The sequence below is a fragment of the Vitis riparia genome, chromosome 15 (genome assembly GCF_004353265.1).
Source record: "Vitis riparia cultivar Riparia Gloire de Montpellier isolate 1030 chromosome 15, EGFV_Vit.rip_1.0, whole genome shotgun sequence".
Classification (NCBI taxonomy): Eukaryota; Viridiplantae; Streptophyta; class Magnoliopsida; order Vitales; family Vitaceae; genus Vitis; species Vitis riparia.
The window spans coordinates 3,518,116-3,636,847 of NC_048445.1; the positions used below are offsets into that span (position 1 = coordinate 3,518,116).

The 118,732-nt window shown below is 33.1% G+C and overlaps 15 protein-coding genes across 23 annotated transcripts; 6 read left to right on the top strand and 9 right to left on the bottom strand.

Moving 5' to 3' along the window:
• Nucleotides 1-236: 236 nt before the first annotated feature.
• On the bottom strand, nt 237-6,371 carry LOC117932228 (WD repeat-containing protein YMR102C-like). Its single transcript, XM_034853359.1, has 9 exons — nt 6,171-6,371; nt 4,523-5,778; nt 4,347-4,437; nt 4,088-4,245; nt 3,943-3,994; nt 2,672-2,751; nt 2,480-2,573; nt 1,574-2,176; nt 237-1,467 (listed from the first exon to the last, which is right to left on the bottom strand). Exons 2-9 carry the CDS (start codon nt 5,696-5,698, stop codon nt 1,430-1,432), a joined length of 2,292 nt encoding a protein of 763 aa, XP_034709250.1. The 5' UTR covers nt 5,699-5,778; nt 6,171-6,371; the 3' UTR covers nt 237-1,429.
• A 12,820-nt stretch (nt 6,372-19,191) lies between these two features.
• LOC117931718 (dof zinc finger protein DOF2.5) lies at nt 19,192-20,961 on the top strand. Of its 3 annotated transcripts, none has more exons than XM_034852754.1 (2): nt 19,192-19,223; nt 19,720-20,961. In XM_034852754.1, exon 2 carries the CDS (start codon nt 19,747-19,749, stop codon nt 20,638-20,640), a length of 894 nt encoding a protein of 297 aa, XP_034708645.1. In that variant the 5' UTR covers nt 19,192-19,223; nt 19,720-19,746; the 3' UTR covers nt 20,641-20,961. The 3 variants fall into 3 exon arrangements, with proteins under 3 accessions (XP_034708645.1, XP_034708643.1, XP_034708644.1); XM_034852752.1 differs by lacking the exon at nt 19,192-19,223 and adding an exon at nt 19,242-19,365; XM_034852753.1 differs by lacking the exon at nt 19,192-19,223 and adding an exon at nt 19,409-19,573.
• A 2,294-nt stretch (nt 20,962-23,255) lies between these two features.
• On the bottom strand, nt 23,256-29,975 carry LOC117932372 (ORM1-like protein 2). Its single transcript, XM_034853611.1, has 3 exons — nt 29,611-29,975; nt 25,765-25,913; nt 23,256-23,690 (listed from the first exon to the last, which is right to left on the bottom strand). Exons 1-3 carry the CDS (start codon nt 29,794-29,796, stop codon nt 23,552-23,554), a joined length of 474 nt encoding a protein of 157 aa, XP_034709502.1. The 5' UTR covers nt 29,797-29,975; the 3' UTR covers nt 23,256-23,551.
• Nucleotides 29,976-34,045: 4,070 nt separating this feature from the next.
• On the top strand, nt 34,046-36,224 carry LOC117932431 (aluminum-activated malate transporter 10). The gene is made up of 6 exons (XM_034853678.1): nt 34,046-34,444; nt 34,572-34,712; nt 34,796-35,068; nt 35,137-35,255; nt 35,338-35,481; nt 35,593-36,224. Exons 1-6 carry the CDS (start codon nt 34,105-34,107, stop codon nt 36,058-36,060), a joined length of 1,485 nt encoding a protein of 494 aa, XP_034709569.1. The 5' UTR covers nt 34,046-34,104; the 3' UTR covers nt 36,061-36,224.
• A 407-nt stretch (nt 36,225-36,631) lies between these two features.
• Nucleotides 36,632-42,725, bottom strand: LOC117932432. The gene is made up of 2 exons (XM_034853679.1): nt 42,369-42,725; nt 36,632-37,598 (listed from the first exon to the last, which is right to left on the bottom strand). Exons 1-2 carry the CDS (start codon nt 42,460-42,462, stop codon nt 36,901-36,903), a joined length of 792 nt encoding a protein of 263 aa, XP_034709570.1. The 5' UTR covers nt 42,463-42,725; the 3' UTR covers nt 36,632-36,900.
• Nucleotides 42,726-44,250: 1,525 nt separating this feature from the next.
• LOC117932264 (bifunctional fucokinase/fucose pyrophosphorylase) lies at nt 44,251-53,369 on the bottom strand. Of its 2 annotated transcripts, XM_034853417.1 has the most exons (7): nt 52,881-53,369; nt 51,086-51,368; nt 49,683-50,047; nt 47,871-47,997; nt 46,739-47,752; nt 45,735-46,471; nt 44,251-44,898 (listed from the first exon to the last, which is right to left on the bottom strand). In XM_034853417.1, the coding sequence occupies exons 1-7, from the start codon at nt 53,193-53,195 to the stop codon at nt 44,488-44,490; spliced, it is 3,252 nt and encodes a 1,083-aa protein (XP_034709308.1). In that variant the 5' UTR covers nt 53,196-53,369; the 3' UTR covers nt 44,251-44,487. The 2 variants fall into 2 exon arrangements, with proteins under 2 accessions (XP_034709308.1, XP_034709309.1); XM_034853418.1 differs by lacking the exon at nt 52,881-53,369 and having other exon boundaries at nt 49,683-50,061; nt 51,086-51,173.
• A 1,516-nt stretch (nt 53,370-54,885) lies between these two features.
• On the top strand, nt 54,886-59,483 carry LOC117932506 (serine/threonine-protein kinase WNK8-like). Its single transcript, XM_034853775.1, has 7 exons — nt 54,886-55,498; nt 56,918-56,955; nt 57,126-57,353; nt 57,445-57,665; nt 57,744-57,901; nt 58,008-58,407; nt 58,531-59,483. Exons 1-7 carry the CDS (start codon nt 55,406-55,408, stop codon nt 59,292-59,294), a joined length of 1,902 nt encoding a protein of 633 aa, XP_034709666.1. The 5' UTR covers nt 54,886-55,405; the 3' UTR covers nt 59,295-59,483.
• Nucleotides 59,484-59,821: 338 nt separating this feature from the next.
• Nucleotides 59,822-62,722, bottom strand: LOC117932507 (DNA-directed RNA polymerase III subunit RPC10-like). 2 transcript variants are annotated; one of them, XM_034853778.1, is made up of 6 exons: nt 62,378-62,722; nt 61,609-61,696; nt 61,483-61,508; nt 61,247-61,391; nt 61,028-61,118; nt 59,822-60,130 (listed from the first exon to the last, which is right to left on the bottom strand). In XM_034853778.1, the coding sequence occupies exons 4-6, from the start codon at nt 61,358-61,360 to the stop codon at nt 60,000-60,002; spliced, it is 336 nt and encodes a 111-aa protein (XP_034709669.1). In that variant the 5' UTR covers nt 61,361-61,391; nt 61,483-61,508; nt 61,609-61,696; nt 62,378-62,722; the 3' UTR covers nt 59,822-59,999. The 2 variants fall into 2 exon arrangements, with proteins under 2 accessions (XP_034709669.1, XP_034709668.1); XM_034853777.1 differs by lacking the exons at nt 61,483-61,508; nt 61,609-61,696 and having other exon boundaries at nt 62,378-62,721.
• A 910-nt stretch (nt 62,723-63,632) lies between these two features.
• LOC117932495 (protein yippee-like At4g27745) lies at nt 63,633-65,225 on the top strand. Its single transcript, XM_034853762.1, has 3 exons — nt 63,633-63,667; nt 64,104-64,214; nt 64,821-65,225. Exons 2-3 carry the CDS (start codon nt 64,122-64,124, stop codon nt 65,046-65,048), a joined length of 321 nt encoding a protein of 106 aa, XP_034709653.1. The 5' UTR covers nt 63,633-63,667; nt 64,104-64,121; the 3' UTR covers nt 65,049-65,225.
• Nucleotides 65,226-66,525: 1,300 nt separating this feature from the next.
• Nucleotides 66,526-67,225, top strand: LOC117932305 (calcium-binding protein KIC-like). Its single transcript, XM_034853493.1, has one exon. The coding sequence runs from the start codon at nt 66,701-66,703 to the stop codon at nt 67,082-67,084; it is 384 nt and encodes a 127-aa protein (XP_034709384.1). The 5' UTR covers nt 66,526-66,700; the 3' UTR covers nt 67,085-67,225.
• A 603-nt stretch (nt 67,226-67,828) lies between these two features.
• On the bottom strand, nt 67,829-71,294 carry LOC117932304 (serine/arginine-rich splicing factor RS31). 3 transcript variants are annotated; one of them, XM_034853489.1, is made up of 6 exons: nt 71,192-71,294; nt 70,674-70,817; nt 69,045-69,157; nt 68,725-68,954; nt 68,373-68,618; nt 67,829-68,236 (listed from the first exon to the last, which is right to left on the bottom strand). In XM_034853489.1, the coding sequence occupies exons 2-6, from the start codon at nt 70,777-70,779 to the stop codon at nt 68,206-68,208; spliced, it is 726 nt and encodes a 241-aa protein (XP_034709380.1). In that variant the 5' UTR covers nt 70,780-70,817; nt 71,192-71,294; the 3' UTR covers nt 67,829-68,205. The 3 variants fall into 3 exon arrangements, with proteins under 3 accessions (XP_034709380.1, XP_034709382.1, XP_034709381.1); XM_034853491.1 differs by lacking the exon at nt 71,192-71,294 and adding an exon at nt 69,292-69,764 and having other exon boundaries at nt 70,674-70,761; XM_034853490.1 differs by lacking the exon at nt 71,192-71,294 and having other exon boundaries at nt 69,292-70,767.
• Nucleotides 71,295-75,702: 4,408 nt separating this feature from the next.
• Nucleotides 75,703-81,575, top strand: LOC117932266 (calcium-transporting ATPase, endoplasmic reticulum-type). Of its 2 annotated transcripts, none has more exons than XM_034853423.1 (8): nt 75,703-75,914; nt 76,661-78,205; nt 78,290-78,411; nt 78,978-79,256; nt 79,368-79,751; nt 80,210-80,319; nt 80,393-80,621; nt 80,751-81,575. In XM_034853423.1, exons 2-8 carry the CDS (start codon nt 76,738-76,740, stop codon nt 81,312-81,314), a joined length of 3,156 nt encoding a protein of 1,051 aa, XP_034709314.1. In that variant the 5' UTR covers nt 75,703-75,914; nt 76,661-76,737; the 3' UTR covers nt 81,315-81,575. The 2 variants fall into 2 exon arrangements, with proteins under 2 accessions (XP_034709314.1, XP_034709315.1); XM_034853424.1 differs by lacking the exon at nt 75,703-75,914 and adding an exon at nt 75,935-76,037.
• Nucleotides 81,322-83,522, bottom strand: LOC117932268 (pentatricopeptide repeat-containing protein At5g08510). Its single transcript, XM_034853425.1, has 2 exons — nt 82,362-83,522; nt 81,322-82,250 (listed from the first exon to the last, which is right to left on the bottom strand). Exons 1-2 carry the CDS (start codon nt 83,286-83,288, stop codon nt 81,639-81,641), a joined length of 1,539 nt encoding a protein of 512 aa, XP_034709316.1. The 5' UTR covers nt 83,289-83,522; the 3' UTR covers nt 81,322-81,638.
• Nucleotides 83,523-84,496: 974 nt separating this feature from the next.
• LOC117932141 (U-box domain-containing protein 24-like) lies at nt 84,497-92,235 on the bottom strand. 2 transcript variants are annotated; one of them, XM_034853219.1, is made up of 5 exons: nt 92,032-92,235; nt 90,142-91,548; nt 89,297-89,600; nt 87,385-87,872; nt 84,497-85,992 (listed from the first exon to the last, which is right to left on the bottom strand). In XM_034853219.1, exons 2-5 carry the CDS (start codon nt 91,372-91,374, stop codon nt 84,997-84,999), a joined length of 3,021 nt encoding a protein of 1,006 aa, XP_034709110.1. In that variant the 5' UTR covers nt 91,375-91,548; nt 92,032-92,235; the 3' UTR covers nt 84,497-84,996. The 2 variants fall into 2 exon arrangements, with proteins under 2 accessions (XP_034709110.1, XP_034709111.1); XM_034853220.1 differs by lacking the exon at nt 92,032-92,235 and adding an exon at nt 91,656-92,020.
• A 2,187-nt stretch (nt 92,236-94,422) lies between these two features.
• On the bottom strand, nt 94,423-96,159 carry LOC117932416. Its single transcript, XM_034853655.1, has 3 exons — nt 95,576-96,159; nt 94,860-94,961; nt 94,423-94,751 (listed from the first exon to the last, which is right to left on the bottom strand). The coding sequence occupies exons 1-3, from the start codon at nt 96,080-96,082 to the stop codon at nt 94,611-94,613; spliced, it is 750 nt and encodes a 249-aa protein (XP_034709546.1). The 5' UTR covers nt 96,083-96,159; the 3' UTR covers nt 94,423-94,610.
• Nucleotides 96,160-118,732: the final 22,573 nt, after the last annotated feature.

Below are 118,732 nucleotides of genomic sequence, written 5' to 3' on the forward strand. Positions count from 1 at the left end.
AGTAGCAGCTGGTGGTAAAAGGATAGACTCAAAGGTTAGAAACCTTCATTGGGACCTCTGCTGTGAATTTTCACCCAACACCCTAGGCTGATGATATCCATCTCTTCAGTGTGATGTTAAAACTATGATACCACTTAATTTACATGTCAACCTAACAAGTAATGGCAAATTCAACCAAACAAGGGTGGTCATTTCAGATAAGGAGTGTGGCAGGAATAAATAATAAGAGTCAGAAATCTCAATGAAGTGTGGAGGTACATATATTATGGGACTAAGTATAATTTGAGGCTGTCCCTACACCGATGTAGTAACAAAAAAATTTCCTTTCCAGGAGTATATTACAATTGCATCGATATATATTAAGAGAAATGCTTTTTTCTCATTAAGAAATCTTGAGAACCGAAAGCATCTAAATATAACCAAAAATGAAAGTACAAGCTTGAAAATTCAATTAGAGAGACAAATTAGGAAGTACCTCCAAGACAGGCAGAGGGTTAAGGGCTTGAGGGCTTGAGGTAAGCTATATCATCCTCAATGCCCGAGACGTGAAGATCCTCCTCCCAGATCAAAAGATTAGGAAGTATCTCCAAGACAGGCAGGGTTAAGGGCTTGAGGGCTTGAGGGCTTGAGGGCTTGAGGTAAGCTATATCATCCTCAATGCCCAAGACGTGAAGATCCTCCTCCCAGATCAAAAGATTAGGATGGCAAGATAAACTGAAATTCCCAGTGCATAGCTCCATCACACAGGCTAATCACCGACTTGAAAATGGTGCGCAAAGCTCCATCACACCAACTAAACGATTTGAAAATGCCACTATCCCACTTTGTCAGTGCAGGCAACAGGCAATGCACCGACATAAAAGTCCAAAAGAGGGTAATGCGCCACTTGGCAGGCAAGCAAGCCAATTATTCAACCATCCAACATATCACGAAAGGTGAAGATCCCACCAATTTTCCTGAATTAACTACCAAACACTAGCTTCCCTTCCACCACACCATTTTAGCAAGTGAATCCCCCTCTGTCCCAATGACCTCAATTATGCACAAATATATAAACCGCAAGTGGGCCTTCTAGATGTGACCCTCCGGTTCTTTTCAGGCTTGCAGCCATTAACTTCTCTAGGCAAATAAATTAAAGAATGGTATAATTACACTGGATAAGAAATCCAGTCAAAAACTAACCAGTGCCATTTGCTGACAGGCAACTGAACTTCACAATGAATGGAACAATTCTATCCCTGTTGAAGTTTTATCCCCTTGCAGTACACCTTCACGTCTTTGCTGGCCCACCAAAGAACCAAGATGTCTCTCACATCTTATCATATGCCGTCTTATCTGATGCACGTGCATACAATGTACTAGGACATGACCGGCTGTGGCAGTGGATGCTGCTGAAATCGAGTCTTCCATTTTGCAAAATCAGTCAACATTAAATAATTTTTGGCCGCCATTTCTGGTTTGACATTGCTGCACACAGAATGATGTGATCCCATATTTGGCCAAAATCAGTGACAAATTCCAATAGGAATGATCTCTTTAAAATGTGCTAAGGCTGCCTCAGTGGTTTACTTACGAATTGGTAGTCCATAATTCTGGAATGACCTAATCCTCCCATCCCAGCCAGCTGTTACAATCACCAATCCCCATGCATTAGGAGAACCAAACATGCTCTGGCAAGATGTTTTCAGAAACTTGCACTGAGATTTGCACATTGCAGATGATACAACCAGTGAGCTGGGAGTGAGAAGCTTCTCCTCTGGCCAGGTTGCAGATCCCTTGGGCAAAGACTCTGAGAAAAATCCATGGCCCACAGAGAAATGATCAGGGGAAGAAAATGGCAATATGGTACTTGAGCTCTCACCCAAGTGGCATTGATGTGGTTTATTTTCTGGGTCAGACCTAGGCAGGTTTACAGAAAGCTTAGGAGATGGAAATGCTCCAGATATATTTGAGAAAATAGAGTTTCCACATGTTGCCCCACACCAAGGTATGGCAACTGAAGCATTGTTTGAGAAGAAGCGCTCACAAGACCAATTGTTCTTTGCTTGAGAATGCACTGGTACATCCTGGCTGATGCAGTTCCACACATAGACATTAGAATCCTCACTTGCTGAAACTATGTGCATTCCATCTGAGGTGAATGATGCAGATATCTGACTTCCTGCATTACGGAGGCCTAAATACAGAGGCAGAAATATCAGAAATAAAGAACAATGTTAAACAATTCAGATTTTAAGACAGAACATAAGAAAATAATGCACCATAAATTAATGGCCTGATAGATTTTCTCTGTTTTCAAGATAAGAACCGCAGATTCCAAAATTCTGGATTTGATATTCCAGTAATTGTACATGTTAACAAGGACAGTCAAGGAATTGCAAGATATGGAATGTTCAAGAAAGAAAAAATTTACGGTTGTTGTGGCCTTTATGTAGGCAACCAACATAGAACTTATCAAATCAAGGGAACAATCACCCACCTCGGTATTTGCAGATCACATCAACCCCATCTAGGATTCTAACTTGTGAATCTGCAGATGTGACCATTAATTTGCTTGGGTCGCTTGGAGAAAACTGGTGAGTGGAAAGCAAAACATTATGAGAATTTCAAATATAAAATAAATCCTCAATAATGAAGGACAAGGACAAGAAACAAATGAAAGGCGCGATACCTGAAAGCCTGTTATCCTCTTGAATGGGGACTTCTTCTTACCCTGTAAGCATATTAGAGCATGCAGTTGTAGACGATTATCTGATCCATAAAAAGAGAGCAGTTAGCACTCTCCAAGGTAATGCTCCCCTGTCATATATAATAAATCATCTTTCATACAGAGATCCAATTTGGGATATTGAGCAACCATTGTAACTCAAAAGAGACAAGCTGAAACTGATATATCAGAAATTAATTAGTCCTTTTTTATGCAGATGATTGTCAAAGTAAACTTTATTCTCCAGTGAGTTTCATAGAACTTGGGCAACAGTTATATGTATATATATACACACACACAGAAAATTACAACTAAACCAGTTGTAACTGATTGGATTATGATACATGGATATGAAACATTGAGGTCCTGTTAAAAGGAAAAAAAAAGGAGGCCTAAAGAAGGGAAGATCCCATAGACTGACATCTCATGTATGGATTGAATTATTTGGTTCTTCAACATTTGTATTTCAAATTTTCCACCCTTCTGAAATATAATCATGTCAACTCCAGCAATAAAGTACTCTTTTAAGCTTGATGGCATTCCAGTGACGAATTAACAGTGTTTGGGCATTTCATCACAGATCAGTACACTGCAGCAAGCAAGCAATAAAACGCAGAACACATATCGATAACTAGTGAAATTTCCATTAGCAATTCATCCCTATAATTTTTTGTGTTTCTTTTTTGGTTTTCATAGAGTTATATTACCAAAATCAACAAACAAATCAATGAACTTATCCACAGGACAAATAGGCCAATTTTGATACCAACACATGCCTAATCATGGCAATAAGAGGGCTCCAAAGTTAAATTCACCAGCATTATTTAGCATATCATTTACCAAAAGGAAAATGAAAATAGATGCATATCAATAAGAATATCCTCTGAATCTGGCCCACAGAGCTGGATATCACTTTTGAAAATGTAAAAGGAAAGGTTTTAAGTTTTTGTCTAAGATTCGATTTTTATCTTGGTCTAACATTGGAAACAAAAATCCAGCAATATCAAATTTTATCAAAACCTCATTAAGAAATTTTCTAAATTTGATGAGGACAAACAATTAAAGATATCAAATAGCATAAGCTCTGTACAATAACCAGCAATTCAACAATAAAACAATGCTAGCAAGCATAGAGATTTATTTATACCCTAAGGCATCTCAATTTGCACTAACAAAGATTCCAGTAAACATGCAATTGGCTACTGTAAGAGGTCTCTGTGAAACCGACCACATACCTGATGCATCATAAAAGCGACAATTGCCAGTCATGGAGCCAACTATTACGCCCTGCAAGAATAGGAGATAGCACACTCAAAATCCCTTCTGATTTCTGATGCTACTTACCATTTCAACAAAGAGGCAACACAAGAAAACACCAACCTTTCCATCAGGGCGATAACACACGGCTGTGACTATTTCTGTTATATCAGTCCAATCAACAACTTGACCACCAGGGATTTCCCAGATGCGTACTTTTCCATCTATGGAACCACTTATGAAGTAATTATCATCCACAGGATTGAACTGAACACATGTAACTGTATCACAGAAAGACCAAGCAATAAGGAGGGGTAGAAAACTGATATCTCTGTAACCATACATGCATGACAAAGAGATGCAGTAGCAGAAAAAGGCTTACCATAATTATTGTGGGAAAAAACTTTAAGGCATTGGTTACATCCCACTTGCCACAGGCGAACAGTTTTATCAACGGAGGACGACAGAAGATACTGCACAAAATAAAATCTTAATGAGAAGCCCAATTCATTAAGGTAGAATAAAAGAAATAAGTCAATATGCTATGCAACAACAAACCTTATTCTTAGACCACGAGATATCCAGGACCTCACCACAGTGCCCATGGAATTCATGGAGTGGTTTCTCCAATATCTGAAAAACTTTCTGAGGAAAAATGACACAGGCTGCATCTAATGATTTCCTCAAAGTTTTTAGTTTACCCTTTTTCTCTTTATCTGCATGGATGGGGACTAATTCAGAAAGATGATTTAATGTGAAGTATGCATATGAACAATCAACATCTGGAGCGTCAAACCCATCCGATCTCTCTGACTCTGTCACCAGCCATACACGTACAACTCTATCTTCACCAGCACTCCCCAGGTACTGCCCATCAGGACTGAACTTCATTGTTAGGATTGAACCCTCATGAGCCACAAAATCTTGCCCCATATAAAGAGCTGATAATTCCTTGGATCGCCTCCTGTAAGGACGAACTTTAACGGTTTGAGACTTGGTCCCAAGAATAGGATATGGACCATTTGGCTTAAATTTACCAACTTCAATTGGACAATTCGCAATGCAGGCCACAGCGCCTAATCTCCTCCACCACCCCCTCCTGCAACGCTTTGCTGCCTCCACAGGATTGCAAGCCTTTTCAACTTCTTTTCGCATCATTTTCTGTACCAGAGGGGACAGTCCAAGAGTTCTCTCAAACTCTTCAATAGTAACCACCCGGTTTGAACCAACTTCACGGAGTCTACTCAGCGTGCCGTACTGCCCCAGTTCATCTACAATAAACTCCCTCCCATCATCCAAACTCCTAATTCTACAGAACAAATTCTCCTCCAATGACCCACCCAAGAAATCTTGAGCATCACTAGGCCAGCACATAGAAGACTGACTCGATGAAAACCCATCATCAGAACTCGACATTCCTAGAATAGCCCCACTGTTTTCTGTAATTCTATCAATCTCGCCCTTCAATTCCGCAGAAACCAATTCTTCAGGGACTTCACGCACCACATGATCTACCCCCAATCCCATCCATTTTAGGAACTTAGTACGTCTTTCCCGAATGCTTTCTGGGTTCTTAATCCAAACCTCACACCCGAAACTGCCAGATACAAAATCAGTGTTCCTCCACTCAGAATCGAGATTCTCCTGGCAATCCGAGCCAGAATCGGACACCGAAGTTATGTCTTCCCGAGTGTCAAAGAATTGATCCTCTTCTTCACTCAAACTCCCCATCATTTACTAGGAGAAAAACCCATGAACTCACACACCCCCACAAATGTCAATCTTCCAAAACCCTAGGTCATGTCCCAAACTCCCTACACCATAAAACAACAAAATATTAAAAACCCACAAACAAATAACAAAAACCCACGATCACTCCATTATCAAAACCCACAAACTTTGAACCCAAAAACACAGATCCCAATTCAGACCCATTGAACCTGGCAATATATAATTTCTAAAAACGAACAATTTTGAACCAAACCCTAATCCCAAAACGACAATCTACACACAGATCAGAGACAAAGGAATACCAACGTATTTAATCAATTGTCCGAGCATGCACAAATCAAAAATGATGCAACCAATCAGAATAACATAAATTGAGGCACTAATGAGATAAATAAAGAAATAAATAACAACAATAATAAATAACTAAAAAGGAAAACAAAAAAAAAAAACCATTTTGTGGCAAGAGTTGGCACACCTGGGGCTCTGATGAAAAGTCCGTCTAACCCCAAAGATACTAAGAATTGAAATGCAAATTGAAATTTGCATCGATATTTCCAGCTCTGCAAGTGGGCTTTTGTTTCTCTCTCTTTCTCTCATCAGAGGAATGAGAGAGAAAACAAAATCATTATTAAAAAAGCAAGGAAGAAGGAGAGAGAGAGGGGGGGTGGTGGTGGGGGGAGAGAGATATCTCGAGAGGAGCGAAGAATGGACCGAGAAACGAGATTTCGAGAGAGGAGGGGAGAGGTGAGTTCGTGTGACCACTGTACTGTTGCTGCCTCTCTCTCCCTTTCATTAATTACTATTTCACCCCCCTACAGATTTTCACTTTCTTCTTCCCTTTTTCTTTTTTATTTCTTTTTTAAAATATTCCTCATAAAGAAATGACTTGAATTTGCTTTTACCACTAAAAGAAATGCTACTTCACAAAAATTATTTTCAATTAGTTTGGAAAAACATTTAAAGATGTCATTAATATTACATTCAAATGCAATATATATATATATATATATATATATATATATATATATATATATATATATATAATAACGATACATGTGATTAGTGTTATAATCTTGTAGTATAATTTTATTTATTTATTATAAATATTTAATGTATTTCAAGTCTGTCTAATAGTGACTCAACTTAAAAAGTATTTCTAAAAAAAAAATATTTGACAAAATTTACCAAACATTAAAATTCTCTTGTACTATTTTCTAAAAAAATATTTGACATATAATTCTCTTAAAAATATTTTTTAAAAAAATACATGTATTAAAAATGATTTAATTAAAAACATTGTTATGCACACTCTTATAGTCAAAAGCATTTCTATTATTAGATGTCATAATTTTTTATTAACCTTTTTTCCTTTTTTATAATTTTAATAAAACTATTAAAAAGTTAAAAATGTTATCAAGACAATTGCAATGATATAAAATTACTATAATGTCCCTATATATATGTATAAATTTTCACCAAACCTTGAGATAATAGCTAATTAGTTCTAATTTGAAAGAATTAAATGTACAAATTATTTGTCCCACAAAAAAAAAAAAAAAGTTTAGAAAAATAAAGAAAAAAAAAATCAAAATAAATACAAAGTAAATGTAGAATTCTAATAGAGTATTAGAAATATTTGAATTATTCAACTCATAAGAAGAAAAAATAGAATTGAACGAGTTTTGGGTGATTGTTGTCATGGGGCATTTTCCATATATTTCTTATAAAATAATGATTTGAAAAGATTTTTTCAAATTAAGTATTAATGATTATTTTATTCTTTAACATTATTCAATCACAAAGTGGATTTTTTTTTTCTACTTAAAATATATATATATATACCTTAAAAATAATTGAAGATAATGGAGTGTGGTCATGATATGATACTTAATGCCAAATGCCAAGGCAAATGGATTGAACATTAGGGTTAGGTAAAGGAAAGCTAGAATCATGGTAGGTTTCTTTTTGGTGATTTATGTAAATTCCCATTGGTTTTGGTTTTTTTTTTTTTATTCTTACTATTTTGGGGTAAACAAAAGAGAATTAAAAAGGACAAGGTGTGTAAAGAAAATGACTAGTGGGTGTTGGGGTCAAATGTGGGCTCTTGTGGGCCAAGTGGGGTTGGTGACTCCTCTGGTTTTGACTATGACCATATGACCTTATGACCTTATGACCTTATGACCATGGCCTTTTCTACATTGACGGCATTGACCTTTGTATTAATTATATCTGAACATTTGAATAGGATAAATACAATGTCTAGAAAGAGAAAATTCTAAGTGACATATTAAGAAAATGCTAAGTTAAAGAAGTTGTATTTAACTTCTAGAAAGAGAAAATTCTAAATTGTATTTATCAAACTTCCTATCTAAGTCATTGCTCATGGATAATGATACATTTTGGCGTATGATACCACACAACCCAAGAGAGAATAGAATATAAGAGGAAAAAAAATGTAAATAAACTAAAAGAAAAGAAAAAAAAAGTGAAAATATTTCTAATTTGAGAAATGTATTGCTACTTTGTTGTCAAGGGCTTTTTAGGCAATGCACTTACCCTACCACTCCTTAATCATTTTCAACAAATATTTTCAATCATTTATTATAAATATAACTTGGGGTATATAAAAAATAAATGGTTTTTTAATAGATAAATTAAAATTAATTCAAATAAACTATGTATATAGGTGAAGAAAAAAAAATGGTAAATGCAATAACTAAAGAAAATTTGAATGATCAAATATTTATTTCTAATTTTTGCTAATAAGATATTTTTTACTATTTTTTTTTTTTTTTAAACACATAATGTAATTCAAACGAAAGATTATGCCACATCATACTGATATGATACATTGAAAATATTGAATACTTAATATAAAAAGTAATAAAAGGTTATCTTTGTTTATCAAAATGGAAATAAAATATATTTAAAATTAATAAATTATTTATATATACTTTTTTAAATTTATTTTTTAAATTTATTTTATTTATTTTTTATCTTCTGGGTAAAGATTAAATAATTTTAAAAACATAAAATTTTTATTAATTTTTATTATATTTTATTTTCTTTTGTATGCTTCACAATGAAATCAAATATTAAAAAAATTGTGAAAATGTAGCAATATTCTAATATTTATCAAATGGGGTTGTAGTTGAAAATTGATTGAGTCATAGGACAAAATGCTTGAAGAAAAGCATTTGGTAGTAGAGATGAGGAGAATAGGCTAAAAATAGCAATAACAAAAAGATAAATTAAAAAAAAAGGTGGGGGAGAAGGAGGTAGGGATGTTTTGCACATGAGAGGCATGATTGTGTGTGAAAAAATATTATATTCAAATCATGTCTTTGTTATTATTGGTTAACTATATATCAATAATACATAACCCCACTTAGCCCAACCGCATTGTATGTGCCATCAACCTTTTTCTTTTGGGAGGTTTGTGGGCTTATATTCTTACACATATTCATGGATCACAAAATGTTGTGGCAATGTCATCATATGTCAACATTATTTTATTTATTTATTTATTTATTTATTTTTGTGAATATAAATCTCAAATTTGATGGATCACAAAAAATACAACTACTATCTCAAATTTTAAAAAATTTAAAATAAATATTAAGGACTTAAGGTAAATCAATAGTTTTTACATAAGATTTTTTACTTTATATTTAAAAAAATGTTCTTAATTTTTTATATGAATTGTATATAGACAGTGATATTTTGTTGTGTCATTTATGCTCAAGGCACATAATTGAAAGCTACAAACATGGGAATCATGAATAAAATATAAGTAGAAGATCTTTGCTCAATATTTCTAATTTGGAATAAAATAAAATACTATAAGGTTGTGTTTGGTTTTCAAAAAGTTTGAAGGAAAATGCAAGTAAAATAAAATACAAGGGAAATAAAATAAAGAGAAAAATTAGAAAAAAAAAGTGAAAAACAATTTAAAAAAATAGATTTAAAATTAATAAATTATTTTTATATATTACTTTAAGTTTTTTTTTTCAAGAACTATATATAAATTAAATTATTTAAAAATATACAAATATATTAATAATTTTAATTATATTTAATTTTTATTCACATTTTTCTTCATAGTGAAGCCAAACATGAATATATATATATATATATATATATATATATATATATTTTTTTTTTTTTTTTTCTTAACATTTTTTTCTTTCCCCGCTACTTTCCAAGAATTGATCATGGCCTAAATTTTTTTGAAAGTTATAGCTAAAGAATAAGATATAAAAAATTGTTAAGACATGGAAGGAAGAAAGGCCTGTAGATTATTATAGGAGCATTAATTCTTATTAGACAAAATCTCTTTGACATACTAAAAAATAATTCTTATTTGTTTTTATTAGGTAATACTAATTATGCAAAATTCTCTAATACTACATAATACATTAGTATATATTTTTATTTTAAAAAAAATCTATATGATTAGGGGTAACAAAGTTTAATATGATTCGCTAACGCGACATGAACCCAACACGCTTTTCATAAGTTTAAGTTGAGTACAAATAAGTTTGGATTAAATTAGTATCCACTTGTATAACCCATTTAATAAATATATAATTTTTTTTGTCAATCTAAATAACGTGAATTTGAGCCGAATTTATCCATCTAATAATCTCGTTATTAAATTAATTACATCTAAATTATTTAATCTATATTTGACTTATTTTAAATTTATTTTTAAATAAATAAGTCAATTGAATCATAAACAAATTTGGTTGAGATATTAATCATATACATATATACTATTCAACTCAATCTGATTATTAAATTAAAAAACCTAATTATTAAATAGGCTAAATAGGTTATATGATATATTACCTATTTAATAATTAGATAATATTAGGATTTATGTTTCCGACACAATTACCATTTATGTCGGGTTTAAGTTGAGCTCTGTACTAGAATATCTAGATTTTGACACAATATGAAAACGACCCACTAACACATATTGTCACCCCCATATATTATATATTATTATTTTGACTACAAAAGTATGTTAAACACCTTATTACTTTCCGGTCTCAAGAAACCTAAAATAAGGTTAGTTTGCTTTGTTTTTTCCCCATCAAATTTGCTTGTTTTCACCGAACATAAAATAGAAGAAGAAGAAAAGTCTACAAAAGGTTTGCTTCTTTTCTCTTTTTGGCCAAAATTCACAAGAAAATATCAATATCACACTGATTTACACAATCATTGAATACCCTAGGCATGAAAATGATGTTTTAATTCACCCTAATCTTCCACAAATGGTGTTTGATTTTTCTAGGGAGCCAACCACACATTCAAATGCCACTACTAGTGACCCTAAATCTTTCTTAAAGTAGAAATCCCCTTAATGGGTCCCAAGTTTTAGCATCAAATAAAGTGTATAATTGTCTCAAAATAACTTAAAAAGATTAGGGTGCATCTTCATGAACATGACAGCTTATTGTTCTTAACCACTAGACCAGGTTCTCCTAATGGTTGACTTTGTCTTGGTTTTTATTTATTCTGACAACATGGAAATCACACATCCACGTGTTCACTTTCTTGATTAGTGGCCCTTCTAATGCCAACTAGTTTCCCTCTTTGATTTTAAACAAAATGTGTTAAGAAAAAGGACAATTATGGCATCATCAAAGTGCCATTAAGTATAAAATATAAATTTTCTATAATATAAAAAAAAAACTACTTTTCATTATATACTTATTGTATACATATTATGGTAGATTTTGTTAAAGTTTGGTAATCCCAAATTTTATTCGAACTTGAAAAGTTCACGGTAATAAAATTATAATTATGAAATTTTTGAAAGGTCGATCCAATCTCGTAACCCATCATTGATTTTGTTAAGGGTATAGTTTTCGGCTTATGATGATCATGTTTTTGCAATAATCATTCGTAATTCTCCCATTTTGTACCAATTTTTTATATATTGGATTTCCTTTTATTTTACACTTAGTTTTTCTTGTTTAAGGTTTTCCATGTAAATCTATCTGTTATTATTACGTTTTTTTTATTATTATTGTCTATTCTCGTCGTTGTGTAATAATTTCATTATAGTTTTTTATTTTTATTTTTATATATATTTTTTTATTATGTTTTATAGGTAAGTTTCTCACCCTTAAATATATAAATTTTATTCAATGGTCTAAATTTAATTATACATATAAAAAACTTGGATTAAAAATTTAGTATCATATTAAAAAAATATTATAAAATTTTTCGATACAATAAAATATCTTATCCTTATTCTTACATTAGGGTTTTTCTAAAAAGCTAAAATTTATTATTTAATTAAAATTATTTAAAACTTGGATAAAACCTTCTTTAAAATTTATTAGCATTACAAACTATTGATATAATTTATTTTTATTTAAAAAAAAAAGAAAAAAGAAAAAAGAAAATGATTCGAAACCCTGATTGAAAAGGAAGTAATTTATTAGAGCATCTATGCTAATTAAATTATATTTAATTGAGCGTCCGCATGTGTACACCTTTGTTTTATAATTCTTGTCCAACCCATTTATAAAATAATGCATGCTAATATTTTTTTTAAGGTGTGATTGAGTCATTGATTACGTAATCTTCTTACTTATGTAGTACCATTTTTTGCATCTAAATTTAATTAAAAATAATAAAAAAGAATTCATCCAAAATTACAAATCTTGTAATGATGTGAACGTAACTTCCATCCTCTACTACTCACATGTAAGAAATTAAGATCTTAGTTGAGGAATTTATAGAAACTAATACTAAATAAATAAATAAAAATTCAATTGTGTGATGATATGGACAAAGTTTTGTATTATATGTTACTTAGATGTTTTTATGTTTGGTTTTGGAAAGAAAATTAAATATAATTAAAATTAATTGGAAATTTATGTATTTTTAAATAATTTAATTTGTATATAATAAAAAATAAATAAAAATTATTATTATTTTAATAAGATTTAACTTGATTATGATTTTATTATAAATTAAATTTATAAAATTTTATACAATAAAAATAAAGCATTATTTTTTTTAATATTTTATCAAACATTCTTATTTTTGAAAAATAATTAAAAGCTGTTTTTCTATTCTATATTTTAAAAACAAGTTTTAAAAAATGCAAAAGAGGTTTAGAGTGTGTTTGGTAATGATTTTAAGAAGTGTTTTTATTTATTTATTTATTTATTTTTATGTTTGAAAGATGAAAATTTTTAAGTGTTAAAAAAATTAGAAACACTTTCTAAATTACTGTACACTCTTAATCTTTCTTAGATTTTTGCATGGATTTTTAATGAATGATATTTTGTTTTTCTAAATTAATTTCATAATCAAAGAGTAGAAAAGTTATTATCTTGAGATGATTATTATTTTGATGATAAAAATCTATCAAGAAAGCAAATCGAGATGATATTGGCATAGCCCTTTTAACTTATATCATTTAAATATTACTAAAGCTTGAATTGATGTAAATTTTATATTTCTTAGATTTTACATGCATTTTAATTTATCTATAATATATTTGATGATACGAAAATTATATTTAATTTTTGAAAGATAATTTTGTATTTTTTTATTATTTAATGATCTGTTTTTAATCATATAAATTTTGTTCGTTTCATGGTTTTAATACGTATCTACAAAATTAAAAGAAATTCATAATCATATAGTGTTGAACATTTCTCTTTCATTCAATGTGAAATACTACAATTATTTATTATATAGATACAACATTTTTGTTGTGTTACATGAAATTGTAGGAGTAAAACAAATAGATACCTCTTATAGAATTAAACAAATCTTCACATCAGGATTATGAATAAGTTCTGATATGATTTAAATATTATATGCCCTTTAACCGGATAATATAATTTTAACATATAGAAATGTAATTATTTTTAAATTCTTGTAGTCACCTTGTTTTAGAAGTAGCCTTAGCCGACAAATTAATTGTGAAGAATATTCATGGTAAAAAGGAAAAAAAATGAAAGAGTTAAGGCCCATAAAGTTGTGTGGGCCCAATGAAATTCTCACTTTCTTGGATTCCAAATTTCCAATGGTGGAAAAGATTTTCCCTGCGATGGGATCAAGGAAGAATCAAAATAACCAATTACGTCCCATTTGTTATCCAATTTCTGTGGTTGAAAGTTTAGAATTTCAAATCCCTTTTTCTCATGTGCGAATCCTCACATATCACATCTAATGAATGACCACCCAACCAAGAGCATTGGATTCACTTTTCTCATTTTTATTTTCTAATTTTGTTTTATTTTTAATAAATATTTCCACTTTCTAACGGATGGGGTACCTTGAGGCTAGTCATGATGACCACATTTCAAAAGGCAAAAGGAAAATGGTTTCCCATCGCTTGGAAATCTCCTACCACAAAAATTATGTAAATAGTGGTAAGTAATATCACTTGTTTTTTTTTTTTAATTGATGTAATAAATAAATTATACCTATAACAAACCCAATAAGATTTTAGAAATCTCCATAAAATAAGAGCTTGTTTGGCCGATTTAAAAATAGTTTTTATTTTTAAAACAGAAAACTATTTTTAAAATTTTTTAATATTATTTGATCATTGTTATTTTGAAACCATTTTTAAAAATAAAGTGAAATAGAGAACAATATTTAAAGAATAAATGAAAATTATTTTCAACAGTTTTAAAAACTAAAAGAAAATATGAATCATGTTTTTTTTTTTAAATTTGTTTTTAAAAACTTTTTTAAAGTTAAAGTATAAAAAATAATTTTTAAAAACAAGTTTTAAAAAATCTGGCCAAATGGGCCTATTTTTTTTTGTTTTTATATTCTACAAATAAGAAAAAAGGTTTTTGACACTATATATGTATAAATTAATTTTAACTTTGTACATGTATAAAATCACGAGGACCTCACGTTATATATGTATGAAGTGCTCTTAATTTTGTAGGCACATTTTACTTCAGAACAAGACAAAAATATCCAAAAGAATCATATCTTCAATGTATGATTCGATAATGGCATTTTCTTTTGAATTCAACTTGTACATGAAAAAGTTTCCAAGGTTTTCCCATAAAGAGAAAACTAATCAACCTTATGCAACTACCAAAAAAAAAAACATGGGATTGTCTTTTTTTCCAGAGAAAGAAGAACCATTGAACATGATAATGTGAACCTGCAGTGAGAGTGAGAGGACAAAAGGCCCATCTCCATCGCTCTTGCAGAAGATATTTCAGAAATATTATTCAGGGATCCAAATTCACTCACCATAAGAGTATTTTTGTAACCATCCATCATCCATCGATTCATTTCAATTTCCTCAAAATCTTCATCACCAAAACTTTCACATCAATGTCATAAAAGAGCTTGGTAGAACAGCTGCAAAAGCACATGCATGAACACACATTCTTTGAACCCTATTTTCATATTATTCCAAAAAAAATACGTGGTTCATCGAATGATTGCCATGATGTGCCATTGAGGGACAAAGTCTAGAGATTATATTCACATCAATGATTCATTTCTTTTGTTATTTGTGTAAGGTGAGTTCCCCCAACAAGCAAACCCTAGACATGACAATACCTCAAAAGAAGATAGTTACATTGCATGACTACGTGTTAGTCTCATGCAACACAAAAACACGATATGGACAATGATGTTCTTGTGCAAATTCGTGAGTTATTATATATGGAAAGTATGTACGTCCGTCCGCATACGAATGTACTTGAAATTAAGGGCGCAAATGCCAAGACATGCCAAGACATAATGCATACATGACATGCCTAATATGAGTAAGTGTTGAATGAGATGGAGCCATTGATTCAATCTAAATTGGATTTCGATGTAGGAGAATAGGGCAATGGAGCTAAATTAGTGACCCCATTTTTGGTGTATCCATATCACCTAGGGTTGCTTTTTCTTGATGGTTTTCAAATGATAAATATTTTGGGAAATTTAATTTTTTTTTCAAAGTTGAGATCATCATTAGAATCCATATGATGTTGAAAGACGATCGTGATCAACCAAAAACTATGACTGACTCGACTCTATTTCACCTATTATACTAGTCTTAAAAATAAGACTTTATAAGAAATAATATTATCTTTTACTTCGTCATTAAGCTTTTTAAAAGTATATATGTATATTTTTGTATTATTTTTTTTCTAAATTTAACAGAAAAAGGCTTTGAGCTACTAAAAAAACCAATGAAATTAGCTTGTAATTCCCAACTAAAAAAGGAAAAAGAAAAAACACCTTAAAGTAATTCTTTTTGGAAGATAGTGAAACTTAGGATACCATATTTTTATAATTTCTTAAATAATTAATAATATTTATAGATGATATTCCATTTGTTAAAGACAATGATGCAAAGAAACAAGCTTGAATCAATTAAATCATTTAAAGGCATGCTGGCCCAAAGCCCATTTTGAGGCCCGCAAAGAAGAATCCTTCCTCGCTTGGGCTGCAAAGTAGGCCCATTTTGTTGATCATGAGAAAGGAGCTAAGAAAGGATTTCACCTCAGCTGCACGTGTTTCTAGTAATGGATGACTTGGCGATTGTAAAGAAACTTGAGAAAGTGTGGAGCAGCGGAGTGGTCAGCAAAAGGAGGCGGCCGACGTGTACAGCACCAATGCCGTGTGTTTCACGTTAAATGCAAAATCAGACTTCAAATCGGTTAATAGTTTAAATTCAATTTTTAATTGAATAATATAAAATTTAATTTTCTTAATCAATCCTAACCCTAACCATATGCCCACTCTACTCTCTAAATTCTTTTTCTCATTATATTTAGGGATTACAAAGTGGCGTCCCAACCCCATCCATTTATTCAAATTCATTTTATTTAAAAAAAATTAATTATTTAATTATATTAAAATAAATATATTTTATAAATAATTAAAATATTATAATTTTACTAGCTCATTTTAAAACTATTATATATATATATATAAAATAGGACAATAAAAATTAAATTAATTTCATATATAATCGGATAAAGGTGACAATACCCAAATCTGACTTGAACTCATCTCGAGTTTTTTAGAAAAATCTCAAACTCGTCCCATTAGGAGGGAGGTCAAGGACTATTAAAAAAAATTTGCTCGATTATCATCCCTAATTATATTTTACTTAATTTGATGTCAAATTTTAAATTAACTAAATACAAAGTTACCATTATTTTTTAGATTACTTTTAATTACATCTTCTTTATTCAAATGTCACATAAATTATTGTTTAAATCCTTGCATGATAATTCATTTTTATACATTAATTTTATATATTAAATAAAAATAAAATTAGTAGCATATGCCAAATCCATATGACATGCAGATATAATTATAATTATGTCCCATGTAGAATAGGGGCATTGAAGTTATTATCTTAAAGTCTAAGGGTTTGTTTGTCAATATTTTCATAAAGTGTTCTTATTTATTTGGAGGTATAAAATTATATTGGAGAATTCAAATACAAAAAATGTTTTTCTCAATTTATTCTACCATGTTTCCTAATTTTTTTTAGATCCTATGAAAACTATTGATATTTGTTAAAAATAAATAAATAATTCAAAATAAATTCTCAAAACATTATTATTAATAATAAAATTATCAAATGTATTTTTTTAAATATAAAAATGATTTTCTATTTTAAAAAACGAAAAACTATTTTTAATAACAATTCCCAACCTAAAAAATTTACATTATATCTAATTTGAAAAATGGTTTTTAATTGCATTAATTTCATTCACCTCCTCTTAAGTTTTGATTAAATACATCCAACACTTATAAACTTAAAATTTCATCATATACTTCTCTTATTTTGAATGAGAGGAAACGAGTGAAAAAAAGAAAAAAAAAATTAAGGGAGATAATTAATAAAATTTCAAATTTGAGAAAATTATAGTAGAAACGGTAAAGAATGTGAATGAAATTAATACTTTTTAATTTTTTTAAAAAAATCTTTTTTATTTTCTACTTTATATATATATATATAAATGCCTTTACTTAAGATATTAATGTTTTTTCTTCTTAAAATTAATTTTAAAAATTAAGTCTGTGATCATACAATTACTGATTTTTATGAATATACTTAGAATTAATCCAATGAATTTTTCTAATAAACAAATATTCATTTATAATAATTCATAATCTAACTAAAAAAACAAACAAAATATTATATCATTCCTTTGTCTTTTATATGATTTTATCCCTTGTTATTTTCAACCTTTTTAGAAAATGATTTTTTCTTTTATTTGTGCTCTTTTTCTATTTTTGAAACCCAATTTTCTAAAAAATGAAACTGAAAAATTACTTCTTAAATATGTTGTTTATAACCTAATTTTCATTTATTCATTTAATTTTAAAAATAAAAAATAAAAACAGAAAACAGAAAACAGAAAACAGGAGCAGCGCCTTTGGTTTTCAAAAAAAATAGCTAGAGAAGACTACCCAATATTATAATTAAGAAAATAAAAACTAAATAAAAGGGGAAAGAGATTGGGAAACTTGGTGGATTTGAAGAGAAACAACAAAAATGTCCCAATCAGAAGAAAGAAACCAACACATTTTTTCTCATCAATCCTACCACCGCATTAATTGGGTCCTACCACAGTTGCTTTTGTCTCCCCTCCCTTTCTCCCTAGACTTTGACACTTCCACATTTTTTTTTCAAAGAAACTTTACTATATAGTTTATATTCTTCATATGTATACCGTATTTTTCTTTGATAAACTACAAAAATAACTTTCCTTAATTTCACCTTAAACATTTTTTTAACAACAATATTGATCCTAAGCTATACTTAAATCTTCAAAGATCTTTCTCTTCAAAATTTTCATCTGGATAAATTAATTCAATTTGAATCAATAATATGTATTAAAACAAATTAAAATTAAATAAAATGTGATATGATCTATTTTTTAAAAAATATTATTATTTTTATTTTTATTTTCATAAAAATAGAGAGAATTACGACACTAATCACAAACTAGTTTTTAGGAAACACACTAAAAAGGATGGGACATAAGGAAGAAACAAGAATCACGACTTTCCCCTAATATGGCGTGGGAAAAGAGGAATCCGAGATAGTGAAAAACATTCATAATTCTGATCTACAAGAATAGAATGAGTAATAATTGTAGTTTTTGAGATTTTATGTTAATAATCATCTATTTTATCAAGTATCAATGAAGCAAATTTTAAGTGAAATGGGTTGTCTCGATCTTATATCACTTAAATATTGAGAATTAATGATTAAACTGGGATGGGCAATGAGATTAATTTGTGGTAAATGAAGATTAATTTTTAAATATATATGTATAATTAAGATTGAATGGTGGCAATAATCTACCCCTTTTTTCCCACCAAGGAATTTTAGTAGGAAAATATATTGTTGTGTGGTCAAAACAAACCCATTACTATCACTTTCTTCATCATTTGTAAAGTAATAAAGCCAACACATAAAGCCACCACATAAAGCCACCACACAAACAATCCCAAACATTCTTTCTTGCACTTGGGGGCAGCTGCAGACAAAGGAGAGGTGAATTCTCCCTTTATCTATCTCTCTCTCTCTCTCCCTCTCTCCCTCTCTCCCTCTCTTTTTCTCTGAAGACATCATCACTTGTTTTTTCTTCCCCTTTTCTCGATCTTTTGAAGTCATGAATAATGCTCAATGGCCTCAGGTTGGTTCACTTGTTTCATTTTCTTTCTACTGTTCTGAACCTTTTCTCATCTGGGGCTGATTTTTTTTTTTTTTTCTCCTGATTTTGTAATCCATGCATGAGTTTTGATCTGTTCTTGAAACATGGAAGCTAGCTAGCTCTTCACTTTATATTCTTTTTTCTTCCCCTTTTTGCTTATGTGATCACCAATAAAGGCATGAAAGAAAAGGTAGTAATAGTAGTTATTAATGTTTGTTTTTTCAGTATTCTTTTCCTATCAAAAGCAACCTTTTTTTTTTTTTTGTGTTTGGTTTGTGGGTGATGATCCTTTGATTTTGATGCTGAAAATTGTTGCTGTTTTCATGGGGGTTTCAGGAGAATAGTATCGGAGAAGTGAAGGACATGGAAGAGGCGATATCGATTTCGATAAACTCTGATCATACTTGTTCTAAGCCTGTGTTGGAGAGGAAGGCAAGGCCCCAGAAGGATCAGGCTGTGAATTGTCCAAGATGTAGCTCAACCAACACCAAGTTCTGTTACTACAACAACTATAGTCTGACTCAGCCAAGGTACTTCTGCAAAACTTGTAGAAGGTATTGGACTGAAGGAGGAACTCTGAGGAATGTCCCTGTTGGAGGAGGTTCAAGGAAGAACAAGAGATCTATTACTACTTCTTCTTCTTTATCTTCTTCATTGACATCTTCATCCTCATTCAAAACCCATCTTCCTGATCTGAACCCTCCAATTCTCTCCCACTTTTCCTCTGAAAACCCTAGGATCCATGAACCCCATGATCTCAACTTGGCTTTTCCACTTCCACAGTACTACCATGGCATCTCTCAGTTTGCTGAAGTGCCCAAAATCGAGAACAACAACTGCTCTTCTTCCTCTTCTTCTTCTTCTTCCTCCACTTTATCTCATCTTTCAGCCTTGGAGCTTCTCAAGACTGGGATCACTTCCAGGGGGTTGAGTTCCTTTGTCCCAGCACCGATGCCGGATTCATCAAGCACCCTATTCACATCAGGGTTTCCTCTGCAAGAATTCAAAGTACCCCACCTCAGTTTTTCTGCTCATCTACATGGGGTTGATCCTCAGCAGAATATGAGTACTACCGGAAGGGTTTTGTTTCCTTTTGGAGAAGTGAAACAGCTCCCAGCCACAACAAGCACTGGAGTTGATCATGATTGTAGTGGTAGTAATAAGGGACAAGGGAGTTCAGCTACTGCTGCATACTGGAATAATGGCATGTTTGGTGGAGGAGGAAGAGGAGGAGGAGGAGGAGGAGGATCATGGTAGAGAATTAAGGAAGAAGAAGAACAACAATGGAGATCATCTTCAAGAAGTTAATTTCTTTTCCTTTTCTTCTTTTCCACTTTTTCATCTTTTTTTTTTCCTTTTCACTTTGTTTGGAGTTCTCTAGAGAACTAACAAATAGGATACAAATGTTTCCTTTGTTTTATCTTCTCTTTATTCCTCCTTGTAAAAGCTTATCATCTCCACGGTTTGAAGCTCATTTCAGGCTGGCTTCAAAAGAGTTTTCGTAAAATACATGGATTCAGAGGTAGAAAAAGATGTGAGTATAAGCTTCACCAAGAGCTTCACCATTTTAGCAGCTTTCATCATGGTCTTGACTCGTATCTTTCTCCCATCACAGTCAGTGTTGCATGTTCTTCAAAAGAGTTGTAAGCATATTTCCAACAAAATTTACTTATTAATTTCAACTCTCAGATCTACGGAGACCGAAATCAGAATTCATTTGGGAGACTAATTAGATGGAGGATTAATTAGGCAAAATTAATCCAAGAGTGGAAGAGAGAATGAAGAGCAAATGGGATTAAAGAATTTTCAGTTTACCTGCCTCAACAAAAAGCATACCTAATCAATATGTATGCCAACCAAGAATGGGGTAAAGATGATTACTTCATGTCATCTACATTGATTTTATATTCAAGACAAAGAAAAATCTGACAAAACCCACCTCTCTTTGGCCTTTTTTGGAGGGACCCAAACATTCTTCTAGGCAGGCGTGCTAGAATTTTCTCCCCCACTGACTCAGTCCATCCATACATATATATATACATAAAGCTCTCCATTTATATATATTCTATGTTTCATCTTCTAGTCTAGTACTAGTGTCATGAATTTAATAGAAAAATGGAGTCTCTCACAATTAGTCACAACCAACCTACATTTCATGGAGGTCCTTTTCCTCTCCATTTAGGATTCCCCCTCGATTTTTTTTTTTTTAAATTCAGTAATTTTTAAAATATTATATTTTAAAAATTATAATATTGATTAAAAATTATCTTTGAAAGAGACAATTTTAATTTGAATATAGAAGTTAACTTTTAAAAGGACAATTTTAAAGTTCAATTAAAATTGTCTGTTCAAAGGATAATTTTTTTTTTTTATCACTACCATATTTCCATAAACTCATTGGTATTTTAAAGTTTGTACGAAAAAAAGACAGATTATGATATATTTGAAAAACATATAATACTTTTGTGTTACATAAAAAGTGAATTTTTTGAGATTGAAGTGGTATTAATTTTCAAGACAATTTTATGTCTATTCAACTGAATTGAAGTTTATATATAGTCTTTGAGACATTAGTTTCATATGGTTCCATGTCATGAGATACATTTTGACAGTAATTTTTAGAAGTATTTTAATACTTATTTTTAATTTTTAAATTTTAGAAAAATTAGAAATACTTAAAGTCAGCATCATGTAAAATAACTTTTGTTGCGTTTGGGGAATAAGAAAATTCTAAAATTAGAGAAAGTGGAAGAAGACTTATTGATGAAGGCAACTCTTAGTGATATGATTTTGATGTAAGTCCAAACCACATTACTTGTCTGATTGGATATTATAACATTCACATCTATGCATACTTGTCACCTACACATGAAATTGAAATTCATGTAATAATTTTGATGCAAAATGTTGGAGAGAGAAGAAAGATGAAAATTATCTCAGTGGAGGCAAAATTTATATACAGGTGGATTGACACGTCATCAATTATCTCGTAACAAAAATTGTATATTTTAATTACATGTGTCATCAGCTCATATATTACAAATCATTCTGATATAATTATGAAGCGTTTATATTGATTTTAATAAAAAGAATTTATGACATTTTTACCATGATATGTATTTGACCCGTGGCCAACCTTAGTCAATCTTGTATTGAACTAAATCTTCGGCGATACACAATCTTGGCTCGCGAGTCGCGAGCACATGCTATTGTGAACACCCAAGTCAAGGTCTTCCAATTAAATATTTGTTTCAGGGAAAATGGCCCACATCTGCATCAAAACCTTTGAAACCAAATCTCACACCAAGAAGGAAAAAATAGCCGAACTATTTGAATTCCGCTCAAAATCCCCGGAGAAAATAGCGGAAAATCAAGCAAAAACCCACATCACCAGAGCTTCTTAATTTTCACTTTGACCTTGGAATCATACACAATCATCTATCAGAAAGAGCTTCAGATTTCATACGCTCTGGAGGAATGAAGACGAAGATGACCTCACTACTCACTTATTTGTCACAATTTTCCGTCGTTTTCGCTTTCAGGATTATTTAAATCCCTCTATGTTCATGGAGGGAGTGGGTTGTTGGATGGGAATGCTGGAGGAATAAGGTCCATGTGAAAGTAATGGTGTTCTAACTTTGTTTGGACACCCAGAAAGTTATTCTATATGCTCACACCCCAAGCGTTCACAATAAAAAAATTCCCGAACATGCAGAACACAAACATTAAATTAATCCATGGCATGAGCATCCCAGAAAGGAGATTTATGAGAGCTCCAAAATGGACTCATCCCACATGCCGTAAAATCTAATGATAACGACACCCTAATCAGACCCAAAAACACCAAAGAGAGCTTTTTCTTTTTGTCTATATATCAAAAGTTTTCAGCTGTGTTGATATATCAAATGCAGGAGTCATGGGAACAAAAGCACTTTCAAGCGTGATAAGGCAAATACACAGAATCCCTACTGTACAAAGATAAAACTCGATACACTTATTTCAAAGATGAAATATCTAACAGAGCTTGTAAAAACATTACATATCCAAACATCCTTTCCAGTTCTGACTTCTATACAAAATATATATTTGGCTTTTAGCAGAACGAGGGTAAGGATCAGCAGCCTTTTACCAGGTAAAACCCAAGCTGTTTTCTCATTGCCAGCCCAACTTAATGATCAGCGTTGATTCCAAAGATCCGGACCTTGTGCATATTGGGGAACTTAGCGATCACTAGCACAATCACAGCAAGAGTGTTGAAGAAGAGCATGGGGTGCTGGTAGTCAGTGGTGTGCGACGCTATCAAGTACCTGTTAAGATAAACAAATGGGGAATCAGTGTCGTTTTTGGTTAGGTCTACCTTCAGAAACCTGACATGACATCCCAGTAAATCATATATAGATATTCTAGACTGCCACCCAAGTTTCCTATGCTGTTAAGAGAATTTTATTAGTGGCACCAAGTCATTACAGGCCGAAACCTTTTGGATGAGAATATAATAAACTATGACTAGAATAATATAAATTGTAATGGTGTCTGTATTTGTAACAGTATATGTGTGAGATTATCAAATTTATAATCATTGTCATCAATTAATTTAATCATCTCTAACTCAGTCAACCTGCATAGGAAGTAGGCTGGTCAAAACATGGTTTATCTGCACATCAGATAATAATAGGCGGTTAATAGATCATAATAGGAGTTTAACACATCAACTGATTGTGAAAATAAATAATAACTAGAAGCACAGCCTTTCACCAACCAGTAAAAGTAAAAGAGAAATAGCCCCCTGGGGTGTAGCTCAACGATAATGCTCTATGCCAAAGAACTAGTGATCCTGAGTTTGAGCAGTAATCAAAAGAAGAGAAAAATAAGAGGGTACAGGAGAACTAGACTTGGATAACAAAAATGTATAAGGCGATTATCATCTAAGCAGATTCAGTTAAATTCAAGGAGACCACCAATATAACAGCAGTCCATATGCATGCAATCAAGCATTGGAACTCAATAAAAAAAAATATCCAACGAATATATTGGAATAATCTTAGTGAACTTGCCCTGTTTCACCAAAAATGAAAAAAAATGAAACCCCAGAAGCATACATGCAGTTCAATATTGGGATCTGACAACAGCAATTTCTCAAACAAATATATGTCTGGCATGATCCAACAAAAAGTCCTACACGCCTATTGAAACACCAAATATTTTAGTTATCCTTTAATTGCTAGTTTAGTAGTTTAGCTGCCTGAGAAGAGAAGTACAAATGATTCTACTAGGTTTATCCTTTAAAATCTCAGAAAAATTCACCGACTGTTATAAGGAATTTCCATGCAAGAGGCATTTCAAAATCTCCCTAATACTTCAATGGATTTTCAAAAGCAGGTGTTTTCTCAGTGATCCCTACACCATTTGCAAACTTCAAACATTACACCACTTAAAATAGTATATTTTTTAATACCGTGTGTGCGTGTAAGTCCTCACCAGAATTCCAACACATATCCCATTATTCCCTAGTAAACCATTACTCACCTTGAAATCAAATCTCAAAACCAAGTGAAGATGTCTTTGTTAAAACTGTAATAAAAACCTCCATAAAATCCAAAATGTTGATCAAAATTCAAGTAACTACAGAAAATCCTTAAAATTATTGTGATGTAACATGGGCTCTGGAGATAAGGAACCAACTTACACAAGTATGGACAGCAAGAAGAGAAAATTTTGAATGTAAAGAACCAAAGAGGTATGTCATCAACATTTCAGGTGCAAAACCTTGGGACCAACCAAATGATAAACAACAGTTGACAGAAATAAGCTTTGATGTTTTGTCTGGCACCTGGCAATTAAACCTCAATTCTAAGAAGTCTCACCATAATCGAAACTTTCCTATGAGAACGTAAAGAATCAGGGGCATACTTGAAAAATCCTTGCATGGGACTTGGCTGGTTGAAGAAAAATTGATGGAGAGAGAGAGGGAGAGAGAGAGGAATGTGAAACTTTTCTGATGTATCACCAAAATAAGGACAAAACATCAAAGCAAATCCATTGAAGAATTACCCAGTGCTACAACTGCTAACATTGCAACTTCCATAAAATCATAAAAAGTTCAATTGTCAGTTCACAGTGTGCAATCACATATTTACAAACAAAGAGCTAGATGATTTACAATTACTGCATGTGTAATTAGAGACAGCTTGGCAAGCATAATCATTTGAAAACTATCAAAATTTAAAAAAGGTTAATGCAAAAATATAACTAATGAATGTCAAAATGGTTGTATGATATTCATATTTATACAAGTGAATATGTTTAATATATTTCTCTTTACCTATCAAAAAAAAAATATTTATACAAGTGAAATGACCAATGTTGTAGGAGGACACTTACAGCACCACCGGTACAACAGTTAGGAATTTCCTATTGCGTGTGAGCTGCTTTCCATTGTCTATCTGCTCCCACCACGTCAACCTATTGTAGATTCCCTGGTCTTCAGCAAAAGGAGTTCCTTTCTTCCAATGGAAGAAGTGATATGTGACCTAAAGTGTGAAGCATGCTCCTCAATCAGGTCATAGAGAGGAAATAAAGTAATCTAATGTAGCATCAGGAAGGGCATACAGACAAAGAAGATAAACAAACATATCACTTCAGCCTATTAAATAAAGATCCTATGCAAGTAGTAGTATGACAGTAAAAAAGCCCAACATCCCCACTCATCTGAATTGTGGTGCATATATGAAATGTCAAAAAAGCACCAACTGTTGCATTATAATTAGATATAAGTGACAATTTTTTCCCTGTCTATCAACCCTGTCCAAAACATGTCCTGTTTATAGCAGGTTGGGTTTGCAGCGGCATGAAGTTATGTTATATATGACCCCAGCTTCCAGGGAGGTGTGCAGGATGCAGGTCTTTATTGAGGTATCTCAACCCATCTAACTCTAAAACCTCAAGACTCAAATGGAAAATCTGAGTAATCATAATGCCCATCTCCTAATTTTCTGTACCCTAGGATAAAATAAAATATCGAAGAGCATGTTTATTCATTCCATTGAAATGGATTCAATTCAAATCCTTCCATTTCCGGCGATTGAAGGCGCTTAACTCAATTCTAAATTGATACATTTGGAGGAAAGTTGTTCTTCAAGTTTAAGGAATGGCTTTTCTTTCCTTAGTCCTTCCAAACAATCTCATTCCCCTTCCTCACAACTCATACATATTGACAAAATTTTTACAACCCACACATTTGGAAAATCTTATCTCACTAGAACTGCAAAATGAATTTTCAACTTGAAAGATGTCATTGTCATTTAGGAAATAGAACATGGAAGTTAGTGCTAACAACAAAATGTAGGTTGACGTCATATGTCCTTAGGTCCTCTTTTTGTTAGGCCCTCTTAATATATTTTTTTGTTTGCATATCAAAAATAAATAAATAAGTAAATAAAAAATAGGGTTGAAGCTTGTAAATCTTTTTGAATAGTTTATATACAAATGACAGAACATTTTCAATTAGATTAACAAGTTTAATTAAGATTCTATTAGTCATGTGACCCAAGTCATCATTGTTATGTAAACAAGATGTGACTGGTGGTCATTTTTTCTCAATTCACTGTTAGTCATGTGAATCAAGTCACTGTTTTCATGAAACTAAATTAATATTATTAGTTAAAAAAATGATTTTATCTTTTCTTCATAGGGACTTTCTTACCTCATGTTTGTTGCATTGAATTGATAAAAGTACATTTTCTCTAAGGGGCTAAGCACTCTCCCCAAAAAAAAAAATTGTGATGAAGAATATTTTCAATATATATATATATATTACCTAATTATATCTTATAATAATTTTTTTTTTGATAGGTCTCATTATATCTTATAATAAATGTATAAATTCTAAAAATTAACATTGAAGTGGGAGTAATCTAGGGAAAAAAAACAGAAAATGAAATTAACATTTCATTATCTCCCTTTGTTTCCCATTATAAGAGCATTATTGTATACATATATATTTTTCATTATAATTTTCAGACGGTTAGTTAATAACTCAAAAGGAATCAGTTTTATCCCATTCTGTTGCATGATAGTTTTCTAAAACACTTCAGTAGGAATCCCTAATTCTGATTTCTTCCACTCTATTCCTTCCCATTATAATATCCTTTCAATTCAATTATATTTTAGTAAATGTGCCACAGATACAGATCAAGAAAATCATCTAACAAACCAATGGCACAATGCTCTTCTTTGTTGGACGCATCTTTAAGGAATCTGTATGACCAAACACAGGCCTGCCCAATAAACAGTCTGTACCCATATCAAATGTAGTCCTAGTGGCGCAATGCTCTTCTTCACACAATTGTCTTGATATCAACTGAACCACAGTTCAAACCCACATCAAAATGGCTAAATTTGAACCAGTGAACTTGATTGACATGACCCACTAAATTAGATTAGTTATATCTAACCATGTCAACATACAACCACATTCAATTCCACCAACCTCTAACCAGATTTACTTTTCAGAAATAAAGACAATTCCCTGTGGGCCTCTCCTCATTATGAAATCATGCTAAAATAAAAGTTCTTGGTTGCTTTTGAATCCTTACCAACAAATTTATTTAGATGCCATTGGTGGCTTATCAATGAAAATTAAATTTTAATCATCATTTTGATTAACAGTCTACTAGAATGGAACTCTTATCAAATGTTTCTTTTTTTGTTTACCAAAATCTCTTCCTAATACCAAGTTTTACCATATGTTTAAATTGCAAGGCAAACTGTTCAAACTTGTAAAATATTCATGCAACAACAGGACAGTTAGAATTCCACTATGGAAGGTATACGTCCTCTCTATCCATCCTCATACACACAGGGTAATGGAATGATGACCAAGAAACTTAAACACTGAATCCACCAACTATGAAATGCCTAACGGCCATGCACACCAAGGCCTAAATTTCATATGAAGCTTAATTTCAAATTTTCAGATTTCAATGTGAAAATAAGTTAGAAGTTCACTACCAGTGAGATAATATGTGGCATGTGTATGTGAGGTGGGGTGGGGTGGGTGGGGGTGGGGTTGGGGGTGTGGGGGAGAAGTACTAGTTGAATAAACTAGTCAAAGGTAACACCCAACATTCGGTTTCTTATTCATTTAGGCTGGACTAGGTATCAATTGGAAAAACTTGTGCTCTACAATTCCCATTCGGCATATTCATTTCATAACTTTGCTAAAATATTTCATGTTCTAATTCCATTCAATTGTAAAAGTCATCATTTCTGCTAAACATCATGAAGTACCAGAAATGAATAAAATGTAGATTCAGAATCCTAATTAAAAATATAACAAATAGCCACATCTTCTGAATCTATTACCAATTTTGAATGCCAAATCTCATCTTTATGCATGAAAATATGGACAGAAAATTAAAAAAATAATTATAATAATGTGATAAAACTTTGGTCTCAGATTTTTTCACACTTTGGACCAAAGGAAACAAGAATCTCCACTCAGCTAAGAATAATGCAATGGTTTTTGGCTTGGTTTAGTTGATTCTTTAATTTCCCGATGTCCAAACCAATACAAACAACCCCATTCCAAATTTACATCTTTTTTGCTTACCCTCAGTTTTGGTGAAATATTCTTCCAACAAAATTTCACAAGTATAATCTATTTTTCTAAGCTGAATTCCCCCAAATCATAATACAATCTTGCTACAAGAAAACCCGTTGAATTATCAAAATGCAACACAAAGCATCGATCAAACAAATCCAGCAACCTATTAAACACAAATTACAACATGGGTTTTCATCAACGCAACATAATAAGCAACAGGTTAAAAAATTACGACACGACAAATTCAACAAATTGCAATAGTTGGAAACCCTAAAAACCAACCCATTCAAACCCCAATCTGCCGTCAGACCACAAAATTACGATATGGATTTTCTCAAGCACATCTAATTAAAAAAAGAGTGGGCAAAATAATCGAAGAAACCCAATTGAACACTCCAGAACAAACACCAAAATCGGCAAAAGACAATAACTCGAAACCCACAAAACCCACCAGCACAAACCCTAATCCACCCCCAAACAACTAAATTACGTATTGGTTTTCCTCAAACACATCAATTTTAACCAAAAATCATCAAATAACCGAAACCCACTTGAAAACTCAACAAAAAAACAAAAAAAAAAAAACCCAAAATCTGAGAGAAATCAAAAGAAAAACAACATACCAAAAAGTGGAAGAGATTGACGACTGTCCACGCCATGCCAGGAGAGCAGCCGAAGATGGAGAGAACAAGGAGCCATGCGAAGAAGAGAATGAGGATGTAGGTGGTCCACACACCCGGGTACGTGAACCACTCCGTGTTCCGGTTCAGATCCGCCGGCGGCTCCGCTTTCACGTACAGATTTGCCATCCAGATTCCGATCTCCGTCACACAATTTTCCGATTCGTTGATCTTCCGCCCTTCGCTTTTGATTTTGGATTTATTGTTATTTCGGAAGCTGAAAATCGATCGACTTTGCCTTTTTCTTTTTACTTAAAAATTTTGTTTTTTTTCAAATGTAAATCCAAACCCCAAAACACAGCGCTCGTTGTTTCTTGGAGGATGGTCTGACGATAGATATTTTTTTAATCAATTCATTTTTCAGAATCTCAGTACAACGACGTCGTTTTGATCCTATTTATTTTACTTGTAGACTATTAATTGAAACTTTATTAATTACGGTTCATAAAATATCTTACTAGATTTAAATAAAATCTAAAATGAAAAATGAAATTGAAATAGGGCTTGAATTTTATTTAGAGGGGTGAAATTTGAAATCAAATATATCCGAGGTGATGTTTGTTTTTTTTACTAAATATAAACAATCAAAATATTTAATTTTTTTTATTTGATTAAAGGTAATTTAAAATCAATCAATATAATTAAATTAAACTTTAAAAAAATCATTTATTTTTATTTGATGTTTTTATTAATTAAATCTATTTATTAAAAAAATGTAGAGAAGAAAATGGGAAGATCAAATGGTCATTGAAAATGGTCCAAAATTAATGATATTATAAATTTTTGGTGTAAAAATGTTTGTTTCATTGACTAACATCTACAAAATAGAGAATAATTTTCTAAGAATATTATGAAATGGGTCATGCAGGGTTGTAATAATCAAGTCAAAAGATTAATGCGTGAAGTCCAAATCAAAATGGGCCTTCACAATCTGGCCCAATTTAGCTCCTAGCCCAACCTATCATTGAAGTGGGTAAGCATTAGTTCATTTTTCAGTCCATGGGCCAACCAAAAATAAAATCTTAACTGATATTTTATTGATAGGAAAATAAAGTAATTAGACCAGCATATCTCCCTAATTAAGGGTGTGTTTGACAATGATTTTAAAAAGTTTTTTTTATGTTTTTAATACATAAAAGATAATTTTTTTTTTAAAGTGTTAGAAAAACTAAAAACACTTATTGTAATCACTATCAAACGCACTTTAAATTACTTTCAAATTCGATCAAATTAATTTTTAATATAATTGAATCAATAGTACATTGGGGTTAACTTTGAAGTTTACTTTCAATAATTGAAAAAGTAAAATTAGAATCACTCTTTTTAAAATTCATTCAAAAGTGTTTTTAAAAAACACTTTTAATATTAAAAAAAAGATAAATGATTTTTTCAAAAACACTTATAGAAAAAACACTTTCACGAAAAAAGATTTATAATAGAAACACCATTAAACACGCTTTTAAGTTTAATATTACTTTTCATACTTATTTGTTTAATTTAATTAAAAATATTTATAAAATAGTTTAATACGAAAGTTATGAAAATGTGGTTCTTTATAGTTCTTAAAAAAAATTTATAATACCAATTTATTATGACTTTGATTTCGAAAGCTATCTTGGATGGGTCCCGCCTCCAAAAAAAAAGAGAAAAAAAAAAAAAAGGTCCAAATCAAAATGGGTCATAATAGTGTGGCCCATCTCACTTTTCCCTAGACCTTAATTTCACCTTTCTCTCAGATCTATTTGAACATTTGAAACCAAAAGTGGCCCATTTGGCCCAATCATGTAAGGCCAAAATAGCCCAAGCCCAAAAACGTTGGAGCGAGACAATTGTATCATCTCCCATGGCCCATGTCAAGATCAAATCCATGAAAAAGTAGCATAGAAGAATCTAGAAAATGCTAGGGTTACACGTCAGGTTACACAATGCCCATGCCACGTCAAAAGTTGTACGACCCATTATTTTTGGTGTGCACTGAGAAAATATTATACAACATCTGCCATATTTAAAAGGACAAACACGTTGCATTCCCTTCTACCCTTCAAATTCTAAACCACGACAACAAATTTCCTAATTTAGACCCCAAAATAATTTACAACTTAGGGTTGAAAATTTATGTTGGATTGATTTTGAGATGCCAAAAACTTCTTTTTAAGCACAATTTTTTTTATTTTTATTTTTATTTTTTATTTTTATTTTTTTTATGTTTGTTTGTTTGAGTAATTTTGTTCAAAGAGATTATATATAAAAAAAAATAAAAAATTGTTGTTATTGGTAGAAAAGTATAAATAATTCTTTAAAAAATAGAATTAAAACAATTTTTAAAAATAAAATTTTATTAAAAAATTAAATATGAAAAATATTTTATCAACTTTAGTATATTGTTCACAAAGTATTTGAAGGAAGAACAAATTGAATTTGCTTAGGAAATAAATAAATAAGTAAAAAGAGAGGGGGATTTTAGTATACAAAACCTTATCAAGACAATAAAGATTTCATTTTGTTGGTTGGTTGGCTGGCTAAGACGAACTTTATTGATAGTTGAGGTTGCTTTTCAAATTATGGGCTGCTTTCATTGAGACTGACATCAACACATACCAATCAAAATTAGTAGAAGAAAACCTAACAAGGGCACCCCATGCCATGATGGAGACTTTGTCTCCATCTGATAAGCTGAAAATGGTTAAAAGTTAAAAGCCCTTTTTGAGTGGGTATTTTATGAAGCAGTCAGTGAAGTTAGTTGCTGTCATGCTGATCGAATGAGGACCTTTCCCCCTTTAAGCTAGTGGACTATGGACAATGAACCATTAGGTTATCTTTCTGAGACCTGAAATTAGGTCTCTTTTCTGGGCATGGCTCTTCACTTGTCTTCCACCCACTTGTTGGAGAGCTATTGGGTTTTGCATCTTTCTTATCATTCTTTTTTCAGAGTCATCTCACTAGATCACTAGTCACAATCCATTTTGTCCCAAAGAAAGAAAGATAACTTTTTAGACACTTAAAAGAGATGATGAGCATGTTTGTTTTTTTAACTTTTTATTAAAAAATAATTTGTTTTTAGATTTTAGGTCATTTGTTTTTTTATTTTTTCACTATTTATTATAAATTTTTTACTAAAAAGAAAAAATCAAAATATTTAATTTTTTTAAAATAAAAAAATAACATGTTAATTTTTCTTTATCTTTTAATGCTTAATAGAAATAAAATATTATAAAAACAAACAATTTAATGCTTAATACTTTAACAGTATTAAGCATTAAAGTTTTATTTAGAATTAAGTAAAAAAACAAACACCATCTAAATTAACATTTAATAGCGATTTGACTAAAGATTTACATTGAATAGAGGAGGAAAAATGTGACAATATCTATATCAAACAATGTGTAATAGTATTCTAATTATTTGAGATATGAAAAAAAAAAATTAATTAAAAATTACCTTATCATGCAAATCTTCTTTTGGTAAAGATTTTTAGTTTTGAACCCCTTTGGTGGAAACATGCAAAGTTCTTAACAGGTGCACCTCACACCCAACTTTGTTTAGAAGATTTTTAAGCCCTTTGAAATGAGGCTTTAGACTATTGGAGAGTCGTATCAAATGAAACTTAAAAAATTAATGTGGCATTTATTAAATCAAATTAATAAACTTAAAGTTAAACCAACAAAATACCCATTAAGTTATTTTAAGTTATTAAATATTAAATTTACAAATTATCACTTGAATATTAAAAAAAAATCTTTAAGAGAGTGGAAATTGTAAAATCCAACTATAATCAAGACATGGGATATATAAGTTTGAAAGACATTGCATGAATATATCGTTAGCCCGGACAACTTAAGTTCTTAAGAAAGTTGATAACTTAACATGGTATTAGAACTATGATTAATTAGAGGCCTCGAGTTTCTGTAATCCTCTAACTGATGACTATTACTAATTTGTCTCTTCTCATGAGGGTAATCAAGATTCGAAAAAAGAAAGCATTCCATTCTGCAGGTGTCATATACCATCAAGCCCATCACTTTCAGTAAACCTCAAATTTTCCGTAGTGCATTCTCCTTAGTGTGCTCTCGTGTAAATTAAATACCCACTTGGCTGAAAGGCAGATCTATTGCACGAACACAAACTTTTGTATAATCAACCCAAAAAACTTAATGGGGGTGACGTTGAGCCAAAGAAGATGATATTTTTTTAGGTCATGTTATCTCTTCAACGCATTAGAGGAGAACGATGTGGTCCCAATGTGTCAATGACCTCAAAGTGACCTACCAGGAGATTTTAAAATGTTTCTTATACGTAACTCAGAAGAACTGGCATGCATATATATACACACACGCAACCAGTGACCACCACAACCTCAAACAGCAAAGCCCAGAAAGAACCATCAAAACCACACACATCCCATTCAAATTTTTACAAACCGTATAAGAAGTGGTTGATATGGTGACAGGAAGGGGAGATTCGGGTAAGTTGGAATGGAAGGTGGATATTCCAGGTGGGAAATCAGAGACATTAGTGCCAGAATCTGGGTTTGTCTGCAGAATTTGGAGAGGATTAAGGGGTTTGGTTGAAGGGTTTTTGTTGAAAATCTGGAGGTTTTTGGAAAAGGCATGGGGTATAGGAGTTGATGAGCCTAGAAAACTAGTTCATTGTCTTAAAGTAGGGTTGGCGCTTTCTGCTGTCTCACTCTTCTACTATATGAGGCCTTTGTATGATGGTGTTGGAGGGAATGCTATGTGGGCAGTGATGACTGTTGTGGTAGTTTTTGAGTACACTGTTGGTTAGTACCCAAAAACCCCATCAAGATCTGCGGTTTTTCTCTAAAACTTTTTTCTACACGTATCAATCCATCATCACATCATGATAATATGATGTCTGACTGAGATAGCTGAACTTTTCTACTGCAGGTGCTACACTCTCAAAGAGCATTAACAGAATAGCGGCAACTTTTCTTGCTGGGTCGCTTGGTATTGGTATTCACTGGGTTGCAAGTCAGTCAGGAGAAAGATTTGAGCCTATAATTCTTGGGTTCTCAGTTTTCATTCTGGGTGTGTGATCTTTCTCCAGGAAAATTTTCTTCTATCTACTTGGCTTACCAACACTAATCAGGTTGCTTCTCTCTTTTTTGCAGCTGCAGTAGCAACCTTTTCTCGGTTTGTTCCATCAGTGAAAGCCAGATTCGACTATGGTGCTAGCATCTTCATTCTCACCTTCAGTCTAGTTTCAGTTTCAGGCTATCGCGTGGAAAAATTAGTTGGGTTGGCACACAACAGACTGTCCACAATTGCCATTGGGACCTCCCTGTGCATTATCATCAGCATGCTCTTCTGTCCCATTTGGGCGGGCGACGAGCTTCACTCTCTGATCACACGTAACCTGGAAAAGCTTTCCGATTCCTTGAATGGTAGGCACAGTCCCAGTAACCCACAAACAAGTGCAAATGCTTATACACTAACAAGTACACAAATCCAGGATGTGTAGCTGAGTACTTCCATCAAAATGGAACTGTGGATTCTGGTGGGGAAGATTGTAGCAAAAAGCTTCGAGGATATAAGTGTGTCCTTAATTCAAAGGCAACAGAGGATTCCATGGTAGGTAGTTGATTAGGGTTGTTTAGAAGTAAAATTTGAAATTCAATTTCTTGGAAACTCACTAATTCTGTAAATTCTCCAGGCCAATTTTGCCATATGGGAACCTGCACATGGCAACTTCAACTTCCGACATCCATGGAAACAGTACCTCAAGCTTGGAGCATCCATGCGTTACTGTGCTTGTTGCATTGAAGCTCTCAATGGTTGCCTAGATACAGAGGTTGAGGTAAACTGCTTGAAACAGAAAGGAAATAGCCTAAACGGTCCTTTGGATTGTTTCACAGTTATTTCTATATATTTTCCTATGCTTCAACTCTAATATATTTGCACCATGCAGGCACCTGAGTTTCTTAAGGAGCACCTGCAAGATGTTTGCATGATTCTAAGCTCCTGTTCTTCTAACGTCTTGAAAGAATTAATGATTACCATGAAAACAATGAGAAGATCATCCAAGATTCATTTCTTTGTTGGAGAGATGAACTCTGCAGTAAAAGACCTTCAAAATGGCATGAAATCTCTTCCTACCATGCTCTCAGTGCCACCACCCGACACTGTAAAAGGAAAGCCAGGCACAAAAACCACCATACCACCTCTCATGGAGGTCCTTCCACTGGCTACATTAGTATCCTTGTTGATTGAGATTGCTGCAAGGATTGAAGCCATCGTTAACAACATTGATGAACTCGCTTGCTTGGCAGAATTCAAACCCGCCAAAGATGACAAGCCGAAACAAAACCAGTCCACCATCACACCCATATCAGATGACCAAGATCATGAAACCATGACGGCCATTCAAAAAGTCTGAGTTCATCATGATCAACCAGACAACGGCTTATTCTATCCAAAAATCTAAGAAGTCTGTCCTGTATATCGTACACTCTGTGATATACAAAAGCTTTCTGAGCTTTTTTTCAGACAGCTTTTCCATTCTATCAGCATATCCTGTATAAAGTATTTTTTTAATGTTTACTCTGGCGATTGCATGACACTGTGCAATGCACAAACTTATTTTTGTAAGAATATGCTCTCCACATCACACCATCTTTGTTGTGTATGTGTTACATCATAGGATCCCCCATGGCTCCAATAAATGCACTATTGTTCTACATGGGTTGTTGTAGCCACACATGGAATGCATCCCTCAGTGGACAGATCCCATCAAATTGCATTAAAGTAAGATGATAAGGAACCTGATTCAACTAACTTTTATGATAGGCAAATAGCAATGTATTGATAAGCACCTAACAAATGCAGGGGCACAACTACACAGATTGCAGCAGTTCTAGAAGGCACGTAGTCCAAATCAAACTTATGTGTTTCACTCATGGTTCAACTGAAAATTACGAGTAACAAACTGAATTTCAGAAGTTATAATATCCTATAACAAGTCAACCAATGCCACAAATTTCATTTAATCCATAATTGAATAGCATAGTAGAATAAGTAACAACTAGAAAGCAGTTTTAGGATATCTCACAAACTTGTACAGAAAACAACCCACAACTTAAAGTTCATTAATAGCTACTGAATTATTGTTGGTATTTGACTAACAATAGCATATATATGGGCTTCATGAGCGCAAGGATAAGATTCACATCACCTGGCAACTTGTTTGTTCGAAGCCTCATTGTTCCCAGCTACTTCCTCATGATCTAACAATCTGTCTATTATTAGAAGCATCATTTTCCTCAGCTACTTCCTCTGTGACATCACCCCAGCCAAGGTTCACAGCCAACTCCTCCACTGCCACCTTGATCACATCAGTTCGAACACCAATATCAGTAGCATACCTGCTCATACAGTACATTCCAGCTGTTACTGTTGCTACACCCACAGGACTTGGCATTAGCAACTTCAAAGGAGAGGAAAGAATTGCAGCCAGTGGAGCACCAATGACAGACGACGCTTGACCACTTCTTCCTACACCTGACTTGTCAACTATCAGAAGACCTGTTTTGCAGTACAGTGCAAAGTCCTCACAGTTATTCTGGAACACATCATAATTGCCAAATCCATTTTGAAGCAGATACATAGCCCGGTGGATGACTGCGTCTGGTGGGTCAGATGTTGCTGTAGTACATGTACCACCTCGTACTTTGGCCAGGAAAACAGATGGTGTAACCCCATATTCAAAAGAGTAAAGTGATCCTTTTCCAAGGAAGCAGTCAAGGCAGGAGAGGACAACCCCACTGTTTGGTTGCCTGAATCCACAATCAGGAAAGGTTGAACAGGTTGATGGGATGCTAGACACTAGATCATATGAGTCTGAAGGGGTCCCATTGTTTGAGTCCCTGTTTCGCTCAGGTGTAAAATGAACCACCTTGCTCCCCCCAACAAAGATGCCTGTACATTTTGATATTCAATGCAGTCCATGATTAAGCATAGCTTGGTCAAAGGTGATGTAGCATAAAAAGGCCAATAAGATTCTTCAGCAGCAGTTCTGCTGCTTTACTCAATTATGTTTTTTTTTTTTCTTTTTTTGTGGGTAAGCGAAAATATTAACAACAGCACCTAGCAACAAAGCACACCAAGGTATATAGGACATATACAAATGACACCAATACACAAAAGGAAGAAGAGAGCAAAAAAACAACACCCTGCTCCTAATGAGATCCCAGCTGACCGACAAAATTAACCATAGATATTGACATCCAAATAGTCCAAAAACACACAAAGAGAAGGCTTCCAAGCCTTCTCACTATTGAAAAGAAATACCACAGTTTTTTTCTTGTGGGGTGGTTACAAAAGGCACACAAAGAACAACACAATAAAAAAGTAGAAGACTGACTGGAGAGTAATATGCAACAGGGCATTTGAATGTAATGGATTATCAATTATGTAAGTTTATACAACATATTTTACACTTTATGTGCTGGAAAGAGCTGTTGATACATCACCAGTTTTAAACAAAAATATACAAGCTCTTTTATTTGCCTTCGCAATTCCATTTAGCGTTAATCCTTCAGAGGGATAATGAATCTCATCATATAACACAAATTTCAATGCAGTGCTCTTTAAAAGACCAAAACATTGGAGTCCAGCCACTAATTTTGTCACAGAGTTGAACCAGGAACGGTGGTGTTTTAGGCTTTTTAGCCTTCCACACTACACTGCTCCAGTTTATGGTTTAGAACCATGAAACAAACACAAAATCCTGGTGTGGGTCAGTAGACTCAGTACAACCATGAAGACAAACACTGCCTTGGTTTTACACACTACAGAGAAGTTGAGAAGCATGTATTTTGCACTCTTTATGAATCTGGTTTAACAAGGTATTGGTTTAGGAATCCAGATTGCTCCAGCTCCATTGCAGCTATTAAAATCATTCCATGGCCACTTTGGAGGGTTTAGCCTGCAAACTTTCATCAATAAATCCACTTATTCATCACTTTATAAATTTAGCCTGCAACCAACAATTAGCAGGATTTATCATAAATACACCCACTTGTTCACCATTGTCGGTGAAACATTTTTTTTTAACAACTGGACAGAAGCTTCAACAGTTTGTCCAACACTGAATAAACAGATCAACAATCGTGATCGTTTCTATATGTAAATGGCACTAAAAGAAGGCAAAGTCAAATATGTGAGAAACACACTGGAATGGAGATATGACTCTAGATACAGCTGATGGAGGAAAAATGCAACGCAACCATTGCGAGGTAGTTGGAAAATAAGACTTCATTAAATTGAAGGTCAAGCTTCTTTGTCAATTGCATTCTTTTTCCTTTCCTTTCTTTGATAGATAAAATTTATTAATATTACTAAGGATCAAAATATAAAAAAAAAATGCAAGAATATTGATAGTTGGATTTTATAGAAATAACGGAAAATATCATATGGAAATCTAAAAATAAAAAATAAAAATTGATGGGACAAAAATTGATTAAAACTCATAGAAATGTTGGGAAAAACTCTAAGAAATGATAAAATAAGCAACAATACACATATTAAAGTTGTTTTATTGAAGACCTATATGATAAGTTTTGTGACATTTGGTGATTATTCTAATATACACTCGTAAGAAATATGAATTTTCACAATGCCCATTCAATACTAATATGAAGTAAATATTTAATTTTATTAAATGTCAACAGTTTATATAAATTACATTTGAATAATTTCCTTTAATACCAAAATGAAGACCAATGCGGTTCCATGAAACTTAAGGATGAAGGAAGGTTATCTTGATGGAGACAATATTAGTACCATGACGTAGAATTTACATAATGGGATGACCAATTAGCCATTAGAAGGTCATTCCATTTGGATGAAAATGGGATGGAAATGAGGTATTGATTCACAAACTTAGACCAAAATAGCATTGAAAGGCCAATTAGATGTTACAAGATGTTTCACACTATTAGATTGCATCCACATTCAAATATGGCCATCAGATGATTAAATAGTCATTGGGAAACGTTTCTGGCTGTTGGATTACATTAAAGATTAATTGTGGCCATTAGATAGGGAGAGAGAGACATTGGCGATTTTTTCAAAAATTTCCAAAAGAATTAACAATAAATCAGCATTATATCGCTATTTTTTTGCACGGACGAATGCCAGTCGTCCAATTGAAGCACACCCCACCGTTTTGCCCATTTTTTCGACAAAAAATAGCTGATTTTTGGTGCTCCTGTCTTTCCGGTCAGTTTTTCATATTGGGGCACACTGATTTTCCAAGACAATATTTAGTCTAAATCAAGGCATTTTGCCTAAAATTGCCAACATTTTAATCCTTGGTTATTACACATGTAAATATGAAAATGTGGCTCACAAAAGCCATGCTGAAAAGGCACTTTGGAGGCATCTCTGACAAAAACTGAGCAAACAGTAAGGAATTTCAGGCTCTATAAGACCAGCCATATGGACTCGTCTAAAATTAATCAAACTAGAGGAGCACCACAAGGTTACCAAATTCACAATATGACTCTTTTAACACAGCTTAAGGCCTAACATATTTTTGTTTTTCTTTCAGCCCATATGCATGCTAGGATCTCAAAAACACAAAAGCTTCTGCATAATCCAACCATTCCTACTCCATCTTCTATGAAAACAACCATTAACTGGAAGATACACAAAGGCAGACATTAACCATGTTACCCCAAATCTGCTAATGGATCTACCCAAAATGGATGGAGCAAATAGATAATGGATGAACAAGTTCCCATACAAAGCCAACATTTGGATCTAACCAATTTAATCACCATAAGACTAAAACAGAATGATATGAGACTTTTTCGGCTTATGATATTGCTCAACACAAGGCTTTGAAATCCAAAAAGTTGTCTAACCAAAAAAGAGAAAGCATACTTGCGAAGGCACCATAATATGAAAACATTTATCAATTGTCAAACACCAGAAGGTAATCAAGCCAGTGAAGGTATGACACGAACACATTGTGTCAATTTTCAGCATCATAAAGCTCCCTAATAGCTCTATTTTTATTTTTTTACTGTTTCTCAGATGGGCTAGTAGGAGAGGGTTCTCAAGCTACACTTCTATCTCTTCTTGTTACCAAAGAGCAGCCACTGTCACTGGTCTAGTTTTTTTTTTTTTTCGATATTTTTCTTTTGTGTGTTTCTTGTATGCTTCATCAATATTTAGGTTCATCTCTCTTGCCATTTTTTCAAGCATAAGAAAAAAAGATTTAGGCAATTCACCCCAGCTTTACAATAAAACTTCCAAGTTCCAATTAAGCTAGCTAATATCTTCCCAACAGCTCTGGATTGATCACAGAAAGCAATTCCCAAATACTTCAAATGAAAGAATGTCAATCGGAATCTAGTATCAGCATGTAGCACATGCCTTGCTAACATGGCAACTGTCCACATGAGATGTTCATATTAAAATAGCAATAAATCCAAGGGCTTACCCCACCAACGAGTAGGTGTGGCTAAGGCACACAATGAAATTCTTGAAGGTAGCAGGACTGCTTGGCTTCATCAAGCCATACCAAAGAGTGTCCAATAACCTATGGTTTGTTTGTCATATTACCCAACCCACTATCATTGGTCATTCATACCTTGCTTGACAAAAGCCAGAGCCAACCTGCAGAGCTCTATTATATTTTGGAGGTAGCATCCTCCAGGTCCCTCAAATGAACAAAACTTACTTCGAAGAAGTATCATGAATTGCTATAGCAATAACTAAGCATCTAAGCTCGATTTTTGCTGCCGAAGAAAGTAGGAAAATACACGAAATCAAAGCTCTGAATCTTGGGTTTTCATATTTGGGAACCATTACAACTAAAATTTTAGCTGAACATACTTAATACAACTATTTGGCCAAATAGAAACCAGTGGCTCTTTCCATCCTGCTGGCAAGAATGGTTGGATTAGCATACTTCTCGGTTGGTTATGCATCACTTATGGAGAATTTCATATATGGAAACCAAACTGAAGATGAGATTCAACATTCTATTTTCTTTCCTTCCCCCAGTTTTCTCAGAAACTGAACTTCACTCAAAAACCCCCTCAAACTTAGTCAGAATTGCCACATTGCAAGAGAATTCCTAGGGCTTTTATTCCCTGGACTACTAAAATGCATACTAGTGGAATCCACATGCATTGACTTGCAAGCAAAGAAAATCAACCCTCCAAACATCCAAAAAAAAAGTCCACTCTAAAATTCCTCATGAATTGTAGAAAAGACATGCAGAAAACCAGAACATTTTGGTGAAATGAACTGCAGCCTCCAAAGGATAATACAATTTGAACAACCACGCATCTCAAATAATAATAATAGTAATAATAAAAAGGAAAACGCCCCCAAAAAAAAGGGAAAAGAAAAAGGCAAAAAAATTGCAGAACCCAGAAGCAAAAGCTAGTTGTCATTTTACATGATTAATTGAAGCAAAAAAAGGAAGGGGAAAACAAACAAATAAGCAAAACCCACAAGCGAAATCACATAGAGAACCCACATTGCAAAATTAAATTGAGGGACATGGGCGCACACACATACACACTCTTACACGGGGAACCCACATTGAATGATTAAATCGAAACCAGAAAGTAAAGGAAAAGCCAGAATGAATCAGGACCCATAAACTAAAACTCCACAAAGAACACACATTGCATAATACTGAAACATATTTCAGAAAATCAGAGATACCATGATGAGAGTAAGTGAAGACAGCTCTCCAAGTGTAGATATGATCCCCTGGTCTGATCTCACTTCTCTCAACCCTGTTTGTGAGCAGACCCATCTCACTTCCTGCCTCTTCCTCTCCCCTCCGCTCACAAAATCAACCCACAAATCAGATTACACACCCATACACAAAATCAACCGACAAATCAGATTACACACCCATAATCACAAGTGATTTGTATAATCGATAAATGGGTGTGGCAGTGGATCATTGGTGGGTGGGAAGAGACCAAAAAGAACCGTTCAACAACCTTTACCAATGCAAAAATATACATATACAGATTTATGTTTTCTTTGTTATTAGTATATTTATTTTTTGAGGACTCGATGATAGATTCTTTGGATGATGATAACAGTGATGATGGCAACGGGTAATAATGATTATGATTCTACATGTTTTCTTACCTTTTTCTTTTTCTTTTCTATTGTTTGACTTTGCAGTGAGGTTCTCTCACTATTCCTCCTTCGCAAGGAAGGTACCAAACGTTAAAGACCAAGTCAATTTAGGATATGGTAAGAGTGTTATTTGACAAATCATTTTATATAAAAATTATATAATTTAAAAATGTATAAGCTTTTAATTAATTTGAATTAAATATAATTTTCTTTAATTTAATTTTTAAAAATTTTATTTAATACGTGGGAAAGGGGTGAATTTGATGAAGAAGCTAATAACCATCGCTATAGTTGACCATTGACTTCTTGAAAAGGATTTGGAAAATGGAGATTATGACAGGTGTCGATCACCTGTATCAATTTCAATGCTCCACATGTTGATCACAGCATCACGTACACTCATCCACACAGGAACCTCTCCCCACATGGTTCGCAAAACGGTGCGTTTCAATCGTCAAGAGGTGAAAACGGAGAATCCAACAATATTCTCCTTCTAGTTCTTCATGAGAAATGAAGCAAAGCCCTTTCACTTACCATCTGTTTGGTAAGTGAGAAAATTTAGGAAAAGGAAGGAGATATAGCAGCAGCATTGTATGGGTAGTTGATCCCACCATTTGTTGATGTTGCATTTGTGATGTCTCATATCGGATAGGGGAGAATGTTCCTGACGCTATATATGTAGAGGTTCATCTTAACCAAATATACGCGTTTTAAAGTCGTGAGGATCCCCTTGGGCCCAAAGGTTGGGTGCGCGTTGTTACAAATGGTATTAGAGTCGATCCTTGACCCCGGTGTGGGGGTTTGTTTGGCTCTGTAAAGAGTGTTTATCTGTTTAACCCTGCAATCTCATGGGACCTAATGAGGATGTTGTGTCTATATATGAGGTGTTTGTGATGTCCCACATCGGATAGGAGATAATATTTCTAGCGCTGTATTTGTGATGTCTCTCATTGGATAGAGGAGAATATTCCTGGCGCTACCTCTTAACCAAATAGATGCGTTTTAAAGCCGTGAGGACTCCCTTGAACCCAAAGCGAATAATATCTACATGATTGGGTGCAGGTCGTTACAGCATTACTAGTTCTATTCCCAACACGGGAATAGAAATGGAGAAATCTAATGCATTAAGACGGGGAAACTAAGACCTGTTCGTCAACCTCGATTTTGAGCTGTTTTCAAAAACAAAATTCTATTTGACAATTTATATATATAACATTTTCCCCAGATGGCTGAAAGACCAGCAAAACAGAAACCTCACAACTCCAGCTGCCATGGCATCTGCAACCATTTCACCATTGAAGCCCACCTCAATTTGGCAGTTACCCACCTTACCAAACACTGATCCCTACAGAAGACCAAAACTACATTTTGGAGAAGCAAATTACCTTATGCATTACTTCGGGCGCAATCTCAATGAAAAAACTGACGTCTTAATAAGAAGAACATTCAATTTGCACCAGGAAGAATATAGCAGCTCTACTGCTAAACTTTTATTATAACTTAAATCATACAATTACAAGCAGTTTGGCAAAGAATAGGAATCATAAAACATGCCACTTCCCGTCCATGTTTACAGAATTTACCCAGGTGATGGTAGGAATCAAGAATATGCATCTTAAGCAGTAGTTATAGATAGTGAAGAACACGTGTAATAGAATAAGATACATTCTGATACAAACTAAGATTCTCAAAAGAGGGCCCAATTGTAAATTTTCACTTCAAATTCTGAACCGTATTCTTCTAAATGTGGATCCTTTTGTAGCAAATCCCTCAGTTTCTTGGCAAAGTCGGCATCCTTGGCCAGTAACAATGCAAAGCCTCCACCACCAGCACCCACAAGCTTATACCCGCAGCAGAAGGGGTCAGCCAGCTCAAAGAGCCTATCGACAAATGTATTGCTGCAGTAAGGGTCAAGTTCCTGATGTAACCTCCAAGCCTCCAACATAATCTCCCCTAGTTCATCTAGGTCACAGTTCATTAAAGCTTCCCTCCCCATCCTTGCCAGTTCAGCAAGGCGCTTGATACTGGAAATGAGAAGGTTGTCCCGTCGCAGATATCGAGTGACCACCTTTTCTAGGACTCGGCGTGCAGGTCGAACCTGCACAACAATTGCAGTCTATAATCTAGGTGAAATCTTAAGAGTTTCAGAGATAATATCCAGCATAGTAGATGTTAATTCACAGAGCATCATATGTGATGAGGCTAGACATGAAAACCAATACAAGCAGTAATCATTGCCAGAACAAACAAGTGGCATCTTCCACAGTTCCACTGATCTTATACTTATCTCTGATCATACAAATTAGCTAAGCCTTAGTTGGACTTCTTGAATAAACAGGAATTCCTTATTTGGAGATCCATGGCAAGTCTAATGTCAGATGTAAGGTTCTGAAATGAACTGGCTTAAAGACCATTTAGGGTCCAATCCAATAACTAGCCATGATGTGAGAAATAACCTAAAAGGTCCCTGGCCAATGGATGCATGACCCTCAAGATTTTGAATGTCATCAATAGATGACATATGCAAGTTACAATGTGGGGCAAGAAGGACTTTTGCAAGCCACAGTGTATAGATATTGGCCTCAGAAACTAAACAAAAATGGGGTCGACATAGAAAAAAAAAGACTTGAGTAGGATTTCCAGGACCATATTTATAACTCATGTGGCCCTCACATTGAGGGGAAAAAGCATTGCCTTTGCTTTCCATATCCTAATTACAATGTAAGATGAGAAGTGAGAACATATTTTAACTTCCGACTTCTATAAAATTGTTAACCAGAATTTTACACAATATGTTGTTGCTGAAACAAGCTTCTCAAATATCACTTTCTCCTATCAGATATGTCTCAGACAAAGCTCACTTAGACCAACAACTGTCATCAAACGCACTTAAACTGCATTTCTGAAACATAAACAGAAGACAAAAATACTTACTTGGCCAGTAAACACCACAAGCAGTCGTTGCTGCAAATCAGAAATCAACTGAGGAGAAGCCATCAGGGGAATGACTTGAAGCTTCAATGGTACTCCAGGAAAACTTTCAGTAAATTTAATCCCAGGGTATAGACCTCCAATTTGATCTTGCCAGCCTCCTCCAGTGCCCATGAGCTGCTCTAATACCAGAACAAGTCTGGCAACAATTTCATTACTGTCATCTCTATTAGTTATTTTGAGAAGCCCTTTCACAACAGCTGCTGCTAGGATGCTAGAAGTCCCCAAGCCAGTACCACGGGGAACACCAGTCCATGTATGGATTTGCAAGCCCATTGATAAAAGGAACTTGTCACGAGTAACACCAGTCACAAGCAGAGCAGATTTGACAAGCCGAAATGGATCATTGCTATTGAATGGAGTAGCAATAGAGGTAGGATCTTCAATATATACCTTGTTTATAGTATCATCATCATTAATTTCTATTCCAGTTTGTTCTGTAGTCGTTATAGAGGTGCCAACAGGAGCACAATCATCTAACTTTATCGACATATTCAGAACACAACCAGCACGTTCTAAGCTCCATGGCGGGGTATCACTCCAACCCCCAACAAAATCTACACGCACTGGTAGTTCAATCCTTATGTCACGGTGCCGGAAGGATTGGTCCACACAGCCATCAAAGGCACTGCTCTGATATGCTGAAGCTGATGTGCTATTGGAAGACTCCAAGACACGCTCTGAGGCACAAAAACAAATGTTTGTGAAACTGAAGTTCCTTGAGTAAACAAAGAAGATTAATATCAACAACAAATTAGTACAATTTAAATTAAACAAGTATATCAATGGAAAAAACAATGAGATACAGCAGAGAAACAAAATATAATATAAGTAAATCAACTAATCATCTAATGATGCACTAAAGTACCCTAGCATTTTTTGGTTGTTCTTTCACTATTTTTAGTATTTTCATTGATTTTAATCCCGCGGAAAAGGAAAATCTTTACCTCTAAAACCATATCTTACTGCTGCAGCAGTTTCATCAGCAACTGCAGCCCAAACTTTGTGCTCCAACTCGCATGCCATCTTCTCTTCTCTGCAGGCTTGCAGAAGGTCAACTTGCACCTGGTATGCCCTGCTTTTGGGAAGAATCTTAGAGTTTTGTCCCTGCAGGTTCGAACATAGGTCTAGTAAGTCTTTACATATTTTGACTCCTGAAACATCTTTTTGCAAAATTTCTTCACACAATTGTGATAAGTTGCGACCAAGCAAGCCATAATTAATGCAGGCTTTGGCAATTCCAGCTGCCAAATCTGCTTGATGATTGCTGGAGCCAATACACATGTGTGGAAAGTCAATGGATCTATGCAACTCCTCCAAACTGACACGTTGTGAACTTTTCCACAAAGGAAGTAAGGATTTGGTTTTTAGGTCATTCAATCCCATCAGCCATGCCGCCAAACTAAGCATCTCAAAATATGAAAGAATGGGGAATATTTTTGCATTCCACAAGCACTTCTCATGAGTACTTCTTGTGCTCCACAAATCACCTTCTTGAATTCCTAAATCATGCAAGACCTTATCCCAGGGTTTCCCACAAAAAGTCCCATTCCTTGAAAGTGAATCTTTTGGGTTGTCATGGAGACCACAATACACGATGACTCTTCCAGTGCATCCTACTAAAGGCACCTCCCAAAGACAATGACGATCTGGAAGTATGAACCCAAATCCGTTATCCCCTATCCCATTACTGTCTCCTGGGACATTAACACCGACAACAATAGACTGGGAACCAATCTGTATACCGCCAGAAATGGATGAATCATATACAATAGAATCATCCCCAATTGAGACACTAGGTGCAATTTTGCTTGAAATAACAATGGCAGATGCTGCAATGTCAGATACAGTGGTTGCTGGAACAGAACACAGGTGTCTTCGACCTACAAGCCCTGAGTCTGCCCCACTTAGGTGATCAAGCACTTCACTTGAGGTTCCAAAATGTAAGAACAACAAATCATCTGCATGCACATGTTCATGGATTATATCAATTACAGCTGGTCAAAACAAAGCAGCACTACTAATCAAGCAAAATAGTTAATTAGCAAACACAAACAACAATGATAAAATTCCACATACAAGCACAATAGCTGTACATCTTTTGCTTTCCCAATCTGTTGATCAATTCTTCTCCCAAAGGACGTAGTCGCAACCATTCATGTCTTGCAAGCACCCAAGCTGCTACCAGATCTTCATATAAACTCATCTGCACAGGTAATGACAAATTGATCCTAAAATTTAACAATTTCAACATCAAATAAGTTCCCTAGAATATCTGGCACCAAAAATGCATAGAGAACTGAAAACCCTACATAATATTGTCTTCCTTTTATTTCTTGTTTTACTATCATAGCTTTTATTTTCTTTTACCTTAATGAAAAGATGTCTATAATCAAAATGTTCAATTATAACCATAGCTTCAACAACATATATATATGCAATGTTGTTCTAATAAAACTGCAAGTAGAAAAGATGAATAGTGAAATTAATGACAAAAAAATACTCAAAAATAAATGTTCATGTCATGTTGGATTTAGCATCCATAAAGAGGGGTGGATTGAACAGCAATTCCAAGAGAATTAGAGTAGGCCAGATCACATGAAGAAGTGAGAAAATACGTATAAGTTAAAATTATAAACTTTTATAAAAAGGTAAGAAGGCTACAATTGCTTCATGTCACAGATGTCGAAAAATGTGTCCATAAAACACATGACTTAAATGAAGGCAATAAGATGGATGAAGAGCCAAACAAATAAAAGAATAAGAATAAATGCACTTACAAGGTATTAGTGATGAACTATATAACAGAATGTTGGTTAAGATGGTTGGATCTTGTGCAATGAAAATCAATGTGCCTAGACAACAGGAGCAATTTGGTTAAAGGTACTTAAGGAAAGAAAGAAAGTACCGTAAAAAAACAGCATACTCAAGGACCATATGACGTCTTACTGTTTTTTTTTAATATGTCTAGATAGATAGCCCAAAAAAGTCAAAAAACAACAAATCAGTAAATCCCGTATCGGGGTTTGGCTACCTGAATCATTGTCTACCATTTATAGACAATCTAGAGCCATGCCAAGATAGACTTAATTAGCAGAAAGGGAATTTTAGCTGGCCATATGAAGACTTTGTTAGGATGAGTTGTACACAAGAAGGAAAATGTTCACAAACTGCAAAAAAACAATATGGAAAATATTGTACTATCTTTGACCTCTGCAGTTTCATGGCAGAAAACTCAAGACCATACCAATCACAGAAAAAAAAAAAAAAAAAAGGAAAAAACACAGTTGCAGATTTTCCATTTGATGAAGAGGTTACCAAACTCTTTGAAAGAGGTGTGCAGAAGCAAGTAAACATATGAAAGCACTTGTTAGAATCTTTTGATGGGCCACTTTGGCTGCAGTAGCTACATTTTTTTTTACTTCTTGCCAGGTACTGTTTCTGTACTTTGCCCTTAAAGGATATTCATCCTTCCTTTAAATAAGAAGGAAGAATCTAACAAAAAGCATACCCACAGGAATCCATTAGGTGCAGAGAAATCATGAAAACTTTTAGAAATTGAATTATTAAAAAATAAAAATAAAAAGAATGCACATAACAGTACTCTGTATCTGTTGCCTATCAAAAAAAAAAAAGAACGGTACTCTGCATCTGTTGCTTTACATTATATAGTGAAACTAGACAGACGAAGCTCAGTAGTTGGAAGTCAGAACAGCATGCTAAGAATATAGAAGTTTCTGGCTTACTTTTAGTGCAATTGCATTACATGTCAGAACAAAAGTATACATACTGCAAGCACTAGAAATTGGCCCTAGATACAGATGATGCAGGTGCAAATATGTGAAACTGATCACAGACTAAAACATTGACTACTGAAAACAGTTTACATACCTCTTTTTTGCTCTTTAGAAGGTCTGCAATCATAGGTTGGCTGGAACATGCAAGCCTAACAAGCTCCACCCATGCTTTACCTCTAACAGCTATTATTCCTGTGTCAAGCAACGTTCTTCCATCATCTAGAATGGCCTGGTTCTTAACAAGCTCCTCCATGGTAGGTTTCTGTAGAAGATTCTCAACTAAACTGACATAAGAAGTTTTATTCAGAATCCCAGTTTTAGATGCCACAATTACACCATGGTTAGAAGCAATATCAAGGGTTATAGGAACAGTGATGATGCAGGATGTGTCCTCTGGAAGAACCATAGTTGAAGCATCAAAACATGGAAGAACATCCCCAGTCATAATGAATATCCCACCTGAAAAGGTTATTCTGTATGAAGTTAAATGAGATTGAATCAGCAATAATAAACCACAATCCTAGCGTCTAACTCATCAAAAAGAAAATAATTACACTAAACCTTGCAAAAATGAATTAATCATCATTGTAAAATGAGATTTTAAAACCATGAAAAAAAAAACTTCCAAGATATAGAAGCTAAAAGTTATATTTTCATTCATACTGGGTTTTGGTGGTGCGATGTATGGATTAGTATTAGCTCCACTCAAAAAAATCTGGATGGTAGCTTAATGTGACAGTATAGATCTTAATTAAAGAGAGAACTCAACAATTATATTGCACCAAGAAAACCAGTCAAAAGAATATAACACACACACACACACACACGTATAGAGATAGATAGAAAAATAGATAGATATGTAAATATGGCTAGAAGAAGAAGAAGAAGAAGAAGAAGAATACAGCCAAGAACTCATACAAATAGTTGAAGCTAGAAACATGACACAAACAAAGGCACTTAGTGCCTGTCAGTAGATAAATTGTCACAGTACTGGTAAAAATGTATACGCACATGCAGGTGCACTGGGACAATTGTCACAAATATGAGAAATGTGCATTCATGAATGAATACAGCCAAACTCATACAAACAGTTGAAGCTAGAAACATGACAAAAACAAAAGCACTTAGTGCCTGTCAGTAGATAAATTGTCACACTACTGGTAAAAATGTATACACACATGCAGGTGCACTGGGACAATTGTCACCAATATGAGAAATGCACAATCATAAATGAGTCCCAGTAAAGGTTGTCAAATCTGCATATAATTGTCTGAAAAATGAAGCAGGACATTGAAATGATTAAAGAAGAATTTGAATGCAATCCATAGTTATGAACTCCATTTGGCAAACAGATGGGCACAATTGAGAAATAAATACTTGCAAAGTTTTACATATAGGAAGATTAATCCTGATCCAGTGTTTTTCTTTGTTAATAATAGGTCAAATTATTTGTGTAGTATGGTCATGTTCCATTCAAATATAATGGAGGACGGGTACCTTCATTTTTAAAAGCTTGTCTTGCACAACAAGAAATTGCAAGTATATGGTCAAAAAGCAGTGGAACTGGCCCATCAGGATCATCTGCTGCCAAATATGGAAGTGGCAGGAAAACTTTCCCCATAGGGTTCGCCCATGGGACCCTTTTAGAGTCACCTCCAGCATGAAGCAATAGTATATGCCTTTTAGCCATGAAGCTAACCATTGGCAAGAAAGAAACCTCACTGTTGGACCTTTCATGAGGCACCGAAGACTCAGAACTGCCAGTGTCCATATTTTCTACCTGTTGACCATAACATCTCATCAAAACCAGCAATGTATGCTAAATGAAAAATTCAAGATATGTACCAGGATTAAAATTTATCTAGCATGTCAGCAACTGAATGAGTTAACCAGCAGCATACTAGATTCTAAAATTATGTCACCAAAAAAAAAAAAAAAAAAGAGAGTAAGACCAAGTATCTTAGGAGAGGAAATGCAAGGTAATATGTAATAGGATTAAATTTATATTGCACAAGGGCAAAAACTGAACTATGCAGAGAGGTGCAGGAACCACCGCTAAGTAGTCCCACAAAGAGAGTGAATACCAAACAAAAACAAATAACGTTGACATTATAATGTTTTGGATAATCTGAGCTGGCATTCAGATTCTTTTTCACCAAGACATGTGTATCTTTTGTTTACTATTAGTAATCAGGTGCTTGGTAGAGATGAATGAGGCCCAGGTCGAGCCTGATGTGAACTGCGCTTTGGCTACCCTAATAGTTGTGAGGTACTTGATTAACATGCCCTTGGCCAATGTTAGCCAAGAGGCAAGCACTACCTTTTCCCACTGATCACCTTAAACTACCCCTTGCTTTTTTTGGAGAGAATCAACCAAAAAATGAAAATACTTTCCACCCAAATATAAAGCCACCCACATGTCACTTTCCATGATCAGATGAAAGGAGCTTGTTAGATTCTTCAACATGGTTCCATTTAAAGCTTCATATCACAACTTACTGCAAATTCCAGTTCACTATAACTTCACAGTAAAGAAAAAGGTGTTAAGAATAATATTCTAGTGATTGTTCATAAATTCTTCAATTTCTGAAATCTTGAAAACGCCCTTTTTATGCCAAGAGAAAAAAAACCTTTTTTTCCACACAAATCTCCCCCCCCCCCCCCCCCCCCCATAACCATGTACAATGTAGTCAAATCCTTCATCAAGAGCATCTGACCTCGAATCGATAATTACAGAACAACAACAACAACAACAGCAATAATTTAAAACATAAAATTCAAAGTGCTACTTTCTTTTAGTTTTCTCCACTTTCTCTGCAACCAAACAAACAATAACTAGGATAACAATTAATTTTGAAATAACTTAGCCCAGTGTCTCCAAGTGCCTGCATTAGGTGAAATTTCATTTTCTGAAACGTTAAAATTCAAAACTTCATCCCTTTCTCAGCAACCAAGCAATCATTACAACAATAATCCGAATATGAAAAGTCTGTGGACCGTCTCCCCACATTCGGTGAATCTTCATTCTACCAATATAAACCCAAAATTCAACACTTCATCTTTTTCTCTTTCTTTCTACGTATACCCACATTAAGCAAATTACTTCATTTTCCTCAAAAAGCGAGAGCAACAAAAATCATTCTCCCTCCTTTTAATATCATTCCATTTCCAAAAAAGAAAGAAACAACATAAACATAAAATTCGAAACTCCACTTCCTTTTCCCTTCCCTCCATTTTCCCAGCGACCAAACACACAGCATTCGTAATAACAAAAATCCAACAACTGAAGTACCTGTGGACCCAGCGCTTCCAAGTGGCGAGCAAGGGCGTAAATGGCATTGAGAGTAGCGCCGCCGGACCCGATCCGATTTCCATCCGGGTCGGGCACGACCAGCGTTACTGTGGAACTCGCAATCCGACCCAGACGCTTTGCCCGCTTCAGCTGCCACTCGTAGAGCTCCGCCTGCTCCGGGCTCGCCGCCGTCAACACTATGGCGTCCCATGTCGGAACCCTTGATGGATGCCTCACCGACAGCCTCAACCGGTACCATGATTTCCTCAAAATTCCGGTCAAATCGACCTTCGCTCTGCTTCTTCTGGATTCCATCGCGCTTCACAAACGAGTGTGACAGACTGATAAACAAGGCGAAGCGTCGGCCGTTGATTTTAATGACGCAGTTGTGATGTGCGGCTATGATCCGCTGTAATCGTAGTACAGTGGGGTCGCGTGCATGATTGAGTTCCTCTACGACTTGACCACCATTCTGACAGCCCCTCTACACCCCTTTCTGCATCCGAATGGAACTTGAGGGCGAAAAAAAAAAAAAATCAATTAATTAAAAAAATATATGTATTAATTATTTTTTATTATCTTCTATCCAAACCTTCCTCGTCCAAATATTTAATGTCTGATCCAAATAACTTTTAATTTCGGTAAGGGTAGAACTTATGAGCTTTTGTGTAAAATAAGGTATTTTTATTAAAAATAAAATAAAAATAATAATTTTAATATTTTAAAACCCACGCCGGGTTTGGGCCGAAGATAGGAAGTAAATTATATAATTAGGACGGAAATGGGAATAAAATAGGATATCTTATCCAAAATCCGTCCTAGTATCATTCTTATTTATATATTATATTTGAAAAAAAAGTTATAAAAAATAAATTATGTCTCACCATTCTAATACTTGTGATGTTTTTTAAATATTTATTTTAATATCAAATTTATTATTAATTTATTCATTTTAATAATAATATGATTTGTATGAATATGAAAGAGAGAATTATGTTTTAGAGATAGATGAGTTCTCAAATTAACAAAAAGTCCATATAACTCTTCAAATTGAGTTGAAGGATATGAAATAGTAACGGACAAATATACCCTTTAAGAATATATATAAAATATTTTATAAAATTAAGTTAAATAATTTTTTTTTCAATAATTTTTTTTTTCAAAAATACTAAATTAAATAAAAGTGGTTTTCAAAAATATTAAATTAAAATTTTTTTTCAAAAATATTAAATTAAATAAAACTATTTTAAAAAAATATTAAAATAAAGAATTTTTTTAAATATTAAATTAAATAAATTTATTTTTAAAAAATATTAAATTAAATTAAAATATTTTAAAAAAATATTAAATTACATAAAAGTATTTTTTAAAAAATATTAAATTAAATCAAAAATATTTTTTAAAAATATTAAATTAAATAAAAGTATTTTTCAAAAATATTAATTTTTTTCTCAAAATCAACAAAGGGCATTTTTGAAAATACTGAAGGATAATATCCTTAAATTCAATTTTTATACTTTCATTGAGTCTTGGACTCAATTTGAAGAGTTACACGGACTTTTTGTTAATCTGGGGACCCATCTACCCCCTAAAACATAATTCTCCCAATATGAAAAAGATAAAATTAATTTTGTTTTTTTTAAGTACATTAAATTTAATAATTAAGGGGAATTAAATTCTAGGTAGGGACATGTCTTAAGAATCATATAGGTAGACCCATGTGTAACATGGTTTGTAGTTTGGTTCAAAAGAAATGACATTTCTCCACTATATGATAGATGGATGAGAGTGATAAAAATGGCAAATTTTGGAGTAATTATTGGTAAAAGGATAAGCGTTAATGAAATTCGAAAAATGGTAAGTAAAAAATAAATTAAAATTTAAAATCGGGAATTTTTAGAACAAAGGGGTGTGTTTGGTAGGCCACAAAAACGTGTGTCCAAACACCCCCTAAAAAGAAAGAAACGGCGCAGCATTAGACTTGCGGTGGCGCGGGGTTGGTTAGCGCGAGAGATGAAAACGACGTCGTCTCTTCTGGTGCAACAAGGCAAGCCTGTATTGAATTCAACCGCACAGGTGTTCGTTCAAGCTTGCTCTTCCGCACCCACCCCTCATCCACTCTCCGCAATGATTTCCATTTGATTTCTCCATTTCCGAGTCTTTTCCATTTTTCTTGTGGAAAAAAAAATAAAAAAAATAAAAAGAAAAAAGGGGGGGAAAATGGGATTTGGGAATTGAGTTGAAAAGCGGTTTGTGTGGCATGGAAAGTGGGATTATGAATTGGAATCCCAATTTCGTCGAATGCCGATTCCGGTTGCGGTCGGCGTTCGATCCCTTCTCCATAGCTTCCGAGGCATTTTCCGAGCACAACTGTTTTGATGCGATTCTTACTCGAATTCCAATGCCATTGGAAATCAATCATTAACCTCATTGATTGATTCCTCTGCAAAAATACTAACACTAACAATACTAATAATACCCTCTTTTTCCCTATCTTCCTGGTAGCTGTTTGATTCCGGAATATAATGAATTTTAGGCATGGTTTGGTAATGCAAGGGGCTGAGGACGAGAACGAGGCCGACTATGTCGAGAAAGATCCCACTGGTCGATATGTTCGGGTATGTAGTGCTTTATTTTCTTTAACTAGAGTTGAATTAGGTTGGTTTGTAGCTTGAATTGTGGTATTTGTTCAGTTGTGGGTTTGAGTATTTGCGTTTTTTATTGATGGGTATCTTTTAATTTTGGTGCAAATGTGAAAAGTTTTAGCTAACGGTTCAATTGCATAATTTATGTAGATATTGCATGAATTTTGTTAATTTGGAATTTGAATTTCAGTATTATAGAAGCTATAAACTGAGTTTTTGATGATAGGCGCCTTGGCTAATGACTCAACCACATAATTCATCTAGCTGTAGCATCTTCAAACCTAAATTTTTTAGTATTATTCGAGTCATGATTTGGGTATGGTGGGTTTTTTTATTGGTGATTACTTTGTTATTTTGGCGCAAATGGGGAAAAAAAAGGCTAATGATTCAATCTGAAATTCATGTAGATATAGAATTGAATTTTGTTAATTTGAAATTGAATTTCACTATTATGTAACTTACAATTTGAGTTTGGGTTTGATGAGTACCTCAGCTAATGACCCAACCATATTATTCATGTAGCTATAGGATTCATTGGGTTGTTTGTAACTTGAACATTGATATTATTCGGGTCATGATTTGAATATGATAAGCTTTTGACTAATGAATACCTTACAATTTTGGTGCAAGTGTGAAAAAATTAGCTAAAGATTTGGTCACCTAATTCATGTAGATATAGAGCTGAATTTAGTGGGTATGAAACTTTAATTTTAGTCTTGTATGAGCTGTAATTTGGATTTTGATGGTGGGTGCCTTGGCTAATGAGTCAACCACATAACTCATGCAGCTATAGCATTGAATTTGGTTGGGTTTGTAACTTGAATTTTGAGAACATATTTTAATTTTTTTTCAATTGTTTTCATTTGTTCTCTGAGGGGTGTTTCAGAAAATAATCATACAAATATGGAGAATGATTGAAAATATAGCACTATAAATATAATTTATTTTTAAAAATATTTAAAAACATATTTCAAGTTCCTAACCAAATTTTTGTTCTATAAAACATTATAGAACAGTTTTTTTAAAACTATTTTTTCAGAACTATTTTTTAAAGCACTTACCAAACAGAACTTAAGTTTTTTATTGATATGTACTTCAAAATCTTGGTGCAAATGTGAACAAATTTAGATAATGACTCGACCATATAGTTTTTGTAACTACAGATGATGTTTTGCTTTGATTTCTCAATAATGTGCTGCATATGTCTACTCTTTGTGATTGATCATCAAGTTTTTTCTGTAGATGATGGTTTTTGAATTGAAGTTGCAACCTCATTATTTTGATGCTAACATTAATATGTTGTGCTATTGGCTCAAGTATATCTGTATATGCATTGATATTGAATGCAAGAATTGGATTTTGACTGTCCATGTTTGATATTTTTTGTAACAGTTCAAAGAAATATTGGGCAAGGGCGCATTCAAGACTGTGTATGGTTTTGAGACTTTGATCTTGCTAGCGTTTTCATTTCCTCTAATATTTGAAAGAACAAAAAGATTGTTTTTTTTTTTTTTCCTTCTTTGTAAATTTATATTTCTGGGGGAAAATGTTTTGGATTTGAAGAATTGTTTTGCTTGGATTCCTTATGTTGTGTTTGTAGCTATAAGGCATTTGACGAAGTTGATGGAATAGAAATCGCTTGGAACCAAGTAAAGATTGACGATGTCTTGCGGTCACCAGAAGATTTGGAAAAATTATATTCTGAAGTTCATCTCCTGAAATCATTAAAACATGAAAATATTATCAAATTCTATAATTCCTGGGTGGATGATAAGAAGAAGACTGTTAACATGATTACTGAGCTCTTCACGTCTGGGAGTCTGAGGCAGTGAGTTCATTTGATTGTTTCTTGTTCTTCCTAAATTTTGTTTGACCATGTTCAGTACACTTGAAATAATTAGGTGTTTTTGGGCTATCAGATATCGAAAGAAGCACAAAAATGTTGATATGAAAGCTATAAAGAATTGGGCAAGGCAGGTTCTTCGAGGTTTGGTGTATCTTCACAGTCACAACCCACCAATCATTCATAGAGACTTAAAATGTGACAATATATTTGTCAATGGAAATCATGGGGAAGTTAAAATTGGAGACCTCGGACTGGCAATTGTTATGCAGCAGCCTACTGCTCGAAGTGTTATTGGTAAGTTTATCTTCAATTTCCTTAATTTGATCAAATTGATTTAAGCAGGAGCACTGACTTTTTCTTATCTTCACATAGGGACTCCCGAGTTCATGGCTCCAGAGCTTTATGAAGAAGAATATAACGAACTTGTCGACATATATTCTTTTGGGATGTGCATGTTGGAGATGGTTACTTTTGAGTATCCATATAATGAATGCAAAAATCCAGCTCAAATCTATAAGAAGGTTACCTCTGTAAGTTTATGAGTATTCTTCTAAACAATGTTTAATTCAGATAATGTAAGTTCAAAATTTTTTTGCATTATCATCTTTATTCACCTCCTGAGGTATTCCATTTCAGGGCATCAAACCTGCTTCTCTTTGTAAGGTGACGGATCTCCAAATTAAGGAGTTCATTGTGAAATGTCTGGCTCCAGCATCTGAAAGATTACCTGCAAAGGAGCTTCTCAAAGATCCATTCTTTCAATCTGAGAATCCAAAGGAGCCGATCCGTGTCCCTTTGCAGTTACCTTCCCAAAGTCCCAAATCAATAATTCTATCCAAATCTGGGCCTTTCTCCATGGACATAGATCCTGACCATCCACAACTTTCTTCAAGCACAAGTACAGAAAACAATGGAAGTCCAGATTTTCCAGTCTTGGAATTTCAGAGGATGTACAAAAGCAGTGAATTTAGATTGAGGGCAAAGAAAATTAATGATAACTCAATATCATTAACTTTGCGTACTGTTGACTCGTTTGGTAAGTGAATATGCACTTTGAATTTCGGCATTTTACCTGGTTGTATAAGTGATGTGCTTTGAATATTGGTATTTTACCTGGTTGTATAATGTGTTAACTCAGGCTTGATTTTCTTATTTGCAGGTCCAGTGAAGAATATTCATTTTCCCTTTTCACTTGATACTGACACTGTACACTCTGTAGTGGGTGAGATGGTTGAACAACTGGAGTTAGCAGAACATGAGGTGGCCTTCATAGCTGATTTTATTGATTACGTGATAATGAGACTTCTGCCCGGTTGGAAGCCTCCACGTGATGATCCCTTAGGTGGAGCAAGGAGTCCAAATGCAGAGCCTCCAGTACTTGGAAATGGTAACAACCATGATTGTACTATTTCCCATGGTGATTGTAATTCTTCTCCAAATTTGGCTAATGCAGAAGATCAGGATTCATTGGCATCTGCTGGTTTGGTGACCCTGACTGTAGATGCTTCCAAAAAAAATGATAAAACGGTGGGATTTGGAGATTACAATATTGGTGGCAACTATAAAGGTTCAAATGGTGGGCATGCCTCTGAACAGGAGTCTAGGGATCCATACCATGAAGACTACAAATTGCAAAGAAATGATAGAAGTATTGAGGAGTTTACCCCAATGAACAAATTCCAGAAGAGCACAGTATTGTCTTTCGATGATTTAAGTGGACTTTCTAATGTTAGGAGCTTGACTTGTAGTTGCTCATCTCTGTCTGTAGCCGACATAGATCAGGATCCTGGGCTAAAGCAGGAGCTTGATGCTATTGACTTGCAGTATCAGCATTGGTTTCAAGAGCTTTCTAGGATGAGAGTAGAGGCATTAGAGGCCACTAAGAAGAGATGGATGACAAAGAAGAAGCTGGCTGTTCAATGAAGGGGATGGAGTAATACAAATTTTTTTCTGCCTTGCAATTAAGTTGTCTCACTGCATACAATGTTCATTGGAGTTTTTATTCATACGCACATGCTTGGAGAGCCAATTTTCTGTTAGTCTCGCTTGAGTGTATATATGATTTCCGGGATTCAACTAAATCTATTGGATGACTATCTATGTTTGTACTCTTGTCTCATTCTTTATTCAATTGCTTTGCATTTCATGCTTACTGCATTCTAGCTATTACAACATAACAGTGGTTCAAAAACTAGTCTTGGTTAAATGAACGATCCCATGCAGGAAAAATGAAGAGGGAGCTTGGTATTAGAGATTTTTCTATCCTCTATAAGACTCTTCTTGACAAGTAGAATTAGAGATATGCTGTTTCAGAGAATGAGTCCCTTTGAAAGCGGGTTATTGTTAGGAAGTTTGGAGAAAGATAAGGTGAGGTGGTGTATGGTATTTTTCAGTAAAGTAGGAATGGCTTTACTGAAAACTCGAAGTTCTTTCAGAATAGACCATAAATATAAGTAAAACTTGAGAACATTTTCCAATTATTTTATTTTTGTTGTGTTAATCATCCCTTAACATCATAAATATCCAAAAAAACAAGTGAAATGACAGACTACTCTACAGCCCAAGGCTGGAGAAAGGCAAGATGCTTTGGTGCCGCTCATATAGGCCAAAGAATGGGCATGACAGCATTTAATCCTCACGCCACTGCCGTCCACAATTCTCATTCAGGCACCAGTAAAAAGTTGACATGGGCTCATCAGCAGACCGGGTCTGAAGTTGCTGGAAGACGGCCTTCCCAAAGTTACAATGTGGGCATGTTGCTGCATTGAAAAAGAAAGGAAAAGAGAACAAACAAGCCGCCAAAACTGCAGTTAGGCTTCATCCACTAGAGATTGTATTTGCAAGACATAACTTACAAGGAAGCAGCATCAATGACAACAACTGTTATTCAATTTCTATGCTTCACTGTTTGAAGTTGAAAAACTAAGCACGACACCCCTGACATTGATTAATATCCTATCAAGTTTACATGTGTGTCCACAGATAAAACAAATTTGACCAGTTACTTCAAAAACACCTTTTCATTGCAGATAAAACTAAAAAGATTATGTCTCTCAGACCAATGTGTGAAACTGGGATATCTTAAACTCAAGGGTTGCCACTATAAACTAACCCAACACAAGTCAACAGGCACTTACTCCAACTATTTGGGGTTAGCTACACATATCATTCCATTCACTTGCCTATATTGAGTTATATCTTTGGTTAAATCATAATTCATCTTATCTTTCCTAAAATCTCCACTGACATTCTCTGTGGTCATATTGCCATCTTGATTACTTGAATAATTAAACTTTCATTCGCTACTGCACCTTCAAGCTGGACAACAGTAGATGTTGGTTTTGTCACACATGACCAAACCATCTCAACCAACTTTCTTTGTTGTCATCCATTAGAACCATTTCTTACTTTAACAGACTCTTTCATTTGTGGTCCTATCCATTCTTCTCCCAACATCCACCTCAATGTTAAATAACTAATTTCTCTAAGTCCAATTATATGTCTAAAAAATAGCTTTCATACCATCAGGCTGTTAACATAAAATTCAAGCCATTTCTTAAACGGGTAATGAAGGATCTTGTCAAACTAAAACAGCCCAAGAAACTAAAGTACAGATAATATGTCAAACAGAAGGCAACTATAGAAAGATAACGCACCATCAGTTGTGGGTCCATTCTTCATGTCATCTTTGGAGAAGATGGGTTCTATCTCTTTCTTAACTAGACGCTGCTTTCTCTTTATCTTTACCTGTAAACACAAATGCATATACACACATGAGTAAAAGGACCACTGCAAACATAGTAGATTAGCAGACCAAGAGAACTGGAAACCAAATAAATATAACAGTTTACTACTAGGATTATTTGGTTAATTACCTTGGTCTCTATATGGCAAACGTATGGACATGTTGGGCAAAAGAATCTGGCAGGGCGGCCCATATGTGGTAACTCATACTGCAAAAAATTCCCACAAGTAGGGCAAAATTCCATTTGCTATAACCTTGTAAATGACCGCCTGTCTCTGCATATATATTGTCAGATGTCATATATGGTGTTTACTAAAAATGATTTCAACATTCAACTAAAGTGATAAATCACCCAATAATCTATACCTTAACTTCAAATGCGAAGTGTTCCGCTACCAATTTCCAATTACCAATAACCAAAACATATTAGAACAAATCCACATTGTTTGGATTTTTTCTTCTTAAAAAATTCATGGAACAAAGAAATTATACCTAAATGCATAAATCACTAGACCCCAAATTCAGAGATTGCTGATAAAACACCCACAATAGTTTACAAGAGGACACTGCCTCCAAGTTGCTGAAAAAATGAAAAAAGGTCTCCATTTAAACCATCCTCGGTACCATGAACACAGACAAATATGAAATATTCAAAATTCCATCATTAAGAAGATTGAAATCAATAACAATTAAACAATTAACAGACACAAAACTGACCCAATAGAGAAGTATCAATCCAGATTATTCATAGGGGCACAAATTTCAATCTTCGTCAGCACACATACTACAAGATAGTTAACCCCAAACCAAACAGGTCATATTATACAATTCAAAATGAAGACCGACAAGAACATGGTTCAGAATTAGCCTATCATTAACAGCCACATAGAATAAATGTAACCAAAAGAAGGTAATTTTGAAAAAGCTTTCTGGATTTTCTTGATCAAAATCAAAGCAAATTTTGCCTTTAAAATCAGTAAATGCACTTCAAATGCTAAAGTTTTTAATAAACTTAAAAAAAAAAAAAAAAAAATGAGAACAGAGATCTTGATCCTATACATACAAATACTGGATCCCCAGAAGAAATAACTTCAGGGTCTTCAAGAACATTAACCAAAAAAAAAAAAAAGACATTGTTGAATCAACAGATACTTCGAAAACGAAAAAATGAATGCAAAAATCGTGATAAAATGTTGCAGAAAAACATAAAAATTGGTGTATGAAATGAAGACAAAATTATAACTATTCTTAAGAAACATACGTGGGGTCTAGAGCTTTGGGGACAGAAAGTTTCGCAGATGATTTTGAGACTAGCCGTTGAGATCGATCGAGTTTCTAAAACCCTAATTAGGGTTTTCTCAGTCTCAGCCACTGAGTCGACTCTGTTCTTCAACTCATAAATTCTTTTTCCACCCTTTTTTTTCTTTTGGTAATTTTTGTATTGATCTCCCTGTTGTTTCCCTGATCTGTTTTTGCCACCTTGCTTTTGGAAATTTGTGTCTGTATTTCTCGGCAGCCAAACAACCCACAAGAAAAAGGGTAATTATGGATCAATTTTCTAATAAATTCTATAATAACAAACAAACACTGCGCCAAATTTTTAACGTGACATTCAATCCGTCGTTCTCCGCTTTTCTCACTTCTCTCCCCTCACTCTGTTTTTAACCTTAAAAATAAAAAATAAAAAATAAATTAAATTAAATTAATAAACTCTACAAAATCATCTAACAAAAATTAAAATAAAAACTAAAATAAAATATTTTTATTTTTATTAATATCTATTTTTATTCATTTTCAAATTTATATTTTTTTTTATATATTTATTAATTTTAAAGGAAAATATTTCTAATGACTAACAACATAATTTAACCTATTAATTCAATACTTTATTTGGTCAAAAAATTTCTCGATAATTATGTATTTGTATACCAAATTGAATTAATATATTATTTTCAAAGTTGTGAAAATTTAAAAGTATGTATTTTAATTGTTTTCATAAAATAAATAAACAAACCTACCAAGAACACTATTAGAGTCAATATATGTGAGTTAAAATGAACTAAATATTACTAAAGTATGAAAAACATGTTTCAAACATAAAAAGACGTAATCACGATGAAAAAAATTTAGTTAGGATACGACAAATAAGACAAAAAAAGAAAAGTATGATCAAAAGTAATAAAGTACAAAAATTACAAATAGGTAAAAAAAAAAAATTAAAATACGGAAAATATGATTATGGTACAAAGAATCTAACTTGAGTACAAAAAAATATGACTAAGGTATGTAAGATGTATTTAGGTCATGGAAAAAATGAAAAATACACGAAAGGAACAAAAATATGATCAAAATATTAAGTTAAGAAAAAGATAAAAATATATATGATAAAATAAACAAAATTACTATAATGTTTTTATATTAGAATTATATTTTAAAAATATTTTTATTTTTACTCAAATGTGAGTTCTTGCTCATTTAAAATACCAATAAATACATTTGACCATAGTTTGAGAAGCAGTTCCAAGTTCCAACCAGGATTTAATTCATCAGGGTAATGTTCTTGCCTTCTTGGTGCTCCGCTTTAATGGAATCTTACTATTGCAAAGACACCTGATTGGATTTGCTTCTGTTCTTTTTTAATCCACAATCTTTTTTTAAAAAAAAAAATTAATTAATTAATGAGTGGCAATCAATGATCTTTATTAAGGCCCTGATCCACCAATTCTGTCATTATCAATCCCTTTTCTTTATTCAATTTTTAATTCCAATTGCTTCTTTGGAGCCTTTACTCAATCCTCCATCTTCAAATTTTAATTCTTCTGCCTTGGACTTTTTCTGCAACCAAACATGAACAAGAACTCCCATTCAAGAACAAGTAATCTGCAATCTTTTTTTTAAAAGAATTCTGGTTGTTTGGGAAGAAACTTGGGCTTGTTGATCAGTTTTTTTCAGTTGGGTTGTGAACTAATTTTCCATTCTGGGAACAGTAAGGTGAGTGTTGAGCGATGGCGGACGTCTCTGCGACTCGGATTTACAGCTGCCACAATTGCAGAAACCATGTCGCTAGACATGAGGACATTTTCTCTAAGAATTTTCAGGTGATGAGACTGACCCTTTAGAGCTGTTTGATTGTTTTTATTTTAATACTGAAGAAATTGATCATTTCTCTTGAAATTTTCGTTGTTTGATGTTCCCAAGACAGTTTCTTTATGAATCTGTTTCCAAGAAAGTAGATGAATCTGTTTTGAGCAATGCATTGGTTTGTTTTGTATACTGCAGAAGTCACTTTTCTCCTGACTTTCTCAGAGTTCGTCTTCTTCTTTGCTGCTTCCTCAACATTTCCCAATAAATCTGTTTCCAGGAAATCATTTTCTCGAGACTTTCCTCCCTCAACATTCCTCCTATCAAAAGCCTGCTTCTAAATTTCTTTGTCCTCTTCTCTGATGTTTCCCCAATAATTTCCTCATGAATTGGATCGTTTCTTGAAACTTTTGCAGGTCTTGACCTCTTCTTTGATGCTTCCCAAGCATTTTCCTAAGAATTTTGGATTGTTTTGAAAATTGGAGAAATAATTTTTTTTTCCTTGAAAACTTGGACCTATTCAAATTTTGAAGTTACTTTTTTCTTGGAACTTTCGCACACTTTGTCTGGACTCATCTCTGATGTTTCCTCAACATTTTCTCTTTCTGTGAATCTGTTTTCAGGCAAGCCATGGCAGAGCTTTTCTCTTTTCTCATGCCATGAACATAGTGGAGGGGCCCAAAGAAAACCGGAATCTGATCACTGGTCTCCACGTAGTTGCAGATATTTTCTGCAAGAATTGTGGGATGGCGTTGGGTTGGAAGTATGAGAAAGCTTATGAGGAATCACAGAAGTACAAAGAAGGAAAATTCATTCTGGAAAAATTCAAGATTATGAAGGAAAATTTTTAGGCCCCCTATGTCTTTGAAATGTTGATTTTTTACAGAGGACTATTCTTCAATTTGATCCATCTTTGATTGTTCTTTACATGGGTGTCAATTGTCATTAACTTTTCTGCACATCAATTTGTTTGGATACTGGGAAAATCGTTAATCAAGAGATAGATGAATGAAAGTGTCTTTTTCTCCTTTTGGATATCCTCTCTGAGATACCCATGTTCCTTGATATTTCCAATTCCATGTCTTAGTTCTCATATTTTAGGGTGCAAGCAAGACTAATTTTGATATTCTAGAAAATCGTTAACAAAAATGTTTTTATTCTTTTTTTTATAAAAATAATATATATATTTTTAAAATATATTATAAATATTTGAAATAGTAAAGGACATTTATATCAAAAATAGATTATTTTTCAAATAAAAACATGGGAATGGATAAATTCACAAATACGAAGAATATGCTAGATTTTCAAACCAAAAATCCTTTTTGTTTTGTTTGTTATCTTAGCTTAAGATAAGGTTTTATATTTAGATATGTATGTCTTTGGAGTAGGTTTATATCAATTGAAATTGGGATTTCTTTCAAGCTTAAAATTGTCAATAATTGGGTCTCCACAAGGTCTGTCTCTATCAAGCTCATCCAATTTTCATGGACAATCTTTGGAATCTTTACCAGTTACCCAAACGGTTTGAGAAAAAAGTTTGGATTAAAATAGATGAATTAACATTAATTTTTTTTTAAGCTCTATTTTAACTAAAAGGCTATTTTATAAAATTAGTCAAATATATATATTTAAAAAAAAAAAAAAAAAAACTTACTTTTATTGAGCTTGATAGAGCTTTTGACTTCTGTAAAACTAGTAAAATGAAAGTGTTTCTAAAAATAAAAGCGCTTTGAGAAGAGAGTACGAGGGAATGTGATATGTCCCACAACCAGGGAGTAGATGTTTTGCATGCATTTGTTGTCTTTTAGAGGAGGGGCCAGCCCAGAGGACCTGGCTTCCAATTTGAGTCATTTTGCTTTTCATCGAATGAATGATTGTGTCCTATGAGCATCTAATTCAAGTACAGCATCTTACTCACATTATTATAAACGTAGAAAAATGATTTCCGAAATTTATGAAATGATATAATATTGGAGACAAAAAGACGGGATTTGAAGTGATCGTATGTATAAACACGAACCAACCAAGGATATGGTTTCAGGTTTTTGCAATCCTCCATGTGCGGATGGACGGCAGAGAGCATTGGGCACAGAACAAGGAGGAAGAATCCAAAAATCAATTCATGGCGAGGATAATAGGAAGCTTCATAGAAGCAAAAGAAAAGGCAAACTTCAGCTGTTGCGTATACCCGAAAAAGATCCCCCCCACCATCATTCCCTCCAAATGAACCTTCCTAGAAGCCCTTCTATCAGAATAATGCACACCACCAATATCAACCTTGACAATAACATCAGCAAATACTGTGTACCATTGCCATGTTCTTGGGTCATCTGGGTATGCCATAAATCAGACCGTTGATTCCCATTTGATGTGGGTGAGCTGGTGTGATTGACATTGGCGTGCAAGGACATGGTCTCCTATAAAAAGGAGACGAACTTTCCAATGCTACTAAGTCATTCTCAAGGCAAAATAGCTAGTGGACATTGCCTGCACAGCGAGAATGGAAAGGGATGGGTTTAGAAATGGAGGGGCTGTGTTTGAGGACTTGTTGCCAGTGATGGCGGAGAAGCTGGACGTGGAGGCGTTTGTGTCAGAGCTTTGTGGGGGGTTCAGGCTGCTGGCAGACCAAGCGAGGGGGCTGATAACTCCGGAGAGTCTGAGGAGGAGCTCAGCGCTTCTGGGGATGGAGGGCATGAGCAAGGAGGATGCAGAGGCGATGGTCAGAGAGGGAGATCTTGATGGAGATGGGGTGCTGAATGAGACTGAGTTTTGCATCCTCATGGTGAGACTCAGCCCTGGGATGATGCAAGATGCTGAGGTTTGGCTTCAGAAGGCGCTTGACGGGGAGCTCAGAGGAAGAGGATCATCCTCGGCTTCATCTTAATTGGGGTTTAGTTTTAGTACCAGAGCTTTCTTTATATTCATCCCATTGTTCTCTCCTCTGTTTGATTGTATTTTTGCCGTTTCTTTTTACCTTTTGTGAAGGCAGATCATTATTAATGGTAAGATGGTATTGTTGACAAAACCGTCGACCTGGTATCTACTATCATAACAAACCAATTTTTGGTTCTCCAAAGAAGAATTAGCTGGGAAAAAAAAAAAAAAAAAAAAAACCTAAGGATCATTGATACACAGAATCTAAGTCCAGTAGAGGAGAATCTAGAAGCCTGATTGGTAAATCAATGATTTCCAATTCAGTTATGAATGTCTACAATTCTATGTAGGAAATCATAGGTTTATCCAAAACCCATCATTTGATTGAAAGAAAGAGACAAAAGGACCCATGTGCATCTGTCATTGTATTATGTGATATCAACAGGTAAGCTAGGCTGTGTCCAAATCCAAGTCACCAAACAGATCCAAAAACACAAACATCATCAGAACTAACCGTATATACAACAATTTTCATTTCTGTCCAGAGAAAAGATAGTTCCATTAAGCTCCTGAGGACTACCTTGAATCCCAATGATAATATGATGGCTTTTGGCTTTTGCAAATTCCCCTAGGTAAATTAAGCCTCCAAAGTCCAAAGTCCAGGGAATTGAAGCAACAACAGCATCAAAATAAAAAGAATGGGAAAGATCAATAATTCAAACCATGAAAATGCAGATAGAGAGATGCAGTACGATTGAAGTAAATGAGAATCCCATTCCATCACATTGTAGAATGCTAAAATAATATTTCATTCAGAGTTGATAATCTTATTTTCCAACTAGAGTTATTTCTAGTTATGGCTGAACAAGGTTTAAGAAATAAATGTATCCACATCCATGACCCAAAAGCCAATTCAGCCAATATCTGAACACTTGACGAGGAAAAGATAAGGTTTCTTCACTCTTCACACCCCACACCCCTAAGGGTCCATGAACTTCATCACATTACAGGAAAGAACCTACTCACTATTTTAAATTACTTCTGTGCATTAATGATTCTAAAGCTTGGCAAACAGCCAGTGAATGACACGTTTGATTTGTGTGCGCATGTCCCCTTCAACTCAAAGGGTCTTCATGTTCTTGATCTCCGAACAGGTGATCGGCTGTTAGATGAGAGATTAACCAAAAAAATGTCAAAAACAAATCACAAGCAGCTGAAATTCAAAAAAGCGTTACTTAAAGCACCAAATTCCTCCAAATAGAGGAAAAGCATAAAGCCTTTAAGAATCAAATATCCACCTGCGATATCTGCCATATTCAGGGCTCCTGTTACGTTCATATGCTGGACCATTGTACCTATCATAGACTGGGCTCCGTGCTCGACCATAATCAGGGCTTGGTCGACCCCTGCGATTCACTGGACTAGGCGATCGCCCATAAGGACTTGCCCCACGCCTACTGTAACCTCCTCTCCTAGGGCTGTCATATTTATCACTGTCATCCCTCAAAGCATACTCAACAGACACCACCCTGTCTAATATCTTGCTGCAAGATTAGAAATCAATGAGAATCTATTAGATTATCATTCATAGAAATCAGTAATAATATAAGGAATCCAAACCAAGCAACAGATCAAATAAATGTTACCAACCTCATGTGTGTACATTCAAGAGCTTTGGTGGCATCTTCCTGTGTCTCATACTGCACAAATGCAAAGTTCCGTCGAATTCGAACATGAAGAACCTTCCCATAAGGTTCAAAATGTCTTTCGATATCACGTATCCTTGTCCGAATCGGATCAAAGTTTATAACAAACAATGTTTTAGTGGGTCTCTGGTTTGCCATTGACCTAGAACCCTCCCGATGACGGCCACGTTCACCCTGTCAGAATAGGAAAGTTCATTTAAAATATTATTTGTGGAAGAGAAAATAGTCAACCACTGATTAAAACAGAAAAAGAAAATGTCATACCTTGGCCCACTCCACAGACAGCCTGCGCCTGTCATAACCAAATGGGATATTGTCAAGACCTCGGATCGCATCATCAGCATCATGCTCATCCTCAAAATAAACAAAAGCAAACCCTGCAGTGATAAAAAAAATTGACTCAGAGGGACAAGAAACAACTCATGAGACATGTCATATTGGTTCGGCAGGCAGTACAATCAGCCAAATCAGGATTTCTTTTCCCTGGCAAGAACTAAAATAAATACGACACCTGAAGATATGTGAAGGGCTGATGCGCAAAAGAAGTAGAGGCCTTGGATGATCATTAGTGGAGGCCTTGCATGACCATAAGGCCGTAGAGGCCTTGCATGATGAACTAAAATCAAGAGGATAGCATATTAAAGGTTTAAATCCAAGGTTCAGGTCTGAGATGTCATTGCTAAGCATGCTTCACCATTCATACAGCACGAGTTCAGTAATGGAAGGCATGGCATGACAGATTTCATAGATTCCCCTATGATCAGAAGAGGTAGGCATAGCATGATGATTTGACTGATCCAACCATGAACATTCTTGTGGAATGGCAACTTTAGGCAGTGAGGTGGGTGAGTGACGGATGATCGTGTGAAGAAAATGCAGGATGATGCCATCTGTGCATAGAAGGATAGCAGACATGCAGTAGAAGTTTTTCGCACAGAAGTTGGTGAGCCCAGAGGGAAGCTCATTTTCCCTTAGAAGATGTTCCTGCGTCAAAGAAAACACTTAATATGGCGGTTTCCTCCAATCAAATTGAAAATTTGTGGCTGCCATTACAATTCCCGCCAAGATACAGATATCGGATACACACACTACATCAGTAGCCATATATCCATATCCAAGGAACCCGTGTTTCAACAATAATTTTGACTTAATTAGAAAATCAATGTGTTAGTACACTTCTTTCTTTTAATTGAATGCATGTCCGCAACTAAAAAAATGCACCCCTGTAACCCACAGCTCACATTATAGTTGATCATCCAACAAGTAGGATGGGAGGCAAAAAAGGGTAAAGAAACTAGAATAGGGTAACCAAAGCTGATCCACAAAGAAGACATTCATAACATGAAGATAAAATTTCATACAATAAATTTGATACATAATTCGTGTAAAACCAAAATAGAAAATAAATATTTAAAGGTAAATAGCTCTAGGGCGTGAACAGAATGTAGACAATTTAGAAGTAAAAATGTAAAAAAATAATAATAATTTTCATTCAAAATTGCATCAGGGATTGATTAACAAATGGGCAGTAGTATTGTTTCACGCCCGATAACAGAACAACCACCCACAAAGACTGAGCATACAAAGTTGATTATCGCAAGGAATAGATTTAAACCTCCAACATGGGAAGTAAACATGTAGATGCCATCTATTGATACAACACCCGATTTGATTATTCGGCTAATGGAATGTTAAAAGAGTGAAATAAGCCAGGATACCATGTTCCCACCATCCTAACTTCTAAATTTCCCATTGGAATCCAAACCCATAAGAGGATTTTCCGAGTCAGCGTCTTAGCATGGATATCAAAACATCAGAGCAGAACTAAAGAATAAGACGCAAGAATGATACTCGTTCCAAAAATCAAATGCTAAAATCAAGTAAACATGCTACCAGATTTCATATCAACACGCTCGACCCTTCCATATTTGGAGAACAAACGCTCCAAATCCGATTGCCTTGTCTCGTACTCGAAGTTCCCACAGAAGATAGGCCTCATTCTTCCACAAACTCCTAGTCAACTACCTTCAGGAATACCTGCAACCATCACAGCCAAATGGATCAGTAGCAGAACGATTACCCTCTGTTGTTTCATGAGAAAACCCAACTCCAAGGCTTTATATTTTGCTTTCACTCTTTTCCTATCTTTTCCCGTGAACCAAACGGAACTTCAAGAAAAACACTTGATATGCAAGTTCGACACCAAAAACATAACCGAAACATAAAAATCCGCTTGGTTTCCAAGAAAACAGGAAAACAAGAAACCCTAGAATCCTTTTTTTTTCTCTCCTTTATTTTGGTTCACCAAATCCACACAAGTAACCAAGCACAAATCTAGGAATCATATTTTATAATTTTCTCGACAACCAAACATGAGACGGAAAACCCCCAGAGATCGATTCGAAGAGTACCTTTCGGACTTGGATTCGAAGCAAGAGAAACCCTAGCAAAAGTTGAGAGAAAGTGTGGGAAAAAGGTGGGGTTTTATGAATTCTTTATAAGCAATCGAAGCCCTACTTTTAAATCCTGAGCGTTAACTGAAACTGTTGGATTGCGTGATGTGTCTTTTTATTAAACGTTGGCATTCTTTCATCCGTCGGATGGTAGTGAACATCATCGAATCATAAACAAAGTGTGGGCCGGAATCTCAAGTGGCCCAGCCCACCATGTTTTCGAAAGTTTTGGGTCCATGTCTGACTTAGGCCCACCCAAATCGTTTCTAATGTCTTGGGCTGAGCCTAGATCATGATCATAGTCATGAACATTTTCTTTAGAAAAGAAATCATATTTTTGAAAATAAATTTTCATAATGTAGGAGATATGAAATTTTCACTAGCATATATTTAAAGCTAGGAATTTAAAAATTTTAAATTAAATTTGATTGAATTGAATTTAATTAAAATTAAAACTTATAAATTAATATTTAACAAAAATACTCATCTCATAATTACAATACGCACTTTCTTAAAAACTATTTTAATAAACAAAGGATTTATCATTTAATCTCATGTTCGAGATTATTTGAGCATATTATGAGTTGATTCTGGTAAATCTTTCATTAATCCTTTATTATATCTTTGTGAAATAAACTTTCAAGTATTTGGAAAAATCAAATATTTTAATTTTTTTCTATTCAATAAAAAAAATATCACTTAAAAAAAAAAAAAAAAAAAAAAACTCTCCCACATTAACCCTAATATAAGTCTTTGGCTTAATTTATATAATAACATTTTATTGTGTGGTTTGTTGTTTTTATTTTTAAATTTGCTCATAAATAGTTTCTTCTTTGTTTTACAATGTCTTATCCTTAGCACTTCAATTGCTTTAACTTTGAAAACTAGATATTAGATTTTAAATCATTCCAAAAATCTTAGCTATGTTTGATTCCCGAAAAATTTGAAGGAAAATGTAAGATAAATAAAATATAAAGGAAAAGTAGAAAAAAATAAAAAGTAGATTAAAAATGGATAAATTATTTTTATTTGTTTATTTATACTCATTTGATTTATTTTAACTCATTGATATAAGGATTAAATAATTTAAACATACATAAAATTTTAATTAATTTTAATTATATTTGATTTTCTTTTATATTTTTTATATGACAATCAAACATGAAAAAATCATTTTCCTTCGTATTTTTTTCTTTCCTTAGTATTTTCCGAGAACCAAACACATAAAATATCATACCATAGGGTCCCTAGCTTATAAAAATGTCATATTTCCATGCAATATTATCTTTTAGTTTTAAAATCATAAAAAATAAAAAGATATAAAAAAAAAATTTGTACATGTCTTTTAATTCTAGGAATATTTTCATTAAAATTATTTTTAAAATAACTAAGAATTTAATGTAAAAATAGTTTTTTTTTTTTATTTTAAAAACATTTTTAATAATTTGTTCTACATCTGCCTGCTTCCCAAGGCTTTAATGATTGGAAATGATGAATAAAGATCTTTGCTACATTGCTTTTTTTAGTGTGAAAAAATAAATAAAATTTGGATGTTGGGTTCTAAACAGGCATTTGTTTGATTGGTTCAAGAAGAAAGAGAATAAAAATGGGGTCAAAGGACATAATCAATGGTCAAAAAGCCATGGAAAACACAATGTTTTGAAAAGGGTTTCCACAACACTTTCTTAAAAATTGAGACCCTTTATTCCATTCCCAACATTTGATTCCAAGACACTTTAATTTTTTCTATTTAATGAAATTATGCTGGATTTATTTATTTATTTTTATTTTTTAAAAGTTCATGGGGGTGCCAGATTCCAAAATTTTGGGTATGTCTAGATATCAAGCAGGAATTTTTAACAAGTGAAAAACCATTTTTTTAAAAAATATTTCTAAAAATTTTATTTAAATTAAATTTTGGTTCATGCATGACATTTTGTCACTCCCATGCCCCAATTATTTGTGAACGAAATGGAATGCCAAGAGTTGAGTATGATAATAATTAGATGGGTCCATCTAAAAACTTTGTGGAAAATTTTGCAAGGTGTGAATAGAAGAATTTCGTATCCCAATGAAGGAGACATGAATAGGACATCTTATTTGTTAGCTAAAATTGTTGGCATGCTAATTTCAAACTCTCAACAACCTCAAAACATGTTACCCCATCTTTACATCCCAAAGGAATATAGGTTTGTCTGGCATATCAAATTTCAAACATTCAATTCAATTCATCATACCAAAAGGGAAAAAAAATAAACCAACCTTTTTTAAAAAAAGGTCAAATAATCTTTAAATCGGAAATCTAACCCATCTCCCGTTTTTTTTCTAGAAAAGTAATCAACTTTTGACATAAATATCATTTTTCATTTTAAGTATTTACATATAGGCTTTAAAAGAAAATGTTATTTTTATAAGAATATAATGAGAATATTTTTGTCCAAATGATGTTAAAAAAAAGTGAAAGGTTAAATTTCAAAAATTGGGTTTTGAGAGACGCTTTTAATCAAATAACCCTAGTTATTAAGGGTTTGTTTTACAATTTTTTTTTAGAATAATTTTTTATTTTTTAAAATTAAAAAAAAAAGAAATTAAAAAATACATGTGACAACTAGAAAATTATTTTTAGTTTTTTATTCTCAAAAATATAAAATAAAGTGTTTTTACATAACATTTTTAATTGTTTTTTTTGTTGTTTTTATTTATTTTTTGAAAATTAATTTTAAAACATATTAAAAAATATTAAAAACATTTTAAAATTTCAAATAAACTTTTATTTTATAAAACGGTTTAAAAAAAATATTCTTAAAAATTACTTTTTCAGAATCATTTTAAAAAATAGTGACAAAAAAACCCTAATTTATGTGGACCATAGTAATATAAAGTATAATTCAATATGGACAATACATCCGAAAAAGTATTATTACCTAACCAAAACAGGCAAATATGACAAAGGTTTAGGGTAAATTCCTTTTCGAGATACTTCCAAAGGGTTTTGTTGAAAGGCTCCTTATATTTTTTGTCCCTTTTGATTTATTCATACATATCCCTTGTGGAATGGTTTTTAATTTCTAATAATTCAAAATTTTTTTATTAATATAAAAAAAAAAGGAAAAAAAATAAAGTTTGGATGGAAGGTGTGAGGAACCAGAGGTGGACAGCTATTCTCCCATCACGAGTTAAACTATTTGCTTGGTTGAAAAGCAAGTACCAAAGGCCCCATCTGCCCAAAACCATTGACAAAAATAATAGAAAGATCTTGGGATTCCACATCATTTCATTTCTAAAATCCGCAAGTAGACATAGGAACTTTCCAAGAATTTTTGGTTTTACTTAAAATATAGCCCACAAGAAAAGAGAAAAAATATATATATTAAAATTAATAATAATAAAATAATAAAACCCACATACACTTAGCCCCCAAGAAACCCTAATTGCTTGAATGGTCAAGATGAAAATAGAAGAAGAAGAAGAAGAAACAAAAAAGAAATATTAGAAAATTTGATAATTAATTGTCTTTGAACTAATCCATGATTCTAGGAAGGTGTGGAAGATGATTGGGAAGCCAATATGAATTAAAAAATGAATAAAACTATTACAATTTTAATCCAAGTTTGGTGTCTTCTTATTTTTCTTATGAAAGGGTTGAATTTTAATTAAATAAACAACTTCAATTTATGTTGTCTTGTGGTTAGGTAGCAGTCTTTTTTTAATATTGTCAAGTCCACTTAAGAAAATATTATTTACTAATAATTTGGTGAATTTTATTTAATTTAATACTTTTTTTTTTTTTTTATAATAGCTTCTATACAAAATTTAATGGATACCAAAATATTAGATTTTATTTCCTAATAAGTTTAAGAAATCCAAAAATATTTTGTTCAATGTTTTTGGAAAAAATAAAAATATTTAATTTTCAACTAAATATCATTTGATTTATATAATTTAACATTATTTTAAGGGGTTGTTTGATTAAAATGATTATTGAAAAACCCAATTTTAAAAATTGAACATTCCGTTTTTGTAGTCTTATTTTGATAAAAATACTTTTATTTTTTATTTTTGTAAAAATAACTATTTTAAAAAAAAAAACATATATGTAAATACTTGAAATAATTAAGGACATTTATGTCACAAAAATAAAAATTATTTTATTTTTTCCTTAATTAATTAATTTTACTTTAAGACAAAATCATGTAATTAAATGGTAAAATAATGGACTAAATACCCAACCATGCCAAAATGACCATTATGCACTTCAATGATAGGGCTACAAGTCAAACCACAAAGGTCCAAGCGGTGGATACCATTATTATTTTATTTTTTAAAAATAATTTTTTTTTAAACATACGTATAAATATTTGAAATGATAATAGATTTTTTTAAATAAAAAAAAAATTGGAACGGTTAGATTTACAATTTAGGGATTATTTCGTCTTTTAACCGAGTAGTTCTTATGTTTTTTGAATCATCTGCAGTTAACTGCCTTAAAATCGGAAAAGAGGGAAGATCCAAGGCCATCTCCAATAAGTGGAAACCGAATTTTCCCATGCCTGAGAATTTGTTTTTCCTGGAAAAGTGAGCACAAGAATTTTGCTTTGCTGGGCTTTGCTTTGCTTTGCGTTGTTCCCAAGCCATCTTTCTGCTTTCTTAACAAGTCCACTGCCTATTTGTTATCTCTATGGTGAGTGTTTTCCACTATGATTTTGGTGAAAAATGCTTTAGTTAGTTTTGGTTTTTGTTTCTGCAACTCTATAATTCATGAAATGGTGGAGTATCTACATATGGGTTTTTGTTTCCTTGTCAAGTTAGTACCTTTTTCCTTTTTAACTTTTTTTTTTTGAACATTTTCTAGCACAATGAGTGTTTTTGTTAGTGTTTATGTTCTGTCACTGGTTTGCATGGTGTTGTAGTCTTGTAGGCTGGGGTTTGTCTGACTTTTTTTTTGTCTCTGGGGGTTGATGAGGTTTTGAAAAATCACTATTTTCAAAAAAAAATTTGGTTCAAAATGCTGTTGGGTTTTGGAAGAATGGTTGTTAAGTTTTAGTTTTTCATGGTTTTATAACTTGTTTCTGATAATTGGGTTGAAACCCAGAAGAGCAAAGGATTTTTTTTTTTTGTCTTTTTTGTTTTGTTTTTGTTTTTAAACTACAGTTCTGTTTTCATGTAAAAGTTTCCCTTGTGGTTATTAATTTGTTTATTTTATATATAAATTTTCTTGGTTTGGAAGCAAAATTCCATTGAGGTATATATAAATTGTGAGTTTCCCTTGTTTTTTAGTTGCATTATTCTTCTGTTTTGTTGTAGCAGTTACTTCTAAAACTATTTTTGTTTTCAAAAATTTTGAAAATAGAAGCCATGACTTGGGTTTAAGTGCTTGAGTTTTATGTTTTTCTGAATTTTTCTTCATCTGTGTGAACCCCTTTGCAGGGATCTGAAATGGGTCTAAGACTAGTTGTTTAGAATTTATTGTTGGAGAGACATTTGAACTCCAAATTGAAGCATCCATGGAAGAAAATCCGTTTCCTGCATGGTCTTGGTCTGTGGAGCAGTGTCTGAAAGAATACAATGTGAGAATAGATAAGGGCCTGAGCAGCTATGAGGTTGAGAAACGGCGTGAGAGGTACGGTTGGAACGAACTCACCAAAGAAAAAGGGAAGCCGCTATGGCGCCTTGTATTGGAACAGTTTGATGATATGCTTGTAAAAATCCTTCTAGTCGCTGCTTTCATATCCTTCATTCTTGCTTACTTGCATGGAGATGAATGTGAGGAATTGGGATTTGAGGCCTATGTGGAACCCTTTGTGATTGTGCTGATTTTGGTGTTGAATGCCATTGTTGGAGTAATTCAGGAGACCAATGCTGAAAAGGCACTTGAAGCCCTTAAGGAGATGCAATGTGAATCTGGGAAGGTTTTAAGGGATGGATATTTCGTGCCAGATTTGCCAGCACGGGAACTTGTCCCTGGTGATATCGTAGAGTTGCGTGTTGGTGACAAAGTCCCTGCTGATATGAGAGTTGCAGCTTTGAAAACCTCAACCCTGAGAGTAGAACAGAGTTCATTAACGGGAGAGGCGATGCCTGTTCTGAAAGGCACTAGTCCAATATTCATGGATGATTGTGAGTTGCAGGCTAAAGAAAATATGGTTTTTGCAGGGACAACAGTTGTTAATGGAAGCTGCATTTGTATTGTTGTGAACACTGGGATGAACACTGAGATTGGGAAAATACAGACACAAATACATGAGGCCTCTTTGGAAGAGAGCAACACTCCTTTGAAGAAGAAACTGGATGAATTTGGAAATAGGCTTACGACTGTAATTGGGCTTGTTTGCCTCATTGTTTGGGTGATCAATTACAAATATTTTCTCACATGGGATCTTGTGAATGGATGGCCTACCAATTTTCGATTTTCTTTTGAGAAATGCACCTACTATTTTAAGATTGCTGTTGCTCTTGCAGTAGCTGCAATCCCAGAGGGCCTTCCTGCAGTAATCACAACTTGTTTAGCTCTCGGTACAAGAAAAATGGCACAAAAGAATGCAATTGTACGGAAGCTTCCAAGTGTGGAGACCTTGGGATGTACAACTGTGATTTGTTCGGATAAAACTGGGACCTTGACAACAAACCAGATGTCGGCGACAGAATTTTTCACATTAGGGGGGAAAATCACATCTTCTCGAATTTTTCATGTGGAAGGCTCAACTTATGATCCAAAGGATGGTGGAATTGTTGATTGGAATTGCTACAACATGGATGCTAACTTGCAAGCCATGGCAGAAATATGTGCTGTCTGCAATGATGCTGGGATTTTTTGCAATGGCCGTCTCTTCAGAGCAACAGGTTTGCCCACTGAGGCAGCTCTCAAGGTTTTGGTTGAAAAAATGGGAGTCCCAGATGTTAAGGCAAGGAACAAAATCCGTGACACACAGCTTGCTGCAAGCTATTTGATTGATCGCAGTACGGTGAAGTTAGGTAAGCAAGACCCAACCTTCAATGCTTTAATATGCCCTGTTATTACAATGCAGCTTTCAAGATCTTAACGTATGCTTGGCATAGGATGTTGTGAATGGTGGACAAAAAGATCAAAAAGAGTTGCTACACTAGAGTTTGACCGCATTCGCAAATCAATGAGTGTTCTCGTCCGTGAGCCCACTGGGCGCAATCGACTTCTTGTCAAGGTGACTGCCTCTCTAACTCCCTACTGTCTTTCCTAGAGACATTTGCAATAATTGAGTTAGAAATGCATTAAAGTTTTGTTTTTGATTACACTTCTGTGACGTCTCATTCTTAAAAAAAACAGCTGGATAAACAAAATAGGACATCCCCATTCTGAACGTAGTTGGCGTTAGTGATTCAGTACCTGGCTGAAGTATGACTCATTAAATAGTTACTATATTGGAACTTGGAGTTTTGTCTCGTTGAGTTTTCATTGAAAATTTTGACTTCTGTTAAACATGAAGGTCTTTTTGATAGGTTTGAACAATCATGCAATTTTGATATAGTCATAACTTGTTAAATTAATTTCTGAAAGCAAATTGCAGTACCTGAATGTGCTTGAAACTTGTTTGGTCTCTTGTCAAGTTTTTTTTGTTCTGCATATGGTTTTGTCGGGCATTCACTAAATCATGAATACATGTTTCTTGCAGTCATTCATCTTTGTTGCTATTAGCAAGTTCCAGCATGTTTAGCGATGAGTTTTATCTAGAACTTCTTCATCTCTTTGATCAATGGTTTGGACTTGCAGGGTGCTGTTGAGAGTCTATTGGAGCGCAGTTCACATGTGCAGCTTGCTGATGGATCACTTGTTCCCTTAGATGAACCTTATAGGCAACTGTTGTTGTTGAGAAACTTGGAAATGAGTTCAAAGGGTCTGCGGTGCTTGGGTCTGGCATATAAAGATGACTTGGGAGAGTTCTCAGACTACTATACTGAGACTCATCCTGCCCACAAGAAGTTGCTTGATCCAGCTTGCTACTCCTCCATTGAGAGTGAACTGGTTTTCGTGGGGGTCGTAGGTCTAAGGGTGAGTTATTATCTGACAACATTTCTGGTTTGTTTCAGCTAATTATTTTGAAAATGTGTAAATTAAAGGACACTTATTTTCTGTGGGGAAAAAAAACCTTGCCTAAAACAGGACCCACCTCGTGATGAAGTTCACAAGGCAATTGATGATTGTAGAGAAGCTGGGATCAAGGTTATGGTCATAACTGGAGATAATAAGTCCACTGCTGAGGCCATCTGTCAGGAAATTCGATTGTTTTCCGAAGGTGAGCAACTTAAAGGGGCAAGTTTCACAGGCAAAGAGTTCATGGCTCTTTCCCCATCAGAACAAATTGAAATTCTGTCAAAACCTGGAGGGAAGGTTTTCTCACGCGCTGAGCCTAGGCACAAGCAAGAAATTGTTAGGATGCTGAAAGAGATGGGGGAAATTGTTGCAATGACTGGAGACGGTGTCAATGATGCCCCTGCATTGAAACTTGCTGACATTGGAATCGCCATGGGCATCACTGGGACTGAGGTAACCTAGCCAGCCCCTCCTTGGAACTGCTTTGATGCTTCTATCCTTGTTGTCTTTCCCTCCTCATCATCTCTCTATCTTGAAACTCTGAGCATTTCATTCTGAGCTGACAAGAAAAAACAAGGCATGTTTCAACAATCTAGCTACATATAAGCTATAGGGGATTGGGGTCATATTGTATTGAGGACACTAAAGGAACACTTCAAGATAAAATACAATAGGTCAATGTTCTTTAAAGATCATTTCAAAATATTATCTAGTTCAGTCAGTTTATCTGGATGTTTCAGGTGCCGTCCACCTATCATTTGTGTTTGGCATTCAATATTTGGCCAGTGATGAATTTTTCTAGGACTTGAATGAATACATGTGATATTTATTTGATTCTATCCTTGATTTTCAGCCTTCTGAGATGCCTCCTGCTTAAAAATTATTTTCTAACACTTAATGCTGAATTGCAGGTTGCAAAAGAAGCTTCAGATATGGTTCTGGCAGATGACAATTTCAGTACCATAGTTTCAGCCGTTGCAGAGGGTCGCTCAATTTATAACAACATGAAGGCTTTTATTAGGTATATATCTTAAGTTCGTTTTTTTTCCCTTTCGGGTAGTCAACATCTAACCTTCAGTGACCTCAATATGCAGGTATATGATATCTTCCAATGTTGGGGAGGTTATATCCATTTTCTTAACAGCTGCACTGAGCATACCAGAATGTATGATACCTGTGCAGCTTCTGTGGGTCAATTTGGTCACCGATGGTCCACCTGCAACAGCTCTTGGATTTAACCCTGCTGATGTTGATATAATGCGGAAACCACCTCGTAAAAGTGATGATGCTCTGATAAACTCTTGGGTTCTCTTCCGTTACTTGGTTAGTATTCATCAATTTTCCTTTCTTCACTTTCATCACCTTTCATCACTTGCTGCAACCATCAAGAGTATAGAATGATCGACTTTGATATCAGTTGTATTGAACTAATCCCCATGTCCATAATGGCAGGTAATTGGTTCATATGTGGGCATTGCAACTGTAGGAGTCTTCATTTTGTGGTACACCCAGGCTTCATTTCTTGGTATCAATCTTGTGAGTGATGGGCACACATTGGTTGAACTATCCCAGCTTCGCAACTGGGGAGAGTGCTCCTCATGGTCCAATTTCACTGTCACTCCATTCACAGTTGGTGATGGGCGGGTGATCACATTTTCAAATCCTTGTGACTACTTCTCTGTTGGTAAAGTTAAGGCGGCGACTCTCTCACTCTCTGTCTTGGTGGCAATAGAGATGTTCAATTCCCTCAATGCCCTCTCAGAAGACAACAGCTTAGTCACAATGCCACCCTGGAGGAATCCTTGGCTTCTTGTTGCTATGTCATTCTCATTTGGGATGCATTGCCTCATACTCTATGTTCCCTTCCTGGCAGATGTTTTTGGTATCGTCCCCCTGAGTCTGAATGAATGGTTTCTTGTTATCCTGGTTTCTGCACCTGTGATTCTTATTGATGAGGTTCTTAAATTAGTGGGAAGGAGACGAAGATGGAAAAGAAAGAAGAAGAAGACAGCATAATGTAATGTCAGGTCAACAATTGTTATATTATTCTTTGATAACTTTGATTTTCTGCACAATGATACCTTGTTCCATACTGCAAGAAAAGGCACGAACCAATTGGAATCAAAAGTATCGTTTCATTGCCGGTTTCAGTAGGCTGTCATTCTGAATCCAGTTATCTTCTTACTTTGAAGCAAAGGGCTTTGAATCCATTGTTTGTAATTTCTGAACCTGTAGCCAGATTTTACATGTCCTGAAATGAAGTTCTCGGTTGTTTTACATTTATTTGGGCAATCTGCAGCAACTGAAATCTGCAGCAAAGGGCTTGTGAAGTTGGAGCTATCACTCCATTAGGCATGCTGTTTCGATTTCAGAATCTGAATCATTTACATTCCCCTGAAGCTTCATCTTCATTGAAACTTCATCCAGTAATGCATATATCTCATCAGATCTTGAATGTGATCTATCCTCCACAATGAATTTATGAATGTGGCCTCCCTCCTCAATGAAACTATATCCAGCTGCCTTTGTAATCTTGCCACCTTTCATGAGCTTCCTTAGCCTTGCAACCCCATCCCATCGGCCTGCAGTTGCATAAATATTGGAAAGAATGACATAGTTTCCAGGATTCGATGGCTCAAGCTCAAAGAGAGCCCCAGCTGCCTTTTCAGCCAGCTCTACATGGCCATGGAAGCTGCATGCCCCCAGAAGAGTCCCCCAAACCACAGAATCTGGTTCCATTGGCATTCTTAGTATGAGATCATGAGCTTCTCTCAATTCTCCAGCACGACCCAGCAAATCAACCATGCATCCATAGTGCTCCAGTTTGGGAGCAATTGAGAAATCCCTCTCCATGGATTCAAAGAAATGCTGGCCTTCTACAACCATGCCTCCATGGGTGCATGCTAAAAGAACTCCAACAAATGTTACATCGTCGGGTGCAGCTCCTTCTCTCTGATATTATCAAACACAAAGATGGAAACATGTTAATGGAAATCCAATAATGTATTCCATGCAGACAAACCATGAAACCAAGAAACAAAATCAACCATGGAAACTGCATACCAGCATTTTGTAGAAAAGCTCAATAGCCTCATTGCGTCTTCCATGTACAGCCAACCCCATGATCATAGAATTCCAAGAGCACAAGTTTCTCCTATCATCAATCCTCTCAAACACCCCCCATGCCTTATCAATTCTGCCACACCTTGCATACATTTCCAACAAAGCATTGCTCACATACAAGTTCTTGAAGTAACCATTCCCCCTTGCGTACACTTCAATCCTCTCCCCAACCTCCAATGCCCCGAGATTTGCACATGCCGGCAGAACACTGGCCAGAGTCACTTCATTAGGCCTCATTTCTGTCTCCTCTTCCATCATCAGAAACATCGACAAGGCCTTCGCATACTGCCCATTTTGCGCATACCCGGATATCATTGCTGTCCATGAAGTCACATTCCTAGCAGGCATCAACCTGAACAACTCCAAAGCCCCCTCCAAATCCCCACACCTTGCATAACCCGCAATCATTGAATTCCATGTGGGCACATCCCTTACCGTCATCTCATCAAACTGTTTTCTGGCCAATGATAACAAGCCCAATTTAGCATACATGTCAACCAAGGCAGTTAAGGCGAAAACATCACAACCAAACCCCGATTTTACGAAATGGGTGTGCAGCATTCGGCCTTGTTGGTGGGAGGAAAGGGAGGCACAAGCTGAAAAGAGGAAGGTGAAGGAGTGTTCATTTGGTGAGCAGCCTTGGAGGCACATCTGAGTGAAGAGGGAAAAGCATTGATGGTGAGGCCCATGTGAAGAGTAGGCTTGAATGAGCTTGTTATAGAGAAAAACAGTTGGTTTAGGAATAAAGTCGAACAGTTTGTGTGCATAGGGAATACTGGGGATTTGGAGGAGGCTCACTATGAGTTGTTTGGTGTGTTCTATGCCATTTCTGAGGGTGTAAGCTTGGATTTGCTTCAAGCGGTTCATAACAAACTCACCCAACTGGAGGAAAACGCCTCTTCGAAAAGAATTTTCTATATAGTATGTTGATTTGGAATAGAAGAGGCATATTTTCAAAAATCTGTTTCATTGAGTTTGAAATGGAATACTTTGCTATCAAAACGATGTCGTTTTACAAAGCGGATAAATGGTGAAACTCAAACTCGGTATTTGGGCTTAGATGGGCCGAATAAGAGCCTTCGTATCCGCTTCTGAAAAGCCGGAAAGACCTTCTTTTTTAAGGGTTATTTGATTAAAAACATAATCCAATGTACTTATTGTATTTTATGGGATTAATCCTACTTCACGTTCAGGGGCTGACCCTTGTCGGTTTTGAGTTCAACCTCACGACATTAAAAAACATTTACAAGATTAAGGGAAGTTCGTACCCATATAGTCCAAGTAACTTTCTTCCCTATCTGACGTGGAATATTTTCGTCATTTTTTTATCTCATTTTAAAAAACATGTTAGTCATTTTTTCTTATAAAAATAATTTTTTTCTTTTCAAACCTACGTATAAATACTTAAAATAATAATAAAAAAAACGTATATATATATATAAAAGAGTAATTTTTCAAATAAAAATATGAGAAATGTTGGATTTCGGGATTATTTTATCACTTTTAACAAATTAATTTAATTTCCAAACATAATCTTATTAAAAGGATTTATGACTTTGAAAAAAAGAAAAAAATATAATTTCTTATGAAATTTGTGTAAATAATTAAATATAAAAATAACCTCAAATGTGTTTTAATTTGTATTAAATCATAAATAAAAATTGTTCAAATGCGTCTAAAAACTTTTATTAAACTTTAAAACACCCTTTTGGCTCCTCAGACTCAAATCTAAAAAACAAGACCTTAATAAAATTTCAAAAATACCAAGGGCGTGTAGGCAGGTGGGAGCCAAATGCTAATGCCTTCTTGATTGAGGTTTGGGTTGGGTTCGAGTCGTTCGGGAATTTCCCACCTTTCAAGTTCAAGCTCGGTCCTAAGTCCAACTCTGTTTGATGGTCGGTATGCCAAATTTTCCAACTTTTACAAGGACCAAATTTATGTCCCTATATATGGTTTTGGCTTCATATACTTTCAATAACGGATCAATAACCCTGTCCATGGGAGGATTGTGGTTTCTCCGTTTCCGCCATGGAAGACTGAATTTGGATGATTTGAGGACTCATCTTGGAACTCTCTGTGTTAACGCATTTACATTGAGAATCATATAAGCTGTTCTATGAATAACAATAAAGATTTCAATTGTAAATAATATTACATCGCACCAGCCAACTCCTCCTACCCACAAACGAATCCAGCATCAATTATACAGAGAATTGATCCCGTGGCATAAAAAATGAGTCAACATCAACCTCCCAACCCTCCAACAACTTAACTTTCTCTACAGACATATCACAAATTGGATTCAAGTCATACCAGATATCAAAGCTTTCCAACTACAAGCAGTAAAGAAGCACGAACCATTTCCAAAATCAGAGTGTGCTTGCTTGCAGCGGAGAGAGGAGGATGTGGGGTTTTGTTTTGCAGATGTGAAGCTCCATTTCTTCCCATGCAAGTCCTGCTCCACCTGTTCAATGATTCTAGCAGGGTTAAGGCATCAAGGTGGGTTCTGGGTCTGGCCATCAACCCCTCAGCATGTGAATGAATGTATATACTTCAAAGGAGAGTAAACTTCCTTTTAAAAGTAAGAAGACTGTTCATGAAGCACATTCAAGTGAGCAAGTATTCTGGCTGCCAAAGATTTGGTACTACTGCTTCCTCGCTGAGTTAAGTCAACTAAAGGCATCTGTGCAGAGGCTCCATACCTTTGTTTAAACTCCACCTGCCGAAAAATCCTTTCTAGGGCATTCAGAGCTTTCTCCTGTAATGTAGGGGAGGAGGAACCAAGTGATCTTATTATCAGTGGTATGGCATTTGCATCTGCAAGCACCTTACTGCCACTTTGTAATCGCTCTCCTTCAATTAATGTCAATAACGCATCAAAAGAAGCCTCAGAGGCTTGTGGGTCTGCTTCAGCAAGAACTCTCACGAGAGGGCCCACTGCATCAGCCTCTAGAAGGCAAAACGATGATTCAATCGAGCAGATTCCTCGATGAACTGGGCAGCCAGTTTCTGGTGGGGCAGAGAAGCACAAGAACCCCCCTCTCTTTGGTAATGATCTGCTCAGTCTAGGTGAACTTCGTGAAAATTGTGCAAGCGAAATGGCTGAACGTTTTTTTGTCAAGCTGGTTCCTCGTTCTAACCACTGAACCAAAACAGGTATAATGCCAGCTTCAGCAGCTTTCTTTTGTAATTCCTGGTTTGTGGAAACAGTGAAACGGCATACTGCTCCAACAGTATTCTCTATTAACTGATCCTTACAAGGCCCTTTCTGCTTGGTATCACGAAGAAAATTAAAAATGATTGAAAGAGCTCCAGCATCAAGAAACCATCGAGTGATCTGGGGGTCTTCAGGCAGGTTAGAGATGATACCCATTGCAGAACCAACCTCGTCCTCATCAGTAGAAGATTTAATGATCTTAACTAAGGTCTCAACATCCTTCTGATCCATGTGCTCCAAGATGGTGGCCCCCTCGCCATCATCAGTCAAGCGAGATAACAGTTTAACAGCATTTGGCCGTACTTCTGGGTTATCGAGTTCACATAATTGAACCAATACCTGAACAGCTGTGCACTGCAAAGGGTAATAAGACTGTCAAAGTTAGCTGATCTAATGATATATCCAATAGAAACTCACTAGTGTTGTAGCTCATATCAAATTGGTACACTGTTGGCTTACTATTACCAATAAGTTCAAGTTAATTGATAGCTCAACATGGTAAGAACCCTGAAGCAAGGTGTTAGGATTATAGCCTATAGCAAGTTGGTCTACCATTACCTAACGGTTTAAGCTTTTAGGTCAATTAATAACTCAACAAAACTTCCAGGATGGAAAACATGCAATTGAGAAGATGAACTAATGGTGGAGGGTGGGAGGTAGAACATAGCAGGAACAAGGAAAGAAATACTTGAGGAAACAAAGAGAGACCACAACAGCTCTTATTTTAGATTTCTTATCTCTATATTGACTTACTATGAGAGGAGGGAGAACCCAGGTGTGCAAGCACAAACATTAAAGGGGTAAGAAGGGGAAAATAAAGAGCAAGAATGATACCAAAGGTTAAGAAAAATATTCTAAATGGGGCTTCTTACATGAAAAAACTTGTGACTTCTATCAGGTCAATTGAAAGATTCATCCCTAATCCAGAATATTTGGTTAACAACATTAATACCTTATTAGCAGTTGAAAATTTTGAGAAACACAGTATCTCAAAATTAGAAGGGATAAAATAATCAAATACCATTTGTTATACTTACTAAATAACAGTTCACCGCTAATCATAAAAGAGGGACATCACTGCCTTAACAAAATACAATATCATGTTGCTTATAAAAGAAATGCACCATTAAACCATTTGTTATACTTACTTAGGCACTGTTTGGATTGACATCTGAGAAACCAAAAACAACTTTTTTAGTTCATAAAAGTTTCTATGCCCGTTTCACTAATTTCGTTCAAGGAGCTTATGGCTTAAAAAAGAGCTTAATATGGAAGCCAAAATTTTTTTGATTCTTCTAGAGACTATTTTTTGGCTTATGTAAGAAGTTCTTACATGTTTAATATAACTTTTACAATACCAATATTACCCTTAAAAATTGTGACTTTGATTTCAGCTTCTAGCTAAAGAAAAAAAATAGGAAGCCATCCCAAACGAGGCCTTAACGCTTGGAAAGAAGTCAATCACAGAAGATCTAGGCAAAGCCATACAATCCAGAATGGATGCCTAGGTGTATCTAGGTTGATTTGAGTGACTTAGTCCAGGCTCTTACACATAATAGATAAATGCCTGGATGGATGCCTAGATAACCGTTCTTTTAATGGCATATGTCAAATTCCAGTTATAAACAATAGGCAGTTCCAGTTTTATTTAACCGAAAAGGAAAATGATCTTCTATAGAAGTTGGATGGAAGGGGGAAATGAAGAGAAATCTACCCCAAAAAAAAAAAAAAAAAAAAAAAGAATACCTGTCTCAACTTGGCCTTGATATTTGTAGCAGATGGGGATTGACATAAAGCAAAGAAGGTACAGAGAATGCTTTTTTGTATGTCAGGCCCTGTCAAGTGAACCAAGGAGAAGAGCTTGAAAATGTCATCATCAGATTCCAGCAATGACACCTGTGGCTGCTCAGTTTCCTGTGACATGGTTGATATGGCAAGGTGCATAATTGTGGCTGCTGCCTGTTCACGCAAACTTGGAACTGGGCCATGACTAAAGAGAAGTTCAAGTAATGGGCGCATTGCACCTTCTTTAATCATCCTCAGGCCGTTCTTTTGTAAGCTTGAGAGGTTTTTAAGAGCTTTGATGGCCACCATTTTCATCGGAAGTTCACCATTTGTGACCAAGGGAAGAAGTGATCCCAATACACCATCTTCAAGCAAAGATGATTTATTAGGGTCAGTCAGCTCCAGTTCTGCCAAAGTTGTTGCCATGATGCATTTGACATCTTCTGGTCCTGCAGCAATGAATGTCCAAGGGCTTGTAATCATGAGTAAAAACATTAAAACTTTTCTAATCACAGGTCCAGGATTAGAAGAAGGTTAAAGGAGATAAAATAAAGTCTATTCAGATATTGGATTTCCAAATCCACATATGACATAGTTATGAATGAAGTCTCCCTCAAAAAACAGATACACCAAATTCAAATTCTGGATAACTTAATCTGTTGCTCTTTGACCAGATAAAATCTAATTGATTGCATTTGTTTTAGATAAAATTTGATCAGATGCAGCAAGTCATTCAGCACAACATATTTCTCTCATTGTTAAGGTTCTAAGTTCTCAAAAAGCTTCAGCTGCCAGGATATGAGCCCACAATGTATATCCTGCTCATACCCTTCCTCATGTGTGGCCTCATAGTCGTACATCAAGAGACAAAACAGTAGTAGCAACAGTAGATAAATAAATGGGGAATAAAAAGTAGAGGAGACACAAACCTGAGCATTTTAGAAATTCAAGCACCAGAATGACATGGACAGTTGCAAAAAATGAACTTCATTTTAAAGCCAGACATAAAAAGTGATTAAGGTCAGCTACATAAACAATTATTTGCCATATATCCAGCTCCACCATAGTTTTAAAAGGTGCGCTTTAAGTGCACCTAGGCTCAAGGTGCAACCACTGCCTCATTATAGCGCCTTGCTTGCCAAGACATACGCCTTATTGAAGAGGCACTCTGTCAACTTTACTCTTCCTTTTTAAACACTTTTATTCTTGAAATTTCTAATTGTATATTTAATTTTATGTAATTTCATTACTTTTTTTATAGAATACTTCTTTTAAATGTTTGGAATCGAATTAGATTTGAATCATATTGTATAAAATTGATATGTATACTAGGTCGCATTTCACTTCATTTAGGTGCGCGCCTTGTGTTATGCCTTGTGCCAAAGCTATAGGAGACTTTTGCGCGTTAGGCGCACCTTGCGCCTTTTAAAACTATGAGCTCCATTATCACATAGGTGCTCCTTCTGGTTCCAACTTCCTGACTCCTAGTTATTCATCAGACCAACTGTGCTCTATCAAGTTCAATTCTTGATTTTCTAACTTTCTGCACCTGATAACAATATTCATAAATATTTCATTTGTGGGAATAATTTGTTTTTGCCTAGCCTTGGTATTTTTTTTTCCCTCTCGTAAGTCTTTACTGGAAAAGGATTTCTATGTCGTTTTCTTCTGGGAACATGACTTAGGATGGACACCTAGCTGCTAGATGGTGATTGAATTGAGGGGAAAGTTTGAATTTGCAAGAATAACCCATAGACTTATTTTACTTAGGGTTGCAGCAGCTTCAGAAGGATCCAGTGTTCAGCCATGCAATAGATCATAAAGTCTATTTAAAAGCTTAAAAAGACCATCACATTAAATTAGGAAAAAAAACCTGAAGATAGACGCTGAAGCAAATATTTAAAATAATTTGCTTTTGCCATCTGTATAATGTTCTGATCAGAGAATGAAAGATTCTCCAAAAGCTCCCGTGCATCTCTGGCAGCTTGATTATCATCACTGCTTAACATAGTCACCAAGAGGAGTATGCAACCCTGAACCTTCCCAATGCTGTCTCGTACTAAATCACTTTTTGATAATTCCAATAGTAAAGCTACAGCTAGCTTCCTTTCCTCGATACGACGTCCAAGAGAGTGAACAATTGATTCTATTGAATTATCAACTTCAACAATTTTTACCTGTAAGATATTTCAATTCAGGAAAATTATAAATTTTAAGAAAGTCTACCTTTCTGAACAAAACTTACACATAATTGTCAAATGGAAAATGAATATTATTCTTGTCTTCTATATGAAGACTGCACAGCTACAAGATGTATTCTAGACCCAAAGTAGTAAAGTAGGATGTTCAACAGAATTGATACTTATATGAAGGTGATCCCAAAACATCAAATCCTGTAGGCATTTCTATTCAATATCTGTCAATTGTTTGAAACTAATAGGGTTTAATAAGAATCCAATTTGAATCCAAATCAAAGATAACTGATTTTTAACAATTTATATAGTCAAAAAATATCCTACGTGCATCCAAACCCAATATATTCCTACTGGATCAAATTTGGGGAACCTATATAAGATCTAAAGCCCCTAGGCAGCCTAAAAATGGTATCTGAATTTCATTAATACACGATTTTACAAAATAACAAATTAATATATAAAAAAAAAGAGAGAAACAATTACTGCAACAGACTAATGTAACTAGAATTGAAGAAAGAAAAACCTTTGTGTCATCGCTATCCTTTGCCAAGATACAAAGAATGAGAAGAGCACGAATCCTTATGTCCCGGTTTTTTTCACCAAGAAGTTTAATAAGAGTTGGTGCATAGTTCTCCAGTACTACCCATTCCTGATGAAGGTCCCTTTGTTCACAAAGGTCCTGTAGCTGTTCCAGGCAATTAAGCACTTCTTCCTCATCTTCTGACAAGAGTTTTGGTTTGATAGAAGCAATTCTAATCATTGTGTTTCTATCCCTCCACTCTTCAATTGATTGCCGTAGAGTTTTGTTGGGTCTTAGAATTGATGTGTCTAAAGGGGTCATAGTCAAGGGACACAATTTATTCCCATCTGCAAACCACTTCTCTATAGCACTTCTCTCAAATGTCTGTCCTGAAGAAGTCTCCACCGGGTCTGTCATCACATCCCGAGTGATTGGGCAATAAAATGACAGGAGAGGTTCTAATGGTTGACTACCCAAGGAGTTACGTTTGGTGAAATACCTCATTTCTTTCTCCTTAGGAGATGAAGCAGCATCCGCCCTTCCTAGTAAAGCAATTATCTGATCCATCTGTATAGCTTCTGCCATGTTCTTCCTCACATGTGTGCTTTCTATCTCTTTCTTAAATTCTTCAAATTCCTTTTTCAATGCAGACCGCTCGGTTGAAATTCCAAGAGTCTGTGCAATGAGAACCAGTAAATTATTGGCATAAGAACGATCGACACTCCTCTCCTGTATTCCTGCTTCAATTTTCTCCAAAATCTCCTCTTCTGCTATAGCTGCCCTAAACTCTGCTGTCCCCATATTGTCACACAACTTTCCAATCTCTTCAATTATACTTGATGACAGATCCAATGAAGCCAACGGAATGAGGCTTAGTGCACGGCTCATCTCTCTTGTAGTGTTCTCTAAGCGCTGAACTACTGACCGGCAATGCATCAAGAGATAAACTTTGTTTTTCTTGCAACATTCAAGCGTTAGTTGCTTTGCAACTTTGGTCTCTCGATTGAGAATCTCAATGGCATTGTTTAAGCTCTCGGAATGACTAATGCCTTTCTTATTCAACTCCTTTAGGATGGGAATGATCCTTTGCAAGTAATGTTGGAGCTCTGCAAAACTCCTCTTCTCAATCAGGACATCATCAGCTGCAACTGCAACCTCAATCATAATCTCTACAATCTGAGAAAGAACTTCTGCAGCCGGAGCAAGAGAAACACTAGTAATCGCATCTAATGTCATCTCTGAAGCTTCTAAAGATTGCTACAGAGCAATATCCTCTAGTCCCATGTTAGAAGGCACAGTCAGCCAACTCCCAAATCAACTCAACTCAAACACGTCTTGTATCCCCATTCATTTTTTTTTTATATCATCGCAACCTACCTCCCACGCCAATTTTGAAGAAATCCTAACCATCTGCACCACAAATTGTTGAAAATGCAAAATAACTCATAAAAAAACATGAAACTAAAGATTGCCAAAACACAGAGAGATAAAGGCAGAGAAAGACTTCTGAATCTTACGTCACTAGTTTCCCAAAAACATGGAGACCCAACCCAACTAAGCCAAGAATTATTCATCCGGCTCAGCGGTTTTTAGATTTTACCAGGTGCCAAACAAGAAAAATCCTTTACCCAAAATGTCAACTGTTTTTCTTTTCCCAAATTTTCTCGGCAACCACACGTCTTAACAAAATTGAACCACAAAACGCCTCAACCACGTCCAAATTCAACAATAGACCAAAAAAAAAAAGGAAAAAAATCAGTTCCCAACTTCCCATCATCTCTAAAGCTCCAAATTCAACACTTACAATAATCAGAACACGGATTCAGAGCCAACCAGTTAACTGAAATTGAAACAAAAGTCCAACCATTAACATTACAAAACCCAAAATCTGACCTGATCAACAGGAACGATCCCACTCAAACTTCCACAGCAACCAATGGCGATTTTCCAGAAAAATGCGCAGATTTTCCGAGAAAATTCGCTATGGACGACTGGGGGACTCGAACGAGAATGACGCGCTTCCAAGGTCGTCTCTTTCCCCAGCCGCCGGAGGAGACACTGAAAGACCAAGAAAATTTCTGAAAAACAAAAATGAAAAAACAAAAAGAAAAAGAAAAAGAAAAAGAAAGATATAATCCTATGAGCTGTTTCTTTTCTCTTTTATTATTTATTTAATTATTATTATTTTTAAAATATATTATTCATTTAAAAATTAGAATATTGTGGTCTCAAGTCAAGACTCAGAGAGTCTAAATCCTGTTTGGTTCAAAGTTTTTCTTATTTTGACTGAAGACTAAAGACAATTTCCACCCATATTGTCTTGTATGCATAGAAAAACTATTTTCTTAGGGTAAAAGTGCATTTCAGATCCAAACTTTTGGATTTTGGACCTTAATCGATTTTTTTATGGATTGAGTCTTTGATTTCATCACAATTTATTAAAGTTAAAAGAAATGCAACATTGTATTTTTATTTAAAATAAAAAATTGGTTAATTTCATTCAATAGGGCTCATGGTTTAAAATTTCATTAAATATTTCTTTTATCCCTTTCATTTATTATTTTTACATACTACTTTCAATTAAAAAAAAAACGAGATATTTATTGAAATTTCAAATTAATAAAATTAGATGTATTTAGCTAAAACTCAAAAGTGAGTGTAATTAACCATTTCAAAAAACTATTATTAATGGTACCAATGATTTCCTATAATATTATTGTTCATGACTTTTTGTGATACATCCATTGAGTTGTCTCATAGTTCGAATTTATTTAGGTTATATTTGATTCCTCTTAAAAGTAAAAAGTAGTAAAGAAATAAAAAATTTAGTAAAAAAATGATTTTTTTTATATTTGATTATGATATAGAAAATATTAAAAAAATCAAATAGAGTTAAAATTAATTAGAAATTTATTTATTTTTAAATTATTTAATTTTTATATAAAAAATTAAAATAAGTAAATTAAATTTGAAATGGTATATAAAAATAATTTATTAACTTCAATTTTTTTTTCCTTCATTTTTCCTTCCTTCTACTATTTCTCTCTATTTTCCCACATTATTTGGAACTCCTTAGGTATAATTCATTGAAAAATCAATTTAAAGCAACTTTGGTAGTAGATGTTGAATTTCCCTCCTACACTTCCATTGAAAATTGTACAAAACATAGTCATAGAGACAAGAAAGTGCCTTGGTTGAATTTCAATAGGAGAAAAGTGCCACAACCTGCTCAAATAATCATTCATTGAGACACTTAGCTACCAGTGAAAAAATGTGGAAGCTTTTAGAGAAGCTTGTCCACACACATCTTTGACACATCTATACACAAGACAAGGGACTAGTGTGGGGCATTTTAAATATGTTGTAAGTAGCCTTTATATAAAGAAGTTTAGGATACAGTGAAACCTTTATAAATTCGAAAGAGTTTCACATGTGTTAATAGGAGACGGTTTCATTTGGTCAAGACACCAAATAAGTTGAGAGCTTATAGCTTCATAAAACATTCTTTTTATAGTGCAAAACTTCTTTTCTTTTTAAGTGTTACCTTTGGTTCTCATCTTAGCTTCAAAGTCGTATGCATCCCCTAGCCTAGCAAAATTAAGTGCAAGGGGAGGTTGACTTACGGAAGGCTCTTATTTAGATATGCCATACAACACAATAATTTAAATAAATTATTAAAAAAAAAAAAAACCCTAACCAGGACACAAGTGGAGTACCATGATTTAATGAAAGAAAGTTGCGACAAAGCATGTATACTGTATCCTTTTTGAAAAGTCTTGGAGGATCAAAGTTGCAATAAAGCTTTCAGAAAGTAATGGAGAAACATCTATAAAGAACCATACCCCTTAGTGACAAGTGTTGACATCTTTATCAGAAGAAGTGGACTGTTTCCACTCACCAGAAAAAATAGAAAACACATCAAGAAAAAGAAAAAGAGAGTCAAGACAGAGGTTCCACAAGTATTTCAGAGTTTTCTGTCAGGTGATCAAGTTCCAATTCAATTTCATACATGATAAACCAAAAAAAAATCTAAGGAAAATGGGTGTAGCAAGAGAGTTACATCTACCCCCATTGGTAAAATGTTTGGAATCCATCATTAGATAATTAGGCAGGCATCAACAAGTTTGGTGTGGCATTCAATGGTTCAATTATAAGGTACCTTCTAGTTTCCAAGAGATGGGTGGTCCCCAACACTGAAAGCAATTGGGTGTGGAATATGTCATCTACATGGTTCCATAAAAGCATTTGTTTTGACTTCTAAGAATCAAGGGAACAAGTCAGCAATAGAAGAAGCACAATGTTGCATCAAGATAGAATAGTCTGACTTGATTCAAAATGAAAAATGGTTTACAGCCATTGAAGCTATAAGAAGAGTAAAATCAGCCTATGAAGCTATAAGAAGAGTAATTCATGTGCAAAATCAGCTAATAAAGGAATTGTGCAGAGGGACGAGTGTTGTATGCATTTTTACACTACAGGAGCCTGTAGAAGCAGTTGCTTCCAGAGATGAGAAGTTGGTAGGTTCTGGAACAGGGACACTTCAAGTATATGCTAATGAAATCCCCCACCCTCTCTATGATCACAAGGTCCTCTGTTTCTGCATTTGAAGCCTCCTGCATCCAACACAGTCATTCCTTTTCTATTAATTTTCTTCTACTTTCTTAGCAACCAAACGCCCAATAAAAAAAAAAAGAACAGAAAGAAAAAAGAAAAAGACATACATTTGTATTGTTGTGATGAGACCCAGCATCCTCTACGTCCAGCACTACTTCATGCCACCACTGTTTCATCTCTTTCATCCTTTCCATCATTCTCTTGAACCTCTGCAACCATTCAAAACAATTCCAATGGCTTTTAGTTTCCGAGACAAGGCAGGAAAATTGTCCAAACCCGGGATTTTGAATTTTTTCTCATTATAAGCGACCCAAGAAGGCTCAAGAAACTAACAGTAATACAAACAACAGAATCAAAATACTCCGTGAATTCTTTTGCATTTTCCCTTCATTTCTCAGCATCCAAGCACACAATAATTTGAAATTGAAATACGTAAAAGCATCTTAGTATCATAGTAGTATGTGGGCAGCAAGGGTTCTTAGGAAATGCGGGAAAACAAGAGAAACCCAGAATTTGAATCTTGAATTTCTTTTTCATCATTTAGGACCCCCAAGAGAAATCATACATCCAAATAAGATTACACAACTAATTATTCAGAGACCCAAAATTTTAACGCTACTTGTATACGTGAATCTTCAGTCTTCCCCATTTTTCAAGAGCCAAGAAACGACGAACAAACAAACAAATAAAAAGGAAAAAAGATAGTTGAAATAGAAATAGAAATGAGAAAAAAAACAAATAAACAAACTTAAAAGCATCAACGCAATTTTCACAGCAACCAAACAACAAAATATTCAAAATTAACGTAATTCAGTGCACCAACCTCAGGATCAGGGCTGTCTTGGGACACCACTGGGGATCCCGTAACCATCTCGCCGTGACCACTGACTCCGGTTCTTGGTGGAGAAGCGACCGGCAGCGGTTCAGAAATGAACCGGCGAAGAGGAGGCAGAGGTGGCAATTCCGTGGAACCCCCTTTCACCGGTGAGGGCGACAGCGTGGAGACATTGGGGTTCATCCTGGGAGTCAGAGGCGAATGGGGAAAATTCTGCCACGAGGGTAGTTTCGGCAGGTCGAGGCCGGGAGAGTTGATGAGATTGGAGCTCGTGCGGCTGAGGTTCGTGTAGAAATTTGGCGGAGGAACAGCGACCCTGGAGAATCCGTGAAGGCGGTAATCGTGGACGGAGGCCGTTTCTCGCTTCTTGAGCTGGGGTTGGCCGTCGCCGGAGGCATCCTCAGATGTTGTGGGGTCTTTTTTCTTAAGAGAACCGCATGCATTGCATTGGTCGGACATGGTTTCTTGGAATTGGGGTTCTGAGTTCTGGTCCATGATCTTTCTTGCTGTTTCTTGAAGCTACGATTGCTGTTTGGTTTGTGAGAAAATGTGTGAAAAATACAGGTGAGCGTTGAGAGAAGGGTTTGGCACGGTGCATATATATCTTTATATATCTCTACTCCTATTGGCTATTAGAGAAGTAACAGGTGTATGTCCTTTTTTTTTATCTCTCCAAAAATACCCTTGTCAATCTCCCTCCAAACCCAACCAAGCCCATAAGTCGGTCCATAAATTATACAAAAAATCTATATCTATATACATATATAAGTAGGAAGTGTTTAAACACTTTTTTTTCCCTTAAAATAACCTTTCATTTCTATTATATATACTTACATCCTATCATTATTATTATATGCAATTAATTCAGATATCTTATCATTATTATATGAAATTAATTAAAATAATATTTATTTTTATTCTTAATTTATTGAATAAAAAATAAATTTAGATAAATATATATATATATATATATATATATATAAAATTCTTTAGAATCCGAATGACATATTTTTAAAATCCAAATTACATTTTTTTTATTATACACGTTTATATCCTATTATTATTGTATTATTATATGTAATTAAATGATTATTTTTCTTAAAGTTCAAAAATAATTATTATATTATTTTAATACTCAATAAATTAAGAATACAAACAAACATTATCTTAGTTCAAAAAAATAATTCAAAATGATAAATATTTGTATTTTTATTTTATTTTTAAGAAGTCAAAAAAAATAATGTTTAAAATGAAACAAAAATTATTATCACTTTTTTAGAGAAGAAAAACAATATGAACTTGAAATATTAATTTTAAATTAAATTATAATAATTTTTTAAAAGAGAAGTATTATTTTTTTTTTGTTTTATATGTTTGAATTTTTAAAAAATTAATCATCTATTTACATATAATAATAGAATAATAATAAGATATAAGCTTATAACTAAAAAAATATGTAATTCGGATTTAAAAAAGATGTAATTTGAATTATAAAGATTTTTATTTTTGTATTTGTCCATTAAGAATAAAAATAAACATTATCTTAATTAATTACATATAATAATATAATTGCTAAATGATAAGACTATTTTAGGGAAAAAAATGTTTAAACACTTCATACTTTTATATGTACTACACGTGCCAAAGCACGTGAGAGAATATGAAAAAGGACCAACAAAAAAATTAGTATGTGAATTTATTATTTCAAGATTTATATAAAAATCAAGTAGAAATTCAAAATCAAATAATTGAATTAAACATGAAACTATTTTTTTTTTTTTAAAAAAAGGGATTAGATATAAATAAGATCATACTTTTTGGTACCAAATTTTATGTTAATAAAATTATTTTTAATTAATTTTCTTATATTAAAAAAATCTTAAAACAATTGATTGAATAGAACTTGGAATAGAAATTAAATCCCTATCAAAACAATTGATTTTAATTAATATAAAATCAAAATAAAGTCATGAACATACAAATTTTCATTGTGTCAAGTAATTAAAATCTTAAATTAAATCCCTATTAAAACAATTGATAGAATAGAAATTGGAGGCAAATGAAAAGATTAAATTTTTCATTACCTTTTAAGTTTGTGATGCCAGGAATAACTTTTGTTAACCCAAAGAAAATGAAAAGATTAAATTTCCATTTAAGTTAATTATGAGTATGAAAAATATTAAATTTTTAAAATTATTAGTATTGATAATGATATTTCAAGAAATAAAAAAGTAAAAAACAGCTTGTACTTTTATAAGTAGTATAAATTATAGATTATAGACTACAATAGTTATATGTAAATGATATTAACTAAAAATTAGCATAGCTTGTAAAGAGGGTTAAGGTTGATGTAAAAATTAATACATTTATTCAGTTTAGTAACCTATTAATGTCAATCTACATAGTTAAAGTGAATTTGTTATTAATAGGTTAAGTTTAATTATATTGATTAATATCAATAGACTACTTTTAACTAAATGGAAAGATAAAATATTTCAACTTTTTCTATTCAACTATAAAACAAACACTACCTATAAAAAATGATACACTTGGTCAACAAATACATTTTTTTTTCTTTTTGTACAAAATGAAATATAATTCAAGATATTTAATTTTTGAGCTAAAATATTTTTATACTTATCAGTATATAATTATTATATAAATAATTGTGAATGTTAATATTTATATTTGTTAAATAGGCTTTGATGATACAAATTTGAAAAAAAAAATCAGTATCTTTGGTTATACTACTGCTATTGTCATTGACACCTGATCTTAAAAATGAAGATTTTATGGGATTTAACAAAATTACTTACTTAGGTTGTGCAAGGAGAAAATGCATGAACAATAAGGAGGAAGAGATTAAAATTTACTGTCCTCAATTTTCTTGACAATCAAACAAAAAGTTAGGTAATACCTAGATCCCGAAAAATAGCAAGGAAAGAAAAAAATGGTTCTCTTACATTTAATTTCACTTTGAAATTATAAAAGAAAATCATATATAATTAAAATTAAGTAGAAATTTATTTAAAAGAAAATAAGTAAAATAAATTGAAAGAAATATATAAAAATAATTTATTGACTTTAAATCTATTTGATTTTGTTATTCTATTTCTTATTTTCCTTATATTTTTTTCTCAAAATTTTCGAAAATCAAATATAGTCTTAAAATTTTATAATTTGTTCATCTAAAGTTTCAAAAAGGTAGCATAGATCAAGTGGTGCTGCATGTACCTACAATTCGCCTTACACATCTAATAAATAAGCATAATATATCACCTAACTAGATTTCACCATCCAATAAATATAATAATAATAAATAACCTAAAGTAAGGAGTATTGCATATATTGTAACGAAATGTTTTTATGTTTTCGTTATTTTTTTTCACTAAAATGCTCACGTAAGATAATATTAGATTTTAAATATATGTACATATAAAATCATAATTTACTTATTTTATTTATATTTATATTCTTTTATATTTATGAAATATATATATATAAAAGGTGTCATGCTTGTTTTTAACTTTTTAGTAAGCTTTTTCCATTTTTTGTGTTTTCACATTTTTGCTTTTTTAGCATTTTTATTTTGGTAAACCTTATTTTCAAACTTGGTTTCTTTGTTCTATTTAAAAATAAAAAATGAAAACATTTTAAAGAAACAAAGCCTATGTTATTAAGAAATTATAATTATATTTGTCCACACTTAATTTGAAATTTAAATACCCTTAATTTTAGATTTAAATTATGAGAAAGAATAGGATAGACATGAGAGACTCCTTCCATGTATTAATTAATAGAAATATTTGGGTCAAAAAATAAGATAATTCTCGTATTTGGACTAATAATATTCGTTGACCCAAAAATGTAAATATAACTTCAAGTTTATCTTTCTTTCCACTCTGTAAACAAAGACGAAGAAGACATGAGCAGAACATGAAAGAATTGGTTGGGATTGAATTAATACATCCAGTGATACATGATGTAATTGATTTTACAAATATTTGTATAATTTTTTTTTCTTTAGTATTGATTACATATCTTATATGACTAGAGTCTCTCCTTTGTATGATATACACTTTCTCTTCCTTATGGGAAGAAAATGAGGACCCTAGAAATACATAGCTGTGTTAAATGATATGTATATATATATATATATATATATATATATATATATAAAAGATTGTTCATAATAACAAACCTATATTTTCTTTTTCTTTTATTAGTCTTTTGGATTTTACAATTTAAAACAGTTTTGATTTAATACCCCAAATAAAAGCAAAGTAGTGGAATTTTTTTTAAAAAATTTGTTCTAACTATCAAATAAAATCTTAATAATTTCAAATCAATCTTGCTAATTTTTAGAATTTTATATTAAAAGTAAAAAAATTGTAACCTTGCGAATTTATATAATATTTTTAAAATAAGAGTAATTTCAATAATCATGCTTAGAAGAATGATTAATTATTAAAGGAAAAAAAGGCAATAAGAAGAAAAAAAAAATACAATTACATACTATTTGTAGAATATATACAAACGAAGGCACCTCAATTTTTAAGTCATATTTTTCCAAATATATTTATTTTTCTACCCTTTATACCGATATTCCAACAACTAGGCTTGTATGCAATTTTTTTTTTTTAAATAACATTGCATTTATAAATTTAATTTTAAGAATAATCAGGGCTGAAATCAAGTAAATTTTCTTATTTATCTCATATTTTTTAAGACAAAAAATATATGTATTAAAAAAATGCTTATATTAATTCCGAATGAAAAAAATATATTTAAAAAAATTGAATTTTATAGTGATTGACTGTTAAAAAAAAGTATTTTATTAAGAAAAATAAATAATTTAATTGTTATATCTTTTAAAAAATGTTTCAAAAAATCCATATTTTTTTTCATAAAGTTGGAAAAAATAAATCTTTGCTTTTGCCTTAATTTTGGTTTAAGAGGCGGAAATAAGGGAGGTGGGAAAGGTATTTGGCCGTGTCAATCTTTTTCTAGCAAAGAGAATTTTCTAAGAAAAGAAAGTTGGGATTGTTAATTCCATGACTAATACAATGAATTTATATAGGATTGACACTCACGTAGATGCAATGTTTTCATAATCGGATTGATTATTAAATTAGAAAAGTTATCACGGTTCATTCTTTGGATTAGAGGTTGCACCACGGACCGATGACATCATAAATATATATTTTATATATTATTAAAATTAAAAAAAAATAAAAATAAAAATAATAAATTCTACCTAAATTTTCTATCAAATTTTGTAAACAAAAATAAGAATTTTAATCAACATTCATCAATAAAAAATATATCATCAACCACCATATTAATTTAAAGAATTAAGCCCAAAATTTATTATAGAAATTTCTTTCAGAAATTTAAAAATATTTAAAAAGTGGAACACAATTTTTTATTTATTGATTGTTTCCAAAAATTTATTTTATTTTCTAATCTTTTTAATGTTTTTATTAATTTATTTAAACTCAAATTAGATATTTTAGAAATCAAAATAAAATAAAAATAAACTAATAAAGTAAACAAATATATAAAATCTAAACAAATGATTCAATTATTTAAATGAAATTTCAATGAATATTGGGATTCTAATTCAATAAATCAATATGGAATAAAATGATAAAATATTAAATATTAAAAAAAAAATTGCAAGATTCCAAAGTTGGAGATTTCATATTCAAATTTAAAATATTAAATATTAAAAGAAATATTAATAGTGCTGTAATTTTTTCAAAGTTTGATATGAAATCAGGATTTTGACAAGTTCAAATTAGATAACAAGATAGATATAAAACTGCTTTTACAGTCCTTTTGGTCATTATGAATGAAATGTCACGTCTTTTGGTCTTAAAAATGCCCCTTTTGAATTTCAAAATATTATGAATGACATTTTTAACTCTCATTTTCAATTCATTATTGTATATATTGATGATGTTCTAGTATTTTCTGATTCATTAGAAAACATTTTGTTAAAAAAGTTTTTCAAAATAATCAAAGCAAATGGAATGGCATGTTCTGCTCCAAAAATGAAATTGTTTCAAACAAAAAATAGATTTTTAGGACATGAGATTATCAAGGAAAAACAAAACTGATTTGGTTTCGATCCTGTGACCTGTGGGTTATGGGCCCACCACACTTCCGCTGCTATTTATAAATAGAGTTAAAGAGCCTATTTATGTTTAAGACTTTTGTATTATTAGGATTACCAAAAAGTTTTCTTCTTTATTAATCATTAATCCTATCATTAAATGTTTAAGTTTATCATTGATTTCTAAAGAATTGATTTTGCTTTCTAGTTTACAGTCTTTTGAATAATGACCTATTTTGCCACATTTATAACAAGTTTTAGTCATTGGAGTTTTCTTCTTTGGTGTTGTTTTATTGGAAGATTTTGATTGATTATAATCAAATTTTATAAATTTCTTTTGAAATTTTGATTATATTACTGGTTTTTTAACTTTTGTATTATTTTGTTTATTTTTTCTTTTTAAAGGGGCTATTATTGTATCATACCCGTAATATGAACATAATTTTCCTAATTCTTTCTTATTATCTTGTTTTTCTTTTTTCATTTGACTTTTTAATTTGAGATCTATGCAAAGAGAGATAAACCTTCATTATTAATAAAAGTAATTAATTATCTATATGTTAATGACTCATAAGGAATTCTTCCATTATAGATATTTCTTATTCTTTGTCTAACATTTCAGAAAATAAAGTTTTTTTTTTTTTTGATAAATAAGCAAGCAATATATTAAAAAGAGGCAAAAAGCCACAAGGCCATTTCAGAAAATAAAGTTGGTAATCCAAATATAAAATTTTCCTTCCAATAATGACTTCCATAATCAAGTCTTGGCATTACTTTAACTAAAAACATATCTCTATACCACAATTAGGTAATCCATATAAGTTTTCTTCTTTGGTGTTGTTTTATTGGAAGATTTTGATTTATTAGGATTAGATTTTACAAATTTCTTTTGAAATTTTGACTCTATTACTGGCTTTTTAACTTTTGTATTATTTTGTTTATTTTTTCTTTTTGAAGGGGGTTATTATTGTATCATACCCGTAATATGAACATAATTTTCCTAATTCTTTCTTACTATCTTGTTTTTCTTTTTTCATTTGATTTTTTAATTTGAGATCTATGCAAAGAGCTAAACCTTCATTATTAATAAAAGTAATTAATTATACATATGTTAATGACTCATAAGGAATTATTCCATTATAGATATTTCTTATTCTTTGTCTAACCTTTTCAGAAAATAAAGTTGGTAATCCATAAATAAATTTTTCCTTTCAATAATGACTTACATAATCAAGTCTTGACATTACTTCAACTAAAAACATATCTTTATACCACTTAAAATCTTGAAGTTTTTGACATATAAGATTATTAAGAATTTCAGAAGTTTTTTTCTTGAAAATAGACTGGATATCCTATAAAATGTTTTATTATTGAAAATATTAAAGTATTGACAACGTCTTCTTCATAAGTTTGGATTGATGTTCTTTTTATAATTATTATTATTATTGTCTTCTTTGCATTTAATATGTATTCTCTATCATTTTGACTCAAATAATGATCCCACCAACCTTTAAGCAAACCAGTGAACCCTATGACTAAGGCACTAACAACATGAAAATCAGAATTACTAGTCTTGATCTATAGGCATTAACAGGCATCATCATTTCATGAAGTAAATTAATTATTTGATGTTCACTCATTCCGTCTATATTCCATTCATAAAAACTACTACCATCATAACTAACAGCTAATTGATAATTTCTTTCTTCTAATTGAACGTAAGGAAAAGAGAGTTTTGAATAATAATTTTTTATACTTAAAAAATTATTAGAAATTGCATTAATTGTTGAAGGGGGGTTGACTATTGAATCTGGAGACATTTTGAATTGTTATTCTATTTTATTGACTTTTGATTTATCTTTTGTTATAGTTTGAATTTAATTCTTATTTTGATTAATACCATTAATAATACTAAGTTTATCTAATCTAAGTTGTATTTCTTTTAACATTGTTTTTGTTGGTGTAGCGAGTTGTATGTTTGATTTTGCACCATTTATAAAGGTTTATCTAAAGACTTAGCAGAATATGATGATGATGATGATGATGATGGTAAAGTTGAAGAAAAGTTTGAAGAAAAAGTTGATTTTGATGTTTCTCCTATCTTCCTTCCCGAGGCAGAAGAAAACAAAAATTGAGAAATTTTTGTTGTTTGTTGATTTAAATGTTGAAGTGAATGATTTGTATAATTTAATTGTTATTGTATATTTATGTTTTTCTGTGTTCTTAAGTTGAAGAGATTGTTTAATTGTTATTGAACTTGTCTAATATCTTTGTAAATTATGAGACTTCTTTCATCTTTGGTTCTTGGAATTTTGAAGGGTGAAGCAGAAGTTGAATTATTATCAAAATTAAACTGATGATTATTTAGGGGTGGTTGAGAACCTAATTTTGAAGTTATTGTTGAAATTCTTTTTTGAACAATTTCTGTGTGTTTTATTGCTAATTGATGTCATTCTTTATCTCTTAAAGTTATGAGTTGTTTTTTTTTTTTTTTTTTCTAAGTTTGAAAAACCAGTGGAAAAAATGAGTAGTCATTTTCTTTTGATTCATGTATTTTTCATATTGTTTTCTTAATGCATTTCTAGCTTGAGGAGGAAGTGTTTGAAAATAAGCTCTTTTAAGACTATTGTAAGGGGAAAAATAATCTAATTTTATCTATTCTACATTAGAAGTAAATTAAATCTTTTTATAATTTTTCTTATGAATAATATTAACTTAATTCGGATACATATCAAAATGAGTAGGTAACACTGGAAGAGATTTTTGTTGTTGATAGACATAAATAGGAATTTTTGGAGTAAAATCGACACTATTTAAATTTGTATTTGAAGTAGAAGGTCTTGAAGAAATAAAATCTTGAGTAAAAGAATATTTTGAAGTTGGACCAAATTCTATTTGAACCAATACCATCCGTATGTTGTATAATTTTTTAAGGAGTCGTTAGAGGTTTAATTGGTTTTAAATCTTTTAATTTTCATTGACTTCCTTGAGTAATTTCATTCCTTTTAAGTTTTTTTTAGGAACAAAGGCTTGAGTATTATTAAGATTATATTGTAATAATAACGTTTCATCTTTGAAAAATTGACACATTACTATAGGATTTAATTGAATAGTCATGACTTTATAATATATCCTATAAATTATTGCTATGGTTTGAGCTTCTTCTACAAAATTCATATTTTTTGTTTTAATATTTAAAGTTAAACTTGACAAAATACTAGGATCATTTATATTCGTAGAAAAGTTTGGAAAACAATTGAAATAAATGAGGTCATTTGCAAGGTTTGAATCAATCATACTAAGGACAGAATCAGTAAATTTTGTTAACCTAACGTCTCTTAGGTAGACAAACACCAGGATATCTAAACCTAAATGAAACAAGGGTTTGATTGCAACTTGAACTAATCCTATATGAAGATAATTAAATTTCTTTCTATGATAATTAATAGTGTTTTGATTTAATAATTGAAGACTTTTGAAATTTTGATTAAGAGAAATTGTTTTTTCTTCAGTTTTAATTGAATAATTTTGACTAAATTCAAATTTTCCTTGTTGATATATTGTATTAATTTTCATGTGTGGAATTAACCAATTATGTAATTGATTTTTTATTTGTGCTATATTTATTTATTGACTATTAACAATATTTTGAGTAAGTGAAGTGTGTGTAGAATTATTAGGTAAAGATGTAGAACTATCATTAGATCTAAGAAATCTGGAGGAACCAGATCTAATTAATTTCTTCATAATATTACTCTTTGTCACATAAAATAATCATTAATTAATTCAAATAATTTCCTAAACAGAGACCACCACAAACGGATCAACACGGGACTTACATTCCTTCTGCCTTTAAACACCGTTATCTAGGCTCTCCAAGTCGTTCACAGGAAATTCAATTCGAACTAAGTCAAAACTAAATTAGTGATTAAAGACTGTTTCAATTCATAATACTACTCAGTTCTTAAGCAGAACGAGGCTTTGATACCATTCGCACCCAGGACATACAACAGTTCATGCACACAAAAGATTAATTCTATGTAGGTGTGAATGGTATCGGTCATAACTTGGGGTTTGCTTAATGATAATAATAATAATAATTGAATCCCAATACCTTATTTAGTTAATATACCACTAGTATTTGTATAAAAAGAAAATTAACTTTTAAAGGAATAGAATAGTAATTTTCATATGACCATTTTCAATAATCAACCAATAGTCAACCTTGGATTTGATTATATTATTTTGGAAAAAACTATCCACAATTGCCAAATAATAGAAATATCTAAACATGTCCTAAAAAGGAAGTTTTGGAAAATGATTATTATTCATATTATTACTAAGAAAAACAAATTTAAGCAAATTTCAATTAAATAATTTTATCATTATTATTAGCATTAATAGAACTAAATTTATTTTTATTAATATTATAACTATTATTATAATTATTTTTATTAATAATAATAATAGTAATAGTAATAATAAAACAAGACCTATCATAAACTTTATTTATATTTTTATGATAATAATAATAATAAATTTCAACTAAATTTATTTGATGGTCTAATATCATAAACTTGTAAAGTGCAAAGTAATAACCCAAAAGGCAAGAGCTAAAAAGTAAAAACTAAAACAATAATAACTAAAGCATCTTCTTCAATAGCAAAAATATTTCCCTAAATACATAAATCTGAACAGTAACATGAATAGCAAGCTATATGAAAATTTTGCATAACCAAAATAAGAATGACATGTCCAACATACACATTGAAAACTTTCATTCAAAAAATCAAAACAAAAGCAACTTTTTATTATTTTAAAAGTCCAGAATTGTTAGTAGCATTGCTGACAATGACTTGGCATTTTCCATGTTTTTAAACAAAACTTCAATTATAGTTTACCAATACGATTTTTCACCATGGTTGCAACTTACTAACTGAAAATCTAATCTTTTATGGCTCAAATCTAAGATTTGTCTGAATCACCAAATTTCAGACAACTTCACGAATCTGAACTATTCAATTTTTTATTTTTTATTTGTTAACAATTCATTCAAACTTCTAACTAAACAAGCAATTTCATTCCTAATCCTAATATAAACTTTACAAATTTACAAATAAAAAATAAACGATAGAAATTGTGCATTACCACTTATTCTCCTTCATCCTCTTTTTTCCCTTAAAATAAAAACTACAACTATCTTAACAACCAAACAAAGTCACAACACCAAATAGAAAAAAAGAAAAAGAAAAAAGAACAAAGAAATAAATAAATAAATAAAACACAAAAAAAACTCACTCTTGAAAGGCCTTTTCTACGTTTCCTAATCATAATCCTTTCTACATTTTTTTTGTATTTGTATCGCTATTTTGCCTAGGGGACAGTCGAACAATGGATGCTTCTATAGTTGTTGGTAAATGGTTGTCAGGACTCCCATTTTTTTCTAGGGGAAGAAGAAAATCAAATGAAAGAAATGGGTAAGAGGGGAGAAGCGGGGAAGAATGGGACGACTAGGGCATAAGAATAGTTTGGGGGAAATAAGAAAAGGAAAGATGTAGGTTTTCTTCGTTTGGAAGAAATGAAAAAAAAAAAAATTTTAAAATTGGTTTTTTAGAGTGTCAGTCCACATCAATGGCATTAGATTTGGAAAAGATGTATCACTTCTATTCGGTTTATACTAAGATACGTTACCACTCGTTACATGTTTGATATCTTATATAATGATGAAATATCATGAATTGATCAATGTTATTGCGAAAATGATATCCACTTAATTTACTTTATTCCATTATTACATAAAATGTCAGAGCATTATACTGAAGGTGTCTTCAAAAGACACCTTTCGCAATTCTACAAAATCCAATATATACTAAAGATGTCTCTTCGAGAGACACCTTCTACAATTTTATAAATTTTAATTTATACTACCACGTGTCTCTTAAATTTGATTTTATATTAAAGGTGTCTCTTCAAGAGACACTTTCTACAATTCTCAAAAAATTGGATTTATAGTGAAGGTGTCTTGAAGAGACACTTTCCATAATTCCACAAAATTCAATATATATTAAAGGAGACACCTTTCACAATTTCATAAATTTTAATTTATATTGATTTTATATTAAAGGTATTTCTTTAAGAAACATTTTCTATAATTCCCAAAAACTTGGATTTATACTGAAAGTGTCTTTTCAAGATACATTTTCCACAATTTCATAAAATTTAATTTATAATACTATGTGTCTCGTAAATTTGATTTTATATTGAAAGTGTCTCTTCAAAAGACACCTTCTACAATTTCTAACAAATTCGATTTATATTGAAGGTGTTTATTCGAGAGACACTTTCTACAATTCCACAAATTTTAATTGATATTGATTTTATATTGAAGGTGTCTTTTGAAAAAATACATTCCACAATTAAAAAAAAAAAAAAAAAGGTTTATACTGAAAGTGTCTCTTCAAGAGACACTTTCCATAATTTCCATACATAGTAGAAAATTTTGAATTTATGCTAAAGAGACACCTTCCACAAAAGAAAAAAAAAATTATAGATATTTATGTAGTATTATCCTCTGTACAACCAAATGTTTAAAGTTTATCACCTATATACATTATAATTGATATTTTGACATTCAATCCAAAACCATTCAAAACAAGTAAACCAAATGCCAATTAAATCGACACCTTTCCAAAATAGTAACAATACTATTTTTTGTAAAATAAGTCCAAAATAGGTAGAATACCATAGAACTTACATTAATAAAAAGTTAGTCAATCCAAAATAAAACAAATATAAATATACATCTTGAGCATTTGTCCAAAATATTGATGTACAAAATACTAATAGTATTCAAAATACAAGTCATGTAGTAACATCCTCAATGAGTACCGCACGAAGGAGTCTCCCTCTTCCGTTGTGGATGTCCATAATATGCATGTTCCATTATTGGCTTTATAGGGCTGACATGTACCCCCCATGAGCTCAACGACCATGTCTCCTATCACGTCCTCAACCATGATCATTATTTTGTCCTCGTTGATCATCATTTTTTATATGGACTAACTCCTCATCAACCAATGTAACCTCTATTGATTGTGGTAATGATGCAACAAGTAGTACTACAGGTGAGATGGATAGCACCTCCACAGGTGTAATAAGAGTCTCCTCAACAAGTGGCAGACTGATGTCAATTGATGGTACATCTCTAAGAGCAAATGTATGTCTAGTCTTTCTCATATGAGCTTCTCCCTCTCTAATTTGTACACTTCCTGATCAAGTAATGGATGATATCGACTGCTAATGAGGTGGTGGACTAATGTCAATCGATGGTCGCGCTTGGGAAACAATTGGTGGATGCCTAATCTCTCTCATATGAGGCCCTTGTCCTATAGGTCGTACATCTCCTAATCAAGGCAGGAGCTATGTGGTAGCATCAACACTAAATGAAGCATCTAAGCTATCCATCTCATGTATGGCCTCTAATATAGTAGTACACAGTCTGCAAATACGCAAATCATTTGGAGGTGCAATATCATATATCTAATGTAGGCTAGTAGTCTGCAAGTCAAATAGGAGATAAATTAAATTCTTATAAAAAAAATAATTGAACAAATAAGGCACACATATTGATATGTCACAACTAAAATTGTTTCTTCCATCAAACTTCTCAACCTCAAAATTTGTCTTCATTTCAGGTCTAATAATATGTGCTATTGATACCAATTTGTTGTGAAAAATTACAACATATGATAATAATAGGGAGGAAAAAAAGAAAATGAAAATGAAAACAAAACACACAAAGCACACAATGATTTTCACAGTTGACTCAAAGCCTACATTTACAGACAAAGATGAATAACTTTCATTATTATTGAAGAAGATTACAATCCTTGAGCTTTCAAATCCTAAAGTCCCAATTACAAAAAAAAAAAAAAAAAAAAAAAACTATATTTTGGTCAAAATCTTTTTTATATATTTTCCTAATTACAGAGGAAGATTTCATATAAGAAACTAGATTTATAATTGTCAAAAATGTTTTTTCTAAAAGAAATCTATTTCTTTTATAATAATAGGAAACTCACTAACAAGAATATTTTTTATTAGGAAACTTTTCAATTGACTTATTTTAGATACTTTCAAATATATACAATGGTTATAGGTTATGCTTATGGGTGTGTTTGGATTGTGAGAAAAAAAAACAGATGAAAGAATAGATGAATGGACTGGGAAGTAATGGTGCTTAGAGCCATTAGAATAAGGAGAATGAGCGTGAGAATGACTTTTTTATTTTGTAAATTAAATTAGTATATAATTCATTTCTATAAAAGAAATTTTTTTTTGAAACCCTTATGAAATTTGGCTTTTTATTTCTTTATTTTTAAATTAAATAATATTTTATTCATTTCAATTAAAATAAAAAAACTCTAAACCCTCATCACATTTAATTTTTTAAATTTCTTATCATAATAATACATATTTGATATTTTTATAACACTTATTTTCTAGAATATTCTTAAAAACTAATTTTGAGAAATGTCTTGTTAATAAAATATCATAAGGCCAAAATAAATTTAATTTCCAGATTTATTATTTTTCCATTTATTGTATAAAATTCAATTATACTTGAAAAAAATGAGACTTCCAATCATAAAAATTTGTTATTTATAATATAAGAATTTAATATTAATGTGTCTTTCAATATCTAATTTTTATTTAAATTATATAATAAAAAAATTATTTTAATTTTATATGCTTTCAAATATGTTTTTTTAGTTTTGCAATTTATGCCAGTTCCAATTTTTTTAAGGAAAAGAAAAGAAATAAATCATCCTTATTATTTTTAAATTAATAAATTTTTATTTATAGATCAATTGATTTTTTAATTATTTATCTTTTGAATTTTTTTAATTGTTTTTTAGGTGTAGATCGGTTACGATAAATTCATAGGGCCATGCAGGTATACGACATGACCAAGCGTCAGACGTTCGATCATGTGCCTAGGTGTAGGTGGAGCGGCTAGGTCGGCCGAGGAGCTCCCTATATATATTGGTCCATATGTATATATCTATATGCACACTGCGAAGGCCAAGTACTCCGCAGGTGATCACGACGAGATGTGCTAAAGCCCAGAACATGCTTCTCCGCAGGAGTCATGCCAGGTGGTCACGGCGAGATGGGTACGGATCCTAGCGATGCTCCAAGGGAGCCCTGATGCTGAGGTTGGCGTAAACAAGTAGCTGTCAAAAATTTTACCCAGAGAGTATGTTGATTTTAAATCATTAGTTGTTTGGTTGTCAAGAAAACCGTGGGGTTGTGTAATCTTATTTGGATGTATGATTTCTCTTGGGGGTCCTAAATGATGAAAAAGAAATTCAAGATTCAAATTCTTGGTTTCTCTTGTTTTTCCGCAGTTCGCAAGAACCCTTGTAGCCCACATAGTACTATGATTCTAAGGTGGTTCTCTGTATTTTAATTTCAAATTATCGTGTGCTTGGTTGCCGAGAAATCAAGGAAAAATGCAGAAGAATATACGGAGAGTATTTTGCAGGTTACTGTCTTTTCTTGTTTCGTTTGCTTGTATTGCAGCTAGTTTCTTGATCCTTCTTGGGTCGTTTATAATGCCATTGAAACTGTTTTGAATGGTTGCAGAGGTTCAAGAGAGTGATGGAGAGGATGAAAGAGATGAAACAGGGGTGGCAAGAAGTAGCGCTGGAAGTAGAGGATGCGTACAAATGCATGTCTTTATTATTATTTGGTAGGCTTTGGAACAGGGGCACTTTCAAGTGCATCATCAGGTACTACTCCACCCTCTCCAGGATCCCAACCTTAGCCTCGGGGCTATCTTGGTGTATCGCCGGGGATTCAGTACCCATCTTGTCGTGGCCACATGGAATGACTCCTGGTTTTAGTGGGGAAGAAAAGCTACCGACAACGGATCAATGAAGTGGAGGCAGAGGTGACAACACACCAATCCCACATATTTTTACTTTGCTTGTTTTTTTTTAAGTTCTTTTCACTATTGCCCTCCATGAGTTTTTTACTTTCACATATCCCTACCATGTTTTCGTTATTTCCTTGAATTTTCTATTGTGTTTTTTTTGCCCTAACATCAATAATTCAACTGACTATTCCAATTGGCAACCATTTCACTGGTCTTTAATTTAATTTAATTTTTATTTTTATAAATATGGGTTATAATTTGTTATTAAAAGTTGTTTTAAAAATTAAGGTATTGTTTGGGGAAAAAAAACCTCTTGGGGAGCTCCTTTTTGCCTGAATGCTTTTTATTTTTAAAAATAAAAAATAATAGTTAATTTTGCACATCCTGTAATAAAATGACTCTATATAAATATTAAATTTGAAGTTGTATACAATGTGTATGCATAAAAAATGTACCAAACATATAGACTTCAATATTATAATTGTAACCCATTTATTGTTCCTAGTTATTTCCTAAAATAATACAATTATGTGCATCATATATTGTCGTATGTTTGCCATATTAAGTCATTATTTAGTATTGATGTAAAAATAGCTATCGATTTGGTATTGTCCAAAATTCATTTTGGAATAAGTCCTTACAAATAGAAGTTAGTTTTTTTCGGTCTTTGCTATCGTAGATAAGATGCACTTATATATTTTTCTAGCATGTTAGTCTATTTTCACTAAACATCAATTGATTTTTTAAATAAAATTGTCAAATTTAAAAATAAATAAATAAATTGACATAGAGGCATAGAGCTAAGATTTTACAATAGGGCCATGGGTTTGATCACGAAAGCCTCATATTATAAAAAGTAAAATAAAATAAAAAATTGAAACAAGTAGTAAAATAAGATAAAAAAAATAAATAAATAAAGTGTCCATACCTATTTTGAAAGTGATGATCATATAATTCACCATAAGGGCCACTTCACCTACCAACCGACAAATTTATTGTTTCAAATTTGGCCATTCCCACCTTTCCAACCCAGTACAATTTACATTTCCTTGATTTCAACTACCCTATGCCAAAAGAATGTTAATCCTCTTCTTTAATTAGTCACCATGGTACTTAAATTTGTCGGTGGAAGCTTAAGCAAAAGAATGGCTTTCTCAATTCAAACATTGTTCACCATTTGGGGGTGGGGGAATGCAAATGTTAATTTCATTTCCATGGAAGAAAGGCAAAATCCATTAAATTTAATTCCATGGGGAAAAATTTATTAAAAGTAAATGGAATTAAGTCAATCGAGAAGAGTCTGTTGAAACATTTTTTAGTGCTTGAAGCTAAAAACCTATAAATTGAGAGTTTCGCTTAATTTATTATGTAGAGAATATTTACAATTAATTTTCTAGTTGCTTGTTTCTCATCAAAAGCCCTCATTTTCATCTAGTATTTTAAGGAATCTTGTAGAGTCCATTAGAGCCGGAATCCAAGTGTAAAGGATTGAAAGCTTGATTAAAGCTTCAAGGATAGTGAAACCCTCACTCGATTGGAGTTTTAGGAGAGTGGACGTAGGCAAAGAGTGTCGAACCACTATAAAATATTGTGTTTGACTTCTTTATCTCTATCTCTTTATTTTTATTCTTTGAATTGTTTAAATTTATTTTGTTTGGAAAAGATTTTCAAAAACCCAATTTACCTCCTTCTAGGGCAATTTTCCTTAATCCATTAGCTTTAATTTACAAGAACTAAAGAATTTATTAATAAATTTCTCTTTTCATATTATTTTGTTAGATATTTTTTCAAATGAGTTTTTAAATAAAGTTTTATTTTTAAAAATGATAAGTTAAAAATGGTTCTAATAACTTAGAGTGGTTTTCAAATGGTTTAATCTCATCTCTTTTAATAAAATATTTTCCTTTATGTAAAAACATTGTATAATCAATGTGTTGTTTTCCTCATTTAATTTCTACTTTTAGGAGGGGACAAAAATGGAAAGAAGACATATAACTAACTCATTAGTATCATTAGAATTTATATTTGGAAATCATATTTTAAAATATTTTTATCAAATGCAAGAATAATTATGATATTTATTAAACTACTTTTAGGTGGCCATGTCTCCAAGTGTTATATATGGTTGGTGCTAGGAGGGTTTTTAGGGAGATTTTGGCTTAAGGGTGGCAGTCCTTTTGCCATGATCATGATTTTTTTTTTTTAAAAATAAAAATAAATAAAGATGATACGTGGCAACCAACTATACCACATGGTTGGATTAATTTTAATTATTTGTATTTTTAAAATTTTTAAATTTTTATGTGAAAATCAAAGTTAATGATTATGATTTTACCTTTCTCCTTATGTGTTTAACTTGATCGCGATTTTAACTTTTTTATTGATTAAATTTTTTAATATTTTTAATTAAAAAATAAAAACTTAATTGTGATTTTAACTTTTGACTTTTTGTTTTGTTAAAATTTTAAATTTTTATTTATATAAAATAAAAAATAAATTTGTCATTAAAAATATGTTTAATCATTCATATTATTTTATCTTAATATTGTTAAAAATTAAAATTTTTACACATTAAAATTGCGCAGTAGTCGACATAACCATTAGAAAAGAAGATATCAGACTTTTCTACAAAAAATGGTACCACTCTTTTATGGAAAAAAAAAAAGTAACACTAAAGTGTGCTAAAAAGTAGCACCCTGGTGAGAAGAATGTACCACTTTTCTTTGGTTTTATGAAAAAGTTTGTATCACAAAAAAGTAACATTAAAGTATGTTAAAAGTACTACTATGATACAAAGGATATACCACTCTTTTTTTTTTATTTTTTTGATAAGGTATGCAAAAATTTTAATTTTTAATAAAATTAAGAAAAAATTAATATAAATGATTAAATATAATTTTTTATGCAATAAAAAAATTAAAAGTTTTAATAAATCAAAACATTAGAATCACAATCAAGTTTTTATCTTCTTTAATTAAAAATATTAAACATTTTAATAAAAAAAAAAAGTTAAAACCACAATGAAATTAGATACTTATAAATAAAAAACTAAATTTGTTCATTATGTATTTATTTTTATATTATTTTTCTTATTAATTATTTATTATATATTATTATTAGTATTATTTTATGTTTAAAGTGTTCATAAATAATTAAAATCAAAAGATGAAAGAATGAAAAAAAATTTAAAAATATTTCATGAGAATTTGTATCTAACATATTATAAAAAAAAGTCAAAAGCTAAAATGAAGAAAGGGGAAAAAGAAAAAATAAAAATAATATGGTATGTTGATCCGCTATGTTTTAAGCTTAAAAACATTGATAAACATGATTGAAAAAAAAAAATTGTGTGGCATGATTGGTCGTCGCATATCAATCTCTTTTCTTTTAGAACTCACTTGTCATGTCAAATCTTAATAAAAAAATAAAAAAATGTGGCAGTTGATGGTAGGCTATGGAAGAAAGAAAAGCTGGGGGACAATGTTAGAATTTTGTTTATGTTATTATTGGAGTGTAAAATCTATATATATATATATATATATATATATATAATTTTTATTAGAATCTTTAATTTCATTTTCTAATACGTTAAACACAAAATTATAATATATAATTGATAACCAATAAGAATAAATTAAATATAACATAAAGTACAATCGACAGAAAAACACACATTAAACATAAAATAATCAATAAGAACAAATTAAATATAACATGAAATAAAATAGAGAAAAAAATTAATTTTCTTATCATTTTTAAATATTTAATTTATAGTTTTTAGGAATAAAAAAAGCATAAAAAGATTCTTAAGAAAAAGATAATTATTAATCTTTTATTAAAAAAAACAAGAACTCAATTAAAAAAGCAATTTTCTTTTGTTATTTTTTATTATTAAAAATAATATTTTATTTTCCTTCATTTTTAACCAAAAAGGGAATTCCACGAGAGTCAGTCAGCTTGGTCAAATTTCTTTTGATTCTTATTATTTTAAACCTTACAAGACATGCATATTTGTCATAATCTCATAGCCGTAATTAAATTATATGTTAGATATATTAATATATTTTTAGTTAATATAATTGATGATCATAATGTAAATTTAGAAGTAATATATTAATAAGGTTCATGTAGATCTTCATGAAATAAAATATTCAAAAAATATTAAAATTTAGACCGACTTTGTCACTAAAATAATACCAATAAGAAAATATGATGAGGATTGAAGAGCCTAATTTGGGCTCTCATGAGGTGAATACTTAGAGGCCTTTATTCAATTGTGGTAATTCTTTTTCCCTTTTTCCTTTTTTGTTGGGAGAATCGGTTGTAGTGTTTTTGGAAATAAATAGGTAGAAGTTTTAGCCAATTTTGTAGGCTTTTTTTTGTGTATATTTGTTGTTATATATTGTATCTTGTTATTAAACAATTCCCTTGAGGTTCATTTGGACGAATTCAGCATTTTATTCCTCACAAAGAGTCCGCAATTTGGTTGTGATGATATGTAACGACCCGCACCCAACCATGTAGATATTGTTCGCTTTGAACCCAAGAGGGCCCTCACGGCTTTAAAACGCGTCTACTTGGTTAAGAGGAGTTTTCACATATATAGTGTCAGGAACTTACTCCCCTATCCGATGTGAGACATCACAAATACCCCCCATGCAGACACAACGTCCTCGTTGTGTCCCATGAGATTGCGGGGCCAAACAGATAAACATCCCTTACGGAGCCAAACAAACCTCCACACCGGGGTCGGGGATCGGCTCTGATACCATTTGTAACGACCCGCACCCAACCATGTAGATATTGTCCGCTTTGAGCCTAAGGGGGCCCTCACGGCTTTAAAACGCGTCTACTTGGTTAAGAGGAGCCTCTACATATATAGCGCCAGGAACATTCTCCCCTATCCGATGTGGGACATTACAAACACCCTCTCATGCAGACACAACGTCCTCGTTGTGTCCCATGGGATTGTAGGGTTAAACAAACGAACGCCCCTTACGGAGCCAAACAAACCCCCACATTGGGGTTGGGGATCGGCTCTGATACCATTTGTAACGACCCGTACCCAACCATATAGATATTGTCCGCTTTAGGCCCAAGGGGGTCCTCACAGCTTTAAAACGCATCTACTTGGTTAAGAGGAGCCTCTACATATATAGCGCCAGGAACATTCTCCCCTATCCGATGTGGGACATCACAAACACCTCCCCCCCCATGCAGACACAACGTCCTCGTTGTGTCTCATGGGATTGCGAGGCCAACACCCCTTATGGGGCCAAACAAATCCCCACACCAGGGTCGGGGATCGGCTTTGATACCATTTGTAACGACCTGCACCCAACCATGTAGATATTGTCCGCTTTGGGCCCAAGAGGGCCTTCACGGCTTTAAAACGCGTCTACTTGGTTAAGAGGAGCCTCTACATATATAGCGCCAGAAACATTCTCCCTTATCCGATGTGGGACATCACAAACACCCCCCCATGCAGACACAACGTCCTCGTTGTGTCCCATGGGATTGCGGGGCCAAATAGACAAACACCCCATTTGGGCCCAAATCGGACAATATCTATAAGGTTGGGAGTGGGCCATTACAAATGGTATCAGAGCTAATCCCCGACCTCGGTGTGGGGGTTTGTTTGGCCCCGTAAGGGGTGTTTGTCTGTTTGGCCCTGTTATCCCATGGGACACAACGAAGACGTTGTGTCTACATGGGGGGTATTTGTGATGTCTCACATCGGATGGGGGAGAATGTTTCTGGCGCTATATATGTAGAGACTCCTCTTAACCAAGTAGACGCGTTTTAAAGCCGTGAGGGCTCTCTTGGGCCCAAAGCGGACAATATCTACATGGTTGGGTGCGAGTCGTTACAAATGGTATCAGAGCCGATCCCCGACCTTGGTGTGGGGATTTGTTTGGCTCCGCATTCCCATGGGACACAACGAGGACGTTGTGTCTGGATGGGAGGGTGTTTATGATGTCCTACATCGGATAGGGGAGAATGTTCCTAGCGCTATATATGTAGAGGCTCCTCTTAACCAAGTAGACGCGTTTTAAAGCCGTGAGGGCCCCCTTGGGCCCAAAGCGGACAATATCTACATGGTTGGGTGCGTGTCGTTACATGATAGGTTTTAAAATTTTCACATTTCGATTGTGGGGAAAACTTTGTAGGCTTTTGTTTGGTTGTGGGGAAAACTTCAGAGGGCATGTTTGATAGATTCCTCTGCACGTCTCCCATTTCAAAAGTTTATCTTGCACAAATCTTTGAAAAATGTATTAATAAGGTCACATTTCGATTAATTTTTAAATAAAAACCCTCCTTAATTTTATCAAAATGAGTATAATTATAACGATGGAATTTATTTTCCTTGTTGGCCTGGAAGGGCATTATAGGAAATTCACATCGCTCACGGAATCGTGGTTTCACACCCTGTTCTTCGGTGGCAGTTGGAGAATCACCTTCCAGATAAGATACTTGATTCTCCTCTATTTGTTGCCCATTTTTCATAATGACCAAAGCACCCCTACCATCCCCTTCAACCACAAACCATCAACCATCCACCTTATTCCATCATTATCATTGTTTTTGAAATTTTATTTTAGTAAAGGGATTGAAGTAATTTCCCTTTCCACCCGTACCTCTGTTATTTTACCATATAATAATATCAAAATGGACATACATTATGATTTTTGTCACCTATTTATTGAGGGTGATGATTGAAAGTCATAAAAATAATAGGATGGTAAATTATTATAATAAATTAATTAAAAATTGATATATTTTTTAATTATTTAATTTTTATATTACAGAGTTAAAATAAATTAAATAAATTTAAAATAATATATAAATTTTAATTTTTAAAATTTTTTTTCCTCTTTATTTTATTTATTTCAGATTTTTCATCATATGTTCGGGCGAGAGACATGGGCCTACTGGTTTTTTTTTTCGGGGGGCATTTCGGTATTTTCATTTTTTATATTTATAAAAAAATGCAAAAGGTGGAAAAAAATTACTACTTTGAGTTGGACATGGAATCACCATATCTTCTCTCTCACTCTTCGCCTTCGATCTTTTTCTTTTTTATCGT

Bases quoted from the DNA above. Each gene is read 5' to 3' on its own strand.
- LOC117932228 (XM_034853359.1), bottom strand. From the start codon at position 5,698: ATGATGGGGAGTTTGAGTGAAGAAGAGGATCAATTCTTTGACACTCGG. The intron at 3,995-4,087 runs GTTGGTGTTTTC...CTATTCTTGCAG, and splicing joins GTTATCGCCCTGATGGAAAG to GGCGTAATAGTTGGCTCCAT. The intron at 2,752-3,942 runs GTATGTGGTCGG...TTTATGGATCAG, and splicing joins TCGCTTTTATGATGCATCAG to ATAATCGTCTACAACTGCAT.
- LOC117931718 (XM_034852752.1), top strand. From the start codon at position 19,342: ATGAATAATGCTCAATGGCCTCAG. The intron at 19,366-19,719 runs GTTGGTTCACTT...TGGGGGTTTCAG, and splicing joins ATAATGCTCAATGGCCTCAG to GAGAATAGTATCGGAGAAGT.
- LOC117932372 (XM_034853611.1), bottom strand. From the start codon at position 29,796: ATGGCAAATCTGTACGTGAAAGCGGAGCCGCCGGCGGATCTGAACCGG. The intron at 25,914-29,610 runs GTATGTTGTTTT...TTCACACTTTAG, and splicing joins TCAATCTCTTCCACTTTTTG to GTCACATATCACTTCTTCCA. The intron at 23,691-25,764 runs GTAAGTGTCCTC...TTATCTTAACAG, and splicing joins ACTGTTGTACCGGTGGTGCT to GTACTTGATAGCGTCGCACA.
- LOC117932431 (XM_034853678.1), top strand. From the start codon at position 34,105: ATGGTGACAGGAAGGGGAGATTCGGGTAAGTTGGAATGGAAGGTGGAT. The intron at 34,713-34,795 runs GTGTGTGATCTT...TCTTTTTTGCAG, and splicing joins GTTCTCAGTTTTCATTCTGG to CTGCAGTAGCAACCTTTTCT. The intron at 35,482-35,592 runs GTAAACTGCTTG...TGCACCATGCAG, and splicing joins GCCTAGATACAGAGGTTGAG to GCACCTGAGTTTCTTAAGGA.
- LOC117932432 (XM_034853679.1), bottom strand. From the start codon at position 42,462: ATGGGTCTGCTCACAAACAGGGTTGAGAGAAGTGAGATCAGACCAGGG. The intron at 37,599-42,368 runs GTATCTCTGATT...CAAAATGTACAG, and splicing joins CTTCACTTACTCTCATCATG to GCATCTTTGTTGGGGGGAGC.
- LOC117932264 (XM_034853417.1), bottom strand. From the start codon at position 53,195: ATGGAATCCAGAAGAAGCAGAGCGAAGGTCGATTTGACCGGAATTTTG. The intron at 47,753-47,870 runs GTATGTGGAATT...ATGTGCATGCAG, and splicing joins GATGTACAGCTATTGTGCTT to ATGATTTGTTGTTCTTACAT. The intron at 44,899-45,734 runs GTAAGTATTTTT...ATTGTTGTGCAG, and splicing joins TTGTGGTGTTTACTGGCCAA to GTTCGACCTGCACGCCGAGT.
- LOC117932506 (XM_034853775.1), top strand. From the start codon at position 55,406: ATGAATTTTAGGCATGGTTTGGTAATGCAAGGGGCTGAGGACGAGAAC. The intron at 56,956-57,125 runs GTATGGTTTTGA...TTGTGTTTGTAG, and splicing joins AAGGGCGCATTCAAGACTGT to CTATAAGGCATTTGACGAAG. The intron at 57,666-57,743 runs GTAAGTTTATCT...ATCTTCACATAG, and splicing joins TACTGCTCGAAGTGTTATTG to GGACTCCCGAGTTCATGGCT.
- LOC117932507 (XM_034853778.1), bottom strand. From the start codon at position 61,360: ATGGAATTTTGCCCTACTTGTGGGAATTTTTTGCAGTATGAGTTACCA. The intron at 61,119-61,246 runs GTAATTAACCAA...TTGTGTTTACAG, and splicing joins TTTGCCATATAGAGACCAAG to GTAAAGATAAAGAGAAAGCA. The intron at 60,131-61,027 runs GTGCGTTATCTT...TTTTCAATGCAG, and splicing joins GAATGGACCCACAACTGATG to CAACATGCCCACATTGTAAC.
- LOC117932495 (XM_034853762.1), top strand. From the start codon at position 64,122: ATGGCGGACGTCTCTGCGACTCGGATTTACAGCTGCCACAATTGCAGA. The intron at 64,215-64,820 runs GTGATGAGACTG...ATCTGTTTTCAG, and splicing joins TTTTCTCTAAGAATTTTCAG to GCAAGCCATGGCAGAGCTTT.
- LOC117932305 (XM_034853493.1), top strand. From the start codon at position 66,701: ATGGAAAGGGATGGGTTTAGAAATGGAGGGGCTGTGTTTGAGGACTTG.
- LOC117932304 (XM_034853489.1), bottom strand. From the start codon at position 70,779: ATGAGGCCTATCTTCTGTGGGAACTTCGAGTACGAGACAAGGCAATCG. The intron at 68,955-69,044 runs GTATGACATTTT...CTATTCTGACAG, and splicing joins TGTCTGTGGAGTGGGCCAAG to GGTGAACGTGGCCGTCATCG. The intron at 68,237-68,372 runs GTGGATATTTGA...CTCATCTAACAG, and splicing joins GAATATGGCAGATATCGCAG to CCGATCACCTGTTCGGAGAT.
- LOC117932266 (XM_034853423.1), top strand. From the start codon at position 76,738: ATGGAAGAAAATCCGTTTCCTGCATGGTCTTGGTCTGTGGAGCAGTGT. The intron at 78,206-78,289 runs GTAAGCAAGACC...TGCTTGGCATAG, and splicing joins TCGCAGTACGGTGAAGTTAG to GATGTTGTGAATGGTGGACA. The intron at 79,752-80,209 runs GTAACCTAGCCA...GCTGAATTGCAG, and splicing joins TGGGCATCACTGGGACTGAG to GTTGCAAAAGAAGCTTCAGA.
- LOC117932268 (XM_034853425.1), bottom strand. From the start codon at position 83,288: ATGAACCGCTTGAAGCAAATCCAAGCTTACACCCTCAGAAATGGCATA. The intron at 82,251-82,361 runs GTATGCAGTTTC...TGATAATATCAG, and splicing joins AGCTTTTCTACAAAATGCTG to AGAGAAGGAGCTGCACCCGA.
- LOC117932141 (XM_034853219.1), bottom strand. From the start codon at position 91,374: ATGACATTAGATGCGATTACTAGTGTTTCTCTTGCTCCGGCTGCAGAA. The intron at 89,601-90,141 runs GTTTTTCTTTCT...AATATCTTACAG, and splicing joins AGGATAGCGATGACACAAAG to GTAAAAATTGTTGAAGTTGA. The intron at 87,873-89,296 runs GTTTTTTTTCCT...TCATTGCTGCAG, and splicing joins GCTTCAGCGTCTATCTTCAG to GACCAGAAGATGTCAAATGC.
- LOC117932416 (XM_034853655.1), bottom strand. From the start codon at position 96,082: ATGGACCAGAACTCAGAACCCCAATTCCAAGAAACCATGTCCGACCAA. The intron at 94,962-95,575 runs GTTGGTGCACTG...GAATGGTTGCAG, and splicing joins AAGACAGCCCTGATCCTGAG to AGGTTCAAGAGAATGATGGA. The intron at 94,752-94,859 runs GTATGTCTTTTT...TGTTGGATGCAG, and splicing joins CTCATCACAACAATACAAAT to GAGGCTTCAAATGCAGAAAC.